Consider the following 144179-nt stretch of genomic DNA (forward strand, 5'->3'; position numbering starts at 1 on the left):
CAAGCACACAGGCAGGGGAAACCGCTTCTCATGGCTGCAGGCAAACAGAACAGCAAAAAATGGACCCTCACAGTGGCGGCCAGGCAATCTGCAATCCGCCCTGGGGGCAAGCACCTGTAGCCTTACATGGGCCATACACTTGTGGCGCCGCCACGTGCTCATGCATTAGTCAGGCAAAGTACAAGCAAGCAAGCTTAACACAGCTGTTTCCCCATAGCAGGTCACTAGGGACTGCTGTTCCTTGATTTACAAGAAGAAATGTTCTCCCTTTTTTTTTCTTCTTTTTTTTTTACCCCAGCAAGTTTCTTACTTCAAGGCCATGAAGCAATCACTGGTTTTTAGGGATTATTAATCAATGTTGTCATCCTTACAAAGCTCAAAATTTCATCCTGTACCTTCATTTTATTAAAGGGCTCACTGCAAAGGAAGCTCTTGGAAATGCAGTCAGGTGCGGCTCCGGTCCAGAAGATAGGAAATGAGCCTGACCTCCACCCCAGAGCTACAAAAACACTGCTTTGCAGGTCTCCCGGAGACATTGCCGGGTGAACTACAGAGGCAAACAGGCCAGCGGTTAGAGTAGAATTTTCTACAGCGTCTAACCAGAGAAGGACAAACTAACTCTTTCAGGACATGAATTATGGAAGAAGAACACAGTTCTTTTTGATTCAACTTTTCCAGTGACTTAGGACATTGGAACAACGCAGTCTCTCAAGCCTGCAGGGAAGGAAGCCTATCAGCCGGGGGTTGAACAACAACGACACACAGCAGACAGAGATGGTGGGGATAGCTGTGAGCAGGGACAGTTTCAGCCCCAACCCGTCTCCCACACCTAAGGTGTACATCTCTTTCTGAGCCAGTCATACTTCCTCCAGCCAAATGATCAGTTGACAAGTTGGGCAAAGCCTACATACATCCTTGGCCACAGGAGACCCATATGATCTTAGGAGGGCCTCCGAGAATGAGTCAGGGCATAGAGGCTGAAATCAAAACAACTTTCCTAAGGAACAATGGCCTTTTTTAGGAAAAGGAACACCTATATATACACACATAAATACAGTGTGTCTGTAAAGTCATGGTGCACTTTTGACCGGTCACAGGAAAGTAACAAAAGACGATAGAAATGTGAAATCTGCACCAAATAAAAGGAAAACCCTCCCAGTTTCTGTAGGATGATGTGGCAGCATGTGTGCATGCGCAGATGATGACGTAATACCGTGTATACAGCGGAGCAGCCCACGGCCATGCCAGGTGAGATGTGGATGGTACAGAGGAAAGTTCAATGTGTTCTGTGGCTCGCTAAATTCGAATCCATGACCAAAGTGCAACGTGAATACTGGAGCGTTTATAACGAAGCACCACCACATAGGAATAACATTACTCGGTGGGATAAGCAGTTGAAAGAAACTGGCAGTTTGGTGGAGAAACCTCGTTCTGGTAAGCCATCAGTCAGTGACGAGTCTGTAGAGGCTATACGGGATAGCTAATTAAGGAGCCCTAAAAAAATCTGTGCGTGAGCCCACATCGAACTGCACTGAATAGGTATGAAACTGGGAGAGTTTTCCTTTTATTTGGTGCAGATTTTACATTTCTATCATCTTTCGTTGCTTTCCTGTGACCAGTCAAAAGTGCACCATGACTACGGACACACTGTATACATTTATGCATTTTTTTGCCAATGATAAAAATGTTAACTCTTAAATGATTAAACCCACTGCAGATAGATGAGTATATAGGAATTTGCTATACATTCATTTAATTTCTCATGTATTTTTAAATGCTATTAAGCATTTAAAAATATATTGGAATTTCTATTGTAAAATCTCTTTATAAGTTTAGCATTTGTGCTCTGCAAATGTGCCAGATACCTTCTGAGAAATTTTCAGTTGCCAGAAGCTAAAGAACCATGGACATTTGCTTTTATTTTCTATTTCATTCCAGTTCTCCCACTCTCTGATTCTGTGTTCTTCCTCCTTTCCCACCCCTAGTCTTTCCTAACTTAAAATTGACCCCCAAATGGAAGCAGAAAAAATAGTCAATGTCTTAATTTGCTAATTGTCTGCTGGCAGTTTAGGATCTAAATGCACAAAGCATGTTTGTGAATACAAACCTACTTCTGTCTAAACTTAGCTGCTCCCGACTTAGGGTTCCACTGGGCCAGAAAGCAGGGGCATGGCTTCCGGCATAGTGGGACCACCGTGTTCGCTGTCAGCAGACCTGAACTCAAGTTCTAGCTCCAGTGTTTTCTGGCTCTGTGATCATGGGCTCATCACTGCCTCAAGTGAGGTAATATATTGATTTAATTGTTAATTTTTCATTAATTCTAAGTACATAGCAGTCTATAAATGGACAAGCACCTTCTGGCCAAGTTACTTGGCTTTGGCAATGCTCTCCTGGCTTCTTGTGGTGTCTAGTACTAGAGATGATGAGGCCATGGGTATATTCATTAACCAAAAGGGTTAGCTGTCTGGGACAGAGACTAATCAGGACAGAACAGCCCCATGTAGAGCTGATTTAGCGTAACAGTAGGGACTTGACATTTATTCCTATTCAGTCACACCTGCTTTCCACCCAAGCTTTCCCAGGGTGTAGAAGGACAACACGTTCCCTTTGACCACATTGTTCTTATCTGGGGACATGGATAGTGAGCCATTTGCACTGTGGGTACCACAGGGACTGACAAAGAGGAAAATGATGGAAACAGAAGAAAGTAACATCAACACCTGCATCTCTGAGCTCACTTTTTTTTAAGGTAGAAGAATAAATCAAATATGTTTAGGCTGTTCTCCTTAGCCTCTTTGGACTTACTCTCTAGGCTTATAAATACAGATAACTACCAACTTTTGAATAGTTTTTGATCCAAATGTGTAGTGTTTTCATCTCCATTGAAATGTTATAAAAGGCTATTGAACTTGCAGTTTAGTTGTCAAAAACTGTTAGTACTGTCCCCAAAATTTACTTCATTTATACTTGAGTATCAACTCACCTATGAAGGAGGCAGCATAAAAGCAGTTAAGAGCACTGACCTGGAATCCCAATTCCCGTATTTAGTGTGACCCTTGGCAGCTACTTAATTTTATGATGCCATTTGGAGATTACAATAGTCTAGCTCTAAGAATTTTTGTGAGGATTAACTAAAATAATGCATATGGAACCACCTATTAAAGTTCCTAGCATATATTATGCACTCAAATGTTAACTAATTTTCTCTCACTGTCCTACATTTTTCTGCACCTCTTCTGTTCTTTATAACCAGTTTACTTAGCTAAGAGACTCACTTGAATTCTCTGCAGTAACTGCCGTGAAAGTGTTATTATAAAGGATGCCCATGTTTGGTGTGTGTAGCAGATGGTGATGAAAAGACGCTACCTTAAGAAAGGGCTGAGTTGTGGCTGCTTCTGTTGTCCCACCAGCAGAGGCTCAGCTTCTTTCTCACCAACACAGTTGGTGTCCTTTTCAATCCTTTTTTTTTTTAAGTGAGAGGAGAGATAGACTCCTGCATGCGCCCCGACTGGGACACACCCAGGAACTCACAACTGGGGCCGATGCTTGAATCAACAAAGTTATCCTCAGCACCTGGGATTGATGTTGGATTAACAGAGCCACTGGCTGCAGGAGGGGAAGAGGGAGAGAAATAGATGGTTGCTTCTCCTGTGTGCTCTGACTGGGGATTGAACCCAGGACATCCATATGCTGGGCCGATGTTCTACCACTGAGCAAACTGGCCAGGGCCTCAACCCATTCTTGATTCTTCTCCCACTCATAGTTCCCAGTTGCTCTCATTTTCTGCTTCCTCATCACTTCAGCATGACAAGGCTGCTCACATCTTGAATATCCCCCCTCATGCAACCTTTTAGCTACAGCTCGCATTTCCTATTGGGAGTTCCCTTCTTCCCAACATAAATCAGTGAGAATCTGGCTGGCCTACCTTACCTTTAGCTCTTGGTCACTGGCCAATCTCTGAAAAGATGGGCTTTGAGCCTGGCCACCACCAGTCTAATCGGCTCTGGTTTGTAGTGGAGCTTTGTGACCCACAGGTGGCCCATTCCTTCAGCAAGGACTGTGGGTATTAGAAGACAAGTATCATAAATATGCGTTTGTTTCATAAATATGCTGAGCAAGAGGCATTGCCAGCTTTCTTCTGTGCTCTTTTCTAAGAGTTTGTATAGAAAAGTTTTAGAAGACAGACATATTGTCCTCCCCAGGTCAGAGGACAGATTTGTTTCCTTCAAGATAACAAGAAGTCTTGCCCTGGGCAAAGGCAAGGCGGGCTTGCCAGCAGCCCTGTAATGATGGGGTTCCCTAAGCTCACACTTCGAGTGGACACGGACGCACTGTGGTGCAGCCCTCTAATGCAGGCTTCCACTCCCTTTTTCTTTATGAATATCCCCCTACATATGGACTTATACGCTCTTCGGGGGTCCTCCAGGGCCTTTTTCTGGGGAGAAGGATGCATTACACAGCAGTGGAAGTGGGAGAGACACGAAGCCCCAGGCCTGTGCAGCACTCCTGCCCTCCCTGAGCGAGCCCTGGCATACCCCGCGTGGGCACCTTTGTGTAACACCACAGTGAAACACACACGCACGGCTTTTACCAGCCTGTTTTCACATTTGGTTCATTAAGCGGCTGAGGGTCACCATGTAGCAGATCTGACACCTTGCCAGTGGCCCTTACTCCATGTCAAGTTCTTCATGAGACAGTTTCCAGGGTTTGTTAGCCCCAAACCACTAGCAGGTTACACAAACATTTACAGTATGTTGCACCAGAGGCTACATAGCCAGCAGGAATGCAATGTTTTGGAACTGCCTGTTTTATGTTCCATTTTCTGGGTGAAAACACACTGGCTGCTTACATGTAAATGTCTTCGAGTACAGGGAGAAGGGAAAGTTAATAAAAAACGGCGCAGGAAATAAGGTGAAACACATTTCAGTTTGCTTCTGTCAGTTCTCAGCCCTACCTCTGGAAAACACTTTAAACTTCCCTGGTTATGAGATATCATGGCCTGTGGAGGCCAACGGGCATGTCACATCCTAAGAGATCAACCCATAAACAGCAATATGTAGATCCTCTGGGTTTGAGGGTAGTTGCTGGTAGTCCGTTGCCCCAGGGGGTTTAACACTTCTTTTTCTCCTGCTTTGGTTGTTTCTACCTTAGATAGCCATAGAAAAGCTAAGTCCCTGTGAGCCCTGGCGAAGATGAAACCTTCCCACATAGTGAATCCAGCTGTTGGGGCAGGATGGGGCCATGTACGTCTCCTCACTACACGGAACTCTGGGAGGCCAGGGAGTCTGGCTATCTTGTTTACAGCTGTGCCTGAGCAGGCACTTGATAACATTTGTTAAATGGACAGAAGCTCGCCCTGGCAGGTTGGCTCAGCGGTAGAGCGTAGGCCTGGCGTGTGAGGGACCCGGGTTCGATTTCCGGCCAGGGCACACAGGAGAAGCGCCCATTTGCTTCTCCACCCCCACCCCCTCCTTCCTCTCTGTCTCTCTCTTCCCCTCCCACAGCCAAGGCTCCATTGGAGCAAAGATGGCCCGGGCGCTGGGGATGGCTCCTTGGCATCTGCCCGAGGCGCTAGAGTGGCTCTGGTCGCGGCAGAGCGACGCCCCGGAAGGGCAGAGCATCGCCCCCTGGTGGGCAGAGCGTCGCCCCTGGTGGGCGTGCCGGGTGGATCTTGGTCGGGCGCATGCGGGAGTCTGTCTGTCTCTCCCCGTTTCCAGCTTCAGAAAAATACAAAATAAATAAATAAATAAATAAATAAATAAATAAAGGACAGAAGCTCATATATGCAAACAGTTCATTTGTTAGGTCTGATGACGGCATCCCACCCCCACCTCAGCCAGCAGATTCAGGGAGGAGATGTCATGCTGATATGTGCTATTATTTTCATAAGGTAATTTTTATTTAAAAAATTTAAACATCTTTCAGGTGCTATTTACTCATTTAGATGTGGGTGTAACCAAGGTGTTGATTCCTCCTCCTCCAATCTAGGCTAGAGCTTGCTTTCCAGACAAGGCTGATTCTATAAGCTCTCCATCTGCCCTAAATGTGAATTTAAACTAAAAAACTGGTATTCTGTAATGGTACCAAACCTAGAGTACTGCAATACCAATGTTGAAAAATCCCAGGTCCAGGTAAAGAGGAAGTGTTCTTTGGTCATGCCAAAGGCCAGACAAGATGATGTTATATAGTGAAGCCCCTTATAATAGCTGTCTGTAAGGAGTTCTTCTAACAAAAAAAATAGGGATAAAAGACAAACAGAATTACTGCATAACTTAAAAGACTAGAAAGAATTTAAAATAGCATTTAAAGATTGAAATAAAAAGGAAGCCGTCAAACGTCTATTCCTACTGATGAAATAATTTTGGGGTGGGTTCTCTCTTCTTTGGAGTGACTGCAATCGTGCGGGCAAATGCCTCTGGCTTCAGAATGAAGTCCGGACACTTTATAAAAGGTTAGAAACCACAAATCACAGACAGGCATCTGTGTTAGTGTGGTCTCACTGACTGGAGAGACCACGGGGTGCCACACACTTCTCAGGCCACAGAGTCTCTGCAGAATAATTTAAGGATCCCAAATCATCAGGCAAAAATAGTTCTCTTAATGGTGACTAAGAAACTTCACTAATCAGGACATCAGAATGCTGATCAGGAAGGAGTGCATTACTTAAGGCAAAAAATGTCTCTCTATAACAATTTAGTAAAGTAATATGGAAAGGAAAAACTATTTTTTTTCAGAATTCTGACAGATACTTCTACTCTCCCCCCCCCTTTAAAACTCACACTGTATCTCAAAAAGCTTACTTAAATATTAATGTTGGTCAGATAGGATGTTCCTACCTATAAAGGTGGCATGAATCACAGGATCCCTCAGGCTCTTGCTTAAGAACCAGGACTTAATTTCTTGTTTGTAAAGTTGGAACAAAATGACCTACCCTGCAGATTCATTATGAAGTATTAGTTAAAACAGAAGGCTTAACACAGTGTCTAATATTTAGCACTTCATAAATAGAACTTTTTATAATATAAAAAGTCATTTTTAAAAATTTAATCTTAAGAAGAAATACTGTTATAATCAAAGGAAAAGAAATAATAGTGGCTCGGAGAATTTCTCTTTCTTACATTGAGTTAAGGTTAACAGGTAGTACTGGTATCTTTCTAAAAAAATAAAGACCTCTCCCTCCACTTTCACAATAAAACTTTGTACTGATTATAAACTAAAAAATCCAAGAATAAATAAATTGCCACATCCAGGCATGTGTAGCCTTTTAGTAAAATTACTATTATTTAAATTTTATTAATTATGATTTAATAAACTCCTGTCAAATTTTTTCTACTCCTGAGAAGTGACTAAGATGCCTTTTTATAAGGGTTTCATCTGGAGTGTGTATCAACCCTAAAATGTACTACTAAAATCAGAGGTGGAAAGCAACTGTGTTTCCCCATGACTTCACACATCAATGAAGAACGTCTTTTTCACAATGTTATCCATGTACAGTGGTACTAAACTGTAGTTTAGACTCATTACTTAAGAGAGGAATCAAGCAGAGAGATTAAGTGACTTGTCAAGGTCATGTTATCTCAAAAGGAAAGAAAATAGACTCTAAAAATGATAAAAATGAGCCTGACATAGGTCACTTATTAATAAACAGATGGCATGTGAGCAGTTGGAGAAGGAGATAGTACGGCTTCATGAAGAATGAGGCATTTCCCACTAACTGTATTTCCTTTTTTGATTTGTCGTATACACTAGACAGGGGTCCCCATACTACGGCCTGCGGGCGCATGTGGCCCCCTGTGGCCATTTATCCGGCCCCACCTCACTTCTGGAAGGGGCATCTCTCTCATTGGTGGTCAGAGAGAGGTGACCCTTCCACAAAGCTTGGTGTCGCTCACGTACAGTACTACTTCCGGTGACGGGGGACACATGCATCATGGCTCCGGAAGCACGTCATATCACTTGTCCCAGCTAACAGTGACAAATATGGAACCGGACATTGACCATCTCATTAGCCAAAAGCAGGCCCATAGTTCCCATTGAAATACTGATCAGTTTGTTGATTTAACTTTACTTGTTCTTTATTTTAAATATTGTAGTTGTTCCCGTTTTTTTTTCATACTTTAAAATAGGGTATGTACAGTATGCATAGGAATTTGTTCATAAGTTTTTTTTTTATAGTCCGGCCCTCCAAAGGTCTGAGGGACAGTGAACTGGCCCCCTGTGTAAAAAGTTTGGGGACCCCTGCACTAGCAGGATAGGCTGTTCCAATTGACAGTCTGCCTGTAGCCAAACATGACAAAACCTATTACAGTGTTCGTTTAGGCAAAATGAAGAAACTTGAGCAGTGACTGCAGTTGCTTCAAAAACTATATCCAAAGTACTGATGAATGGGTCGGTCTCCCGGAGGGGAGTCTACAGTGGCATTCTGAGGAGGGTCTGTATTTCATCCGGTTCCACTCAATATTTATCAATAACTTGGACAAAGCTGCTCAATACCAAAGGCATGCTTCTGCAACAAGGCTAAGAGGAAGAATCAGAAATCCTAAGGACCTTTACAAGTTGAAGTGGGCAAGGATGAATTAAGTAATTATTGGGAGTGGACGGGACTTACTAGCAATGCCTGTCAAGTTTAGCAACAGACAACAATGTGATCCGGCTGCCTAATAATGACAGGATAATTACACCCACAGATACCAGTTCTACGAGAAGCACTCTGAAGCTGGAAATAATGCTTCTGTCATACCAGAGACCACGGAAGAACTGTATTTAGTTCTGAACAAGACATTTTAAGAGAATGATTGAAAGAGCCAATGCCAGCTGGTCTGGAATAGATACCGTGTAAGATCTGAGAAAAGTGTGAAGCCTGAGGGAAGATATGAAAAGATGACAACACACAAGAGAGGACCTTTCCATATAGTTTCACGTGCGCTGTTTATAAAAACATTTGGGTGACAATTCTACAAATGAAATCCATCCCTTGTAGGGGTACTAAATGACTTCAACTCTGGAAGCAGGAACTGGATAAAAATCCCATGATACAATTATAATTGAATTTTTTGGCACTAGAAAGAGAGGAGTACCATTGCTGTTTCTAGCTCTGTGATTGCATTTTTCTAGCAAATGTTTATTCTATTGAGAGAGAATCAAAATTATAAACTTTCTAAAGCTTCTAAAACAAATGAGTATAATTTCCTGTCAAATTTAATGCAGGTATAATTTATCAGTACTCACTTTATGAAGTGGGTGAGGTTTTTGAACCCTTTGGAAACCATGAGAAATCTTAAACAGGAGATTTGATGATACTGCCATACCTGATTTGGAGAAGCTACCGAAGACAGGCTGGAACTTTGAGGGTTTCTCCAGTCCTGAGTTAGTGTGGAGGTTAGGTTCTGCTGAACACACAGCCATGATGATGGGGCAGGACAGAGCAGGGACTACGCTTTCAGAGCCCTTCCAGAAGGAAGTCCATCAACCACTTCTATACAGGTGGGCTCTCTCTCTGGGCTTTCTGAGATCACAGTTCAAGGACTATAAACTCATCTGCTCTGGAGCCTGTTCCAGACTTCCTGAACAGCTGTATTCTTTGCCATTAATGCTAAATCCTTCAGGGGTTACATTATATAAGCGATACGACTGCATAATAAATATTAGAAATGACCACTGAGTATATCCTGTTTATTGTTTATGATTTACACAGAAAATGGTAAACTGGAGTTATAGAACAAATAACCAATCATTACAATTAGACCTGGGCTTTTCAAAAACTAGCATTCCATTTTAACAGTTCATATATATTTAACAGCTTATATATAAATCCAGATCACAAATAATCTTAAGAGTTAAGTTAGCTAAGTGATAAACAATTAAGAAACACAAAAGAAAAACACATGGATCTACCCTTAAATATCAGCATTTATATTACAAGAAAGAAAACGTTTTTTAAAAAAGTATTAGGTCAAGTCACTTAATATATAATAAAGAAATAAAGGAAACATGTTTATTATTTATACTTCTTTCTAATTTACCTTCAGTTAGTCTTAACTTTTTCAAAAGGCTCTAAGATCTGATCAAAAAATATTTTGGTGTCTGAACTTGTCAATCTCAGCTTTTATCAGTTTGTTACAATGAAAATCCTAAACCTCAATTTTCTTTTTAAAAACTTTTATAAGCCAATTCTTATTCAACTTTTCTCCTTCACAGCAGCTGTTTATAGATAATAGGGAGCCAAGAATAAAGGACAGAAACAGATGGAATGCAAAAAGTACAACAGCTATCTTAAGTTCGGCTCTCAACACTGCTAGTTGAGTTTGGAACCCAAACCTCTTAACAACTGGCAGATAATGGCTACATCTTAACAGGCAAAGAAGAAATATTTTCTTTGGGACAGCTGCTACCTAGGAGAAAACAAAGGACCCTTAATACTACCTAAATATAATGTGTTGTTTATTATAGAGAAATCTGTAGCAATGTCAGTTTAACCAGTAAGTGTCACAACTGATCAATATTGCTTAAAAGAAACAAAAACAAAAACACCTTAGCCACAAATTTCTGAAAATCAAAATACAAACAAAATCATACTAGCCACAAATTTTCACAATATACACATCAGAATTACTTTTAATCTGATTTGACTCCTTGACACTAACTGATCATCAATGAAATATGGTATGGAAAGATCACAGAGTAGAAAACAAGCAAAGATTAGTTTATACAACAGAGACTATATACAGCAGAAGGAAAACATGCTAGCTAATGCAACATTAAGGCCTGAAAGTAAGCATTTCCGAAGTCACAGAAGCCCTAAAGAACCTCTAAATTACAAAGTCACCACATTATATGCATGCAATGTTCAGTTTTGTTTTACTCGTAAAAGGATACAGAGTATTTTGTTGTAAATACCAGACACATTTACAATATATGCAAAAATTAGAATGCAAGTGTTATGTTCCTTACATTTAAGCCTCAAATGTGCCAACAGTGAAAATTTATTTTTAAGAATCAAGAAAAGAGATGGAATATAAGTACTCAGAGAAATTACACAAATAAAATGTAATTTTGCATTTGGGAAGCCACATCAATATTCCTTTTACATGTTGAAATTAAATTATCAATGTACTACTGGAATAGATATACACTTACTATGTGCTTTATTATTTCACTTGCTTAAATGTGGTATTCTAACAGCCGTTCATTCTCTGGTGTTAGATATCAAACCATATCCATAAGTTAAATATCATGTCTATGTTTAAACATAGTTGCCTACTGGGTGTGATCACCTAAACAGAAAGCTTTCCTAGTTTGGGGTTATGTAATTACAAAGATGACCCTATAGGTCAATTTCCCATAAAGAAAAAGGAAAGCTGACTTCCTAACTTCTGTGGAAGCTTTTGAACAGAACTCTTTTAGAAGGTAAATCTGAGGTCGGGATCTTCTTGTCTTTTAGAAACAAAGGAAAAAAAAAACAAAAAACTGTGTTACATGTTCAGTTCCCTTCACGTTCACACAGTCACTAGGCAATGATATAATCTATTCCCTTTTCCCTCATGGCTTAGTTTGAAACTATGTAGTTTTACTTTAGTTCCTGATGAATAATTTTACCAAAATAAATTAGTGTAAAGAAACAAATACTGATAATGTAATATAAATAATCTTTGTTCAGAAATACTTTAAAAGAAATAAATTATAACATAGTAAGGTTTAGATATATTGTAAAAAGGTATAGCCAAACCTGTCCTATACCCCATCAATTTTATGCTTTATACAAGTCAGAAGAACAGTTAACATAGTTTTTTAAGGATTCAGATTTTCTTTAGGACACAACAGAATGAGTGCTAAAAACACTGTATGCATGTTTTCAGGCTTTCCGAAATACTTCAGAACCAAAATCACCTTAAACTAACTATACCCAATAGTTATTAAATAAAAGTGCCACCCATGAGTGTTCTGGACCTTCAAGTATGTTACAACCAAGTAGAAAGGACTTCTATCAGGCCCTCTCATTCATCTCACTGTGCAAGCATTGAACGTACGGGACTGTTCATACGGTTTACTAACCTTTCTTTACGCACAGCCAACATTAAAAAAAAAATCATTTTACTACCTAACCATTTCCAGGGGATTACATTTAGGATTTGAAATTCTGTGATATTCTAGCCAGAATATCAGCCTTTGGCATTCTTAAAAGTCCTAAATTTAAACAAAGATGAAAGAATAAATACCTTCCTAAAAAACCACTCAGTATAATAAACTAAGAGGTTTTAATGGAGCAAAAGCAAAGGGACCAATGAAAAAGCATGCTTTAGAATCCTTTTTATTTCCAATGAAACCCAAATGTACTACTGTTGTGATCACAGTCTTCACATTTGATGCAAATAGGAGAGCTTAATCAGAATCACTTAGTGGCAGTAATTCAGACAAAACCAGTAATGCGTGTCATGTGGACAATTATTTCTCCTGGAGAGAGTTAAGTGATAAGATAGACTTTTATAATTAATATCAACATCTTCAACTAAAAAAAATGGATGTACTGCTTTGACATTTAGCTTGAAAATGTTAGTACTTTCTGCAAACCTAAATTTAGTTTAGAAAGGTCATATTCTCTTTCTAAACTATAGCATAGTCTATATATAGCATTTTAATATATTTATATATAATTATTTGCACGTCAGGTTTAGAAGGAATTTGCAGATTTACTCTGATAGACGGATCTCACTCAAGCACTAAGGTTTACGGAGCAGTGCTGTCACTTGAAGGCGGAGCATCATGGTCAGGCTCAGAGGACGCGGCTGCGGACGCTTCGATAACTGCCGGTGGGAAATGACGGCGGCACACAGGGCACGTTCCTGACTGCAGGGAGAGAAAAACAAGTTCACAGCCAATGGACAGGTCTTAACTGCCACAGAAGTATCTTAAGAAAAACAAAACAGTATCATTACCATAAAAACAAAACAACTTAAAACCAAATAAACTTCAAACCTATATACAATACAAAGAGGCAAAATTTTGATGCTATTTCCTTCTATCTCAATCAGACACTAATTGCTTTGAGAGTAAACAGGTTCTCTTAGTCATGTCTGTACTTTTTACACCACTCATCTTTTGCTTAGTGAATATGAGTCATCACACTCTCTGCTTGGCACTGGTGCTGCTGTAGAGACTGAGTGAGGAGTCCCAGGGCATGTCCTCACATAAACTAATTATTGTATCATGAAATCTATGAGACGTGTATTAGAGAAACCACAGACCTAATTATTCATTTACCTATTAGCCGAATCACCTGGCTTGAATCTTCCTCATAGACCCTAAAGCAGGGGTCCCCAAACTATGGCCCGCGGGCCACATGCGGCCCCCTGAGGCCATTTATCCGGCCACCGCTGCACTTCTGGAAGGGGCACCTCTTTCATTGGTGGTCAGTGAGAGGAGCACTGTATGTGGCAGCCCTCCAATGGTCTGAGGGACAGTGAACTGGCCCCTTGTGTAAAAAGTTTGGGGACCCCTGCCCTAAAGCCTCACTTTGGTGTAAGATACGTCAAAGCAGAAGGATCTCAGACCTTCTTTATAGATCACAGAATTCCTTTTATTTTTAAAAATAATTCCTTTTCAAAAAGATATGGAGCGTTATGGGCTTTCTAAATAATAAATCAACCACAGACCTGGCAAGAGGGTGGGACAGGGTAAGCAGTTATATTTGGGAGTCAACATTTTAGGAACAAAAGATTCTAGAGATATGTCATTTGGTGCTTTTCCCAAAGAAATCTCCCTAATAGAAAGCAGATCGAAGAAATCATGCTGTTCAAGGTGACAAAGAATTTGTACCTTGGAAACCTTCTTCCTAGAAGAAAGGCTTTACACTAAGCTGCTTCCTGACAGGAAAGAGACTACAGAGATATTGCCATAGGTTGTGGTAGTCGATGACAATTCATGACTGTACACATATTAGCAGAATATCAGTAGATTGCTACAGTACTCTGAGTAGTGTCAAAATCATCTCTGCTTGAGATACTTTTGAAAACACCAAATTTCTGGGATACGATTAAATACATAAGTAGTTAGTGTTGTCCATATTGTTTTTTAGACTATGTTAGCAAAGTAAAATAGTTTGATATTATCACTAATCTGTAGTCATTAAAAGGTAACCAACCAACTTTTAATTAAATTAAACTGAACTCAAAAGTACTAGAAGTATGTATCTAAATAAAATAGGGTTAGAGGGCACTACTAGCATCATTAACTTGCAGGAGAAACTATTCAAGTATTTACTTAAAAGAAGTAAATCTAAAACTCACCTTCTGTAGCCAAATTGAGACACAAGGTTTGTGAAAGAAATGGTGGCAGGGTAACTCTGTCGCTATGTCATCCTTAATATACTCACTGCAACAGATTGGACAGCACTGCTCCTGACCGATAGCTGAAAACAAGTAATTGGACATATTAATCCAATAAAGTTCAATTTTAAAAAGTTGAAAATCAACATATGAACTCATAGATGATACCTGTGAAAGACAAATTAACCAGTTTGATCAATAAACTGGCAAACATGTTTCTAATACATGACAATTTGAAACTTAATAAACATTGCTTTTGTAGAAAAGTTGACTAGGGAACATTTGTCCCAGCCTATCACTTAATAAATTTAAAATATTCTTCCACTAGGTAAAAGTTTGTCAGAATCTAGTTAGGTTAAAGAAAATGTTTCTAACAGTATTTTATCTCCTAGGTGCACTGATCAAGTATTTAAACATGCAACGTGTCAGTCAACCTCAGAGATCAGCACGCCCATACCAGTGTGGTCTTCAAGGACAAGCGTCTCTGGCAGGCCGTCAATGCTCTCCTTACTGGCTGGCGGGTTGGCCACCTCCACATCTACTGCGAGAGACTCTAAATGTGCCAGAGCAGTCTGAAAAACAAGTCACAATTCTTTCTTAGGAAACGCTTTAAAACAGTAAAGAAAACTTTTTAAGGTATCTTACAATTATATCCACCATTAGCACCATTAGTCTCTTCCTATTAGTTGTTTTTGCTATAGTCCCTGCCCTTTTGCCTTCTTTCAGAAGGAACCATTATCGCTGCCATGAAACCAAAACATCAAAAACATACCAAAAATAAAGTCCCTACTTTTCACATGTGCAACAAAAATTTATCTTGTCTCAATAACCATCTACTTGCCCATCCTACTTGTATTTTCAGAAGAGTGGTTACCTCATCCAACTTGTGGGGTCCTGTATGGGATCAATACTACAAAGACTATAAACATTTTGGACAGATTCAACTAATAAAAAATAAAATGTAGACATGGCTAATTGATACTCAAGGTATGGAACCACATAAAGCACCCCTGAATAAGCAATATCTACTACTGTCACAGAGTCAGCACACATTACTAGCTCACTATTATTTCTAGGCAATCTAGATTGTGAACTTTATTAAGGGGTTCAGAAGTCTGTACAAAGTTACCATTCTAACAAAAAAGGAAAGAGCATTAGATCATATGATCATCTAGTTAATGCCACCTCATCCTTTTGTGGACTGATGAACTCTTCTGGCTACAATTAGATTAGAACTTCAGGTAGTACTTATATATACAAGTCCCAAAATGTGGAAACAACCCAAAAAGGAAATAAAAGATCAGCGCAGAAACAAGTGAAGTACTAAAAATATAAACAAAACTAAGAGCGGTTTTTACTTGGGGGGGAGGAGAGCCATGGGGAAGATAAACACAATTGACAAACCTTTAGCTAGACTAAGAAAAAAAGATCCAAATGAAATCATAAATAAAAGAGAACACATTACACCTGATGCCTCAGAAATACAAAGGTCCATAGGAGAGTTATCACGAAAAATCATGTGCAAACAAATCGAGTAACCTGGAAGAAATGGGTAAATTCTTAGAAACATACAACTTATCAAGACTGAATCATGAAGAAATAGAAAATCTGAACAAGAAAATTGAATCAGTAATCAAAACTTTTTCAACAAAGACCAGGATCAGATGTATCATCCTGGCAAATTCTATCAAACATTAGAGAATTAAAGCTAATCCTTTTCAAGCTCTTTTTTTTAAAAAGGAGGAAACACTCCTAAACTCATTTTATGAGGCCAACATTACTCTGATATCCAAAGTCCAATTAGGACACTACAATAAAAGAAAATTACAGTCCCAAACCCTGAAGAACATAAATATAAAAATTCTCAACAAAATAGTAAATAAATTCAACAGAACATTTAAAAGTTCATACATCATGGTTAAGTGGGATTTATCCTTGGGATGCAAAGACAGTATACCACATTTATAGAATTAAAGCTAAAAATCTTACAATCATCTCAATACATGCAGAAAAAGCATTTGACAAAACACAGCATTATTTCATGAAAAAAACTCTAACAAACTGGTTATAAAACGAACATATCTGAACATAATAAAGGCATACATATGTAACAAGCCCACAGCTGAACAGTATAATCAACAGTGAGAGATGGAAAACTTTTCCTCTAAGATCAAGAATAAGACAAAGAGGCCCTGGCCGGTTGGCTCAGCGGCAGAGTGTCGGCCCGGCATGTGGAAGTCCTGGGTTTGATTCCCAGTCAGGGCACATAGGAGAAGTGCTCATCTGCTTCTCCACCCTTCCTCCTCTCCTTCCTCTCTGTCTCTCTCTTCCCCTCCTGCAGCCAAGGCTCCATTGGAGCAAAGCTGCCTGGGCGTTGAGGATGGCTCCATAGCCTCTGCCTCAGGTGCTAGAATGGCTCCAGCTGCAACAGAGTAATGCCCCAGATGGGCAGAGCATCACCCCGTTAGGCCTGCCAGGTGGATCCCGGTCGGGTGCATGCTGGAGCCTGTCTGACTGGCCTCTCTGCTTCTAACTTTGGAAAAATAGAAAAATAAAAAAATAAATAAAATTTAAAAAAAATTAAAAAAAAAAAAAAAGACAAAGAGGCCCACTCTCACCATTCCAATTAAACATAATACTGGAATCTTAGACACAGCAATCAGGTTAAGAGGAAGAAAGAGGAAAGCGTTTCCAAATTGGAAATAAATAAATAAATAAATTATTGTTTCCAATTGGAAATAAATTATAGAACTAATCAATAAATTCAGTGAAGCTGCAGAATACAAAAGCAACATAAAGAAATCAGTTGTACTCTATACATCACAATTCAATTTCTGAAAAATAAAGGAAACAAGCACATTCTCAACAGTATCAAAAACAGTAAAATACTTAGGAATACACTTAACCAAGGAGGTAAAAGATTTGCACACTGGAATCTATGTGACATTAATGAAAAAAATTAAAGATACAAATAATGCAAAGATATCCTATTTTCATAGTAGAAGAATTAATACTGTTAAAATGTCCCTACTACCCAAAGTAGTATCTACAGTTTTAATGTGATTACTATCAAAATTCCAGTGGCATTTTTTACAGAAATTGGAAAAACAATACTAAAGTTTGTATGCAATCACAAAAAAACCCTAAATAGCCACTAAAGAAAATAATAAAAAGACTGGAGGAATCACATTTCTTGATTTCAAACTGTACTACATAATTATAGTTATCAAAACAGTATGGTAACGACACAAAAATGGACGCAGAGTTCAAGGGAACAGAATTAAGAACCCAGGAATAAGCCCTGGTATATAAAGACAACTAATATTTGTAAAGGGGGCCAGAAATACTCAATGGGTGAAGGATAATTCCTTTAATAAATGGTGCATAGAAAACCAGATAATCACATGAATGAAACTGGACCCCTATATTATACCACTCAGAAAAAAATTAACTAAAAATGAAGCAAATACTTAAACATAAGACCTGAAACCGTTAAACTCCTAGGCCTGAAACCGTAAAACATTGCGGAAAAGTTCCTTGATATTGGTCTTGATGATGGTTTTTTGGCTATGACAACAAAAGTAAAATAAATGAGAACAATACCACATTAAAAAACTATGCACAGTGACAGAAAAAAATCAACAAAATGAAAAGTCAATTTATGAAAAGGGAAATATATTTGCAAATTATATGTCTGAAAAGGGTTTATGTCCAAACCGTGTACGTCAAACAACTCAGTAATAACAATAATCTGAGGAACTAAAAAGACATTTTTTTTTTCTTAAGTGAGAAGCAGGGAGGCAGAGAGACAGACTCCCACATGCACCCCAACCAGAATCCACTTGGCTAGCCCCCATGGGACTGATGCTCTGCCCATCTTGGGCCATTGCTCGGCAACCAAGCTATTTTAGCTCCTGAGGCAAGGCCACAGAGCCATTCTTACAGCCCGGGGCCAACTTGCTACACCCAATCCATGGCATGGCTGTGGAAGAGGAGAGAGAGACAGAGAGAGAAGGGAAAGGGGAGGGGTGAAGAAGATGGTTGCTTCTCCTGTGTGCCCAGACCAAGAATCAAACCTGGGACTTCCACATGCCAGGCCGAAACTCTACTGCCTAGCCAAGCGGCCAGGGCCTGAAAAGACATTTTAACAAGACATATGGATAACTCACAGTTGCATGAAAAGATGCTCAACATCATTAATCATCACGGCAATGCAAACAAAAAACCACAAAGAGGTATCACCCCAAACCTGGTATGATGGCTATCACAAAAAAACACACAAATAAGTGTTGGCAAACCTCTGGAGATAAGGGAACCCTTATGCACTGCTGGTGAGAATGTAAATTAGTACAACCATAACTGGAAAACAGTATGGAAGTTCCTCAAAACTTAGAAAACTATCATATGATCCAAAAATTCCACTTCTGGGTATGTATCTAAAGGAAATAAAATCAGGATCTTGAACTGCACGCCCATGTTCACTGCAGTATTATTCACAATAGCCAAGACATGGAGATAACCTAAATGTCCATCAATGGTGGACAGATAAAAAGATTTGACATATATACATTATATGCGGCTTAAGTGTCTGTTTGTCGCCAATAGCTTATTGGTTGCTTGCGTAACTGTACTAGCCAATGGGGTGAAGTTGCCACTGCTGAACGCAAATTGAGCGGGTCAGGGGGAAGGTGAACATTTGTTTGCATTGGCAACCATCTGTTTTACATAAAAACTACGTCTTAACGTAATTTCTTTTAAGAATGCCTCCTAGAAAATACAGCACTGAAGAGGAGAGAAAAGGAGCTAAAGCTGCACAAAAACGGCTTTCTCGACAAAAAGAAACCACTGAGCAGAGAAAGACAAGGCTTGCTTCAGTCGTAGAGCAAATGCATCTTTCTCGGCAAAATGAGAATGATGAGCATAGAGAAACAAGGCTTGCCTCAGATGCAAGACAAAAAAGCCTGTCTCGACAAAATGAGTCCCTTGAACAAAGGCAGGAAAGAAATGCAAAAAAACGACAGAGTAATGCTGACCGAAACGCATTCATTGCACTCTACTTTAAGCAATTAAGCAAGTAGAAGGGGGAAACCCCGTGGGGCACTAAGCAAAGGGGTGTTCTCGCCGCCTGCCCTGGGTAATTCAGTTTGAATTAGCAGACACCTTTGCACAAATCATTTTAGTTACAATTTATATCTAGAACAGCGGTCATTTCGTATGACTGCCGGGCTTTCTAGTATATACATAATGAAATATTATTCAGCCATGAAAAAGAAACCCTACCATTTGTGAAAACATGGATGGATCTGGAGGGCTTTATGTTAAGCAAAATTAAGTCAGACAAACACAAATAGAGTATGATGTAACTTATATGTGGAAACTAAAAGAGCTGATCTCATAGAAACAGAGTAGAATGGTGGTTATGGGGGTTGGAAAGGGGGATAAATGAGGAGATGTTAATTCAATGGTACAAACTTTTAGTTATAGGATGCATAAGTTAAGGAGATCTATTGTACAGCATGGTGATTATATTCAACAGCATATTGTATTCTATACTTGAAAGTTGCTAACAGGTAAATCTTAAATGTTCTCACCATAAGAAATGGTAATTATGTGAGGTGAGGTGATGGAGGTGTTAACTAACCCTACTGTGATAATGACTTTATAACTAGGTTAATCAAATCAACACACTGCATAATTACATGTTACATGTCAATTATATTTCAATAAAGCTGAAAAAAAATGTGTATACACACACAATGGAATATGACTTAGCCTTGAAAAGTAAAATTCTGACACATGCTACAACATGGATGAACCTTGAAGGTATTATGAAATAATTCAGTCACAGAAGGATAAATAATGTATGATTAAATGTAACTGAAGTACCTTAAGTAGCAAAATTCAGAGACAGATAATAGAATGATGGTTGCCATGGGCTAGGAAGAGAAGTGAATGGGAAATTATCATTTATAATGTACTTAATGCTACTTAAGTACATACTTAAAAAGGGTTATAGTGGTAAATCTTCTGTTATGGGTGCATTACCACAATAAAAAAATCAACAAGCAAACTGGGTCTCCAGACAGGTGGACCTGATAGTTAATGTTCTTCCCGATAGTTAACATTGTTTTCTTGTGGATGTCAAACGTAATCGTTTGTATAATCAGGATCTAGCCTAGATATTTTAGCAATGACTCATGTCGTTCCAAAAAGGATTTGAGGTGACTTAGAATACAGGATAGGGCCAAGACCAAAACAGAGCACTAAAAAAAGGAAAAAGCAAAAAATGTTCATCAATGAGAGCTACTAAGTATAGTTAGTAATACTTAAACACCAAATGTGACTCTGGATTTGCAGAGACATATTGCAATAAGAAAATTAGTGTGCTGGTAATTGAATTATTGTCTCTTAGCTCCAAATACACTTTTCATTTCTGTTCCTCGAATAGAGATCTGGGCCTTTAAAATACCGTATTTTCCCATGAATAAGAGGCTGCCATATATAAGATGCACCTTAATTTTGTGGCCAGAAGTTTGAAAAAAAAATGTATTACACAAAGTTATTGAACTCAAGTTTTGTTCATCATAAAATTCATACAACTCCATCACTGTCAAAACTCCCATCCATTAGCTTTTCATCTGTGTCTGATGACGAATGACTGTTTTCAACAATGAGTGCAAAAACAAGCGTGAAAAAGCAGGAAATGCAAGTAAAAAACTCTATAGCCACTGTATAAGACGCACCCGGTTTTTAGACCCCAATTTTTTGGGGGAAAGTGCGTCTTATACACGGGGAAATACGGTACTTTTTTTTTCCTTTTGTCACCTAGCATGGTATTAGGCTTTGTCAGCAGAGGGTGCTGGAGAGACATGACAGAATGAACTTAGCTTCTTGGTTCTAGTGGGCTTGCTGGGCAGGTCCCTGCAGTGTCGGGCCTTCCCAAGACAGATGGCTTTCCTGGCACCAAGCTCCCCCAGCGTGAGGAGCTTCTCCAGCGCCTGGCTCCAGAAGCGCTCAAAGTTTCCCCAGGGACTGGCGGCAGCACTAAGAAGTGGCTAGCAGCTTCCCCTAGCACCCCTCCTGGGCGGATTTGTAGCACAGTGCTTCCAGTTAGTCACCTTCCTATGAACAGTATCTCCAGCACTCCAGGAGGCGGATTTGTCAAGTTCCAGAGGGCAGATTTCCAGCAAGGTCTGCCAGCACAGTAGCACAGACAGACACTTTTCTAAGAGCCATGACTGTGTCTTCAACAGTGAGAATTTCAGCCCTAGGGGTTGAAAAGGTACAGTGCTCCACTAGTCCTCCAGGGATTCCTTAAATCCAACAGTCCTATATGCTTTAGAGTTCACTTTATTTCTTAGAAGCCAATCCCTCACACCTCTAATCTCTGTTCTAGTTGATAATGTTTCACACTAAGCTTACTCTTGTTTTCTCTCTTGTGATGAGCCCAGACTGACAAGAAAGTGGAATCAGACATGGCCCCAAGAAACAAGAATGGGATACAGGGACTGTCCGTTTAGGCCTTTGGGCCTGCGCTCAGTGCCAAGCTCCTTGCCTATCAATCCATGCCTGCAGTGGCATCACAATAATCACACGGTCACTGTGGTTGACTGTAATAAAATGCCAACTACAGCATGTTTCTTGGGAGTCCAGATGTCTGGCTGCTATACTTGACCTTATATAAGGGAGTAGTGATGACTATAAACTGTCAAGTGAGATAGACCCTTGGACTGCTCTTGCACACTTACAAAGAGAAAATGACAAACTCTAAGAGCGAAGCACAATATGAGAACCAAAACGTGTTCATGACAGCCCTAATAAAACTCATCATTTCTGAAAATCAGACATAAAATATGATTGGTAAATTGCTGAATAAAAACGAGAACTTAATTCTAAGTTTTGTCAAGTTTTTCAAAAGTTTTATCATTATCATGTTAAAGAACAGAATTCTGAAACTTAGTAAGAATGAGGACATTTAGTTGTACTCAGATGAGAATGACTCCAGTTGACACTTGAAAAATGTAGGAGCTGACCCTTGTGCAACCAAAAATCTATGTATAACTTTGACTCCCTCAAAAGTTAACCACTGATAGCCTACTACTGACTGGCAGCCTTAAGGCAATATAGTCTATTAACATATATCTTATTTTATTTTATTTATTTTGTATTTTTCCGAAGTTGGAAACGGGAGGCAGTCAGACTCCCGCATGCGCCCGATCGGGATCCACCCGGGATCCACCCAGCATGCCCACCAGGGGGCAATGTTCTGCCCATCTGGGGGGTCGCTCTGTTGCAACCAGAGCCATTCTAGAGCCTGAGGCAGAAGCCACAGAGCCATCCTCAGTGTCCAGGCCAACTTTGCTCCCATAGAGCCTTGGCTGCAGGAGGGGAAGAGAAAGACAGAGAGGAAGGAGAGGGGGAGGGGTAGCGAATGGGTACTTCTGTGTGCCCTGGCCAGGAATCGAACCCGGGACTCCTGCACACCAGGCCGACACTCTACCACTGAGCCAACCAGCCAGGGCCAATCTATATTTTAAATGTTATATGTATTATACACTGTATTCTTACAATGTTATTAAGAAAACCCTAAGGAAAATTCATTTACCATACTGTACTGTATTTACTGATACAATAAATTTATTTAATCTATTTGCAAGATGAAAAAAATCCATGTAGAAGTTCAAACCCTTATTTTTCAAGGGTCAACGGTGTTTTGAATCTTTTACTAGAAGGAGCCTTCTTTTACTAGCTTATGCTCCATAGATTAGCCTTCTTCTACTTGAAAATTCTGTGATAATTTCACATGGAGTGTACATCTCTTAGTACTTCTATGCCTCACAGTAAAGTTACCAAAAACTGCAGCAACCTAAACGGGCAGGGTAATTGAGGACAAAGACTCTTCAGGAATAAAGATTTCAGCAAGTAAAGAGTCCTATCCAGCTGAGACTCTTGTTGAAGGCAGGGAAGATACAGAATGGGTTAAAACAGAAGGAAGCCATAGCTATCAATTACAGCCTATGACCTAATACAGAAGCAAGTAGTAGCTTTGTATATTTTCTGTTTGCTTGTTATGTGTATGTATTTATTTGTATCTGCTTTTTTCTTTAACTCTCTCTTTCCCATTTTTACTTCATACAGCCATTAACTCTGTAATTTAATCTTCATATGAAAAAATGTTTAGTATGACTGAATTTGTGGAGTAATTAACATTGCCAGCAATAGATATAATGACTCTTGAGACGATTCTTCGGTTCATTCTGAGGAAAGGCTGAAAATTTCTTTTTGTAAGGTTAACTATTATCTTGTTAGATAAAAATATAGTTGTATTGTTGTTAGATGGGAGTTGAAATGTGTGCAGAAAGGTATATATGAAATCCAAGTAGTGGATTTGCACCTCAGATCTAAATTCACTATTTTTGTCAGCTCTTTGAATATGGATTTGGGCCATTTAACTATCTGCCTTTCCAACATCTGTCATGTTGTTAAACTTGTTCACAGAAGGCACTGTAGAGACACTGTAAGAGAAAAAGGGCTCTGCTTCGACTCCCTGTGAGTCTGCTTGAAGCTTGTGTGGCAAATGTGATTTCTCTAACACCAGACTCCTGCAACACACCCAGTTTCTTCAGTATCTAGCTCTTTTTTAAGCACAGCCAGAAGCACCGAGCGGCAGACAGATTCCCCCAGGACCTGCCCTGGACAGTTCTGTAGCAGAGTGCTTCCAGTTAGACATCTCCCATGAATAGCTTTCCCCAGTACCCTACAGGGCTGACTGCCAGCATGTTCTGCCAGCAGAGCACCGCAGTGACTTATTTGCCATTCATGAAGCCAGAGATGTGCCATCTCCATCAAGGTCTGGATCCCAGCCCTGGAGTGGAGTGGTGACCCTTCCTTAGGTGATCTTTACTCTACAAGTGGTGGCTGCTCTTTATACATGGTTTTTCTACATTCTTTAGAATTATCTTTATTCCTTACTATGCAATCCCTTGTTACTCTAACCCCGTTATAAATAATAATTCTTTACATTAAACTTGTGAAGACAGACTTTGAAAGAACTCATCTGTGCTACACATAAACAAAAAGAAGGGATATTATCTATAGTAAGTTCCATGTTGGGAGGTTATTCCAGGCCAACTATGCTTTGATACATGTTTGTCTCAATGGGTTTATTATTCATTTCTAATGATTACCTACAGAGTTGCAGTGCTAACAAACACCTGGAGTTTCATGTATGTAAAAATAACACTGCTTTGGAACTGACATACATTTCAGGTGAGCTAGAAGCATTTATAAGCAACAAGAGTAAAACATTTTAGAGCCACTGCCATGAAAATTTAGAAAGATGTGAAAATCTACCTACACCCAAGGAAGTAAAAAGTTATTTTCAAACGTTAATCCAAGGGTTAGCAATACAACTAAATATCTTAAATAGCCTAACTTGAATATATCTAGGTTTAAAGTAATGCAATTCTCTGTCAGCATAAAATTTAGTTTCTAAAGAATAAAACAATTTAGTTTTTAAAGAATGGAGATTTATAACAAATGATTGAATAATGATTTTGAATGACCACTGAATTCAGATATGCTAAGTATCAACTGGCTGACTACTGATTTGAGTATTTCTTTGTATACAGCTATTTATGGAGAACTTAACAACTGCAACAGTACATTTTACTAGTCACATTTTGTAGATGAGGACCAGAAACTTAAAAAGACTAAGCAAACTGTTCAAGGTCAATAGCTAAAACGAATGTAACTCACGTAGTTGAAATGACTATCTCCTCAGACAAAATGAATCTAATTCAAAAGCCCATGTATTATATTTTCTGATGCCTATACCTCACTGTATATGAAGTACTCTGATATTGCATAAAGACTTTTCAAGGAATCCAAGGGCAGCAGAGTCTTAAGAGACACAATTTCAATTAACTTTCTTATGTCATCTTTTCTCAAACCTATCTAAGAATGCATCTGCAGTTCAAGTATCATGCTGGTAATCTGTTCTCACATTACTCCCTGTCCTAAACTTCTCCCCACTTTATAAATAAAAGCATACATCATACCCATTCAAAGGAACGGTCTGAAATACTTGGGTCAAACTGAACTCTAATGACTGAATAACAAATCTTTTTAGATGGCTTCCAATCCTCTGCTTTCAAAGGAATTGAAGAAGGATCTAAACAACTTGTCAAGTTGGTGTAATTTTGGCAACTATCTCAGAATACTTGAGTGATAAAGCTGTGATAAACTTCTCCCACCCCTATCAATTTATTTATGTGTACAAGGTTTCTCAAGCTTACATTCATAAAGATGAAAAAAAAAACTGATGTTGTCTCATTCTAGAATAAATAAAATGTACTCATCAAGGAATCAGGAGGACAAAAAGCATCCATCTCATTAAGAGATGCATTTTACCAGTAAAATTTTGCTTTGTTTAAATAACCATCAAAATTAATATATGCAATATACATGATAGATCATAGACAAAACATTTGAAACCTATATAATCTTATTACCCAATGCCACTCCAATAAATTTACTTAACTGAAATAATTTTATTTTTAATTGAATTTATTAGGGTGACACTGGTTAACATAATTACATAGGTTTCAGGTGCTCAATTTTACAACATATCTCTGAACTCTGTATTGTGTGGCCACTCCCCCAAGTCAGGTCTTCTTCCATTACCATTTATTCCCCCCCATGCCCTCCTCCACCTGCACCCCAACACCAGCAAAAAATTTTATGCTGTTTTAATCAAACCTATTAATAATTTTAACTCTATTTTTTACATTTAAATTCTTCTTCTTTTTTTCAGTGAGAGCAAGGGAGATAGTGAGGCATATTCCTGCATGAGCCCTGACCGGGATCTACCTGGCCACCCCATCTGGGGCCAATGCTAGAGTACTGAGCTATTTCTAGTGCCTGACCTATCACACTCCAGTGGAGCTATCCTCAGCATCCAGAGCCATGCTCGAACAACTGAGCTACCAGCTGCAGGAGGGGAAGAGGGAAAAGGAGGGGGGGGGGGAGAAACAAATGATCACTTCTCTTGTGTGCCCTACTGGGAATTGAACCCGGGACATCCATATGCCGGTTGATACTCTATCCCCCTGAGGCCTTAATCCAGGGCCTACATTTAAATTTTTGAACATAGTTTTCTTAAAAAGAGATATGATAGGGTAAACAATATTACTTAGAATTTATGCTAAAAAATTTAAATGGCAATATAAACTTGTAAAGGGATACATCCCCCCCCCCCCCCAATTTGGGAGCAAGTAAAAAGCTCTAATAGTGTTTCACAGAGTTAAAATTTTTAATTATTTTGCCCTATTCTCATTCAAATTTGAGACACAGCTGTGAGGCAAATGTTTATGGCCACTATTTTCAAAATAGCCTCTACCTAAAAAGAAAGATTAGTTTAGTATTGGAAAAACAACAGAAATATAACTATTACCAAACAGAGGGCTGCTTGAGAAAAAATAAAAAACAAAATAAATAAAAGCACTGTTTGTCTTATTCCATATTTTTGTTTCATTTCAAGAATGTTAATGTTAAATGTAAAAGGAAAAAATCATAAATTATACATTTTAGCTTTGTTTTTCAAAATGATTAAATAAATGCATACTATATATGGGGGGGGGGAAGATTTCTGGAGAGTGAGAGAAACAGAAATAGAACTTATCAATTCTCCAGGGGTGAAACACGTCTCAAATTCAAATTTGAGGAGGCTGTTAAGGGAGACACAATGACTTTAATCAGAAACAGAAGGTGTAACAATAACTGAAAGTAACTGTGCCATTGGGTTCCCTAAGAGCAGAAGCCAGTAATGTAGGAACTGTAAGTTCCCTGTGCATATTATATTCTTTCTTGCCTCTTGTCTTTGCCTGTTCTGCTAGTACAGGGGTCGAGAACCTATGGCTCGCAAGCCAGATGTGGCTCTTTTGATGGCTGCATCTGGCTTGCAGACAAATCTTTAATAAAAAAAATAATAATGTTAAAAATATAAAACATTTTCATGTATTACAATTCATACTGCTCATGTCCATGGTTGCAGGTGGCTGGAGCCAATCACAGCTGTCCTCCGGAACAACACCAAATTTTTATTGGATAATGTGTAACGTACACGGGTCGTTGTATGGCTCTCACGGAATTACATTTTAAAATATGTGGCGTTCATGGCTCTCTCAACCAAAAAGGTTCCCGACCCCTGTGCTAGTGCCTTTACATAGCAGGACCTCCCATGACCAATCTCCTTGGCTCTTTTTGTAGACATCAATCATAATGTCACATTTCCCACTAGTAACAAATAAAAACTTTTAATTCTGAAAACTTCTTTATTGTAGATCATAAGTTATTAGCATAAGAATGGAAGAGACTGTTTAGGCATTGTGAAACTAGAATAGATGTATTCCACTGTAGTCACTTATAATTTATTTAGCTCAAGGAAGTTGGTGATTCTTAATCTTCACATATTGTATTTCTGATACAAGTTATGTCATGCCATTATTTCATATGTATCAGAATTTGCCAAATTAAATAGTCTGGAAAAAGTCCTAAGGCACCCTGTCTCATGATGTTCTTTCTGACTTTTCTAGTATGGTCACTTTGAGAAGAACATACACCATACAGCATAACCAAGGCAATGATCTCCATGGAAGATTACACACACATTTAAAAAAGTGATGCCAAAGCAGAGCTGACTTAAGTGCGTTTGTGTGTAGACAGATAGGTCTATCTACCTATTCCAATTTATGAATCTAAACTGGACTTTCTAATTTCAGAAAATTTCCAGATAAAATGTATTCTAATGTCCTTGAAAGTTCCCCCAATCATTTTTGTTTTCTCGCTTTTACTCATTCATGTTAGTACTGTTCCCTTACTTTAGAAATTACTTAGTAAATACTAATTTAAAGAAACACTTTTTATAATGAAAGTAACTAGTATAGTGGAAGTTTCTCAATGTGTAAATGCTCAGGCTTCTGACTTTAGGCAAATAAAACTACAAGTATGTTTTTGTGTTTTAGTCAAATAAGAAAAACAAGGCAAGACAAACTTAAAAACCAAATATGCTACATTAACTAAAGTGTATATTTATGTGGGATAAGGGAGAGTAAATTTTCTAACTGTATTAAGCTGCAATATGGTCTTTAAAATCCCTGAGAGCCAGACCAGGCGGTGGCACAGTGGAGAGAGCACTGAACTGGGACGCAGTGGACCCAGTTTCAAAGCCCTGAGGTTGCAGCCTGAGCACGGGCTCACCAGCTTGATTGAAGGGTCACTGGCTTGAGTGTGGGATCACAGACATGACCCCATGGTCACTGGCTTGAGCCCAAAGGTCACTGGCTTGAGCTCAAAGTCACTGGCTTGAGCAAGGGGTCACTTGCTTGGCTGTAACAGCCCCCTCCAAAACCCCGCCACCCCCTGGTCAAGGTACATATGAGAAAGCAATCATTGAACAACTAAGGTGCTGCAAGGAAGAATTGACACTTATCATCTCTCTCCTTTTCTGTCTGTCCATCCCTATCTGTCCTTCTCTTTGACTCACTCTGTCAAAAATAAATAAACAAAAATAATAAAATCTCTGAGAAAAAGAGATTTGTAACATATCCTTAGAAATCTTCAATTTCATTTCACAAACAAACACATGCATGTGTGTATAAAATATTCAGATTCATAGACCCATATAATTCAATAGAGGAAAAGTGTATATTCTAAATGTAAGCAAAATATTTCCCATTATATAGTAAAAACAGAAATCAATTTTAGGAAAATTGGTAGGATGTCAAGTATAATTTATATATACATACTGGTGGCAATCAGTATTCAATATTGTTATTAAACTGATGAGAAAATTATTCACCTTTTCTTAAGAGTAGTTAAAAGAAAAACCTTTCATTTTTATCAAATTGCATCCCACCGATACATGGGCATCAGAGTTACTACATACCTCCATAGCCTGGGCTAAGCGCTCTTCTAGTGCCATGTAGGTGAGGAACTGAGGATCCACATAAGAAATAGCTTCAGCAACTCCTAGTCCATCCGCAAAGCCATCAAACAAACTGGAAAAAAAATATGACCATAATTTGGGAGATCTTTATGGTGAAGACATAATTATATTAATATAGTAATAAGCCAATAAACATACTACAAGCAGAAAACCTTAAAATATTTTAGTATAAATGTCATGAGGTGAAAGGCAGAAAGAACCCAATAAAAAAAGTTAAACACTAAGCATAAGGAGCTAAAATACTACTACATCTCCAATAGGATTCCACACTCACTGTGCCAAGTTCATAGAAAAATTCCTTTAATATGTTTCTAGTTCTAACTCTGGGGGCTGCTTAAGGCTGGAATAAAGATAGTACTTTTTTCTCTCCCAATTATTTTCCACATATTTCCCCTTCTGTTTATTTTTAGTTTTCAACCTAAATTTAGGTGAGAACATGACAAAAAGAATTACTGCATTTATTTTAATTCTATGATTAGTCAAAGCCCTTTTTTCTTCTCTTACCTCTTACTGCTTAATTACTTTGGGCTTAAAAATATTTGATCTTTCTCAAGCCTTTCTCATTAATCTCTCTTCTTCTATGAATGAGGCCTCCTCCATTATTATTCAGCTAGGAAAATGTTTAACTCTTTTTTTTTTTGTATTTTTCTGAAGCTGGAAACGGGGAGAGACAGTCCAACAGACGCCCGCATGCGCCCGACCGGGATCCACCCGGCACGCCCACCAGGGGGCGACGCTCTGCCCACCAGGGGGCGATGCTCTGCTGCGACCAGAGCCACTCTAGCGCCTGGGGCAGAGGCCAAGGAGCCATCCCCAGCGCCCAGGCCATCTTTTGCTCCAATGGAGCCTGGGCTGCGGGAGGGGAAGAGAGAGACAGAGAGGAAGGAGATGGGCGCTTCTCCTGTGTGCCCTGGCCGGGAATCGAACCCGGGACTTCCGCACGCCAGGCCGATGCTCTACCACTGAGCTAACCGGCCAGGGCGGAAAAGGTTTAACTCTTAATGGCTCAATTTTTTTCTCTCAAGGATTGTAAGCCTCTCTGAAGAGAAATATGTCTTTATCTGGTGCTAGTCTCCTTCTTCCACATCTAGACATTCACAGATTCTTCCTTTTCCTCTAGTCTCAGATATACTAAGTACTTCAAAATTTGAAATCATAAGTATGTCCTCAGTGTAAGGTCGGTGGATAATGGGGGATGGTCACTTGGAAAACTCAGACCCGCGAACTTTGGCTAGGACCGCCCACAACCAAGTACGCCAAAAGGAGGCTTCACAGGAACCGTTTGGAAAAAAGCAATCATCTGCCAGCCAGTGGGATTTCACCACGTCATGTTAGCTCCACTTCCTTAGAGGGACCCTTTAAATATCTCCCACGTGGTTTAATCTTTGCAACTTCCCTGGCCTCCATCTTTCTTTCCTCGGGGCCAGGGAACCTTGCCGGGTGGGATGCGTGCTCTGTACTCAATACAGCCATTTACTATTCCACACTTTGTGGCTCTAGCCCCGTTCCTTCCTTCTCGGCGGGGAAAAATACCTTACACTCAGTTCTCTTCTTTCTAATCTTGGAAGTCACATTCAGGTCCATTTCTTTAATTATCCTCTTCTCAGGGAATTCCTGAACTTCTACCTTATTTTAAATACCCTCTTGAGTTTATCGTACATTTTATTAATAAATTTTCTGTGGGCAGATTACCACAATGAAAGTATCTAGAAATCAACATTCTCATATAATCACAGATTTTATAATCAGAATCAAAATTAAGAATTATGGAATCCAAACTCCCTTGCAATACCAGACCCTTCTTTATCTAGCCGTGAGACATAAAGAAAAGACAAAGAACCCTGGAATCAATCAGAAAGGAATTTTACTTCCCATTTCATAGTTAAACAATGTGAAAAATTTAACTGTTACTGTTTTCTCATCTATAAAATAAATTAAATAAGTAGATGCACTCAGGTGCCTAGCACAGAGTTGGCACCAGTGCAGGTGCCCAAGAACCAGAACCATTCCCTCCATATGGAAAATACACTGCTTTTTAAGGTGGTACACGCCAATGTGGGAAAGCCCTATTAGAACTTTGAAACAGCTTGACCAAGCAATGTGAAGTGGATAGAGCACTGACCTGTGACACTGAACATAGGCTCAAAACCTCTAGGTCGCGGCTTGAGTGTAGGCTCACCACCTTGAACACGGGGTTGCCAGCTTGAGCGTGGGATCATAGACATGACCCCATGGTCACTGGCTTAAAGCCCAAGGTTACTGGCTTGGTTGGAAACCCCTGGTCAGGCATGTATGAGAAAGCAATCAGTGAACAATTAAAGTGCTGCAACAAGCTGATGCTTCTCATCTCTCTCACTTCCTGTCCGTCCCCCTCCCACACACAAAAAGTTTGAAACAATGTGAAGTGCTATAGTTCTGCTTGCTGAAGCAACAAACTATGTCCACTTCCTTTTTGCAGAAAATGTCCTCAAATGGTTAGTCAACTAACTCCCAGTAATTATTTTCTTCAGGCTAAACAAATCGATACGCAAAGCATGGTATCTGGTTATAATCTGGTTACTACGGAATGATCAGCTAAAATGAAAAATTCTAGCCCTGGCCAGTTGGCTCAGTGGCCAGGTATGTGGAAGTCTCAGGTTTGATTCCCAGTCAGGGCACACAGGAGAAGTGACTATCTGCTTCTCCACCCTCCTCCTTCTCTTCCCCCCACCTTTCCCTTCTGCAGCCATGGCTAGAATGGTTCTAGCAAGTTGGCCATGGGTACTGAGGATGGCTCTGTGGCCTTGCCTCAGACACTGAAATAGCTCAGTTGCTGAGCAACAGAGCAGTTTCCCCAGATGGGAAGAGTATTGCCCTGTAAGGGCCTTGCCGGGTGGATGTCTCTTTGCCTTCCCACCTCCCTGCCTCTCATTTAATAAAGAAAAAAAATTCTAGTATCATTCATTTGGCAATCACCATGGTAATAACTGTTTCACACAAGAATCACTCAAGAAACTAAAACTAGTGGATGGGAGTTTTATAGTTTGAGAAGAAACAGGTCATATGTAGTCTTGAATATCTTCCCACTTGACACCTATTAATTATAAACAAAACATTGGCAATTATACAGTGAAGCAATCTGAAAAACAGTGCCTTACCACCAGGGGTCCCCAAACTTTTTACTCAGGGGGCCAGTTCACTGTCCCTCAGACCATTGGAGGGCCGGACTATAAAAAACACTATGAACAAATCCCTATGCACACTGCACATATCTTATTTTAAAGTAAAAAAACAAAACAGAAACAATATTTAAAATAAAGAACAAGTAAATTTAAATCAACAAACTGACCAGTATTTCAATGGGAACTATGGGCCTGCTTTTAGCTAATGAGATGGTCAATGTGCTCCTCTCACTGACCACCAATGAAAGAGGCGGCCCTTCCGGAAGTGCGGCGGGGGCCGGATAAATGGCCTCAGGGGGCCGCATGCAGCCTGCGGGCCGTAGTTTGGGGACCCCTGCCTTACCACCTTAACCAAGTGATCAGAATTATCACCAGTAATGGGACAATTTGACATCATGTGCCTTCTGATATAAACCAAGACAAAATATATATCACTTCATGGTGTTCCTGCTAAAAATCTGTAACTTGAATCTAAAGATATCAGAAAATCCCACTTAAGATAACATTTTACAAATTAAGTGGCCTGTACTTTTCAAAAATGTCTAGGTTATGAAAGACACAGAAAGACTAAGGAAATGTCCAAGATTAAAAGAGAGTAAAGAAACATGGTAAACAAATGCAACTAGAAAGAAATTTCTCTAATGAAATTAGTGGGACAAGTCTAGACATTTGAATAAGGTCTGACTGACCAGATCAGCAATTTTCAACCAGTGTGATGCAAAAAAATTTTAAAATATACAATACCTGACTATTGAATCAGGAGCACTGACCTTTTCCCCCTTAGACTGTCAAGTAAAAAATGACAACAGCCAGCACAACCACAGCTGTCCAATGTGAATAAATAAAAATTAAGAATTTTTTTGTCAGATTGGCAAAAAATATTTTGGTGTCCCAGAGAATTTTAGTAATGAGTTTACATATGCCATGAGATGAATAAGGTTGAAAATCACTTGATTAAAGTATTGTATTAGTGTTAGTCTCCTGATCTTGACAATTTTACTGTGTTAAATAAGAAAAGCTTCTTGATTTTAGTAAATTCTTTCTAGAGTATTTATGGGTAAAGAGCAATAATGTTTACAATTAACTCATAAATATTTATATGGTCAAAAACACAATAAATATAGAGATATAGATATAGAGAAGTAAAGAAAAAAGAGAACAAAAATACAAATGTCATCAATGTTAACATTTAGGGGAACCTTATTTAAGAATATATAAAAATTGTTTGCATTATTTAACTTTTCTACAAGTGAAATAACTTCAAAATAGTTAAAAATTTTAATTACTAAACCATGGTTATATTCATATAAAATTAATTTCTCACATCCTTTTTAGCTTAATTATAATCCCAATTTCTTGCAGGAGGACAGAGCAGTTAAGTAGTTATAAAAGAAAAAATAAACGGTACAGTTGGGATTTGTACAGCTGAAAAATCCATTTTTTCTTTGTATCAACTCTTAGCACATCAATGAGACACTCTGGGCACCTTTATGACTTCACCAAAACAAATAAACAAGATTTTAGTCGAGAACTTTTTCAATTTTCTTTTAAACTAAAATAAAAATCCCCAAAAGCTTGAATTTTTTGTTTAAGTAGTGGTGAAACTGAAAAAAAGTTGTCAAATTCTGACTTTAGAGATAAGAACTGCAGCTCTTTGCCATGGCCCTTCCCTTTAGTTACAAAAATGACATGCTATTTTAATATGAAAATCAAACTGTATTTTCACCTTAACCACCTTTAACCACAGAAAATAGTACAATATAAACAAATAATGAAATTCTGCTACATATAAAGTTTAAAAATTCTGCCTAAAAAAAAAAAAGAAAAAAAATTAATGTTTAAATGCTTTCTAGTTAAAAAAATTACTATGAACCTCTCCCAATTTTTGGACATTTAGGAAAATCTCCAGTCTTAACACAACAGCCATATCCAGTCAGTCAATACATTAGAACTTAAAACAGGTTTTCAAATTTAGTTAAAATTATATTCAACTATGACCTTAATTATTTCTTCAAATTTTTAACAATCTTTTTTGAAAGTTATTTAGGAATATATACAGGGGGTCTTTGGGTGACAACAGTCTCAACATACAATGTTTCAAGTTTATGATGCTCACTCCCATAAAACTTGAGATGTGAGTGTTTCGGCTTACACCGTTAGTGTCGTACTTATGGAGTACATGGATGAATTAGTTTGGGTGCGCACAGTGAAAGAATATGCAGACTTCTTTTTCTGTGGCTTCACAACTGTGTTAGGATAGGTAAGTGATTTAGGCTAGGGTGTGTTTAAACTTACACCAAAATTTGGGTAATATCACTGTTGTAGGAACAGAACCGTGTCATAACCCAAGGACCTCCTGTATATAGATCTCAAAAAAAAAAATCACAATTCACAGTAATGTTACCCATATGAATCTCTCTTAAAGAAATAACCTGAAGTCAGAAGCAGTTTCATAAGGGAATAGGGGGAATTTCACTGCACTATTTCAATCGGGAAACGATTAGTTAAATTTTAGTGCATTTATAGAATGAAGCCCCTATATAACATAGTTTTAAAAATTTGTTTTTACAAAATTCTGAAAATGTGTAATAGAAATAAGTGAAACCATAACTGCCTCTCAGCACAAACAGATGATGCTAAGTAGGTAACTGCCATCTGCTGAGTTCTTTGAGAAACAAATGACCACATGCGGAGAGAGAAGACTTCAGAATAAACAAGGGACTCAGTTAAGAGAATAATGGGCAGAGAAAGGGATGAAGTGAAGACATCATCAAGATCAGCAAGACTAGAACTAGGTGAAGCCAATGATTTTCCATAATGCTTGGAAAGCCAGAAAATGGGTTTTGGAGAATGGAAATGTTTAAGACAGAATTACAGCTTGTTTTTCGTGGCTGTGATAAAACTCTACTTCTACTTTCTACTTCCACAAAATGGTCAATAAAAATCTGCTCTGCACATATAACCCCCCCCCGCCCCCACCCCACAGAAAGTGAGAACAGAAAACAGAATAGGGATTTCAAGACGTTGCTTTTCGTGTCTGGGACAATTTGGAGAAGCTACACACACAGAAGAGAAGGTGAAGACACAACGGAGGTCTTAAAACATCAACTTGCAGAGCTATCAGGTGATATAAATAAGTTTTTATCTTTATTTTTTCTAAATTTTCTTTAATGACATTTAACTGGAAAAAAGTGAGAGGAGGGGAAATAGACTCCTGTATGCACTCTGACCAGGATCTATCCGGCAACCCCTATCTAAGGCCAATGCTCAGCCAAACCGAGCTATCCTCATAGGGCCAACGCTTGGACCAGTGGAGCCACTGGCTACAAGAGGGGAAGAGCTAGAGAAGGGGGAGAGGGAGGGATAGAGAAGCAGATGGTCACTTCTCATGTGTGCCCTGACCAGGGACTGAACTCGGGACGTCCACATGCTGGTCTGATGCTCTATCCACTGAACCAACTGCCCAGGGCCAAGACCAATTCTTAAAATTATCTGTTCAGAGATGGAAACACAGGTAGTAGCTACCAAGCCATATTTTTTTCCAGAAAAAAATTAAAAAGGAATCAGTTGGAACATACATCCTTTCTTCATCTTAATAATCAGCTGCTTCCAAAGGGCTACTGCACACTTGAAAAATATATCTAACTTCATAAACAAAAACAGTTAAATTCTCACCAATTTATCATGAGATATAATAATTGTATAATCCACTTAATTTATATGTGACTTTTGTTTGAAACTGTTCTTTGTCAGCATAAATGTAGTACTTTTAATATCTCTGGGAAGGTACAATTATATTTTCCACATAAAAAATAGATATAGAAGGAAAACTATATTCTTTTGATTATGATTCAATCAGAGGACTGGAAATTCTTCAAGTAGAATGCAGGACCTTTTTTTTTTAAAGATCATACTAAGTGCCATATTTAGTATATAAAGGTAAATTTAAATGTTGAAAATCTCAAACTTGAGTGTCTAGTTCAACGAGACATAAGGTGAGCTTCAAGGGAGCCAAATGTCAAAGGAAGGGGCCACTGACTAGAATAAATAGAAAGAAGTGCCTGGAGGATGTAACATATGAATGAGCTTTGAAGGAGAAGACCGATGGGACAATCAGAATACTTCTTAGCTATCTGACATTCAGTTTTCATAATTCAGAATCATGAGCAAATTCTACCCAATAAACAAGCAAGCACGGTAATAACACTGTGCACATACCTCCAGTCCACATCTAAGTCTTCACTCACACTGGAGTCATCCTCAAGGTTATTGTTTCCATCCAACATGAAAGCTTCGGGCTGTGCAAATTCATTGGCTGGCTCATTTCCCTCATCACTGCTGCTTTCATTGACTTCATTGTACTGTAACCAAGGAATTTCTCCCTCTTCCAAGGAGGTCTGTTCCCTAATGCAAACATTTTAAAAGAAAAAAAAAATTCTTTTAAAACACATCATAAAATTGTCCTTTAAGAGTTCTATTTAGTGCAAGCAGGTATCTCTGTCTTCTAAAGATCTTAAGGGAAATGCTTGAGGTCTTTGCCCACTGAGTATGATGTTGGCTGTGGGAATGTCATATATGGCCTTTATTACAGAGGCATGTTCCCTCTCTTCTCACTCTGCTGAGAGTTTTTTAACATAAATGGGACCTGGATTTTATATTTCATGAAGCTTAAAAACAAGTATAACTACTGTAGATTCCAGAAATAGTTGTTTTCACTCAGCATTGTATCTCTGCATTTATTCATGTTTTTGCACATAACTGTGGCTCATTCGTTCCTATTGCTGTATAATTCTCCATGTATGAATATGCCACCAATTTTTTTCCTATTAATTAGTATTTGGGTAATATACAGTTTTATGATTCTCATGAAAAGTACTGCAGTGAACATTCTAATATGCAACTTCTGGGCCAAGTTTCTCAATATGGAAAAGTTTCTCCAGGGATTATACCTAAAAGTGGAATAGTTGGATAGTCTACCACGCAAATGTTAAAATTATTACATAATTTTAGTGACTCTGACCTATTTTGTACCTCAACAAGCAGTGGTAAGAATTGATTCATGTCTTTCAAAATCCCTAACATTGTCAAATTTCCTAATTTTTCCTAATCTAATGAGTTAGTAAAAAAAGATATGTCCTTGTGATCTTAACATACACTCTGCTGAGTACTAAGCATCTCTTATTTACCATAAATATTTCCTCTTCAGTAAATTGTGTGCTCAAGGTATTTAACATTTTGCAACTGTCAGGTTGTTGTTTTTTAAACTGATTTCTAGGAGTTCTTCATACATTCTGCACATTAAGACTTTATATTCTCCTAGTTTTTTTCTTTCCTTTTCATTTCTTCTTTATATATATATATATATATATATATATATATATATATATATATATATATCTTTTTTACCTTTTATTTTCCCATCATTCCATAGTAAGACCTCCACCAACAAAAGCTATGGCAATGGTGCCAGTGAGCACCCTTGTCTTGCTTCTATCTTATGGGGGATTTTTTTAACTCTTCCTATTGAAAATGATTTCTTTCTTTTTATTTATTTTTTTGCTAGATGCTTTTTATCAGATCAAGGAACTTCTGTTCTATTCCTAGTTTCTAAGTTTTTATTATGACGAGGTCCTGAACATTATCAAGTGATTTTCTACACCTTCATCTGGAGAATCTATCATATGAATTTTCTCCTGTAATCTGCTAATGTGGCAAATGACATTTACAGATATTCAAAGTAAAACTACCTTTGCATTTCCAGAATAAACTCAGATAAGTAACTAAGTTTTTATCTTTTAAAGTAAAACATTTCCAATTTGAAATTTCCAGTAATCCTGCTTAAAATTTTGATATATATTATAATGGAAAAAAAATCCATACAATTTTCTTCACATACTCTTGAATTTAGGATTCTACTAGCCTTAGTAGAATTATTTGGAGAGCAGAATGACATGAAACTTAAAAGTTTAGTTTAAGAGAATTCAGCTCTAAAACCATCTGGATCAGTTGTTTTTCTCCATGGGAAGATTTTATATCATTGATTACCTATCTGTAATAGTTATAATATTATTTGGGCTACCTATTTCTTCTTGAGTGTGTGTATGTTTGTTTCTCAGAGAGAGAGTGAATCATCCAATGTATTTGTGCATCTAATAATTGCTTCTCACATGTGCTCTGACTAGGGATTGAACTGGCAACCTCAGGCTGAAGGCAAGAACCTTGACTTTAAGCTAGCAACCCCAGGCTCAAGCTGGCAACCCTGGGATACAGCCAGCGATCCCTGTAATCTGTGCTTTATAACCTAGTACATGTTCAGTTTTTGTGTTTGCATATTTCAAAGGACGCAGTATTCATTAAATCATGCTTAAATGAGTTGTTAAAAATCTAAAGATAAAAAAAATAAAAAAATCTAAAGATAGATGGATTTTTTATATTCATGAATTATCAGTGAGAAAAGTAATTAAAATTTTTCTAATATGATAGTAAATTTGTCAATATTCTCTAGGATGGTCAAATTTTCATTTATACATTGAGTCTATTTTATTAGGAATATTTAAACTTAAAATTCCAACATTTACTGGTAAATTGGACTTATATATGTAGTGACCCTCACTCTCTCCAATAATGCTTTTTTATCTCTAAATCTATTTTGCTAATGTTACAACAGTCCTATTTTCTTTCAGTTAGTAAATGACAGAAATATTATTTTCTATCCTTTTATTTACTTATTTTTTGGTATACTTATGTTTTTGGTGTGTCTTTTGTAAACAGCATTTAACTTAAAAGTAATACAACTGATTTGAAGCTGTCATTTATAAGCAGAGATTAGGCAATTTCTATTTATTGCAGAACTTTTCCTACAGTTTTCACGTCTATTTTTCTTGTTTTTATGCCATTTTCTTCCTTTCTTGACTTTCACTTGAATTGACTTTAATTGTTATTTTTTCTATATCTTAACTCCCTTTTCCCTCCTCCCTCCATAGGTTTCCAGTACATACACTCTATATTTACTTAACTTATAGTGGTTATCCTTGAAATTTTACCATAAAAATTTAACATGTCAAAAATGAACTTTTAACCCTCTTCCAAACAATACATTTCAACTCTGATCTTCCTCTTGTCAACTTAAATATTATTGCTGTGCAGTGTTTTAGTTCTGTCCTCTTCACCTCCCACTTCTATTTTTTAAACAAATTACTGGGTTTTATTAATGTAGAATAACAAGACAAGTAGCTGATGACTTACAACTGTGTTTTTGTTTATTTACATATATCTCTGCTATAAATACTATCTAGGACATTTTCCTTAAACTTGAAAGTTAAATATCCAAGTGCTTACATGCCATCTACAATGCATGCCTGTCCAAATGACACTTAAAACTTCCAAAAGGAGTTCCTACTTCCCAGTTCTCTCCCAAGACTTCTCTATCTCAGTCAATGACATTAACACCTATAAGATGCTCAAACCAACATACCCAGTCATAATCGATTTCTCATTCTCCTCATCTCACACCCAATTCTTCCTATTATAACTCAAGTCAAAATGCCAAACTTGTCTCCTTCCTCCTTTTTAAGCTCAGTCCCTTTCCAATTCAATCTTCACAAAATAGCTAAAGTGATCTTTAAAATATGGGTGTCAGATCAATTATTTATCCAGTTAAAATCTCACTAATCTCTGAAAATATTCCGAAATATTCCGGATGTCCTATGTCCTGCATAGTCTGGTTCCTGTCCACATCATCGCATATCCTTCTTCTTCTCCTTTTCACTCATTTACTTTAGCCCCACTAACTTCATATATGCAAAGCCCTTTCCCTTTCTTTTTTTTTTTTTGGTTTTTTTTTTTTTTTTCATTTTTCTGAACCTGGAAACAGGGAGAGACAGTCAGACAGACTCCCGCATGCGCCTGACCGGGATCCACCCGGCACGCCCACCAGGGGCGACGCTCTGCCCACCAGGGGGCGATGCTCTGCCCATCCTGGGCGTCGCCATGTTGCGACCAGAGCCACTCTAGCGCCTGAGGCAGCGGCCACAGAGCCATCCCCAGCGCCCGGGCCATCTTTGCTCCAATGGAGCCTTGGCTGCGGGAGGGGAAGAGAGAGACAGGAAAGCGCGGCGGAGGGGTGGAGAAGCAAATGGGCGCTTCTCCTGTGTGCCCTGGCCGGGAATCGAACCCGGGTCCTCCGCACGCTAGGCCGATGCTCTACCGCTGAGCCAACCGGCCAGGGCCCTTTCCCTTTCAATACCTCTGCTCTGACCCTTGCTTGTTCCTAGAAAGCTCTTCCTCAACTGCTAATTCACAATTTCAGATCCCAGCTCAGAAGTCAATTCCTAAGATAAGTCCTCCCTGAATGCTCTAGTTAATGTAGGCCCTTATCATTTACTTTCTAATAAATTAGTGTTTTTTTCCCTTCAGAGAAATCACCACATTTTGTCACATATCATGCTTGTGTCTTGTTTTCTGTCTCTCCCACCATAATGTGAGCTTCACAAGGAAATCTTATTTGTCTTGTTGACTGAAATAATTTCAGGATCCAGCACAATGTTTGGCACATATTAAATGATCAATAAGTATCTGCTAAATAAATAATCATCACAAATTATGTATAAAATAATAATACTTACTAAACTAAGTAATAGTGATTAAAGATGATAGAACATAAAATCAGGAAAAGCAAAATTCTCACCTCAACCTACTGTTAAAATCAGTTATACAGTGTGTCCTTAAAGTCATGGTGCACTTTTGACCGGTCACAGGAAACCAACAAAAGACGATAGAAATGTGAAATCTGCACCAAATAAAAGGAAAACCCTCCTAGTTTCTGTAGGATGATGTGGCAGCATGTACGCATGCGCAGATGATGATGTAACACCGTGTACACAGAGGAGCAGCCCACAGCCATGCCAGTCGAGATGTGGACAGTACAGAGGAAAGTTCAGTGTGTTCTGTGGCTCGCTAAATTCAAATCTGTGACCAAAGTGCAACGTGAATATCGGTGCGTTTATAACGAAGCGCTACCACCTAGGAATAACATTACTCGGTGGGATAAGCAGTTGAAGGAAACCGGAAACCGGCAGTCAGTGACGAGTCTGTAGAGGCTCTACGGGATAGCTTCCTAAGGAGCCCTAAAAAATCTGTGTGTGAGCCCACATCGAACTGCACTTGAATAGGTATGAAACTGGGAGAGTTTTCCTTTTATTTGGTGCAGATTTTACATTTCTATCGTTTTTTGTTGCTTTCCTGTGACCAGTCAAAAGTGCATCACGACTTTACAGACACACTGTATTTGTAAAGTTATTTCTTTACAGATTTTCTAATATATTTTATTCCCAAATTTTTGTACAGAATTGAGCTCAAGCTGAAAATTTATACCCTTTGAGAAATACAAATTTTAATGTTAGTCCAACATGGAAGATTTTTCCTATGAAAACATATTCACCAAAATAGATCTCATGAAAGACTAAATATTAGAACCAATTATCATAGAAAAAAATTAAAATTACCAAAGAAATACTCCATCACCAAGCCTAGTAGGTTTCACAAGCAACAACATTTAAAGGAATAAATGAGCTATTTAAAAAACAAAGGATTCAAGAAGAAAAAAAAAACATTTTAGCAAATATCAAATTGTTATCAAGACAACAAACTAGAGATAATTCTCACTATGGGTCTCACCATAAAAATCCTATGTAAAACACACTGCTCACAAAAATTAGGGATATTTCAAAATGAATATGAAGCAATAAAAAAAATATTTGCTTTTTTTATTAAACAAGAACATCAGAAAAGCAAACAAGTCAAAGAAAGTTGTTTAATTATGCAAATGAAATGCAAGACCCACTTCTATGTCCTTGGTGAAAATGCACTGTACAAAAGGCTAAAACTACTGGAGTGTCTGCATGTTCTCACTGATCTTGAAAGTGCATTTTGAAATATTCCCTAATTTTTGTGAGCAGTATATTAGCAAACCAAATTCAGCAGCTAACTATAACAAGAACAAACCATGACTATGTGATTATGTTGGGTTTATTTCGAGAAGCAAGGGCAATTAAATATTAAGTAGTAACAATTATTTCTCACGATCATTAGGTCAAAGTGAAAAATGTTTGTTTGTTTGTTTTTTTTAGCGAGAGAGAGACAGACAGGAAGGAAAAGAGATATGCATCAATTTGTAGTTGTGGCACTAAAGTTGTTCACTGATTGCTTCTCATATGTGCCTTGACTGGGGGTGCTCCAGCCAAGCCAGTGACTCCTTGCTCAAGCAAGTGACCTAGGGCTTCAAACCAGCCATCTTTGGGCTCAAGCTGTGAGCCTGTGCTCAAGAGAGATGAGCCTGCAATCAAGCCAGCCACCACAGTGTTTGGAACCTGGGACATTACCGTCCCAGGCCGACACTATTCACTGCACCACAATGGTCAGGCTAAAGGTAAAAAATCCTTGATAATTTCAACTGATGATAAAAAGACTAATAAAATCAGCAATCACTCTTGCTAGAAATTGATAAAATAATAAAATGGGAGTATTTTTTTAGTGTGATTTAAAAAAAAAGTGTGTGTGTGTGAAATCAATCTTAAAACCAGAATAATTCTTACTGGGGAAATAGTAGAGCAAGGGTTGGTTAAATGTGGCCCATAGGTTATTTCTAGCCTGTCATCTGTTTATGTAAATAAAATTTTGTTGGAAGACAGCTACACCCATTCCTTTACATATTGTCCATGGCTACTTTTACAATTCAATGGTAGAGTTGAAAATATCTACTCTCTGGCTCTTTACAGTATAAGTTTGAAAACGCCTGTACTAAAGCATTCCCATTAACATTAGAAAAAGACAAAAATGTTTATCATCAAGTACTGATTTCTGGAAGTATCTATCATATAACAAAATTAAACATTTAACTAGTGTTCTATTTTTGTGACTGCATCCATTTCTGTGAATATAGCACTGATCCTCTCTGAGACTGCCCCTTCTCCTTTGCCATTATATCCACTGTATAGCAATGGTAGCTCTAATTCACTCATAAAAGTGATTTATTAAACGTTTTCCTTAATAAAGCAAAGTAGAAACACATACCGTATCTCAACAGAAGATACTGAAATTACCTGTATTTTCAATTTGACTTTTCTTTGTAACACACCAAAATTGTAACAAAACAAATCAGTAGGACCTAGTGATCCTACACAGAGCTTGTAAATCCAATTAATAGCATACTTAACATTTGAATGGGAGGTATAGCACTCCTGTATAATACACAAAAAAATAATACATTTCACTGGCAAACATACCCTTCCTGAAGAGATAATTCTTGGTTTTCTTCTTCAGGACCACTGCTATCACTCCGTAGTTCAGGTTCATTCTCATCTTTTCCTGGTAGAGTCTCCCAGCTTTCATCACTTGAGGACTGATCTTTTTCTGTACCAGAAAATCGATGAGGCAAAGAAGCAGACCATTCTCCATCACTGCATTCTGAACTGCAAATTTAAAAAAGAAATGAAATAAACTGTGATTACTTGTGCATTTATCATTTAGAGTATTTACCAGGCATCGTGGTACAGAGTGGACTTCTGATGCCACACATGCTTTATCAGGTGCCAATTCAATTTTTAAATATTTTAAAAATAAATAGATTCAATAGAATGAAACTTTTTCAAATGAATATCGCATATGGCAAGTTATGGAGTTATCAATTTATTATTTTCTTCACTGAAGTAAATAATTCCATGGTGCTTAGATACAGGCACATGTCTTCATATTTTAGACATGTTCCTAATTAACAATTTAAACATAACTTGACAGTTATAAATTAAATGTTATCTAGAATAAATGATAATAGATTATTCACCTGGCCTGATTAAAACTTTCATTATATACTGACAAACTGATGAAATATCCTCTATGAATAAACTTCTACTATTATGTTTTAAAAGCTTAACTATTGTTTTCCTTCCTTTTTCACAGAATTTGAAGTGAAGATACATTCTAATTCACATAAAGAATCACTGACAAATCTTTAGCGAAGTTCTTTGGTAGAATGTAAACACAAAATATGTTTCAATTCAAGAGAATATTTAGGTAAGATAAAAAGGTTAAAATATAGAACCTCATAAAATTAGTTTGGTTATATTTAACTTTGGTTAATTTTGTTACATTTCACTATTCTGAAAGCACTAGTCATACTACCAAAGGCAAAAATATTACTTATCAATGTTAAAAATAAATCTTAAATGTCCCTTCCAACCACAACAACCATTCCGGTCAAGAATCCCTTAAGAATTTCCTTTTATGCACTGACTTTAAAGAAACAAAAAAAATTAACAAAATTTAGATTATGTTTTTGAAAGAAAGTGGTAATTGTAAGAAATTGCCTTTTCTTTATGACAATTTATTATTAATATCTAGAGTAGTGAGTTCCTTCTTCTACAAGTAGATGAAGCCAAAAGATTAAAATGCTATACATATTAACAAAGAACTACTCTGAGCTCTGAGAAGTTAAAAAAAGTAAAACAATAAAATCAACATCCAATTTTCAATAAACTATGGGGAAAAAAATAAATAAACTATAGGTAGTAGGGCACAAATATCCTGGCGAAGCAATGCACTATAGCTCTGAAATAGCAAATAAAGGCAATAAAATGTCTGTAAAATTTTCTGTGATCCAAAGAATAATCTAAGATCAAGTAATCATTTCTAGGCTTACACAGTGTTAAAATCTACCAGAAAATAGATTTAAAGGAGCTTACTGAGTTGTTTCTTTGACTATAAAGCTTCTCAAATTCAAAGCTAAATTACCAATTCTAATTTTTATGTCTTTAACAATTAAGGTAAGGTTTTTATATTAATCTGTGACGATTTTTTTTTTTTTTGTATTTTTCTGAAGCTGGAAACGGGGAGAGACAGTCAGACAGACTCCCGCATGCGCCCGACCCGGATCCACCCAGCACGCCCACCAGGGGGCGATGCTCTGCCCAGCAGGGGGCGTCGCTCTGCCGCAACCAGAGCCACTCTAGCGCCTGGGGCAGAGGCCAAGGAGCCATCCCCAGCGCCCGGGCCATCTTTGCTCCAATGGAGCCTTGGCTGCGGTAGGGGAAGAGAGAGACAGAGAGGAAGGGGGGGGGGTGGAGAAGCAAATGGGCGCTTCTTCTATGTGCCCTGGCCGGGAATCGAACCTGGGTCCCCCGCATACCAGGCCAACGCTCTACCGCTGAGCCAACCGGCCAGGGCCTCTGTGGCGATTTTTAACATACTAAAGAAAACCCCATTTAAAAAACATTTCACTCAGAGTATGATCCTATTCAGAAAGGTAACACATGAAGCATCTGAACTTTTCTGTATTAATAGTAAAATACCTCCAAATTTTAAAACAAAAAAATGTCTATCAATTGTCAACATATTTAAGAACTCTATGTCAAGGATTGACAAACCACATCCTTTTGGACAAATCTGGACCTGCTGCCTTTTTAAAAATGGTTGTCAGCTAAAAATGTTTTTTATATGTTTATCTGTGATTTTATCTCTTATTCAGTCAACACTAAAATATTTACTATCTGGCCCTTTAAGAAAAAGTGTGCAGACTCTTGGCCTGTATCATTATTACTCATTATACATAATCCACACCTTTAAGTAGATAATTTTAAAATATGTATACCCACCCTGATCACCATACTAAGCTTTCATAATTACCATCTGCTCACGAAACATTTTTAGATTTCATGGACCTTGAGAACATTACTCTGAGTGAAATAAGTAAATAAGAAGCTAAGAACTATATGATTTTACACACAGGTAGGATATAAAACTGAAACTCATGGACACAGATAAAAGTGAAGTGGTACCAAGGGGAGGGAAGTGTCGGGGAGGGGATGGGAAAAGTGGAGAAAGGGAGTAAAAAGGGACGAATATGCAGTGATGGAAAATGATCTGACTTTGGGTGATGGGTACACAGCATCATCAGCAGTTCAAATGCTATAGAAATGTTTACCTGAAACCTGTGTACTCTTATCAATGTCACCCCGCTAAATTTACTTTTCTAAATAATTTTTTTAAGTTGTATTTTAAAACAAAATTCATTTGCCAGATAAGTTCCTTTCTACATTTTATAACTGCTATTGGTATTACCCTGCTTTTAAACTGGAAGGCACATATCTGACTTCACAAACTCCCAATGTTTAAGTCCTTTCTAACCTTCCATTCTTTCTGTACAATGACTCTTATATCCTAGGTCATTTTTCTTCATTTCTCATAAAAACAAAAAACAAACAAAAACCCTTATTCAAGTGCTTTTCTACAAACCTGGACTTTAATCAATTATTAATTGGTGTCCCTAAATTTAATCTACTCTCTCAATTCACTTAAAAAAGCATCCTAAATATCACTATCACTTTCATTTATATCAAATAGTAAATACTATACATTACTCCAAAAACCTTCATCAGCGTTTTTCCTGAAGCAGTATTTCAAACTTAAGCCATCTGCCTACTGTCCTCACATTTTTTGCTACAGCTGTATATTAATATTATGTCCTAAGGTACATAGGTTCTGAAATCAACTTGCCTAGATTTAAATCTGCCACTTATTAGCTGTGAGAAAGTTACTTAATCTCTCTGTGCCTTTACTGCTTCACATATCAGGTAAATATAATAGTACCTAATAGCTCACCAAGTTCATGTGAGGACTAAATGAGTTGACATACACAGAACATTCTAACAGTGCCTGTTAAATAATAAGCCATCAACAACTGCTAGCAATTTTTTTAAACACATTTTGTTTTTTACTCAAATACATTTAGTCATCTGCTAAGTAATATCCCTCAAAATTCCAACTTTGATGAGCTAGCTATACTTTTTTCTGATTCTCATTAAAATAAATATGTAATAATAAAAATTAGTAACACAGTAACACTCATCTGTGTACTACTTAATATATTTCACCTACTTTGGAAAATTCTGGCCTATAGGAAAAAAGGGTTTAAACTTCGAATGACATTTATGATTTACTACAATCTGATCCCAGTTACTGGTACTTCTTACAGCCAACTCTTTTGTTATATGAATGCTCTTTTCCAAATATATACTGTCCCTGAAGTGTGAACTCGTCACAACCATTTCTTCCACCATCAAAATGTCTTCATAATCACTTCACCTTTTTTTCCCTTTCAAGCTCAGATTATTGCTTCAAGATCTTACATTATAAAATTATTTGTGTTGTTTTCTGAATGGATTAGATACCGTTTATTCAATCAAACTCACTATGGCACAGCTTCTTTAACAATGTATTTAAAAGTATTTTCCATAAGTATAGAATCAGTTTCTTTAATAATGACCAGAGAAGTGTCCAAATTGAATAGTGCAGTAAGCTCTTGGAATTTAACTAAGACTGTGCAATTGCACGGGTTTAAATAGAGAGCTATTAGTGATATTGGTTTATTTGAAAAGGGTCAAAAATTAATCTTTTAAAGTATGTTCCAGAAATTAATACACATTTGTGATATGTGATAGACAGTAATACATGAACAATTTTCTATTAATTTTATTCTAAACATTTTTTAATCTATGGCAAATTTCAAACAATGTCTATTACTAACTTAAAGATATAAGAGTCCAAATTGGCTAAGAGGGCTAGTCAGAGGAGACTATGCAACTGATTAAATTTTTTTTTATCATAAAAAACAAAAAGACAGAGCCTTCCATAGGCAGGTTTCTTACTGAAGAAACAAAATCTTATATTCATATAGTCTGTATCAGGTGAAAGTGCCATCTAAGACAGCCTCTTTTTCAGCCCTACTGGTAGAAGGTCACATTGCTAAGAGCAAGCTTTGAAGTCAGGTTTGGGTTAGGATCCTGGCTCCGTACTTACTATTAAAACAAGCCCAGGCATTTAACTTTCCCCAATTCACTTTTCCTCATCTATAATATGAGAATATTAATATTTGCTTGTCAGGTCTATAGTGATGTCAAAATGAATACTGCAGATAAAATGTTTAGCAAACTTTTTGGAAAAGGGTGGACATTTAATAAAGGTGGCAGTTACCGCCTTCATTATATAACCTGTCTGCTTAGACCTTTCATTGGAATTTCCTACCAGCATTAACACCAGAAAATCGACAACCTCTGGTTTGTTTTACTAAATGGCGATACAAGCCACCTAGCTATTCAATTAGCTTTAGTCTTTACAACAGAGGTCAGTAAATTAGGCCTTGGCCCATGAGCCAGCCAAATCTAGCCACCTGTCCATTTTTTACTGAGCTAGAAGGTAAGAATGGCTTTTTTTTTTCATTTTAAAATGGTTGCATAAGTATCCTGGTTTTTGTCGTTTGGTCCACAAAGCCTAAAATATATATTTACAGTCTAGTCACCTTTTTAAAAAAAATTAGTTTTTAATTAATTAATGCATTCATTCATTCATTTTAGAGAGGGGGGAGAGAGAGAGAGAAAAAAAAAAGAGAGAAAGGGGGGAGGAGCAGGAAGTATCAACTCCCACATATGCCCTGAACAGGCATGCCCAGGGTTTTAAACTGGCGACCTAAGTGTTCCAGGTCGACACTTTATCCACTGTGCCACCACAGGTCAGGCCTCTAGTCACATTTTTTACTTTATTTTTTTGGTGACAGAGAGAGAGACAGATAGGAACAGACATGCAGGAAGGGAGAGAGATAAGAAGCATCAATTCTTCCTTGTGGAACCTTATTTGTTCATTGATTGCTTTCTCATATATGCCTTGACTGGGGTCTATAGCAGAGCAAGTGACCCCTTGCTCAAGCTAGTGACCTTGGGCTCAAGCCAGTGACCTTTGGCTTCAAGCCAGCAACAATTGGGCCATTTCTATGATCCCATGCTCAAGCTGGTGACCCCATGCTCAAGCCCAGTGAGCTTGTGCTCAAGCCAGCGACCTCAGGGTTTCGAACCTGGGTCCTCTGCATCCTAGTCTAATGCTCTATCCACTGTGCCACCACCTTGTCAGGCTCTAGTGACCTCTTAAAAAAGTTTGCCAACCCCTGGGGGTCCAGGAGATATAGGTCAATGGAAGAGGAACTGTGGAGTGGGAAAGGGTAAGCAAACAGCTCAGCAGTAACACTGTAGTCAAAGAAAATGAGTAAGGAGAAAGGTCAACTTGCTGTGGAAATCAGGTCACTGTTAATTTCATAGAGCAGACAAATAATTCTGAGACTGGAGGTGTTTAAGAGTGGATAATGGAGGAATAGAAGCTGTGGAACATTTATTCTGAAAATAGCAATGAAAGAGAAAACAAACAGGCAAGTACCTTAAATAGAGAAAGCAAGATCAAGTAACGTTTTTCCCCAGACTTAGAAAAATTGGAGAATGAGAGGTAGAAGGAAGCAAGCCAGGAATAAGGATAATAGGTAAAGTGTCAGATATGACTACAGACACAGAATGAGAAAAGTTACCTCTCCACTGAAAAAATTAAAAATAGTGTTAGAGCCTCACCAGGCAGTGGCACAGAGGATGGAGCATCAGACTGAGATGCGGAGGACCCAGGTTCGAAACCCTGAGGTAGCCGGACTGAGCGCAGGCTCATCTGGGTTGAGCTTGGACTCACCAGCTTAACCCCATGGTCGCTGGCTTGAGCAAGGGGTCCCTCACTCTGCTGTAGCACCCTGGTCAAGGCACATATGAGAAGCAATCAATGAACAACTAAGGAGCTGCAATGAAGAACTGATGCTTCTCATCCCTCTCCCATCATCAACAACAAAAACTGTCCTAACATTTTTATTTCAGTAAAGTTTTTCACCTTTTAGGCAAGGTTAAGGCCCAGGGACAGAAAAACTGTGAAAGAAACCTCAAGTGCAGTAAGACGTGGTTAGGAGATGGCAGGCCTCCCTTCAGAACAGTTAGGCCCAAGGTTAAAATGTGCTGGCACGGCTGAAAGGGCCTTTTAAACTCAAATTCTTAGGGTATATTTCAAAAGAGCAGAGTACTAACCTTAGCTCTTTGGTCTAATTCCAAGTCTAGTAATTATATGCTATCTATTAAAATTCCCCTTGCAATTCTAATTTAATAAGGTGTTGCTCAGTTCTTGTCAAACAGCTCAGAACAATGCTATGGACAATGCTTGCAATGCCTACTCCACAGATTATAATGTTTCAGATGTGATTAAGTGATCATTTATAATTTTTCAGGGAAGTAAAGGGTTATACATTCATTAAAGTACATTTCCACTTATAAAAAATCTATACACTATATATTTCTAAAGTGGACAAATTCTTATATCTACATGTATACTTTTAGCTATGGTCTTGATAAGGGAGTAACTATTATAATACAAACATAACCAAAAAATTTTCATATACATCAGCATTAAGTTTTACAAAGCAGTGAAAACTCAAAGCAGACTCAAAGCAGAAGCTATCTGTATTTTTCTTCTCAAGGTATTTATGGTAGAATCACTCCCTGTGTTTCTCCATTTCTCTGACATGCTAATACCACAACTGAGCAGGATACAGTAAAACATCAAGTAGATGAAAATGTGGCAAAATGAAACTAAAAAGGAGTGTACAACTATTAAATCTCAACTTTATATGGCACCATAAGTTATCTTGCAACTGTGATCCTTTGCAGGGAGTAAGGACAGAGGAACTGGAAACAGTAAGATAGAATTACTCCTTAAAATTGTAGCAACTATTGAAAGGAGGTCCTAAAACATATCTTAAAACTTACAGATGCAAATATAAGTGGAATCCTAGGTAGAATCATTATCCTTGAAAACTTACTTTGTCATGAGTCTTTAAAAAAACCTATGTGTGTCTTAAAAATGCTCCAAAATTAGTTTCATCATTTAAGCACATCCAACTACAGGTTCTTTTAAGTCAATCCATTACTAAATAGTATATTCTGTTTGTAAAATATCTATCATTGTTCAGAACACTGACGTTTCACTTAAGAAAAACAAGTATAAATAAATATGGTACTACCATAACCCATAACCATTAAAAAGTCCAGAGTCATTCTAGGCAAAGAAAACACTTCTATTTACAAAAAGAATCCATTTAAAAACTAAGAGTCAAGAAAACTACCCTTTCTCTTTAGGTTGGCAAATAGCATAAAAATTTCAACTTCATTAGATGACATTAGGCCTGACTATTAAAAGCAAACAAAAGAGGTTTTTACTTTTGATTAGTGTGTCTAAAATGGAGAAGGCACAGCCAATTAAATTATGTTCTTCAAAAAAACAAAAATATAATGGGGGAAAAATGCAAAACCTTATACTTTCAAAAAGGTAAGTTACCTAAGACTGTAAGTTGTTTTATTTTTAATAGTAACCTAGAGGTAGAATAGTTTACAATCCAATCCAAAAATTTTAGGGCTGAACATGTTTTGCAATTTAGATATATTCCTTGAGATTTAGAAACACTAATTGTTATAATTTCCAGTGGGGTCCAAACCAGCACCTAGTAATCAACCACTCATATTATTGCAATAAAATATATATATACTTGAGAAAAAAGCTTCATTTTAGTTCAGACCCAGATGTTAACATTTGGTTAGGTTTTGTTGCTAGTATCTGTTCTTAGAACTTTGTGGATTTGGGATAAAAGATTGTGGCCCTAAATTGAAAAAACAAATAAATGAGACAAAAGTTCTTAAACTACCTTTATCTTAGCTTAATAAATACTGTCTACTGACCTTTAAAGTTTACAAACTTACATAACAGTGTAGTAATTATATTTCAATTGTTTCTACAAGTTAATATGTCCAAAAAAACCTATATATTTTGTTAATTCTATAAGATGAGACAAAATACATAAAATGTATTCATATTCTAAAGCAGGGGTAGTCAACCTTTTTATACCTACCGCCCACTTTTGTATCTCTGTTAGTAGAAAAATATTCTAACTGCCCACCGGTTCCACAGTAATGATGATTTATAAAGTAGGGAAGTAACTTTACTTTATAAAATTTATAAAGCAGAGTTACAGCAAGTTAAAGCATATAATAATAATTACTTACCAAGTACTTTATGTCGGATTTTCGCTAAGTTTGGCAGACTAACTAAATCTTTATAAAACAACTTACTATAGTTAAATCTATCTTTTTATTTATACTCTGGTTGCTCTGCTACCGCCCACCATGAAAGCTGGAACGCCCACTAGTGGACAGTAGGGACCAGGTTGACTACCACTGTTCTAAAGGATAAATTTCTTTCTTAATACTTTCTAGTTAAAAAAGATAATTATTTTCACAAACTAATAAAATCCTGAAATTGCACTATAACTAAGTATAGTTGGGGTTACAATTAGCTTAAAAGGATGTTTGGACTGTGAGATAATGAAAAGTCAGCAGTTGGATAAGTAAATTCCCCGTTTCTCTCCTCTTTCTGTTGTCTTACAGTTTGGGGAAAAGGACTCAGAATGCTTCTTATGAGAAAAATTATGTGTTCTCTTGGAAACAGTAAACTGTAGTGGGGAAAAACACTGAGTCTGGAGTCAGACAATAAGTTGATACTCAAATTCCAGGTCCACTGCTTACTAACTTTGCGGACCTTAGGAAGTTAGTTACCTCTCTTGTGCCTTAGATTCCTCATTCACAAATGGGGGAAGTTACAGTATGCACCACTTAAAGAGTTATTAATGAAAATTAAACACTAAATAAAAATAAGCAAAACAAAGCCTGACAAGGCAGTGGCGCAGTGGACAGAGGGTCGGACTGGGACACAGATGACCCAGGTTGAAAACCCCGGGACTGCTGGCTTGAGCGTGGGCTCATCTGGCTTGAGCAAGGGGTTGCTGGCTTGATTGTGGGATCATAGACATGACCCCATGGTCAGTGGCTTAAAGCCCAAGGTCACTGGCTTGAGTCCAAGGTTGCCTGCTTGAGCAGAGGGTCACTCGCTCTGCTGCAGCCTCCCAGTCGAGACACATATGAGAAAGCTATCAATGAACTAAAGAGACTAAGAAGCTGCAACAAAGAATTGATGCTTCTCATCTCTCTCCCTTCCTGTCTGTCTGTCCCTATTATTAGTCTGTCCCTCTCTCTGTCTCTGTCACACACACACAAAAAAAGCAAAAAATAAACAGTGAAAGGGAGAATAAAGAAACAAGTGATATGAATAAATACTGGCAGAGTTAATGCAATAATATCAATAAATAATGTCTGTGGTTTATAATTACCTTTAAACTCAGACGGGCTTAGCATAGAATTTTTAAAATACAATAAATGTTTACCTTGAATTTCATTAACTGAAATACAAAGAATTAAATTAATTAGTATTTTTTTCTTTTGTAATAATCATTAGCTAAGGATATAATTTCAATCAACTCCTGAAACACCGCAAAGCAAGTTTCTATAAAAAAACTAACCACTAGTTTGCATGTATGGTTAGCATTTGATAAAGAAGAGTATTTGATAAGTCAAAATATCTAATACCCTAACTATGTCAGAGAGCACACCCATCAAACATCACGGTACTAGAAACCAACCCCTCTGCTCACTACACAATCTGGCTAGCACTGAGGGAAACCTTACCTATCTTCATCTTTGTCATACAGCTGGTAATAATCTCCACAGCCATTCCAAAAGGTGTGATCCACAACTTCTTGCCTTCCTGCTAAAGCTCTACTTTCTGATGTTATCCGGTTATTTTCTGGTTCCCTATGTATAACTCTTGAGTATGGTTCCATGAACATACACTCATGCTCTCCATCATAGTCATCACATTTTATTAAGAGGTCATCTGAGTTATTTTCTTCAACTTCCAAAGCCTCCCTCCATCTCTGAACGCTTCTTTGTTTAGCCTCATGCCTATTAAAACCTGTCACTTGTTCCACTTGGCTTGAACTTACCAGTTTTCTAACTTTGGGCCTCACTACCTGTTCAGGAGAACTTCCCTGATTGTTGTCCCTATCCCTGGTATTTTGTTCACTACAAATATGCTCTAGGGCACAGGCTGAATCTTCAGTTGAATTTTCACTCTGTCTTTCCTGGCTAGTATTACTTTGTTCGTTCTTTCTAATAACTTCCTCTTCAGAAGAGGACCTCTGAAATTCCTGATTATTCTGATTGAAAAACTCAGTAGAACTTTTCACTAAATGTGCTGAATCGAATTCTTCAAACTTATCTTGCATTTCACAGTTAAGAGAGAGAACTGGTGGTGAAAGACCAGTACATGCCTCTACCTCGCCATTTTCCAACTCAAATACTGTATTACTCAATGCTTCCTGATATCTACCACCTTCCACAACTTCTGCAGAAAGCTGAAGACGGTCGTTATCTTCCTCTCCATGTGTACCATCTGGATCATAAGAGTCAGTATGAACCAATGTCATTCCATTTTGGACACTTGAGGCATTACAAGCTCCTGGAGTATCTTCTTCCTCAGAGTGATTATGAAGATCTGAACTGCTTGCTAAGGTCTCCCTGCCTTCCCCACTATGATGTGCTTCAGTAAAGGATGGACTGCTCTTGATGGTTTGATTCAATGCTGTATCACAAATGGAAACTTCTGTTTCACTTTTTTCAAATAAAGGATCCTTGGGTAATGAAGATTGAACTTGATCCAATGGACTGAAACCTTTGGAGAAAATGAAAGAAAACATATTTGGAGGGTTCAATTTAGATAAAATTTGATTTAATAATGGCTACTTAAGTAGAAGTCATACCATTTATTATCTATTTGAATATAAAAGAATTTTGCTAACCGGTGCTTCTATGTGCCCTAACTTAACAGGGAGGGCAGAATGGTTACCCCATGAGGTCACTTATGACACTGTAATCAGTATCATCTCGTTTATCATCATCACCTTTTGCAGGTTTTTCACATAAATCCTAATACCTAAAACATACTGTAAAAAACATTAAAAGGAGAGACTAATGAAAGATCAAACAATAAAAGGAGTAAGTGAAGTCACTGCCTTCCCAGTTGATGGGATATTCAATTCCAACTTAACTTCTTTTATTACATACAGGTAAAAAAAAATTCCAAAATACTCATGATAGATATAAGATCAAATTACAAATCTATCAGAAATAAAATTCTCTTGTGTTTCATGTCAACTCAGATTATATCTCAGTCTCTAGATATATAAAGTGGATCACTATAATACCTATAATAATATGTTAACTTTAGATATGTTACAGCTATGAATAAAAAGACAATGAAAATGTTAGTGTTGATTCTCTTTGCCATAATCTGTTAGAATCTTTATACAAGAGTAAAATCATATCTATCCTAAAAATTACTTCAGCATGACTATCTTTTATCACTACTAATGTAATAATAAAAATGAAGACATCTGAGATTTTTTTTAAATTTATAAATTATAAATAATTGAAGATTAGGTTTGTCATATCACAAAATGGATTCTTTAACAGAATGACCTTAGCTAATAATTGAGATTCTATATAAATGGCAGGAGAAATAATCTAGAATTACCAAGTTTTCTCAGGACAAGAGGACACTGACATTCTAGTCTAAAATCATATATCATAATACAAGGATATTTGCAAAATACTTTTTCAAACCACTGAATAATTTAAGAAATTTTAATTAAATAACTAAGAATTACTTGACATTTATATTTTATAAAATGATTTTTTAAAAAATCAAATGAGCCAAGCTAAATTAGAGACAAAAATCCCCCCCAGAATCCAAAACTATTATTTAAACACAGGGAAAAATATATTCAGTTCACATTAAAAAAGTTTTTTGATTAAAAGATAAAGATTTCCTGTGGCTGAAGGATATGACAATGTAATCACTGGAATGCTGGTGTAGATACATTTTAATGATTGGCTGTATTCCTTTTTCTCCTATATTTAAGTATTAATATTAATTCAATAAAAATTTCAAAATAGAATTTCTTGACAAAATATACAGCATTTATACTTATAGACACGCATAAAACCTACTCAAATATTGCAAAATCAATTCCTACATGCTTATTATAGTTCTTAAATAATTCTATGCTGCATACCTGAAGAATTTTCCTTTGGAATATCATCTAGCTCCAACACTTCATAGTCATCACCAGCGCGACCTAAGCTTCTTTCATGCCTGGTCATACAAGGTTTAAAACTGACATATGCATGTCTTCTTCCATATCTCCTGCCTGTGATTGTCTGATATCCTCCTGCTGGTTTGGGCCACACTGCCTTATTGGATTCTTGATCCATTGCTGAAAAACAAAGTTAAAAAAAAAAGAGAGGCAACAATGATCTTCATTCTGGAAACTAGTGGGGATATTATTTCAACATATATACTAGTATTTTCCAATTCATATGCTACTGAACATCAAATGTACCTTACTATTATATAAAATTTACATAATAAATTATCACGCTATGTTATGAGAATTATGTGGTGGCCACTTTTCCCACAAAAATATCTTTCAAAGTTTGGTTCAAGATATTTAAGACTTTTAAAATGTAACCTATCAAAAAAGATGTTCACATGCCAAACTACTATAGTGCAAAAGGTCATTAAGGATTGGACAATGATCCTCCAACTTAAGTAAAGTATAAGTGCTCAACACGTATTTGTTGAATGAATTACTAGCACATGATATGATGATAGTTTCAATTACATGTAAGAGTGAATATATTCCTTTCAAAGGTAAAACAGGTAACCTATTTAAACAGTATGTATACTATTATAAAGAACCAACTGGATCACAATAAATATATCCCAAAACTTAGTGTCACAATAAAATTCTCTAAAAGACATTAACATTTGAATAACTTAAATACTAAGTTCTGATGACTGAGGAACACACAGTAGTAAACAGTAGTATCTTTTACTAAATATAAAATTATTTTACATATATTATATATAAGTTTAGTCAACTAGATTTTACATATACCATGGAGGAGCTAAAACCAGTATCTCATAGTATATAGAAAAGTCAGTAAATACAAGAGTTACATATTTTTATTGCATTAAAATAAGAAATATAATTGCTCCCAAGCATGAAAGAAAAACAAGCATATACTTCTAAGATACAATATCAAATGTTATATTATGTTACATATTCCTCTCAACAACCTAATGAGGTAAATACTGTATTTTATTTTAAAGTTAAAATAATTAAGGTTAAAATTCAGTTATTTAAATAATTTGTCCCATAATCCCCTAGTATGACTCTAGAACCACTTAACAACTCCTCCAAATAAATAGTCTCCAAAGTAGAAAGCACAATAGAAGCTAAAAGGATATGAGAAGAAAATATAAGCATTTCTATTTGTACTTTTCATATCAAAAATTAGAAATTAAGCTTTATAAATAATATAAATGGATTAAAATGGGCCTTAATTAAGACCATAATCACATGCCATGTATGGTACTGAAGGTAGCTGGAGGGAAGAAAAATACAAAGTCTTCAATGTATAGAAATTGACAGAGACACCTTGCTTACCTGCTGGTTCTTTTTCAGTATTTTGTGACATATATGGCAGTTTTTGTGTACCCAGTTTAACCGAATTTTGGATGTTACTTAGTTTTTACTCAGAAGATCGTGAAGCTGCAGAAGATTCCTACAAAGAAATAATAGATTAAACAAAATATTAACACAAGCACAAAACAAATGGCAAAACTAATTATTCTTCTTCTAGTGAAACCTTTGCTAGTCCAATAACAAACAAAAAAATCTGATCAGGCAAGTTAATAAAAAAACTCATTACTGTAAGATGGCCATTTGAAAAGTTTTTTATATCTCCTCTTAAAACATCTTGTTGTTAAGTAAATTTCATCCTTAAGGTTGACAATGATAACAATGCACACAGAATGTATAAGCAAATATATTTGAAGAGGTACTATTTGGGATATGTGATCAAATTATTTGGGAATGTACTCCACTATACTATCTGTGTTTCTCCATCAAGTGCTATATTGTTCCTTTAGCCCTGATTTGTTTTTAAAAAAAAAGTTAATCCTAAGATTACAAACTTAGACTTATGATTAAGATATAATATATAATGTATAATGTATAAGTAACGTATAATGGATATGACAATTGAAAATTAATGTGTGTAAATGATACATATATGTTTACATTAGTCAATTGATCATTCAGATATTTTAATCCCAAATAAAAACCTATTCTAAATTTAAATAATCAAAATTTATCACATAACATATACAAAAAACCTTCTGTGGTTCTGAAATTAATCCACCTATTGACTATTTTAAAAGTTGACATCTGTGCTTTTCTCAGTTTGCTAAGGACCTAATTTTGTAAATATCTTACTTAAACATATAAGTTTATTGCTAACTAACTATCACCAACTCAAATTTATTAAAGATAGTTCTACAAATGAATTTAACTATTATGCTATATCTAGCTATGGATAGCTATTAACATACATAAGAGTACACACATTATCTCCATATAAATTATAAATTTAGCAACAGGTTGTAATCCTCTATCTGAATTGAGTCAAATCTAAAATGTAAAAATACATTTTAAAAAACCTTATATTGACAAAAATACAAGCTCTAATTAATATTGTTTTCACAAGAGAAAGAATCTGAACTCAAATCTTCAGATTCAGAATGCAGTATATGGCAATCTTAAAGGATATACACAGATTTAAGTTCACAAGTATTTTACCTTTTCTGGTAAAATGGAATAAAGTTTTATTCTGACATGTTCCAGGGCACTATTCTCAGTGCTAAGGATGCAACAACAAAGAAAATGGACAAATATTCCTGTTCCCCTAAAATTACAGTAAAATCACCATACCTCTATTAGAATAACGTGGTGGTTTTAAAATATGTTCACAAATTCTTTAGTACGTTACCCTTCATAAAAGCAGAGCCTAATATGTTCCCCTTAAGTGTTATCTGTACTTAGTAACTTGTTTCTGATGAAGATAATGTGATAGAAGTGACAGTGTGTGATCCACAAAAATAGAGCATAAATGGCATTGCGGTTTTCCCCTTGTCTGCTCTCTTGGCTTGCTCTGAGAGAAGCTGGCTGCTACATCATGAGGATCAAATAGTCCTATTGAGAGGTCCTTATGATGAATAACTGGCAGTCCTTGCCAGGTCAAAAGGAACTGAGGTCTTCTTGCAATAGCCACATTAAGGAACCAGCTAGGAAATAGATACTTCAGCCATAATCAAGTCTTCATATGACTTTATTCCTGGCCTAAATCTTGAGTGCAAGTTTATGAAAGACCCTGAGCCAAAACCACCCAGCCAGGCTGCTCCAGAATTCCTGACCCACACAAAACATAAGATGAAAAATGTTCTGAGATGTTAAGTTTATTGCAGCTTAACAAATTATCCTGCGATAGATTAAAAATACAAATAATTAAAATTACATGTATTTAGATACTGGATTTTTTATAGTTCCACCTATTACTAGGACAAAAATTTTCTATACAATCTCATGAAAGTATATTTTCTTCCTTTAAAAAGCTCTACTTTTTTTCAACAAGCCAAATGCCATGTTGTGATCGACAGTATCAAAAGGAATTATATTAGTCTTTTGCAATATTGTTAGCAATATTAGAACTTTGGCTTAGCACCTATACGCCACCCATCACCTAGTAGACACTCAGTAAATAGCTACTAAATCAGGGATGTTTGTTTGTTTGTTTATTTATTTATTTACATTCAGTGTGAGGAGGGGAGGCAGAGATAAGACTTCCGCATGCACCTGAATCGGGATCCACCCGGCACACCCACTAGGAGCGATGCTTTGCCCATCTGGGGCATTGCTTTGTTGCTCTGCAACAGAGCTCTTCTTAGTACCTCAGGCGGAGGCCATGGAGCCATCCTCAGTGACTGGGGTCAACTCGCTCCAAGGGAGCCATAGCTGCAAGAGGGGTAGAGAGAGGAAGAAAGAGACAGACAGACAGACAGACACACACACACACACACACACACACACACACACACACACACACAGACAACAGAGGGAGGGGTGGAGAAACAGGTGGGAGCTTCAACTGCGTACCCTGACTGGGAATCGAACCAGAGACATCTACATGCCAAGCCAACGCTCTACCACTGAGCCAACCAGCCAGGGCCAGCAATATTTACTTTTAGAATTTAAATCTAACTCATTCAAATAAAGCTTTATGCAGAGGGAGAGAAAATCAGTTGATGTTCTAAACTCCTATAACCTGCCAGCTGGGAGCCAGAAATAACTCCAAAAAAAAAAAAAAAGTGAGGCATAATTGCCAAATATTTTATTTGTTTCAGGTATACAACATAATAATTCAATATTTGTATATATTGCAAAATAATTACAATAAATCTAGTTAATACCCATGACCATACACAGTTACAAAATGTTCTTCCTGTGATAAGAATTTTTAAGACTTGTTCTGTTAGCAACTTTCAAATATGCAGTAACAAGTAAACTTGACTCAAAGGAACCACTGAACTTAAGCCAGCCCATCAAATATACAAAAAAGTATTAGCTATAGTCACCATGCTGTATATTATATCCCCGTGACATTTATTTTATAACTGAAAGATAGTACTTTTTGAACCTCTTTGACCATTCTGCCCCAATTCCCACTACCCTGTTACCTCTAGCAACCACTAGTCTGTTCTCTGTAACTATGAACTTGGTTTGTTAGTTTTTTATTACACACGGTGTCTGTCTTTGTCTGACTTAGTTCACTTAGCATAATGCCCTCAAGATCCATACATGTTGTGGCATAATATTCTTTTATTCTAATCTATTGTAAACACACAACACTCTCTCTCTCTCTCTCTCTCTCTCTTTCTCTCTCTCTATACCTATTATATATATCAGGGGTCCCCAAACTTTTTACACAGGGGCCAGTTCACTGTCCCTCAGACCGCTGGAGGGCCGGACTATAAAAAAAAACTATGAACAAATCCCTATGCACACTGCACATATCTTATTTTAAAGTAAAAAAACAAAATGGGAACAAATACAACATTTAAAATAAAGAACAAGTAAATTTAAATCAACAAACTGACCAGTATTTCAATGGGAACTATGCTCCTCTCACTGACCATCAATGAAAGAGATGCCCCTTCCGGAAGTGCAGCAGGGGCCGGATAAATGGCCTCAGGGGGCTGCATGTGGCCCGTGGGCCGTAGTTTGGGGATCCCTGATATATATAATATATACACTATGATAGTTATATATATAACTCACACACATAAATACATACACACACATCTTTTTTTCCAGTAAGATCATTTTTTTTTGGGGGGGGGCACTTAAAACAATTTATTTTCTCATAGTTCTGGAGCCTAAAAGTCCAAAATCAAGGTGTTGATAGTACAATACTTCCCACAAAGGCTCTAGGGAAGAATCCTTCTGTACTTTTATGGTGGGTGTCAGAAACCTTTGGCATTCCTTGACTTGAATACCACACCATTCATCCATCAATGGACACATAGGTTGTTTTCAGCAATGAACATGGACGGGGGTGGGGGGGTGGGGGGTGGGTGCATATCCCTTTTCAAATTAGTGTTTTTGTTTTCTCTGAATAAAAGCCCCAAAATGAAATTGCTGGGTCTTACAGTAGTTCTCTTTTCACTATTCTGAGGAAACACCATACTGTTTCATATTGTGTCTGTGCAGCAATTTATAATACATTTCTACCAACGGTACACAAGGGTTCTCTTTTGCCCACATCCTCCTCAACACTAGTTATTTCTTTTCTTTTTCATAATAGCCATTCTAACAGGTATGAGTTGATCTCTTTACTGCTTTATCTGTATTTCCGATGATTAGTGATAATGAGCATATTTTCATGTACCTGTTGGGCATCTAGATGTTTTCTTTTGAAAAATATCTATTCATATTTTTTGCCCATTTTCTAATCCAATTGTTTGGATGCTTGCTCTTGAGTTGTATAAATTCTTTATATATTTTAGATATTAACCCTTTATTACATATAGGATTTGCAAATCTTTTTCCCATTCAGCAGGCTGCCTAGAAATAACTCACCTTTAAAGTGTCTTTTCTAGAATCATATGAATGCTTATGATTCTTTTTATTTTTATTGAATTTATTGGGGCAACACTGGTTAATAAAATTATATAGGTTTCAAATGCCCAAACAAAAAAAATTTTTTTTAAAGTGTTTTTCCTAGAAATAGAAAAGTTAGTTGAGAAACAATACAATCTGATTCAACACTTAAAGGAGAAAGTTTTGATTACTCTCCCAAGCCCACTAGAATATTTTCTTTTATATTCTCCATCATTTAGCTTTACATATGTCTCCAAATGTCCTAAAATTTTTTCTCAAAATTCCCTTTAAAACAAACTTCTATAACTACCTGACATTTCCTTTTAGTAAAAAAATTATTTTGTCATACAAAATTTTGGTGATTACCACACTTGAGCTATACATTCAGAAATACAAACTTAATTGACAAAATGAGTTTATGACAATGAAAATGCTACTAGAAAACTTTTCTATTTGTTGGAACCAATTATACTTTAACTTAACTTACATTATTTCATCTTTCTATTTTCAGCTAAGGTAAAGTAAATATTAAAACAGATCAATCAAGTATCTACTTTGAGAAATAACTTAAGCTTTCACTTATTCTCATTTTTACATAATTTTTAATCTAACTCTAGATTTTTCATATCTTCTATCCAAAAGCACAAATAGTTGCTTATACATATATACAACTACAAAATATCAAGTAGATCTAACTAGCAGATACACAATAAATAAGGACTGAGGTGATAATATTCTGATACATCACTGTAAACAACTGGACACATTACTAAAACAATTGCAGGAAACAGAGTAATCTTCCCTCAACCACTAGATTTTGAAGTTATAGGCTATTATACAAGAAAGTTTACATAATATGACTACCAAATTCTGCAGATAGACAACTGTAGAAATAATACCTAAATCAGAGAGAAAATTTAAAAGTACAAATGTTGAACTTCTGAGATAAAATGGGTTTGCTATCCTGGTTAACAACCAGAGGTATTCTGATAGAAGGCTAAGTTTGCTTATTATTTTCTGAAAACTTTTTGCAAACTATTATAAAAGAGGAATACTAAACTCAGCATTTATATAGTGAAAATAACATTAAAAACATATACGAAACGTAAAAATATATGTAACCAAAATCTTCGGATAATCCCCAAATGTCAAAAAATGTGTTTACAATTTGTTATTAAAGCCTTTATCTCACCAAATGTTTATAAGTTGTTATTTTGTTTAAAAAGTGTGATAAAAACTTTAGTTTTTGGCCCTGGTCGGTTGGCTCAGCGGTAGAGCATCGGCCTGGCGTGCGGGGGACCCAGGTTCGATTCCTGGCCAGGGCACATAGGAGAAGTGCCCATTTGCTTCTCCACCCCCACCCCCTCCTTCCTCTCTGTCTCTCTCTTCCCCTCCCGCAGCCAAGGCTCCATTGGAGAAAAGATGGCCCGGGCACTGAGGATGGCTCCTTGGCCTCTGCCCCAGGCACTAGAGTGGCTCTGGTCGCGGCAGAGCATTGCCCCCTGGTGGGCAGAGCGTTGCCCCTGGTGGGCGTGCCGGGTGGATCCTGGTCGGGCGCATGCGGGAGTCTGTCTGACTGTCTCTCCCCGTTTCCAGCTTCAGAAAAAAAGAAAAAAAAAACTTTAGTTTTTAATAGACAACCTATAGAAGAAATCTGTGAAGAAAGAATTGAATGAGCATATAGTAAACACACTAGAACAATAAAAATTTTGTTTAATGGAGGTAAAATTGGCTGAGGAAGAAAAAAATTTAAAGGGGTGTCAAAGTCAAACTAAAATGAAAGAATAAGATACCAATCTATTTTAAAAACCAAGATGCAAAATATTCCTCAAATTTATCTCTCATTTAGATAGAAATAGCTCTGATTCAGATATGGCACAGATAAGAAGGGCCCTCCCCAACCCACCTTCCTTTGAGATTCACAAGGCAAGTCAGTTCAGAACAAAGAAGCAGAAGAGATTTCTTTCCACATCAAAGCCAGGAAAACAAAAAAAATCAGGATACAGGAAAATAGCAAATTCAATGGTATGTGTACCAAAATTTTGCAAATTGCATTTGATGATAAAAGTCACAAAACGTGCTCAGAATTAATATATCTGATATTTAGCAAGTAAATGTGTACTAACCACAAAAAAAAAAGCATATATGAATGGGGAGAGGATGGAGGAGATAAAAACTAGCATAGCAAAATGCTGAAACAAGATGTGTACATGGGTTTCTTGTACTCTTTAGAAATTTGTTTGGAAATTTTCAAGGTAAAACTTTTCTTTGCAATCATTTGCTGAAGAACTGTTTACAATAATAAAGTATAAAACTCTTAAGCATAAATTGCAGTTCAATGTATTCTTACACATGTATACATCTGAATAACTACCACCTAGTTCAAGATATTAAATACTCCCATCAATTCAAAAGGTTTTCACTTGCTCCTTCCAAGTCATTAACTCCTCCCAATCCAGAGGCAACCACTTTCCTGACTTCTATTACCCCAAATTAGTTTTTTCTGTTTTAAGCTTCATACAAGTGGAATCATACAGTATACATTCTTTTGTCTGTCTACTTTTGCTCAACAAAATACTTGAGATTCATTCATGTTGTTACAACCATTCTTGTACATGGTTTTTATGGTTGTTTTTTGTTGTTTTTTTTTTACCTTTCTTGGGTATATGTCAGCTGGAATCACAGTAAAGGGCTATGTTTAGCTATAACGGGTACTTCTAGTTTTCCAAAGTGGCTGAAACAATCTACATTCCCATCAGCAATATAGAAGAGCACCAGTTGTTTCATATCCTTGGCAACCTCTGTATCGTCAGTCTCTGATTTTGGCCATTCTGGTAGCAATGTGATGGTTCTACATTGTGACATTTCCCTGATAAGTAATAATGTAGAGCGCCTCTACCTATGCATATTGGCTTCTTGGATATCTACTTCTGTGAAGAACCTGCTCACTTTTTTGCATATTTTAAAAGTTGTGCTGTTTGTGCCTTTTCCTTTTTGATTTACTCATCATACTTTGTGGATACAAGTCCTTCACCAGATTTATTTATTATATTATTGTGGTATGTGGCTTGCCTTTTCTTTCTTAATGATGTCTTAATGAATAAAAGTTCTTAATATTATGTATTCTAACATCAATTTTATGTTCTAAGAAAATTTTGACTACTCAAAGGTAATGAAGATATTCTCCTATATTTTCTTCTGGAAGCTTGATAATTTTAGCTTTTACATCTAGATCTATTATCCAACTCAAATGAACTTTTAAATATAGTATCAGGTAAAAGTCAGGGTCCTTTTTTCATTCCATAGAGATCCAGTTTATCTAACACAACTCATTAAAAATAAATGTTTTCTCTTAAGTTCAGTGGAGCTTTTGTCATAAACCAAGAAACAACATATGTAAAGCTCTACAGTTTCTAGACACTCTATATTTCTTTGGTCTTTTTGCCTACCTTGTTCTAATACAGCAATTTTCAACCATTTTCATCTCCTGGCACATATAAATTAATTACTAAAATTCTGCAGCATAACAAAAAATGATTTTTGCCTACTTAACCAAAACAAAACAAAGTATAACTTTGATTTATTTACACCAGATGGCTATCATGTTGGCTGCTGTCACTTTTTAATTTGACAATCTAAGGGAAAAGAGGTCAGTATCCCTGACTACATGGTCAGGTATTACATGTTTTAAAAATTCTTGTGGGTCATTGGTTAAAAATTCCTTTTCTAATACAAATTGTCTTAATTACTGTAACATCAAAACAAGTTTTGACATAGGAGACAACTACATCTTGACATAAATTTTGGCATCCATTTGACCAAAATAAAAAATTCTTACTTGGGATTTTTACTTCAGAGAAATTGATATTATAACAATACTGATTTCCTACTACATAAAAATGAAATATTTCTTCATTTATTTATTTTAAAATGTCTCAGCACTGTTTTGTAATACTCAGTGTAAAAGTGCCCAAGTTTTACCAAATTTATTCTTAGGTATCTGACATATTTTGATGCTATTCTAGATGTACTTTCCTAATGTTATTTCATACTCTTTTGGTCATGTAAAAATCAAAAACAGAGACCGGCCTTGAAAATTCCTTGAACAGACAAAATCAGTTTAGTCACACAAAGTTTAGCTTATTTACCTAAATTTACCTGAGTCATTTTTTGCTTATGATGGTCTCTGACTTAAATTTGTTTGACTCATGATTTATCACCTTTATAATGAAGTGAAAGGAATATGCAATCAGTAGAAACCTTACTTTGAATTTGGATCTTTCTCTAGGCTAGTGGTATGGTACTCGTCTGTGATGCTGGGCAGCGGCAGTGAGCTGTAGCGCCCAGTCAGACACGTGATCTTCAGAGTCAACAACCAATACTTCATAGTATGCGTACTCCATGAATTTTTTTTATATTATATTCAATAAATGGCATGACATATTCAACATTTAATTATAAAATAGGCTTTGTATTAGAAGTTTTTGTCCCACTACAGACTAATGTCAGTGTTCTGAAAGCATTTAAGATAGGCTAGGCTAAGCAATGATGTTAGGTAGATTAGGTGTATTAAATGCATTTTTTTTTTTTTTTTTTTTTTTTTTTGTATTTTTCTGAAGCTGGAAACGGGGAGAGACAGTCAGACAGACTCCCGCATGCGCCCGACCGGGATCCACCCGGCACGCCCACCAGGGGCGACGCTCTGCCCCTCTGGGGGGGGTGCTCTGCCCCTCTGGGGCGTCGCTCTGCCGCGACCAGAGCCACTCTAGCGCCTGGGGCAGAGGCCAAGGAGCCATCCCCAGCGCCCGGGCCATCTTTGCTCCGATGGAGCCTTGGCTGCGGGAGGGGAAGAGAGAGACAGAGAGGAAGGAGGGGGGAGGGTGGAGAAGCAGATGGGCGCTTCTCCTGTGTGCCCTGGCCGGGAATCGAACCCGGGTCCCCCGCACGCCAGGCCGACGCTCTACCGCTGAGCCAACCGGCCAGGGCCTTAAATGCATTTTTGATTTAACAGTATTTTCAGCTTAACGTGGGTAGGTTTATCAGGATATGATGTACCCATAAGTCAAGGAGCATCTGTACTATAACCAATAACTTTCTTATTACATAAGCTGCTTTAGAACAATATAATCCTGAGCCTCATTCTATGTTTTGGTTTGAGTGCTCTTGGTTTACAAATACATTTTTGGTGTGTGCACAATAACTTTTACTAATTACTACTACATAACTGATTCACTGGTTTTACTTCTGTTATATCTAAACTGTTGACAGTTCATAACTTCAGGAGTGGGATACAAAGACCCCAGTGACTCCAAAGTGGATGAACAAACAGGTATTGGTACCCACAGACCCCAGTGAGCTCACTGCTTTCTTGTCAACCCTGGTTAAGTGTCTCATGGACACAAGATCCACTCTCTCTGTGTTTTGTGCTCTCTGACTTTATTGTACATGCCTATATTTTGTTTGTTGAAGCTTCTTGGTAAGTCACCCTATTCTGCTCAAAGGGGCAAAAAAACATATGATTCCCTTTTAGACAAGCTGTTGGAAAACAGGGTCCGTCATAATGAAAACATCTTCAAAAATCAAAGATGAGGTCTACCTGGTCGATGGACCATCATTTATGCCTTTGGAAAATGGATGAACACTGGAACTGTAGTCGCTACTCTGGGGAACTTTTAATTTAGCCAAGCCCACCTTAAGGGGTACCCTTAAAACAGAGGATTCCAAACCACCAACAAAATAATGAGATAACATTCTTTGAAGAGAAGTTTCTAAAAGACAAAATGATACCAAAAACAGCTCTAAAAAGATTCTTACAGAATGGAAATAAAAAATATTTAGTAAAAACACTGGCCATCTGAACAAGTTAACTTTAACTTAGTTCATAAGCTAAAAACACAATTTGTATCCAACTACTTTTTAAAAATTATTTATTTATTTATTCATTTTTAGAGAGGAGAGAGAGACAGAGAGGGAGAGAGAGGAGAAAGAGACAGAGAGAGAGAGAAGGGGGGAGGAGCTGGAAGCATCAACTCCCATATGTGCCTTGACCAGGCAAGCCCAGGGTTTTGAACCGGTGACCTCAGCATTTCCAGGTCGACGCTTTATCCACTGCGCCACCACAGGTCAGGCCGTATCCAACTACTTTTGAGTTATATACATGAGACATGGCTAAACATTTTAAAAGAAAAATTTTAAGTTCTCTATTTATATCTTTCTGTATGTTTATGTGTGCCTGTCTGTATGTTATATATTTTTCCACCACCAAATGAATTTGTAAAAAGCTCTATTTGTCTTTAAAAAAATTAAGTGTTTATATAAATCAAGTATAATCTCAGAATTATAGAAATTAACCCAAATGTTTTTAAGTTCACATGATCTAAGTAATCTTTGACAAAGAAAGGTCAGTTTAAGTTTATTGGTTTAATAAAACCAAATATTTGTCAATGAGAAAAATAAGATGATGGTTAGCTCTTTAATGTCTACTCCAAGAATAATTATTAAAAGCAAGTATATTCAAATGGCCAACAGATATATGAAAAGATGCTCATCTTCTTTAGTTATTAGAGAAATGCAAATCAAAACTGCAATGAGATACCACCTCACACCTGTTAGATTAGCTATTATTAACAAGACAGGTAATAGCAAATGTTGGAGAGGCTGTGGAGAAAAAAGAACCCTCATACACTGTTGGTGGGAATGTAAAGTAGTACAACCATTATGGAAGAAAGTATGGTGGTTCCTCAAAAAACTGAAAATAGAACTACCTTATGACCCAGCAATCCCTCTACTGGGTATATACCCCCAAAACTCAGAAACATTGATACGTAAAGACACATGCAGCCCCATGTTCATTGCAGCATTGTTCACAGTGGCCAGGACATGGAAACAACCAAAAATCCCGTCAATAGATGACTGGATAAAGAAGATGTGGCACATATACACTATGGAATACTACTCAGCCATAAGAAATGATGACATTGGATCATTTACAGCAAAATGGTGGGATCTTGATAACATTATACGAAGTGAAATAAGTAAATCAGAAAAAACCAGGAACTGCATTATTCCATACATAGGTGGGTCATAAAAGTGAGACCAAGAGACATTGATAAGAGTGTGGTGGTTACGGGGGGAGGGGGAGAGGGAGAGGGAGAGGGAAAGGTGGAGGGGCACAAAGAAAACTAGATAGAAGGTGACAGAGGACAATCTGACTTTGGGTGATGGGTATGCAACATAATTGAACGACAAGATAACCTGGACATGTTATCTTTGAATATATGTATCCTGATTTACTGATGTCACCCCATTAAAAAAATAAATATAAATAAAAAAATAAAAAAGCAAGTATATTAAAAAAAACATAAAAAGTTTATACTAAATTAAACTAAACAATGGATATTCATTTAATATCTAAAACATTTCAAGGATGCTAAACAAGTTTATCTACTTATGGTTTTAAGATTTTTTTTACAGAAACACAAAAGATATTTGGGTCTATAAAATAAAAACACTTTGTGCCAATTTGAAAAATCTACTATGAGGAAGAATATATTTCTAATAATTGTAAAATGTATTTATAAATTTTCCAATCCACAATTGCTTACTTCTAATTTTTCACTAGAAATTAAGGACTCTTAAGGATTAAGAATCCTATTTAATATATGTAATTAAAATGACCAGAAATCATAAGGGTGAAAGAAAATGACTGTATATGAAAAACAGGTGAAGAAAACAGAATGTGTAGTTTTTTTGTGTGTGTATTTTTCTGAAGTTGGAAACGGGAGGCAGTCAGACTCCCGCATGCGCCCGATCGGGATCCACCTGGCATGCCCACCAGGGGGCGATGCTCCGCCTATCTGGGCCGTTGCTCTGTTGCAACCAGAGCCATTCTAGCGCCTGAGGCAGAGGCCATAGAGTCCCCCCCAGCGCCTGGGCCAACTCTGTGGCTGCGGGAGGGGAAGAGAGAGACAGAGAGGAAGGAGATGGGGAGGGATGGAGAAGCAGATGGGCGCTTCTCCTGTGTGCCCTTGCCGGGAATCGAACCTGGGACTCCTGCACGCCAGGCTGATGCTCTACCACTGAGCCAACTGGCCAGGGCCCAGAATGTGCTTTTTTGGATAAGGAAAGATAGGAAAGACATGTCTTTGTTTTGTTTTGTTTTGTTTTGTAAAGGAAAATAAGAAAATTTTGTCCTAAAGTAAAATGATTGTTACAGATATGACAATAGCTGAATGGATATCAAAACCTGAGGAGCTTTGTAGAAAATGAATACCTGTATTGAGAATTTTATATGTAGTCGTGCTAAGACTAAAGTTATCTATTTAAATTTAAATACAAGGGACAGTTTTAATATCAAAAGTATCCTTATGTCAAGTTAGAATTTGGTGTTCTCTCTGGTAAAAAACACTTTTCTGGCCTGACCTGTGGTGGCGCAGTGGATAAAGCGTCGACCTAGAAATGCTGAGGTTGCCAGTTCGAAACCCTGGGTTTGCCTGGTCAAGGCACATATGGGAGTCGATGCTTTCAGCTCCTCCCCCCTTCTCTCTGTCTCTCCTCTCTCTCTCTGTCTCTCCCTCTCCTCTCTAAAATGAATAAATAAAAAAAAATTAAAAAAAAAAAACAATTTTCTGTTTGTTTATTTATTTAGATTATTTGCTTCCCCTTAAAGAGAAATTATAGAGGCTTTTATTATTTTTTACTTTTAATATAATCTATCTAGGGAACAAAGATTCCTGTGTCTTATGAAAATATTTCCTGTGCCTCATACTGTCTTTACCAAGTCTTTGATTACTTAGAAAAATAACTGTCTTCTCTATTAAAAAGCTAAGGTTCTTTTACAACCATATAACTTGCCTTTGATTGAAATCTTTTGTCACTTTGGTTGACTGGATAACTAAGTCAATTGAATCATTTGTAGAGGTGAGTTTGTATGTGTGAACTCTCACAAGATCACTAACCATGGCCATTCAAGTCTTTTCTTCTTATTTACAGTTACTGTTCTATCTAGTTTGAGGCTTTGCAAATGTGTTCCTAAAAAGTGCCCCATCTTCAAACTCATGGAAAAGACCCTGATAGGTATTCTACAATGCAGATTTCTAGTAACTTTAAAATAGTAACACTGAACTGAGGATAAGATTAAAACTTTAATATAGAAAACTGATTGGTTCACAAAGCTGCTAACCCAAGCTAAAACAAAACAAAATTACATAACACTGAATAAACTAAAAAGATGACTAATTTTTATGACTTCATTTGAAACATTGCTAGTTCTTTAATGATTTGGTTTCAGGTTTAAAGAACTCCCCTTTTTCTCTTCTCTTTTAAACAGTCAATAATTTAGAGCAATTATAAAGTGTACCTTTGCAACAGAAGTTGAAAATTTTACCTTTTGCTCCCTATTTGATCCCTCCAGAATTCAGAAATTCTTATTAAATACTTCTATTTTTCATGACAATATGTGTATTTGAATCTTTTACCTTGTAACAGGACATAATTGAACAAGTCCTTAGCTTGGCTCCCTAGCCTGAAAAAGCTTTTGAAAGTCCAATCCTAGATTCTTTATGAACAGTTATAGCAAAGCAGACTTAAAAAAGCCCAAATAGGCCCTGGCTGGTTGGCTCAGTGGTAGAGCGTCGGCCCAGCGTGTGGAAGTCCCAAGTTTGATTCCTGGCCAGGGCACACAGGAGAAACAACCATCTGCTTCTCCACCCTTTCACCTCTCCTTTCTCTTTCTCTCTCTCTCTCTTCCTCTCCTGCAGCCAGGACTCCACTGAAGCAAGGTTGGTCAGGGCACTGAGGATGGCACCATGGCCTCCGCCTAAGGCGCTAGAATGGCTCTGGTAGCAATGCCCCAGATGGGCAGAGCATCACCTTCTGGTGGACATGCTGGGTAGATCCCGGTTGGGCACATGCGGGAGTCTGTCCCTCTGCCTCCTCACTTCTCAGTTCAGAAAAATACCAAAAAAAAAAAAAAATCCTAAACTGTCAGTCACTACTCTTTCTGTGCTTTAATAAGCCAAATTTATTAAAACTAGACTTAATTTACACACAAATTAGTGTCACTGTGGTCATCTTTTATAGAAATGGGGATGATTATAAAAAAATTATGATTCTACAGTACTACAGCTTTGTGGGTATCAGATTCTAGTGCTGTTAACTGTCTTTGAAGTCGTTTTCAACCTATAAACTGGACTGGATCCTGAATTCTTGTTTCCTCCAATATTTGGCTAGAACTTTCACCCACCAAGGATGATGTTAGCTATGGATTTTTTTATAACTCTTTATAAAATATTAAGGATATTTTCCTCTATTCCTAATTTAATGAGAATTTTTAACACAAATATGTTTAATTTTGTCAAATGATTTCTCTGTATCTACAAAGATGATCCCTATGGTTTTTCTACAGTGTTCTGTTTAAGAAGTAAATTACATTAATTTTTTTTAAAACATTAAACCAATCTTGATTCCTGGTACAAATCTGTAATATATTATTTTTACAAATCACTGGATTATTTCTGTTTCTATGTCCATGAAAAATATTAGCCTATAATTTTTCTTTTTCATGTTTTTATCAGGATTATGCTAAAATCGTAAAATATACAGTGGTACCTTGAGATATAAATTTAATTCATTCTGTAACCGAGCTCGTAAGTCAGTCAACTCATATATCAAACTGCTGATACTGGATCCATGTGCCAATGCTCCAACTAGCGGCAGCTTCCCGAATCATGACTCGTACCTTGGAATTTCGCTTCGATCTCGAACAAAAATACAGACCGAGTCGCAACTCATATCTTAAAAACTTCGTATGTTGGTCTGTTTGTATCTCAAGGTATCACTGTACTGGAAACCATTTTCTTTTTTTATTAATTTTTTTATTCTCAGAACAGTCTGGATAGAACTGATATCATATCTTACACTTAAATGTTTGGAAGATTTACTAGTGAAGTCATTCAAACTTGGGATTTTCTTAATGGAAAAGTTTTTGATAAATTCAAATTATTTAATAGATACCATACAACTCAAATGTCCCATTTCTTCGCGTCTGTTTAAATAAATTATTTTTCAAGGATTACGATCTCTCATTCAAGTTATCATACAAGTGTACTCATATAAAGCTGTTTATAATTTCCCTTTATTAATGGTTAAATATCCATAGAATCTGTAGTGATGCCTCCCTTTACATTCCCAGTATTGGTAATTTGTGTTTTCTCCCAATTTTTGTTGATCAGTTCATTACATGTTTATTACTTTTAAAAAGTCCTCTAAACAAACTGACTATAAAACTTTTCTATTTCACTGATTTCTATTTTTACATTTACTATTTGTTTCTACTTTCACTGAATCCGATCTGTATCTCTTTTCAGTTGTGAGTTTATACTACTGATTTTTAACCTTTCATCTTTACTAATACATGCATATAAAATTATCAAGTTCTCTCAAAGCACTGCTTCAGTTGCATTCCACTGGTTCTGTTGTAGTATTTTATTGTCCTTCAATAAAAATGTTTTCTAATTTTTATTATGACTGTGTTTCTGATTCATGGACAATTTAGAAATGTCTTGCTTAATTTCTAATATTTGGAGGCATTCTGGTTATTTTTCTGTTACTGAGTTGTAATTAATTCCACAGTGCTCAAAAAATGCACTGTATAATTTCAATCCTTTGAAATTCAATGATATTTTAAGAATATTTTGCCAAATGTTCCATATGCACTTTAAAAAATGTATAGTCTTCAGTTGTTAGATATGTCTTATAAATTCAATAGCCAAGGTGATGAATCTTGTCATTCAAATTTTCTATTCCCTTATTGATATTTTAATATATTTATTTTATCAGTTACTTTAAATGTATATTTAAAATCTCTAGCTATAAATGCTATCTATATTTCCTGTTAGCTATATGACTATATTAAGGACATTTCCTTATAATTTTTCTAATTTGATGAGAAGACATGCTTAAGATTTTTATGCCCTCTTGATGATCTGACCCATTTATTAAATTTCTGTCTTTATCACTTCTTCTTTTTTTTTTTTTTTACAAAGACAGAGAGTGAGTCAGGAGAGGGATAGACAGGGACAGACAGACAGGAACGGAGAAATGAGAAGCATCAATCATTAGTTTTTCATTGTGCATTGCAACACTGGCTTAGTTGTTCATTGATTGCTTTCTCATATGTGCCTTGACCGTAGGCCTCCAGCAGACCGAGTGACCCCTTGCTGGAGACAGCGACGTTGGGCTCAAGCTGGTAGAATTTTGCTCAAACCAGATGAGCCCGCGCTCAAGCTGACAGCCTCGGGGGTCTCGAACCTGGGTCCTCTGCATCTCAGTCCGACGCTCTATCCACTGCGCCACCACCTGGTCAGGCTGTCTTTATCACTTCTAATACTTCTTTATCCTTACGTCTATTTTGTACAATGTTAATATAGTCACATCAGCTTTCTTTTGGTGTTTGCAGATAATACTTACTGCATCTTTTACTTTCCTCCTATCTGAGCTTTTACATTTAAAGTATTTTTTCTATAAACAGAAGAGAGTTGGATCTCACTTATTTATAAAGACTAACAATATTTATATTTTCACTGAAGTATTTAATCTATTTAAATTTAACATAATTACCAATATAGATGTGTTTAAGTATCATCTTGATATTACTTTCATTTTTCTTATCTGTTCTTTGTTCCTTTACTCTTCCTTTCTTGAATTCCTTGGTAATATTTCATTTTATTTCACCTACTAGCTTATTTGACAAACCTTTTAGTGTCATATGCTTAATAGTTCCATAGAAATTATAAAATGCATCCTTCCTGAATGCTGGATATGACTTTTCTAGTGTCTGTGGATGATTTACTTCCCTCTAAAGAGTGTTCAAGTTTTCTTCTATTAGGCAATTACATTGCAGGTAAATTATAAAGTGTGGATTCTATTAAAAGTATAGAATCTCTGAGAACTGTAGAAACATATAAAGTTGGTAGTCACTCCCAGGCTCTTATCCTCAGATCTCTACTGGGTGCTGAAAAGATTGGAAATGGGCTGGGAGATTGAAGACGCCATTTTTCTGTGCTGGGAGTAAGGGAGTGACTATGTGGGAAAGGAATGAAACCTGACCAAAATACTAACCCCTATAGAAAAACAGCAGCAATCTTCTCTACTGTGGCTAGGTGATGAGTAAAACAAAACAAAACAGGCCTTTACTCTTGGTGTAGGGTTAGGAAACAGATCAAAGACTTCAAGAATGAAAATGAAAACACAAGAAGAACAGAACACAACAACAGAAATGAAGAATGTATTTCTTCTTTTAATAAAAAGACTAGTCCAAAAAAATAGTCAAGAAAAGTATAACTGAACTTCAAGACAGGGCACAAGAATTTACCCAAAATGAAATACAAAGTGATTTTTTTTAAAAAAGTATGTGTATGCATGGTGGAGTGGAGGATGCTAAGAACAGAACAGAGCCTCCAAGAATTGTGTTATTGTATCAAATGAACTACTACATGTATAACTGGAATCCCATAAGGAAGAGAGTAAATGGTACAGAAGAAATATTAGAAGAAAAATGCTCAGAATTTTCTAAATATGGTTAAAAGATCAAATTACAAATCTAAGAAATTCAGTAGCCAACAACAAAAATCAGGATATATACAAAACACATATACACACCTAAGACAAATCATATCTAACCTACTATAAAACCTCAACAATAAAGGAAACATTTGCATGCAGAAAGAGGAATAAAGAATTACACTAACTTCTTGTCAGAAACAATGCAAGCCAAAGAGTATATAAAGCACTCCTTAAAGTGACATAAGAGGTGATGTCAGAGGAATAGCAGTGTGAGAGATCCCATTGAAGTTTTAACAATTTTAAACAGCTATTGCTTAAAAGATTCCCTGTGCATTGTGCTCAATGCACAAACATTCCTGAGATATCCACCCGCTGAGACATTGAAAGGTGGGCAAATGGAAGCCAACTGGGAGGCAGGGAGGTGAGAAAAGAGAAAAGCTGAGATCGGCCATGGATTCTGCACTTTAGCCAGGAGCTCACAACAAGGCTCAGCCAGGAGAGGGAAAGAATCAGGTTATGGCTAGCACTCCCTTCAGCCAGGAGAAGCAAAGAGATTCAGTGGGCATTCCTGCAGCATTCAACAGAACAAGCTGCAGCTGAGCCCAGGTACTTGGGCAAACACAAAGGCATGGCTGCAGTTGTCAGGTGGCTGGCATTCCAGACAGAGAAACAAAGCCAAGGAGTCTGGCCACCTTGTAACTTCCCAGAGCTCACCTCCCCATACCATTGGTTTTGTGTTGCAGAACATACTACTTGCAAACCTAAGGACTAGTACTATCGAATTGCTTTTTTTCCCTAAGCAAAGGATTCCCTCTGTGACCGGTCCTGGGGTGGGGACGCAAGGAGGACTCCGTGGTCGCCACTGAGTTGCAGGAAGAACCAAACAGCACAAAGGCTGCTGGGTTCTCCCAGCTCACCCCACCTCCACACATCAAGCTGGCAGCATCTGGTCACAGATGATAGCATTGGGATTTCATGGATTTTAAGACCTAATGCCCACCACATTCCTCTGATGTGTTGGGTTCCAGAGACCAGGGTGACCACACCACATGGGAGGCACTCACCTACCAGGAAACACCACCCTGTGGAGTTTTGAAAAGCCAGAGAAGTGCAATAAAGCTAAAAAAATTTGTGATTCAGCACTGAATACTAGAAAATAATAAAGACCTCTTTGTATTAATCTGCTAGAGAAGTGCCATTCATACATAGGTAGATACCTAGACAGAGAAGGAATCTGTTCAAAACATCATAAATAACCAATGTAACAAAGCAGCTCAGAAAGAAAATGAAAAATCTCCAAAAAAACAAACTTAAAGACATAGAAATGCATGATTTAAATGACAGAGAACTTGAGACTGCAGTTCTGAAAAACTCTATGAGATGCAAGAAAATATAGTCAGGCAGTTTAATGAGTGCAGGAAACAAATCTCCAAAAAAAAAAAAAAAAGTACTTTACCAAAGAAATGGAAACTTTACTAAAACACCAAAAAAATAGTAAAGCTGAAGAACTCAATAAAAAACACCAAGAATGAACTACTGAGCACAGAAAACAGAACTGACTAATGGAGAAACAGTTTAGTGATATTGAATAAAGAAATCTAGAAATGATGACAAGGGAAGAAAGACTTGAGCATAAAGAATAAAAATTAAAGAACTCTACAAGAACTATCTGACTCTATTAGAAAAAGCAATAGGTATACCAGAAAAATAAGAGAGAGAGAAGGGAATAGAGATCCTATTCAAACAAACAGTTGATGAGAACTTCCCAAAGCTATGAAAAGAGCTAGCTCTTCAGATTCCACAAAGCAAACAAAACACCTAATTATCTCAATCCAAAAAAGGCCTTCTCCAAGGCACATACATACATGGTATTAAAACCGTCAAAAAGTAATGACAAAGAATAATCCAGGCAGCCAGGAAAAAGAAGAAAGTAACATATAAAGGAAAGCCTAATAATTATCAATGGACTTCTCAGCAGAAACTCTACAGGCTAGAAGAGAGAGGAACCAAATGATCAAACTACAAAAAGAGAAGTTACCAGCCAAGAATAATATATCCCGCAGTTTACCCTTTAGATATAAAGGAGAAATAAAGACTTTTCCAGACATACAGAACCTGAGCAAATTTATCACCAGAGGACCTCCATTGCATGAAAATACTCAAGGGGGTTGCTCTACCTGAAACAAAAAACAAAAGGTCACAAAACTTTGAGTAAGAACACCAACAAACTTACAGCATAAACAGGGATAATCTGTGACAAAAACAAACAAACAAACAAAAACGATAATGGAGATTAGATGGATTCAAAAGAAAAAGGATGTTGGTTTATACGGAACTTCCTTTTTCACAAACCTAATGGTAACCATACACACATGAATAACCCAAAACTAAGACACATATCTTAAAAAAGAGGAAACAGAGAAAAAAAGCATGGAATACCACCAAAGACAACAGACAGACTGGCCATGGCCAGTTGTATCAGTGGATAGAGCATCAGCCCAGCATGTGGACATCCCAGGTTCAATCCTGGCCAGGGCACACAGGAGAAGTGAAGCATCCATCTGCTGCTCTTCCCCTCCCTCCCTTTCCCCTTCCCTATTTCTCTTCCCCTCTGGCAGTCAGTGGCTTAACTGGTTTGTCGGCCCCAGGTGCTGAGGATAGATAGCTCTGCTGATCCAAGCATCAGCATGAGGCACTGAGGATACCTCAGTTGATTCAACCATGAGCCCCAGATGGAGGTTGCTGGGTGGATCCTGGTTGGGGTGCATGCAGGAGTCTATCTCCCCTCCTCTCACTTAAAAACAAAACAAACAAACAAAAACACAGAAACACAAAAGAAAAAACACAATGGAGGCACAGAGTTACAAGAAAACAAAATAACTAAAATGGCTATAGGAAATCCTCATACATCAATAATTACTGAATTCACCAATAAAGAGGCACAGAGAAAAAAACTGGATTAAAAAAACCAAACACAACCATATGCTGCCTTTAGGAGACACATCTAAACTGCAGACAAAGTAAGACTCAAAATGAAGGTGAAAACTGATTTTCTAAGCAAATAATATCACAGAAAAGCAGGTGTAGTCATACTTACATATTAAAAAAAATAGGTTTCAATATAATAAAGGTAACAAGAGACAAAGATGGGTATTTTATAATGATAATGGGGATATAGCACTTTTTAAAATATATATGCACCCCATCAGATAGCACCTAAACATATAAAACAATTACTAATATAACTAAAGGGAGATACAAACAAAAACACAATCATAGTTGGGGAACTTAATACTCCATTAATAGCTCTAGCTAGATCATCCAAACAGAAAATCAATAAAGGAATTTAGGCCTTAAATGGCACATTGCACCAAATGGAAATAATTGACATTTTCAGCACCATTCATTCCAGAACATTATACATTATTCTCCAGTGCACATGGAACATTCTCAAGGACAGACCATATGTTAGGTAAAAAAACTAGCCCCAACAAATATAAACACTGAAATCATATCAAGCATATTCTCTGAGCATAATGCTTTGAAATTAGAAAACAACTACTAAAAGGAAGTAAAGAAACCACAAATATATGGAGATTAAATTATACTACTAAAAAATGACTGGGTAAAAGAAGAAATAAAAGGTGAAATCAAAAGATACAATATATAGAGACAAATGAGAATGATAATACAACATATCAAAACTTCTGGGATGCAGCAAAAGGGAGTTTTTGAGGTTGTTTTTATCATTACAGGCCTATCTCCAAAAACAAGAGAAGTCCCAAGTAAACAACCTAATATTACATCTTAAAGAACTAGGAAAAAAAAGAACAGAGAAGCCCACAGTCAGGCCCTGGCTAGATGATGGCTCAGCAGTAGAGCGTTGGCTGCGTGTGAAAGTCCCAGGTTCTATTTCCAGCCAGGGCACACAGAAGCACCCATCTGCTTCTACACCCTTCCCCCTCTCCTTTCTCTCTATCTCTCTATCTCTCTCATTCCCTCCTGCAGCCAAGACTCCACTGGAGCAAAGTTAGCAATGCCCCAGAAGGGCTGAGCATCGCCTCCTGGGCATGCCGGGTGGATCCCGGTCAAGCACATGCAGGAGACTGGCTGTCTCTGCCTCTCCTCCACTTCTCCCTTTGGAAAAATACAAAAAAAATAATAATAATAAGCACAAAGTCAGCAGAAGTTAGAGCAGAACTGAATGAAATAGAGAACAAAAAGACTACAAAAATAATTAATACAACAAAGAGCTGGTTCTTTGAAAAGATTAAAAAAACTGACAAACACCTGGCTAGACTCACTAAGGAAAAAAAAAGACTCGTATAAACAAAATCAGAAATGAAAGAGAAGTTACCATAGACATCACAGATATACAAAGGATACTAGAATATCATGAGATTATATGCCACCAATTCAATATCCTAGAAGAAATGCATAAGTTCCTAGTAATATATAATCTTCCTATACTGAATCATGAAAAATTAGAAACTCTCAACACACTGACCAACAGTAAGGATATTAAAACAATCATCAAAAGCCTCCCATAAAAGAAAAGTCCAGGATGTGATGGCTTCACTAGTAAATTCTACCAAGCATTCAAAAAAGATCTAATACATTGTACCTATTCTTCTCAAACTCTTTCAGAAAACTGAAGAAGAGGCCAATACTTCCTAACACATTTATGAGGCCATCATAACCCTGACATCAAAACCTGGCATGAATGACACAAAAAAGAAAACTAAAGACCAACACCTTTGATGAGTACAGATGCAAAAATCCTAACAAATCTAATACAACAGCACATTAAAAAAATAATACATCATGATCAGATGGGGCTCATTCCAGGGCACAAGGCTAGTTCAACATATGCAAATCGATCAATGTATAGTATTATACCACATTAACAAAACAAAGCATAAAAGTCATATGATCTTATCAACAAATGCAGAAAAATCATTTGATAAAACATCCATTTATCATTAAAACACTCAATAAAATGGTACAAAGGAAAGTACCTCAACATAATAAAGGCCACTCCTTCAGCCAATATCATAATCAATGGCAAAAAACTGAAAGGTCTTTCTCTAAAATCAGGTACAAGATAAGGATGCCCACTCCCACCACTCTTATTCAAAACAGTTCTGAAGTCCTAGCCAAAGCAATCAGACAAGAAAAGGAGACAAAGGAAATCATAATTGGAAATGAAGTGTCATTCTTTGAAGATGACATGAGTCTGTATGCAGAAGACGCCACCAGAAAACTATAGTATAAAAAATAATAAATATAGTAAAGTTAAAGGATACAAAAGTCGAAATACAAAAATCCACTGCTTTCTGATATAACAAAACTTCAGAAAAAGAAATGAAAAAGAATTCTAATTGCAACAAAAAGAATAAAATACCTAGTAATAAATTGAGTAATAACAAGAATTAAAATACCTAGGAAAGACTGTAAAGGACGTATATTCTGAAAACTACAAAGTATTACTAAGAGATTGAGAAAAACACAATGAAATGGAAAGATATTTCATGTTAAATATTAAAATGGCCATATTACCTAGAGTAATATATAGATTTAATGCAATCCCAATCAAAATACCAATGTCATTTTTTAAAGAAATAGAATAAAAAAACCAAATTTGTACAGAACCACTAAAGACACCAAATAGCCAAAGCAATCTTAAGAAAAAGAAACAAAGCCAGAGATATCACACTACATGACTTCAAAGAGTAACACTTAGTTGATATTAGTTGAGTTTGCTTAGGCTCAGGGTGATTGCAACTTATTAGCCTGTATCATTGACAAAAATAGTCTTGAGTGCCCTGGCCGGTTGGCTCAGTGGTAGAGTGTCGGCCTGGCGTGCAGAAGTCCCGGGTTCGATTCCCAGCCAGGGCACACAGGGGAAGCGCCCATCTGCTTCTCCACCCCTCCCCCTCTCCTTCCTCTCTGTCTCTCTCTTCCCCTCCCACAGCCAAGGCTCCATTGGAGCAAAGATGGCCTGGGCGCTGGGGATGGCTCCTTGGCCTCTGCCCCAGGCGCTAGAGTGGCTCTGGTCACAACAGAGCATCGCCCCCTGGTGGGCAGAGCGTCGCCCCCTGGTGGGCGTGCCAGGTGGATCCCGGTCGGGCGCATGGTCTGACTTTCTCTCTCCGTTTCCAGCTTCAGAAAAAAAAAAAAAATAGTATTGAGGTTCACTTAGATATCTCTAGAATTTATAGGCTCATTCAAACAACCTTTTGTACCATGCATAGCATTTGCAAATCATGAGCAACAGACAAAAAACCATTCGGACAAAACTTATATAGTATTAAATGCATCCTACAGTGGAGCTTGGAAATCCAGCACCAGCTTGTACCATGCTGCATTGTTATGCGCCATAAGATAATACTTTGTTGCATGTTTCCATTTCTAGACTGTCAGGATGTATTAAAAAAGTGAGTTGTCTAACTGCAAACCCACTTTAAATATAAAGGCATAAATTCAAAAATAAAAGAATATATCATGCAAAAACTAATCATATGAAAGGTGTAGTAGCAATCTTAATATCAGAAGAATGCAGAAGAAGGAATACTACCTGAGATAAAGAAGAATATTATATAATGATAAAGGAGTCAATTCACCAAGATATTACAATCCTAAATATATATGCACCTAAAACAGGCATGGCCAACATACCGCCCGTGGGCCGAATCCGGCCCATGAAATGAGTTTATGCGGCCCGTGGTTAAATTTTTAATATTCTCCGCTATTTTAAAATCTCAGCTACTCAGAAGCGGAAGCCTTTTTGATTACTGGAAATCAAGATATTTAAGAAGATAGTGATATGCGAAAAAGAATTCCCCATGTGACTAATCTAGGATTAACTTTCAATAACTGGTCGAATGGATTCGTGATACTTCATTTTTTAAAAAAATTCCATTATAAAGATTTACAACTTTTGTACTCGTCTGTACTCGATATGAACTGTTTGACGTTTAGCGGCAAAGTAAACCCACATTCTTTTAGGTGGAGTTTGCCAGTGCGCACCCAAGGTCAAACAATTTGTTATTTTTGTGGTCAAGTGTACTGAATCAAGTGGCATTGTAGCATAGACAATAGCTGCAGTTGATAACTGAAAACGTGTCCAGGCTGTTTGTAAAACAAAATAATTGTTTTATTTGCGATATAACCCCTTCAAGCTCATTCTACTAATTAAATATTGTTTCGATTGATTGTGATAGTTTAGATATTTATATGGTAATTATATTTTTATTAAAATATATTTTTATTAAAATAATATTGTATATTAAAATTTTTTCACTCACATTTATTCATAAACAAATTACATAATAAAATTTTGTTTACTTAAACAGATCGTTTTTGTATTTAACATTTTTTAGTTTTAATATTTCGTCCGGCCAGTGAAAAAAGTTTTCTTTCTAATCTGGCCCGGGGGCAAAACTGTTGGCCATGCCTGACCTAACAACACAGGTTCAAAATGTATGAAGCAATACTTGTTAGAACAAAAAGGAGAAATAGACAAATATGCAATTATACTCAGAGACTTCAACTCTTCTCATGTGATCAAAAAAACAAGTAGACAAAAATTTCAGTAAGGAAATAAACAACTTACTATGCACCATCAATCAATTTGACATGAGTATTACAGATTATTTAATATAAAATATTGAAATTAATATTTAATATGAAATATAGAACTTACAGAATACTCGACCCAAAATAATAATATACATTATTTGGAGGTACACATGGAACATTTACCAAGTCTAACCATATTTGAGGTCATAAAAACTTTCAAAGTGCTTAAAAGAAATTATATAATCTATCAGGCGTCCCCAAACTACGGCCCGCGGGCCGTATGTGGCCCCTTGAGGCCATTTATCTGGCCCCCTGCCGCACTTCCGGAAGGGGCACCTCTTTCACTGGTGGTCAGTGAGAGGAGCACTGTATGTGGCGGCCCTCCAACGGTCTGAGGGACAGTGAACTGGCCCCCTGTGTAAAAAGTTTGGGGACCCCTGATCCACTTATCACAAAATTAAACATAGAAATCAACTACAGAAAGAGGTAAAATCATCAAATATTTGGAAATTAAATAACATATTTGGAAATTAAATAACATACATTTAAATAACCCATTGGTCAAAGTGAAAGTCACAGAAGAACTTAGAAAATATCAACATAGCCTGACCAGGTGGTGGCGCAGTGGATAGAGCGTCAGACTGGGATGTCAAGGACCCAGGTTCGAGACCCCGAGGTCGCCAGCTTGAGCGCAGGCTCATCTGGTTTGAGCAAAATCCCACCAGCTTGAACCCAACGTTGTTGGTTCCAGCAAGGGGTTACTCGGTCTGCTGAAGGCCCGCAGTCAAGGCACATATGAGAAAGCAACCAATGAACAACTAAGGTGTTGCAACAAAACTAATGATTGATGCTTCTCATCTCTCTCTGTCCCTGTCTATCCCTCTCTCTGACTCACTCTCTGTCTCTGTAAAAAAAAAAAAAAAAAAAAAGAAAATATCAACATAACAAATTTGTGAGAACATCTAAAGCAGTGCTGAGAAGGTCTGCTTTAATATAAAATATTGAAATTAATATGAAATATAGAACTTATAGAATACTCCACCCAAAATAATAATATACATTATTTGGAAGTACACATTGAACATTTACCAAATCTAACCATATTCGAGGTCATAAAAACTTTCAAAGTGCTTAAAAGAAATTATATAATCTATGTTATCCACTTATCACAAAATTAAACATAGAAATCAACTACAGAAAGAGGTAAAATCCTCAAATATTTGGAAATTAAATAACATATATTTGGAAATTAAATAACATACCTTTAAATAACCCATTGGTCAAAGTGAAAGTCAAGAAGAACTTAGAAAATATCAACAAATTTGTGAGAACATCTAAAGCAGTGCTGAGAAGGTCTCACTCATATCAATGGCCTAAGCTTATACCTTAAGAAATTAGAACAGAGTAGATTTAAACCCAAAGCATACAAAAAGAAATAGTAAAGAGCAGAAATCAATGAAATTAAAATCTTAGTTTAAAAAAGCATTAAAATAAAAAACTGAATCTTTGGAAAAATAAAATAATTGATAAACCTGGAAACATACTAATAATTAAAGACAAAAGAGAGGACACATTGTCAATATCAGTAATGAAAGAAAGAGTATCACTACAGATGCTTCATATTAAAGAGATAATATACAACTTTATGGCAATAGATAGATGAAATAAATTCCTTGAAAGACACAAACTATTAAAGCTCACATAGTGAGTAAAAGTGACTTATATAGTCAAAGACTGAAATCTTTCAAAAAGATATAGATGCCGGGTCTGGATAGCTCTGTTGGTTAGATCGTCATTTGGATACATAGTAGTTGCCAGTTCAATCCCCTTATCAAGGCACACACAAAAACAGATGGATGTTTCTGTCTCTCTCTCTCCCTTCCTCTCTAATATCAATAAATAAATTTAAAAAATAGGTAACCTTAATCATCCTAACCTATTAATTACATTTATCCTTTAAAACCATTCAACAAAGAAAACTTTAGGTACTGATGGGTTAGCTTGCAAACTCTAACGCACATTTATGAAATAACTATTAAGCCTATCAAAAATTTTTCAGAAAATAGAGAAACAATTTTCAACTCCATGAGGCTAGCATTATTTTAATACAAAAAAATAATTTGGAAAAGAATATTTCATGAACATAGAAATAAAAAAATACTCAACAAAATATTAGCAAATCAAATCCACTAATGTAGGAAAATAATAATATACCATGTCCAAGGGAGGTACACCTACAGAATCAAGGTTGATTCAACACTTGAAAACAAATCAATCAATGTAATTCATTTTATTAAAAGACCAAAGATAAACCATATAATCGTCTCAATAAATATTGCATGAAAATTTTAGTGAACTCGATATCCACTCATAATAACTCTTTTAGCAATCTAGGAATAGAATGGAAACATCCTTAACTTGATAAAAGGCCTATTACACTTAATGTTACAATACACGGGGTCCTCAGGTTATGACAGTTTCGACATAAGTTTAGGACACTCACTTCCATAAAAACTTAAAAAACTTGAGATGTGAGTGTTTTGGCTTACGCTGTTAGCATAGTACTTACAGACTACTACTGGTTTGGTTGTGTGTGGCGGAAATATATGCACTATTCTCTTTCTGTGGCTTAGTTGTGTCTAGATTATGATTTTACAACTGTTTTAGGATAGGTAAGTAACTTAGGCTAGGGTGTGTTTTGACTTACGTTGAAATGTGGGTTATGTCATTATTGTAGGAACGAAACTGTGTGGTACCACTATATAATAACTTGATTAAAGCCCCTTCATATTTAAAGACTGAAAGCTTTCCTCTTAAGATCAGGAACAAGACAAAGATATCTGCTCTTACCACTCCTGTTTAATATCAGGCTGGAGGTCTGAGCCAATGAAATAAAGGGGAAAAAAGGAGAAGAGGTTGTATACATATAAACTGAAAATAAACAGAACTTTTCTATATTTTCAAATGACATTATTTACAAAGAAAACTTCCAAAGAAACTATGAAAAAAAGTCTTACTAGATTAAGAGAATTTAGCAAGGTTGTCAGATTCAAGGTGTACAAAACAATTGTATGTCTACATACTATCAACAAACATCTGTATACTAAATTTTAAGAAAACTATTACAGTGTTCTCAGAAGTGATAAATTATCTGGATATAAATCTAACAAAAATGACATTTTTTTCAACATGTATCTGTATGCTGAAACTACAAAATGCTGATTGATGAACAAAATCAAAGAAGATTTAAATAAATGGAGATACCCTGGGTTCATTAATTGGAAGACTTAATATTAAGCTATATATTCTTTCCAAATTGATCAATATATTTAATACAATCTAAGTGAAACTCCCCTCAGTACTTTTTTGTTGTTGTTGTTGTTGCATTTTTCTGAAGCTGGAAACAGGGAGAGACAGACAGACTCCCGCATGCGCCCGACCGGGATCCACCCGGCACGCCCACCATGGGGCGATGCTCTGCCCACCAGAGGGCGATGCTCTGCCCATCCTGGGCGTCGCCATGTTGCGACCAGAGCCACTCTAGCGCCTGAGGCAGAGGCCACAGAGCCATCCCCAGCGCCCCGGCCATCTTTGCTCCAATGGAGCCTTGGCTGCGGGAGGGGAAGAGAGAGACAGAGAGGAAGGCGCAGCGGAGGGGTGGAGAAGCAAAGGGGCGCTTCTCCTGTGTGCCCTGGCCGGGAATCAAACCCGGGTCCTCCGGATGCTAGGCCGATGCTCTACCACTGAGCCAACTGGCCAGGGCGCCCCTCAGTACTTTTTATAGAAATCAAATCACTTCTAAAAAATTTTATAGGAAAAAGAGCAAAGCTGGGTACTCAAATTACTGCCTGATTTCAACTTATTAGAAAGCAACAATAACAATGACAATGTGGTACTGGCAAAATGATAGATACAAATATCAAAGGAATAGTCCAAAAATACACTCACAAATATAGCCAATTCAGTTCTAAGTTAATTCAACGGGGAAAGTACAGTGTTTCCAACAAATGCGGCTGGAACTCAGAAAGTGAGCCTTGACCTTAATCTCATACCATATTTAAAAAAAACAAAAAACTCAAATGGATGATACACCTTAACATAAAAGCCAAAACTCTAAAATCTATAGAAGAAGACATGAAAGGCAATCTGCACACTTTTCATTGTGCAAAGTTACGAACACAGAAACACAAATAATAAAAGAAAAAACTGACAATCTAAATTTCATCAAAGTTAAAAGTGCTTCTATTTATAAAATATTGGAAAATAAAAAAGCTTCAGACTGCAACATGCGTGCATGTGCTTGTGTGGGTCAAATGACCTATATAATAAATATACAAAGAATTCTTACAACTTAGTAAGACAAACACCCCTATCTTTAGAAAGGGTGAAAGATTTGAACAGATACTTCACAAAGGAAAACATATAAATGACCCATAAACATGAGTCATTTCTTGATGTCATTTATCAGATAAATACAAATTCAAGTTACAGTGTGATTCTACCACATAACCACTAGAGGAGCAAAAATTAAGAAGACTGAAAGAACCAAGTGTTGATGAGGATACAGAGCAACTGGAATTGTATCATGGGATATATGTATTTTGGCAGGTTCTTCTATTTAAACATTCACCTACCATACAACCTATCTACTCAAGGGAAATGAAAACATATGTTCACACAAAAATCTGTGAATGAATGTTCATAGCAGCTTTATTAATAATAGCACCTAACTGGAAATAATGCAAGTATCCATAAATAAGTGGTCAACAAATTGGGTTAAATCAATATACAACGAACTCAGCAGTAAAATGTTGTGAACCTGTTAAGCACAAAAACATGGATGAGCCTCAAAAACATCACGCTGAGAGAAAAAAAGGTCAGATACAAAAGAATACATATTACATAATTCCATTTATATAAAATGCTAGACAAATGAAACCAATTTATAATAAGAAAAAAGGACAAATGGTTTCCTGAGATTGAGGGTGAAAATGTAATTTACTGCAAAAAGAAGGGAATCTTTGGGGATGACAAAATACTCTAGATCTCAACTGTGGTAATGAAAAAATTCTACTCTTGATTGTGGTGATGGTGACATGGTTGTAAACACTGGTCAAAACACACTGAGCTGTACATTTTAAATACATATATTTTATTATATGTAAATTATCCTCAATATAGTAGTTACTTTATAAGGGAGCTCTCTTGGGAAAATATTAACCAGGGAATATTAGTGATGCCCTTATATAGCCACTCAAAACATGTAAAAAAAAAAATCAATAAAATTTAATACCCATTTATGACTTTTTAAAATGTCCTCACAAATGAAAAACAACAATAAAATCATCTTGGAAAGCCAAGAATAGAAGAAAATATTTTACCATAATTTTCTTTATCAGAAACTTCAGCAAACATCATAACTGATGGTGAAACATCAGAAGCATTCCCTTTAAAGTCAGAAACAAAATCAAGTTTTTAGGTATCACTGCTATTACTCAACATTATTTATATAGGACATAAAATAGGCAAAGCAATAAGGAAAACAAGCTAAGTTATAGACATTGAAAAGAAAGCCACAAAACTGTAACTATTTTCAGATAACCATCAATTCAATAAAGTGATCTGATACATGATAAACAGAAAAAAAATCAAAAGCTCTCTTATAAACCAGAGAAAAAGAATGTTACTGAGCATTTTCATGCACCAGAGCAATCAAATCATAAAATAGCTGGAAATATTATGAAAGAATGTAATATACATGGACAAGAAAACTATAAAACTTTCCCTAAGAATATAAAGCAAAGCAAGATGTGAATAAAATAGAATGATACCATACACACACACACACACACACACACACACACACACACACACACACATATTTCTGAGTGCAGAAGACTCGGTATCATACAGGTCAGTTCACTTCAAATTATAATCTAAAATTTTAATATAACCTTATTAAAAATACTTAAGAGATTTTTTATTTAATTTACAAGTTGAGTCTAAAGTTCATCTGGAGAAGAAATGCACAAAAAACAGTAATGAGTAACTCTGGAATAATAATAAGGAGGAAGAAATGGTTATCAAAATTTAAAGTATGCATTACCTTTAACCCCAATTCTATTTCTAGGAATCCTTGCTCCAGATATAATCACATACAGACAGAGGAAGTTTCCTAACAGTTGACTCTGAAGGTAGAATTATAGGAAGTGGGAGAAGAACTTTATATTCTCTCATACTGTGTGAGTTTTTAAAATTTAGAAAGATTTAAAGTTTATAATTGAAAACGTCAATAAATTTAAAAGTCGGCTTCAAAGAAGTACTACTTGTGATAGCAAAACGAAATTAAATGTCTTTCAGTAAAAGACACTTAAATATACTACTCATAAAAATTAGGGGATATTTCATAATGAATATGAAGCTATAAAATATCCCCTAATTTTGGGGAGCAGTATATATAGCCCATTCAAACTAATGAAATACCACTTAGTTTTTAAAAAAAAAAAAGTATTAGGGAGACCTATATATAACAAGTAAAGATTATGTTTAAGATATATAATTAAGAAAGCAAGTGACATATTAATGTGTTTGATATACCGCCTCCCCAATTTTACACGTACGTATATGTGTTAAAAAGTGCACATAGAAAGACGCATGTCAACTGTTAACTCTCCATACTGACATGGGACTGCGGAATGAAAAGAAATGTTCACATTTTACCTAATCATTCCTTTTCTATATTGTTGAATTTTACATCAAGTTTGCATGTCTGCAGCTAATTTTTTTTAATTAAGGGTATTGCATATAAAATGAGATGAATTCCTTAAGGCAATTAAATTTTTTTTAAATAGTTCAAACATTTATTTTTGCTATCTTCATGCTTATTTACATACTCCTCAAAGGATCTGTGGTGTTCAGCAGACATGACTGCCATTTTTAAAAATTTAACTGATCAAACAGTTCATGATAAAAATAACAATATAGTAAGACTTTTTATTTTTTTTAAGCGTCAACTTCACAGAACCAACAGATTCACAGCAGGGTATGGGTATGTTTAAAAAAAAAATTGATGCCTGGAAAGGGACATCCCCTAAATAGATTCTTCTTCCTCCCCACAAAAAGACTACCTCCTCCCCTTTTCTGTAACTTGGTGTGAGCAGCTTTAAACTTACCATTCTGAATGTGCGCAAAATGATTAAAAGCAGTCATTTTAGGGAGGCCACAATTGAAGGTGCGTCTACCAGAGGCGTGCTCTGACCTGACGTCTTTAGTGGGGAGAACCATGGACGAAATGGTGCCAATATCGGGAGAAGAACCGAGTGCAATGGTTTGCACGGAGTGCCTACGGGCCCGAGCCTCCGTGACAATCGAGAAAGATGCAAATACAGCCAGCAGAGTGACGGCAACAGACGGTTTTTCGGAAGAGAGGGGCAGTAGGCCTATGGCGTAAGATGGATCAGCTCGATGCGCGGCGACTGGCAATGGGCAGAGAAGGTGGGCGGGGGTTGCGAGTCGAGGGAAACTCATCTAGTCGCGAGTGTGGGGAGAAAGGCAGCAGGGTCCTTGGCCAAGGCACCAAGGACAGCAGAAGAGACAGCAGGAAAAAGCGAACGGTGGAGACCCGATACCAATCGATGTCATCCGCCGGGACACGAGCGCGGCCCTGGGTCCCAGCTAGACAGGGCCCAGGAGGCGAGGAAGGCCTCTAAACAGCCACCAACCCCACCCACCATGGCCGGCGCAGCGGACCGGGGACAGGCCCCGCTCCCTCACGAGAGGAATTAAGAAAGGGAGGAGGTGAAGGCAGCAATTTCCGTGCCCGACCCTCACATACCGGACATCAGGACAAGCTAGATTAAAAAAAAAAAAAATCTCCTCACCGAACTGTGCAGCGGCTCCGGAGCGAGAACAGCGCTCGATCCTCCACCCGCCACCACCGCCTTCTTCTCCGCCTCCAACTCCTCCCCCGCCCAACGCGCAGCGGCAGGTGGCGGCGCCCGCGGCGGCAGCGGCGGCGGCGGAAGCAGAGGCGGCGGCGGAGGGCCCGCCCCTTGAGCTGCGATAAAGGGAAAGAAGGAGGGCACGCAAGCCCCGCCCCTAAGGCAGCATCGACCAATAGACTTACTGGACTTCTGCGAGGGGGCGGGAAACCGTATATCCAATCGGAACCAGAGGAGTGGGTTCACGTCAATGGTTGGGACGTGGCAGAAAAAGGGAAAATGTATTTATACATCCTGGTCCTCCCTTCTCGGTCTGGTGGCTTCTCAGATTGGCGGAAGAGAGGAAGGACGGAGCTACACTCTTTTCCACACCACGCCCCTGTCTGGGCCCGCTTCCTTTCCCTGCAGTACTGCGACATTGGGGAGGGGGCGGGGCATCGTTCTGGGCTGGAACAGCACTGCCTTTTGTGGTTTGGACTTGGAGGAGGGGGCGGGGTATGGGGAAAGCGAAGTGGGTGTGGAGAACTAAGGGCAGGACTGACGCAGATAGACTTTAAGAAATTACAACAGCAACAACCAGAAGCGAGGTATTAAAGTCAGTCCTAATTTGACTGGAAACCTGATGACAAAGGTTAAGGTCTCTTGGCATAATATTCACTCCGTTGCAGTTCATTATAGGAGCTGTACAAAAAAAAAAAAAAAGGTGGAGGAAGGGTACGTTTACCCACGCTGAGTCTGCGCACTCAACAGTGTCTTCTCTCCTCCTACCCTGCAGTCATACCTTTGCCCACTCATTTCTGATTTCTTTGGGGGGGGGGCAGGTTTATAAGGGGGGACTTGCCTTTTTCCTCTTTATAACCTTGGCCGGACCAGTGCCTTCAGTTCGCATCTGAGGCTGATCGGTTGTCAAGCTGGGAAATAACAGTTCCTATCACAAGCAACTAGAATAAATGCAACAGCTGTAGTTCCTGAACACCTTGCTTGATTTAAAGCCAGCTAACCAGTTTAGTTAATCATGTTGGTGATGCTAAATTATTTCTTCGTCTCGCATACATCCTCTTTTTTTCATCCTGAACAGGTCCGCTTCTCTACAGTTCTTAAACAAACGCTCGCGCGCGCCCATTACGCAGGATATATTTCTCGCACCTGCTCTCTCCACAACCCCCCCATACTACTCCCCCTCAAGAATTGAGAGCCCTACTACTTGTGCTATCCCTGGCAACTGCAAAATTTCTTTCCAGTGAACCGAAACTAATGGGGGGGTGATGCAAACAGATTATCCAAAATTTACTATAGAAACAAGAGAATTTGCTAGACATATTGTGAAACCAAATCTGTAAGTCTCTGTCTATCCCTATTGTACATTTCTTACCAAGGAACCGTTTTCAACTTGGTATTTCTCTGCTTTACATACGTTGCTCTTGAAATTGTAGGTCTTTTTCCATCCAAGTCTCTCTCTCTTTAGAAGCGAATTCATAATTTAATCATATGTCCCTAATCTCCCTTTAGGATGTTGCATGTTTATGGAATTGGATACACTAACCTGTTTGTTGGGGCAGGGTTTCCCAAATTTCAATCTTTTTCATACCATATCTGTAGATACTACTTGCTGTATTATTTATTACTTTCTTTAAATAAATGCATTTTCTTCCATTTATTTAAGAGGGAAACTTTATAAAAGTACTATAAATAGAAAAGTTCCAGCCTGACCTGTGGTGGCGCAGTGGATAAAGCTTTGACCTGGAACGCTGAGGTTGCTGATTCAAAACCCTGGGCTTGCCTGGTCAAGGCACATATGGGAGTTGATGCTTTCTGCTCCTCCCTTCTCTCCCTTTCTCTCTCTCTCTCCTCTCTAAAATGAATAAATAAAGTTTAAAAAAAATTTTTTTTAAAGAAAAAGAAAAGTTCCATCATTTATTCTAAGTTGAAAGTAATTGAAGTGAAAACTATGTTTTTAAATTTTGGCTAGAAACTATTGTCTAAAGTTTCTGAGTTCAAAGCCATTCCCTGTTAAAAGGATGGGTTGCCAAACATTAGACAAATATTAAAGACAAAGCATGCAAGTGGCATTGTTATCATAATGCAATCAAAGGATAGAAAAATAGAACCAAAATTGGAATCACTTTTTGTCCATGTGAGTCATTGTTTTTAATTCTGCATGCATGTCCCAACCTAAGTCATCTATCAGAACTGATCTCCATTACTCTTTGGGAAACACTGCTATGGAAGCTTAAAGCATGTATTCTGGAATCAAGCAAACCCTATGTTCCTGAATTTAGAGATCTGTGTCTCTGGGCACTCAACTTATCTCTCTGAGTTCAATTTTCACTTTAAATATAGGGAAAGTAATAATGCCTGCCAATGAGTCATTGTGTAAATTAAAATAACCTAATAGTTTTAAAGCATATTATACCTAGCATGTAGTAAGTACTAAATATATATTAGCTTCTGTATTGTATTTTTATGTATATATAGAGAAAATATTATTGACTTATGTGTATTATTATTGATTCCAGAGGAGAGAATCACTCCCTAAGGCAATGAGTTAAAGCTACCACATAATGTAATTCAGTGGTTCTTAAAGAGTAATTTCCTCAAACCAACATCATCAGCATTACCTGGAAACCCTTAAAAAACACAAATTCTCAAGTATATTCAACCTCAGGCCTGAATTGGAAACTCTAGATGTGATGCCCAGCAAGATCCGTATTTTACCAAGACTTCCAGGTGATTCTAATGTACATAAAGTTATATGTGTATTATAATAGAAGGAGGATTGGTTAAGGAGTAAGAGGACCTGACTTCTAATCATAGCTTTAAAGTGACATCAGCAGAAGAAAATTCTTTTCTTCACAAAAGCAGTAAGAAAACTGGCAAAGTCGTCAGAATCAACTCTTTCAGAACTCTGGAAATTAACCAAAGACTTACAAGCAGTCTAAAGCATTTCTGCAAGAAAAACAGCTGAATCTCAGGAAAAAACAGTGAGCATTTGGATGTTTTGACTTTCTCTAATCCAATTCCTTTGTCTCCAGCTCTGCTGTAGCAGTGAAAAACAGCAGCCCACTATCATGGTGAAAACTAGCAGCCAGGCAGCCACCAGAGGAGGCAGAATGTGATTGGAACTCTTTCAAAGCCTAATTCCAAGAGGAAAGTCATTATTTCACCTATCTGGTGGTTCCCTAAAAGAAAAAAAAATCTCACTTGCTAGGTTGTCTTCATTTGATTTGATTCAGAGCCAACCCCAGTCCAAAAAGCCTTTTCCCTGGAAGCACTTGTCAAAACCAATGAGAGGAAATTGATTCATCTTGCTGCTGCCTTAGGCAACGGTAATAATTGGGGCAACAATAGGTTAACCAAAAAGCTAGAAAGAAAAAGCTGGAGAATGTCTGTAGGAACTTTGAAAAGCTCCAACATACTTATGGGAATCCAGAAACCCACATACCCAGAGCTGTGCTAAATAAACTGTGTGTAAGCTCAGGAAAGCCTGAGAATGCCCTAAGTTTTCTATTTAGGCTGACCTTGAGGCTTCTTATAAGCAGAAGTGAAGACAAGGGGAAAGTTGGCAATTACCTGGCTTAGTGTTGAAATTATGCCCCAACACACATACACAAACCCTCAAGAAACACTGGGAGACATTTTGGTTCCATGAATTTAAGGAAATCGCTGTCTAATTATTAAGCTAAGCACTACATAATCAAGCAGAATCTTCCTATAGACTTCATAGAAGGTAGAAAAGTCAATGAACATATAAAAAACATTACTATAACTAACAACAATAACAAAAATTCCTGGGGAGGAGAAAGAATCTGATTTTCAGAGTTTTCACATCATATTTTTAAATGTCTGGTTTCAACAAATCCAAAAGTTGCTTCTTCAAAAAGATCAACAAAATTGACAATCTTTTAGCTAAAATAAAGGAGAGAGAGAGAGAGAAGACTCAAATTACTAAAATCAGGAATGAAAGAGAAGATATTACTACTAACCTTACAGAAATAAAATATTATTATATGAAGAAACTGAGAACATTTGTATCCTATTATGTTAGAAAACCTAAACAAAATGAACAAATTTCTAGAAAGACACAAGCCATAAAAACTGATTCTAGAAGAAATCTTTCTTAGTCTTGTCATTTATGAACTGAATGACCTTAGGTTGGTCATTTAATTTTTCTTAGCCTTAGTTTCTTGAGGTAGAAAACAAAGATAATAAAATAATACCTTTGTCAAGGCATTTCAGTGAGGTGATACATATAGAGATAAATCTTAAGCCACTGTAACAAATAAAACCCTCAAGTCTCAGTTGCACAATACAGTATAAGCTTATTTATTATTAAAAGCCCATTTTGCAGGATGGGTGGAAAGCTCTGCTTCACCTTCAGGAACCTGTATTTCCAATACTTGGCTTCCACTATAAGTCTGAGCACCAACATCCACCTAGTCAAATGGAGGAAGCTTGGAGTAAAAGACTTCTGAGGTTTTTAATGACCTAGCATGGAAGTGGCCTAGTGATTAATGATTATGATCTGCCAGCAGATCACCTTGAACCAATGGATGCTTGCTTTTAGGCTATGTAGGACTACGGTGTATCAGTTTTATCCTTACTATTAGGATATAGCTCTTATTCTTACTATTAGAATGTAGGGTGTGGTTCTGTCTCTTACAGTGTCACCCTGCTGGATTCTCAACTGAAAGCCCGAGATATTTACCACAATCTCTCTCTCATGGCAGAACTTCAATTCCTATCTTTGGCATCCAGACTGAGCATGTGCCGGCTGAAATCTCTGCTTGTTCTTCACACTTCAATTGCTGTTTTCTGCTGGGTTTCTTGCTCTTCACTTAAGAGTCAGCCAACAACTTAATGGGAATTAATGTGAAGGCTTTGAGGTTCCTTGTTTGCAGTTCTCTCCTCTTGGGGATTTTGTGCTCTGACTCCTTGTATCCTGTGTGTACCACATTGTGCTTGAACTCTAGTCCTTGACACCACATTTTTTTAATGCTGCCAGGAAAAAAGCCAGGATAATGTTAAGCTCACCTTGGATGTCACTCCTCTCTAAAATCATAGGCTCTCAAATTCTCCTTGCAATACTAACTCTTTAATGTCCTCAAACATTTGTTTTACATACTTTCCCAGTTTTTATTGTTACTTTTAATGGGAAGGTTAGTTGATGGAAGTTAATCTGTTGTTGTTGAAACTGGAAGTCCACCAGATGGTTGTTTTAAAGTTTGAACAAGTAAATGCAGAACTTATGGTTCTTTATTAATAAAATTCCTTCCAAATCCTGATACACTTCTGATATTTTTTCTTCCAGGAAGTTGTGTGAGTCATTAGCCATATCCAGAGTTCTTCCCCAAATTTAATTCTCAAGTCTGGTTTCTTTGCTTCCTAACTGTTAGATTCAGGGAGTACTGGGGCTGCCAAAGAGTGTAACTATTGAGGGAACAGGAAGTGTTGAAAAGAGTGTAACTATTGAAGGAACAGTAAGTGCTGATATGGCTCTTGTGAGGCTGAGAACAAAGAAGGTCAGAGACCCTTATCAGAAGTTTAGGTTTGAAATTCACCACTAAGCTAAAACCGGCCCCTGTTGCTATGCTGCGTGTGACCTCCCTAGCCAATAGCTAAACTGCCACATCTGCTTCTGTACTGTGCTTGCTCACTTAGGATATATAAGGGCCTGGCTGTAAGCTCCAGGTGCAGCTCCCATTTGCAGCTCCTTGTGAGCACGGTGTCTCCGGACATCTCGGGAGTTCGCCCCTGCGCAGGTTAAACTGGCCAATAAAGTAACATCTTAACTCCTGAAAGTCTCCGACGTTTGTTCTCATACCCGGTGGATGCTACACTAACCTCCATGCCCCTCTCTCAATTTAATGGTGACTACTTTAAGGCCATCAGGCTTAAGTGGAAAAACCATGGTTCTCAAGGCTGAATTCTTTCATAACGATTAGTCTTAATTAACCTGTGTTGATCAAAACATTTCTCAGTCATTCCTTTCACAGTGTAAGGTCTAATGGAAGTCCACTTTTCCAGTCATTTGCAGCCCCAAGCTTCTGGAATTTCTGTACATTTCATTTCTATTTGTATAAAACCATTTCTTGCCTGTTATTGTCTCTTTCATCCTACACTTTGCTCAAAGGTCAGTAGCAACAATACACATTTCAGTTTTCAAATCTTTTTCCCTGAAGTTACAGACTCTTGCAGGCACTTTATCTGCCTCCCAAATTACCACAGCTGTTAGTTAACCAAGTGCTTTGAGACTGCATAGCATAGATCGCCATCTTTCTGGCATCTGATATCAGTTGCTTCACCATCCACTGACCAACTGCTAAGCCAATGCTATATATTTACAATATTTTGTTGTAAGAAATATTGCATCAACTAAGAAACACAAGATAATGTAACAAATAAAGCCCAAAATGTCATGGAGTAGTTTGATAGAAATCTATTTCCTGAAAGACATAAGGTCCACCCAGTGATGGGGGAAAGGTACTTCTTTTATACCATAATTCAGTGACTCATGCTGGCAGAGGTTGAGCTGCCTTCAAGCATGTTCCAAGTTTGTTATGAGAATCCCCACCAAACAGTTAAAAAACTTTGACCAAGTGAGTCCTGGTTGAGGGTTCCCAAACTGTTGAACCTGCACAAGCAACAACAGCATCACCTAGGTACTGGTTGTAAGTTCAAATTTTCAGGCTGTGTCCAGACTTACTGAATCAGAAACATGGGGAGAGGGGCCCAGTACTCGGGTCATTTAATGCAGGGTAGGACTTGAGAACCACTGGTTTCAGGACATCAGCATTGGGTTGAGAAGTGGGTGTGGTGACTGATAAGACTGATTCTCTCCTTTCCTGTGAAAGTTTTAAGTATGAAAAGAAGGGAGTGTGTGGGCTGAACTACTACAAGTAATAGTGACTGGCTTCTTCAGCCTTCCTTACAACCTTCTAACATATATTCCTATGCTGGAGAAATGGACAACTTAAGAACTCTACTTCTTAGATTCTCTTGCTGTTAGGGTTTCAGATGTGATATAGGTTCTACCAATTAGATGGCCCCATGTGAGATTTGAAAGATCAAAGTGAATGTCATAGTCAAAGCTACCCTTGTAGTGCTTTGCTTATTTCTGCTGCAAGCCCAGGTTGAAGAAATTGAAATTATTTCTGTCTGTGGTGGCAGAGATTCTAGTGTCTGGTTTCGCATTCTGTGGCAGTCCAAAGCTAGGGGGTGAGACATCCATTTTGTTGATGTGGATTTTGGTAGAGATGATGTGGTTCTGAGCTGGGAACTGCAGTGATGGTTTCTGTGAATTGCCAGAGAGCTTGTGATACTCTGCTTTTCTTCTCATGGCAAGGGCAGGAGTCCTCTTGGTGGCCCAGTTTTTCAGTGTGACTGGGGATAGTTCTTAGAAGCCCAAATTAGGACCTATTTCATCAGCCCTCCCTGTCATTTCATATCATATATCTTTTTTATTTCTTGCTTAAACTTACTAGAGATGATTAAGTTTTCTGAAACTGATTCTAAATGATACACTAGGTGACCTATTTCTTTTTAATCTCTCTGGAAGCTTTTAGTATTTCTCTTATATTTTGTGTTCTAAAATTTTACAAAAATATGTCCTAAACATGGGTCTATTTTGATACATGGGCTCAGCATTGGGTAAATCTCTTGTGTATAAAAACTTAAAACTTTTGAGCCAGAAAATTTTTCTATATTATTACATTGATAATTTCCTCCCCTCTCTTTGCTCTCTTCCAATTTTTCTCTGAACCTTTTATCTTCTTTGTTTTCTCCAGTGTGCTAAGAATTCTTAAATTTTATCTTTAATTCCTTTTATTGAATTATTTTTTCAGCCATCACATTTTTAATTTCAAAGGTTTCTTCCTTTTTTTTGCCATACTGGTTTTATTTTTTGTTTATGATCTTTTCTTGATCGTTCCAAATATTCTTTCTCCCTCAGCTTTATTAAAGTATTATTGACCAATTGAAATTTTATATATTTAAGGTATATAATGTGATATTTTGATATACACATACATTGTAAAATGATAATAATAATTAAGCTTATTAACATATTCATCATCTCATATAGTTACCTTTTCTTTTTTTGGTGAGAACATACAAGTTACAAACAATCTCTTAGTAAGTTTCAACTATATAATACATTATTATTAACTATGCTGTAAGTTCTCCAGAACTTACTCATATTATAACTGAAAGTTTTTACCCTAATACCAACATCTTCCCTATTGTCCCACTCTGGTAACCACCATACTACTCTCTGTTACAATGAGTTGACTTTTTGATATTCAGAATATAAATGAGATCATGCAGTATTTATCTTCACTTAGAATAATGGCCTCCAGGTTTATCTAGGTTGTATAAATGGCAGGATTTCCATCTTCTTTAAGACTGAATAATATTCTTTGTGTGTGTGCCTGTGTGTCTGGGTGTACATACATAGATAAATTAGGGAATCGGGGAACACGCAGATACTCCAGTAATGTCAGCCTTTTGTATAGTACAGTTTCACCAATGAAATAAAAGTTGGTTTTGCATATCATTTGCATAATCAAACAACTTTCTTTGACTTGTATTTTGCTTTTCTGATGGTCTTGTTTAATAATTAAAAAAATCAAATGCTTTTTTTTTATCACTTCATATTCATTTTGAAATATCCCTTAACTTTTGTGAGCAGTGTATATACTCACCACATTTTCTTGGACACTCATTCACTATGCTCTCGCTTTCCCCTGTGGAAGAAGTTGTGGGTTAAAGAGGTCTTGCCTGGCACTGAGCTGTGCTACCTTGAGGGAGTGGCTTCATGGGTAAAGTGAAACTGTTCTTCTGACCCTCTTCATGGCACCTGTTCTCAGTTATTTTTGCTCCAATGTTGTGCTGGAACTTCTCTACTGGAATCTTGGACCTCCCACAAAGGTACCCTTATCCTTGGGTGGTTCTCAAAATCTATGTGCTGTGGGGGAGGGACGATGGAAAACTCCTAGTCTGCCCTCTTGCTGACCCCCAAATTCTAATTAAAGCCACTTCTAATTAATTTTTTAAAGTTCCCTTCTGTTCCTTGAAGTATCTCTGTTTCCTTTTGTGTTATTTATAGTATTTTTTATCTTAATATTCCTCATTCTTATTACAAGCTTTCTTCACATATATGACAATTCTTGATTTGTATTCTGATTTGAAAGTAATAAGTAAGCAGCAAGTTCTGCAAATATTAATAGGGTTGTTGACTGGAAAACCTCACTTTTGCTGAAAGAATCATAAATAATAAAATGCCGAAATTTTGCTCCAGGGTAGTTCAATGTCTTCAAGAGGGTAAAAACAGATTTAACTTTTCTGTCTTAAAGATATACATTTGACTGTTTTACTTTTCTTCGTGGAATTTCATAGAGAACTACAGTCGTCCCTCGCCATATTGTGGTTCACTTTTTGTGGTCTCACTGAGTCACGAATTTTAAATTCTATATATCTAATTTTGTATTGCGGATTTTTCACTATATTGCAATTTTGCAGTATATAGGTATTTTTTATATATTATTTTAATTATTTTTTCAGTAAAATAAGCACCTTCTAGCCTAAAAAAATAGAAAACTATAAAATATATAAATTAAGACAAATTAGTATTCATTGGTGAGTATCCATATAGAATTTTATGTTGTTAAAATTACATAGGTTTAAGAGTATAGACAGTGTTTAAGAGCATAGGAAGTGTTTATAAGAGTGTGGGGAGGGTTTATAAAACCTTAAAATATATATAAATAATAAAATAAATATAAGGTCACTACTTTGCGGATTTTCACCCATCGAGGAGGTGATCTAGAACCTAACCCCTGCAGTAGATGAGAGATCACTTGTATATTGTCCAATATAGCCAATATAGCAGCCATTAGCCACATGTAGCTTGATATGTAACTAATCTGAATTAAGAGGCATGGAAGTATAAAATACACACCAGATTGTAGACTTAGTAAAAAAAGAAAAGAAAATATTGCATTAATAATTTTATATTGATTATATGTTGAAATACTAATATTTTAGATATGTTGGGTTAATTAAAGTATACCAAAATTAATTTTATTATTTCTCTTTACTTTGACTACTATAACATTTAAAATTATATACGCGACTCATGCATATTTCTATTGTTCAGTGCTTATATATAGCTTCCAACAACCTTTTTTCAGGTTTGTATCTTATGTCTACTTTCATAGTACTAATTACCTAGCTTTTGAAAATACCAGCTGTCTCTCAGCGAAGGTCCTTTATGTTTGCTAGCTTCCCACTTCAGCTATAATTTCTTCCAAGTATTTTTGAGTTTTTAGCTTTTTCCTGCCTGGTTCCATTATTATAATTTTCTATTTGGTTTGTTTTAATTTGTTGAAAGCTCTCATGAGCTTAAGTCTTTCATATTTTAGGATTTATAATTTTAAAAAATTTCTTTAATATTTTTCAGGAAGAAGAAGAAATAACACTTTTTAAAAATGTGGTGGTTTTTTTTTATTGATCTTAGAGAGAGGAAGGGAGAGAACAGGAAAGAGACAGGAACATCTGTTCTCATATGTGCCCTGACCAGGGATTGAATCAGCAACCTTTGCACTTCAGGATAATGCTCCAACCAACCAAGCCTCCTGCCAGGGCAATAACATGTTTTGAGCATACTCTTTATTAGAGTATTCAAATTTACTGGCTGGTAACTTATCTAGTCTGGTTGTCTACAACTGGAAATTGAGGGTTATACCCTAAAGAGTTATGGTTAGGTACAAGAAGATAATTTATTAAGTGCTTATGTCAGTAATCAGCACATAGTCACCATTCAACAAGTATCAGTGATGATAATGCTTGATGATGATGATGATGATGATGATAGCATTTCTGAAATCTAAAGTCAACTGTCATGGAAATGCAGATTGATATTAGAAAAAGAATGCTGAACTGATGTGAGATTTCTATTGTAATCTTGATTTTACCTAAATAATTTCATAATATGTTTTTTTTAATTATTATTATTAAGTGAGAGGCAGGAGGCAGAGACAGACTCTTGCATGCACCCCAACTGGGATCCATTCGGCAAGCTCCCTACCAGGAGATGCTCTGCCCTGCTGGGCTGCAGTTCTATAGGTTGGCACCGGAGGCCAAGGCCATGGAGCCATCCTAGTACCTGGGGCCAACTTTGCTTGAACCATTCGAGACATGGCTATGAGAGGGGATGAGAGAGATGTGGGGAAGGGGTGGAGAAGCAGATGGTTGCTTCTCCTGTGTGCCCTGACTGGGAATCGAACCCAGGACTTCCACATGCTGAGGCAATGCTCTACCGCTGAGCCCACTGGCCAGGGCCAAATTTCATAATGTAAAAGAAGTCACCATATTATTCTTTTTGAAAAATGAAATATTTGGATTAAATAATCTTTTAAGATCCCTTCTAGTTCTAAATTTCTGAGACTGTCTATACACCTATGTCAAGTGTTTTTCATGCTGAACGTTGCCAGTTGCCTCAACTATACCTAATATAACTTGATACACAGATTCATCATAGCCTCGCCTCTATCACATTTCCTCAGCAATGTTTGTCAGTACTCCTACTTCATTAGTAGTCTTGTTTCTTCAGATAACTGAGATTCTTATCCATATTTTAAATATTGAAAATAAAACATAAAACTGAATACAAAATACAACAATATGAAAGTATTAATATGAAAGAGTTTCATTAACTTTTTATGAAAAGAAAGTACTCTAATATTATACAAGCAAAAATTTATTATCTGTTTTACAATGTTTTAAATACAGATCTCATTTTACTTGAAATATATTCTACTTATAGTCTATATGTTGGGTCTGTAAACTCAATGATGACAAATATGTCTATTTTTTGCCACTCTATCCTGGTGTTAGCAGAGTATACTTGAGCGCGCGCACGCGCACACACACACACACACACATACACACACGCGCGCGCGCGCACACACACACACACACACACTGAACTGAAAAATCAATAACATTTAGAAAACCCTAATTCTACCTCTAAGCAAAGACCGGCATCACCTCTTCAAATACTGACTTTCATTTTGGGGAGTTGTGTTATTTAGAATTTTGAATGACACGTCAAAAAATATATAGTGTTAAAAAAATATATATATATAGTGTTATATATTTTGCTAATTAGTTTAATCCAGCCTTTTCAGCCATTACCAAACCTTTGAAAATTCAAGGTTGCCTAAAGTTTGTCTAAAGTTTAGAAATGTTGACTTAAAGGTAGGAATAAATATCCAGAAATTGCTTTTGTAGAATACCCCCTAAATTTGTTTTGGAAAGAGCCTAAGTGTAGATGAGTTCACCGAGAAGGAAAGATATGTTGGACTGTAGAGCCATCATTATATAGATAACATTCGGCTTTATTCAGCCATACATCTCCCTTTCTTCTAGCCCAGATGGTAAAATGACTCATCTGTTCCACTGGCCAGAAAAACAAGGGAGACAGAAGAGGAGCAGTTATAATCCAGATAAAAATGGATGATGTTTCAGAAGGAAGAAGAAAATATTTGTAGGCAATGATGATGGTATATTGATAGTACTTGTTATTATTTTATATTTCTTTTTAGATTCACAACTTGAGTTTCACATTGTTTCTGGGATTTCTGAGAAGTAGTTCTGAGCAGGAATTTTTTTTATCTTTATCATGTATGTAAGTTGCAAACATTTTTGATCTTAAATTAACTTACTTTAGTAATTTTTCTTTGTGAAGCCTAAACATTACTTTCCTTGCAAATCACCTAGCAATTTTATGTGGAGCACACTCAAGTTAAGTATGTAGCTAGGATGAGTGTATAATTCCTTTACTAAATAAATGGAAAAAAGGGCTACTGGATAGGAAGAACAGTGAGATAGCTAATTATGGGGTCTGATGAGACAAAAATGAATAGAGTAGGATAAAGAAGGTATTGTGTATGCCTGCTTCCATGGTTGTCATTGTGTTTTTAAAATAAGTTAATGCTGAGTCTGTGTGCAGGTGTTTTTAACTTTGTCATAATAGAAAAACTTGAATCTTGTCTCCTTCCCCAAATATCTAGGGAAATCATTGATTTCTAAGAAATCAGATTAGTCTTTCACTAACTAGAAGTTCAGTTTCTTATGCAAGAGTGTGTGGAAAGAACTAGGTAAGATTTGTTCTTAACTATTAGTGGCATAACTGTATATCTGAATCTAACTTCCTATTCCACTTGCTACCAAAACCATTACTCTGACCTTCTTTAACTGCAGTTCTAATCAGATTATTCTTCAATCCTCAAAATATGATAGTTGCCTATTGCCGTGATATTGGCTAAGATCTTCCACCTGCATCTTCAGGGAGAGTTATGACACAGCTGAGCCTGTCTTCCTGTTGTTAGCTGTGAGGTCTATTTAACGTTTCATGCTAGCCAAACTAAACTTATTCATAAAATCATACTTTTTTTTTTAAATGATTTTACTACAACCTAGAAGACTGTGCTGTTATTACCCGAAATAACTCTCTACTACAATGGGCCTTGTTTTTCCTGCCCAACATACATTTCTCTTTTTTTCTGGAAATAATATCTAGATTTGCCATCAGGAAAGAACCTGCTATCTCATTCCATATAACTTTGATGGGACCCTCAATCATCCCAGCTCTGGCTAAGGAGTATTTACATTATATAAGGCAGGCCAGTCAACTCTATCTCTCTCTGGAATTTAAATCTTGAGCAGCATAGGAATAAAACATAGTTGGAACTGATCCATCAAGATAGTAGCATCTACTAAAAATATTGTCTGTTATCTCCCACTTTCTATATTTCCAGAACTGCTCTGCTTTACATCCTTTCCAACTTTTCTGCAATTTTATAAGCTAAATCTTCATTCACCTAATAAATTCCCTATCTGCTTACATTAAAGACAAATTCAATTGCTTGTAAACAAAGAATACCGATTGACCCTGTGGTAGGCAGTATAATGGCTTTCCAAAGATGTCCACATCCTAATCCCCTGTGAATAATATGCTATATGGCAAGCAGGAATTAAGGTTGCAAATGAAATTAAAATTGCTAATCCAATGATTTAAAGATAAAGAGATGATCCCAGATGGGCCCCATGTAATCAACAGTATGTAACCATTTACATGGAAGGAAGCAGAAGACTAAAAAAGGGAGAGAAGGCATTTTAAGAAAGACATGACCTGCCATTGCTGGCTTTAAAGACAGAAAAGGACCATGAGCCAATAAATGTGGCAGCCTCTGGAAGCTGGAGAAGGCAAGAAAATGGATTCTCCCTTAGAGCCTGCAGAAGAATCTTCATATTAACCCAGTAAGACCTACTTTAGACTTCTGACCTTCAATACTGTAAGATAATTTGTGTTGTTTCAAACCACTAATTTTGTGATAATTTGTTACAGCAACCATGGGAAATGAACACAGACTGATAAATATATGACTATGTAAATCTTATATACTGTGTCCTTCAAGTTGAATATCACTTTCTCCATGAAGGCTTTTGTTTTTATTGTAATTATTTTTTTAGTTGTAAAATATTTCCACATTTTAAAAAATATAGATAACTTATGATGAATATACATGTTTATCATCCAGTTTTTAAAATAATTTTATTATTTATATATAAACAATATAAAATGTTTAGCTTTTCACACTTATATAAACCAATACAATCAATCAGCAACTCATTTTTTTCTTTTTTTATTACTTTTTAAAAAAAATTTTTCATTCATTTTAGAGAGAGTAAGAAGAAGAGAGAGGGAAAGGTGAGGGGGGAGGAACAGGAAGCACCAATTTGTAGTTGCTTTTCACATGTGCCCTGACTGGGCAAGCCAGGGGTTTTGAACCAGTGACCTCAGCGTTCCAGGTTGATGCTTTATCCACTGTACCACCACAGGTCAGGCCGCAACTCATTACTTTTCACTGAAAATTTTATGTTTGACTTTTATTCATGAAATATATAAACCTAACTAATTTCTTATAATTTTGGTATCTGGTAAGATGTAAGTCACAAATAGCAGCAAAGAAAAACCTCACATTGTAGAAAAAAGGGAACTCTCTCACATTACTGATAGGAATGTAAAAATTGATATAGCCACTATGGGAAACAGTATGAAGGCTCCTCAAAAAGTAAGAATAGAGCTACCATATGACTTAGCAATCCATCTTCTTGGTATCTACTGGAAAAATTTGCAAACACTTATTTGTAAAGATATATGCACCCCTATGTTCATTGCAGCTTTATTCACAGTGGCCAAGACATAGAAATAACCTAAGTGTCCTTTGCCAGATGATTCGATACAGAAGATGTGATATGCATGCACACACACACACCAGCACACACACAGAATACTGCTCAACTGTAAAAAGATGAAATGTTGCCATTTGTGACAACATGGATGGATCTTGAGAGTATTGTGCTGAATGAAATAAGTCTGATGAAAAAGGACAAGAACTGTATGGTTTCACTCATGTGGAATATGAAACAAAAAGCAATAAGTAATTAAAGAAAACAAACAAACTCAGTTACGGATAGCAGCATGGTGGTTACTCTAGGGAAAGAGGGTGGGAGAAGATGAAGAGGGTAAAGGGGATTAAATATATGGTGACAGAAGGAAACTAGACTTTGGCTGGTGAGCATACAGATGTCATATTATAAAGTTGCACACCTGAGATTTATACAATGTTATTAACCAGTTACACCAATAAATTTAATTTAAAAATTAAAAACAATTAAATCCCCTCAAAATAGAGCAGCTTAAAAGTATATATTTTTTCTCAAATAATAGTCCAGAGGTGGGTGGTTCAAAGCTATTCTTCATCTTCAACATGTGGTTTCCATATCTAGATGAAGGTGGTTCTGCTCTGGCACTTCCCATGTCCCAGACAAAGAAGGAAAGGATAAGAGTAAGGAAGTTCCATCTATCCCATTAATAAAACTTAATCACAAGTTCACACTCAGCTGCAAAGAAGGTAGAGAATATGACATCTGGCTAGGCAGTAAAATGCTTAGCTATCATTTAGAAGTTTTGTCACTAAAGAAAAGAAGAAAGACTTCAACACTCATCTCAGTCAAATAGACCTAGTAGAAAGAAAGTCAGCAAGGACAGAGTAAACCCTAATCCTATCAACCAACTGAATATAGTTGACATTTATAAAGCATTCCACCCAACGATAGAAGAATACATGTTCTTCTGAAGAGCACACTTATAAAGATAGATCATATTCTGGGTCATTAAACAACTTTAACAACTATAAAAAAATTGCAGTCATGCAAAATATATATATTCTCTGACCATAATGGAATTAAACTAGAAATAAATAAAAGAAAAATGACAGGAGAATCTTTTAACACCAGGAATTTAAAATACATTTCTAAATACAGTCCTTCTAAAGTCAAGGAATAATTCTAAAGGGGCATAAAAAATGTTAGACTAAAAAAAAAAAAAATACAATTTAGTGAAATCTGTGAGATGCCACCAGAGCAATGCTTAGAGAGAAATTTATAGTATTACATAATTTCATAAGAAGTTTCTGGCCCTGGCCGGTTGGCTCAGTGGTAGAGCGTCGGCCTGGCGTGCAGAAGTCCCGGGTTCGATTCCCGGCCAGGGCACACAGGAGAAGCGCCCATCTGCTTCTTCACCCCTCCCCCTCTCCTTCCCTCTTCCCCTCCCGCAGCGAGGCTCCATTGGAGCAAAGATGGCCCGGGCGCTGGGGATGGCTCCTTGGCCTCTGCCCCAGGCGCTAGAGTGGCTCTGGTCGCGACAGAGCGACGCCCCCGGAGGGGCAGAGCATCGCCCCCTGGTGGGCGTGCCGGGTGGATCCCAGTCGGGTGCATGCGGGAGTCTGTCTGACTGTCTCTCCCCGTTTCCAGCTTCAGAAAAAAAAAAAAAAATACAAGAAGTTTCTGTAAGGTATTTTTTCCCACCGAGGAAGAAGGAAGGGCATAGCCACAAAGTGTGGAATAATAAAAGCTTTATTCAGAGCGCTTCCCAGATGATGTTCTCTGGGCCAGGGGCCAGGGGCCAGAGAAGTTGCATGGGGGGATTCGCGTGGGGGTAATTTAAAAGGTCTGTAGGGTGGTAGGGTTAATATGACATGGAAAAATTTCATTGGTTGACAGATGGTTGCTCTTTTCCAAAGGATTCCTGGGAAGTTTCTTTTGGCACGCATGGGTGTGGGCGGTTCCAGCCAAAGTTCCCGGGTCTGGTTCCTCACTTGACCTTCCCCCATTGCCTACCAAACTTATAGTTTCAAATAAATAATCCAAGCTTTCACCTCAAGAAACTGGAAAAAGGAAAAAAAAACCAAAGTAAGCATGAGGAAATAAATAATAAAGTTAAACCAGAAATTAATGAGATTGGAAGCATAAAAAAATAGAGAAAAATTAGTTATAGTAAAAACTGTTTCTTTAAAAAGATTAATAAAATTGATAAATATTTGGCAAGATTGACCAAGAAAAACAAAGAAGATGCCAATGACAAATATCAGGAATTCAAGAGAAGATATTTACAGATCCCGCAGAAGTTAAGAGGATAATAAAGTATCACTACTGAAAAACCTGTACATACATAAATTTAATAATTTGAACAAAATGGACAAATTCCATAAATCAAAAGATTAAATATATAGTGAAGTCATATAACTACCAAATAAATTGATTTAGCAGCTAAAGACCTTCTAAAAGAAAAAAGATAAAAGGGATCTCCATGCCCAGATGGTTTTAATGGTCAAAGATGGAACAATGCAAACATCAAAATCAAATAGTATTGGATGATAGCCCAGAGTATAAAGTAACAATCCATGAGCCCATACTGATATAAATACATGATTAAATAAAGTAATAAATGAGAAAGAAGAGAGAAATCTGTGCAGAAGAATTTCAAATCATCTTTGTTGCTACTCCAACCTTTTTGTAACTCCCAACATTTACCTTCAGGCTGTGCATAGGGACTTCCTTCTGAAGAGTACAGTACTGTATGGAAAGTGGGGAAAAGAGTAACTTCATCATGGAGAAACCTAACAAACACCACTTCAGCCAGATAACCAGGGTCAAGATCAATATTCACGAATCACTTGCTGATAGTATATTCCCTTGACAAGATGTGAAAAGAATGACAATTTACTTTTTGAGGTCTTCCTTCCCCAACCCGTAGCCCCAGTCTTATTATGAGTAAAATGTAAGAAAGTTCCAGTAGTAGGACATACTAAAGACCACCTTACCAAGTACTCCCCCAAAATATCAAGATCACCCAAAACAAGTCAAGTTTGAGAAACTGCACAACTCAGAGGAAACTATGGAGACAGACAACTCAATGTTATATTCTGTCCTGGCTGTGATTCTAGAACAGAGAAAGGACATTAAGTAAAAACTGAGAAAATCTAAATAAGCTATGGACTTTAGTTAATAATAATCTGTTAATATTGACTCATTCATTGTAAGAAACGTACCATATAGAACTTTCTGTACTGTCTCAAGTTTTCCATAAATTTAATTGTTCTAAATGTAGAGCCTACTTAAAATAAGATTAAAATAGAAGGGAAGAGGTTCAGAATCATTAGAAAAATGGGGGAAAGACAGAAACAGACAACTCACAGAAAAGATATAAAAACAGCTTTAAATATTATATATGAAAAGCTGTTTAATTTCACTCATATTTAGAAAAATGCAAATTAAAACATTTCCTATTTTGTCTTTCCAGAATATCTTTTCTCTTTCAAAGACTATATCCCTTTTTGTTTAAAAAGTGCTCTTCTTTGCCTGACCAGATGTTGGCGCAGTGGATACAGTGTTGGCCTGGGATGCTGAGGATCCAGGTTCGAAACCCCAATGCATAAGCTTGAGGCCAAGGTCGCTGGGTTGAGCAAGGCATCACTGGCTTGGCTGGATCACCCCCCCCCCCTCACATCAAGGTACTTATGAGAAAACAATCAATGAACAACTAAGGTGCTGCAACTATGAGTTGATGCTTTTCATTTCTCTCCCTTCCTGTTTGTCCCTGTCTCTCACTAAAAAAAAAAAAAAAAAAAAAAAAAAGGTGCTCAGTGCTCTTCCACCCCATTCCATCCCTGTGATTCTAGTTAAAACTGTTAATCATAACAACTTCATACATACCAAGTACTCATTGTTAGCAAATAAATTATCAGCCTGTGGCAAACTGACACCTGAGGACATTTCTATTCATGGATGCCTTGAAATAGAAACTTAGTCCCCTCTGGAGATTGGGAAGAGGGTAATAGTCACTGTAGGGGGCATATTGGAGGCAACAATTTGAGCAGGGGAGTTATAAATATATTAGGACATACTCTATATATATGTATCAGGATATTCTGTTGGGTCAGACTCAGGCACCCTGATTGCTCCCCCTTTCCTAGTTGCCAGATCAATAACTATCATATGGTCACTGCAGTCAAAAGTTTGGGGTAGCCTGACCAGGTGGTGGCGCAGTGGATAGAGCGTTGGACTGAGATGTGGAAGGACCCGGGTTCGAGACCCCGAGGTTGCCAGCTTGAGCGCGGGCTCATCTGGCTTGAGCAAAAAGCTCACCAGCTTGGACCCAGGGTCGCTGGCCCCAGCGAGGGGTTGCTCAGTCTGCTGAAGGCCCGCAGTCAAGGCACATATGAGAAAGCAATCAATGAACAACTAAGAAGTCGCAACGCGCAAAGAAAAACTAATGATTGATGCTTCTCATCTGTCTCCATTCCTGTCTGTCTGTCCCTGTCTATCCCTCTGACTCTCTCTCTGTCTCTGTAAAACAATGAAAAATAATAATAAAAAAAAGTTTGGGGTAGTATTAGTTTGATTTCTAGGTCAGCCATCAGTACAATCTATTTAGAGTCTCTCTCTCTTTCTCTCTCTCTCTCTCTCTCTCTCTCTCTCTCTCTCTCTCTCTCACACACACACACACACACACACACACACACACACACAATTTATCCAGTACAAAACTAGGAGAGATGAAGGGAAGAAAATCTCATTTCAAAGGCTGCTTGAGCCACATTCTCCTCTGTCCCAGGCTCTGAGAAGATATTTATTTGTATGTTTTAGATGGCTGGGCCATCTACACTGTGATGGAGGTTGAAATCCAAATTGTGGTACCAGCCATCCCCAGTTCTTTTTTCTGAGTAAGCTGTGGCTTCTCACTTTGTTTACAGACTCTTTGAGGGTGGGGATTCTGATATTGTAGATGTAGTGGCTTAGTGTAGAATCCCAGTACAGAAATTCCCAGATAGATGAGCCATTTGCAAGTGGGCTCAGGGAGAGGCCACTGATAATGCTCAATTGTTAGGAGTCCTATGACACTAATTGAACCTAAATTGTCCAGAAGATATCAGAATGTAAATTTTAACTTAAAATGAAAACTGTCATAATAAGTAAAAGACTCACAGTCAGAATGAAGAGCTTATTCTTTCTGTAATCAGGTATGTGTAATTAATAGGTTATCTTGTGAACAGAGAAATATATATAAACAACAGTCATTAGATAAGTCAAATATTTGTTACAATTAGGGCTGATGTGTCCATATCTCCATGGACATAGTCTTGCCATAGGGACCAGGATACTTTAAATATGATGCTTATGACTCTTTCTCATCAAGAACCTGCCAACAGTGTCTTCTATAAGTTTCCTTTGCATGTGCTGGGAAAGATACCAAACTACCCACCACGACTCTCCTGTTCTGGGTTGCCTTGATTGACCTGACTGGTGTATATGTAAACAGCATCTTTACATTATAGTAGTTATCAAGGCCTAAAATGTTGTCTCTTTTGCAGGAGAATTTGCCCACCAAAGATATGGTAATTGTGTTTATTTTTCTGCTGAAGTCCCCAAAATCAATCTGTTTCCTTCATTTCTGAGTTCTTGAGGACCACCTCTCTATATAACTATCAATACACACCACACCTAACCTCTGACAAGCACAGCACTTTTAATTTGTTGCCATATAAAGAAAACCTTGGAACCAACTGATGGATAATAGCACTAGAAATTTATCATTATATTATGAAAATACAGTAGACAAATGCAAAAATGTTGAGGTGCCAAGTTAAATTAATTATAAAATATATGTCCAGAAAATAATCAAAGAAGAAATTTGTTTTAGCCTGGATGGCATGCAGTCCTTTTGGATTGTTCATCATGTTTTCTGTGACTTAACTGGTTTTCATATTGAGAAATATGAAACTTAATCTTAATAACTGTAAGGTAGTGATCAGCATCAGATGAGGATAAATTTGTTTCTAGATTGAGTGAATAATGTCCTGAAACCTTTCTGTGTGAAAAGACATTTGAATGAAAGATCTAAACATGTTAACAGTACCAAAGGATTTATGTTATCAACTAAATACTGTTCAGCTGCTGTTGTCTGCACATTACTTTTCTTAAACTTTCCATGTGAGAGGTAGTGATAAATCTCAATTATTTTTCAATTAGCCAAAGCTTAAAATTATGAAATGTCATTGATTCATTTTTAATTTTATATTTTGACTATTTGCCAAGTTAATTTTATTTCTCACATGGCCTTTATTTTAGAACATTTTTAAAAAGCTCATAATATGTTAGTTGTAGAAAATAGCTTATCTGCTTGAAGGATGCTTGAAAGGAAGACATCTTTCTATCTTGCTTTGGTTCAGACAGACCAGTATTCTGACTCTGGAGGTTGAAGTAAAACTACCCTCTTGGGTCCAATAAAGCAATTGGCTCTGTATTTAATCCAGTAATCCCTGGGCAGTTGTTGGGGGTAGGGAAAGAGTAATTTAACTGATACAGGAAAATATCTAAAGTTTTTATATAGAAATTTAGTCCAGTGAGGAAGCAGTCTATGTGACCTAGATGCTTTCACTATTTACTAGGTCATGTGAAACTTTGGGAAGTGAACAACTCAAGGAAGAAAGGCCCAGGGTTCCTATTTGGCAGGTGAAGATATTGACTAAGATATACAGCTTTTGTGGGTGGCAGTGGATGCATGGTTGAGTTTCTGAACTGGGCGTGGCCTTGGTACCAGCAGCAACTGAGCTCTTGGCACCAGTGCAAAGCACCAGCATTGGTGGTGACAGTGGCATCATTGCTGGTAGATTCTTTAGATTATGTTGTTAAAAGCTTGGCTATGAGCATGGTTCTCCAGCCTTTACAACAGTTCTGTAGCCTACAAAGTCATCTTTTAATCAACTCTCTTTCTGTTTAATCTTTAGAGTCTGTGGTTATAAGTAAAATTCTGACTATGTAAAATGTAAAAATGGTAGATACAAATTTGGAAATTTTATGGGCTCTGACATGAAGATAGTTTGTTTGAAAATGCAATTAGCATAGAATAAAGGATTGAGATATTAAGAGTTAAAAACAGACAGATTTGATGAGAACCTGGATCCAGCCATGCCAGAAACTAATAATATAATAAAATGACTTATTTATTGGCTTACGTACCTAAAATATAAGATATGTAAGCCAATAAAAGTCTTTCTTTTTGCATAGGTCATTTTGGGTTGAATTATCTGTCATTGCAATTGAAGATATTTTTATTGGTTTAGGGTCTTGATTACTATCTATCTATATTTATATTTGTGGCAGGACTGTCAAAGAATTTATGGGTGTTTTAAAACTAGCACAGTGACAGAATGGGGATTCAAACTCAGGAAGTCTGAATCTTACCTACTATGCCAAAAGGAATTTGTGAATCAGAATATGATATATATCTGTATGCTGAAAATTACAGACATTAAAATAATACAGAGCAGTGTTTTTCAACATTTTTTTAATTTAGTGAGAGAGAGGGAGAGAGAGAGAGAGGGAGAGAGAGAGATGAACAGACAGGAACAGATAGATAGGGAGAGAGATGAGCAGTATCAACTCAGAGTTGTGGTACCCTAGTTAATCATTGATTGCTTTATCATATGTGCCTTGACTGGCGGGCTCCAGTTGAGCCAGCAACCCCTTGCTCAAGCCAGTGACCTTAAGCTCAAACCAGCTGCCTTGGGCTTCAAACCAGCAACCTTTGGGCTCAAGCCAGTGACCGTGGGGTCATGTCTATGATCCCATGTTCAAGCCAGCAACCCCATGCTCAAGCCCACGACCTTGGGGTTTAGAACCTGGGTCCTCAGCATCCCAAGTCAATGCTCTATCCATTGTGCCCTGCCTGATCAGGCTCAACTTTTCTTTTTTACAGCAGAAACTTTTAAACAGTTGAGAAAAAAACACACAAGTAAAGTATACTTAAAAAAGAACAACATTCCTATTGATGAGAGTAGAATCTAGGCTGAAGAGGTAGAATCCATCTGAAGGGGTCAGATGGAACTCTTGTCAACTCAGCCACACTCTACACCAGGAGTCGGAAACCTTTTTGGCTGAGAGAGCCATGAACGCCACATATTTTAAAATGTAATTCCGTGAGAGCCATACAACAACCCGTGTACATTACACATTATCCAATAAAAATTTGGAGCTGTGATTGGCTCCAGCCACCCGCAACCATGAACATGAGTGATAGGAAATGAATGGATTGTAATACATGAGAGTGTTTTATATTTTAATATTATTTTTTTTTTATTAAAGATTTGTCTGCGAGCCAGATGCAACCAACTAAAGAGCCACATCTGGCTCGCGAGCCATAGGTTCCCGACCCCTGCTCTACACCCTGAAAACCTCACAGGCATCTCAGAGGATGCTCTAGGTCTCATAAGAGTGATAGTTTGAAACTGTTTATACATGAAAATTAGAGATATGTGAAGGTGTTTAATATATAGTGTTGGTGAGAAAAGTAAATCAAAAGGCAGTATGTGCACCATGGTCCTATTTTTGTTAAAAAAAACAACAACCCACATGTATAAGAAAAAGAATATAAGGAAACACATGAAAATATTAATGAACTTGTGGGCATGCAGATGATTGTAATTTTTTTTCTGAATTTACTGAGATGACCTTTGTATAGAGAAAATCAAGTATTTTTTCTGTTAAATTTAACCTTTCTGTGAGATGACTTCCCCATACTAAAACCCCAATCTCACTACCTTAAAATGATATGTTGACAATTCTGTGCTGAATCAAATTAATTTTTTGAAGTTGTGGATAATTGAGAGACATAGTCAATGATTTCTGGGAATTATGGATTTAGCATATATATATTTAGCAGCATGCTGGCACGTGGGGGGTATTTCATCCCTGAACTAAAATTAGAACTCTTGGTTCTTGCCTCTGATTCTACTGAATAGAAACCCCCAAATTTCTTCATAGCTTTTAAACTAGCCAACCACTATTTGCTCCTTTCAAAAAACATTGATGCTTGAATAGACGTCATGGCTTTTAGATGCAAACATATAATTTATTTGATACAGAGACCTCATCTACTCTCTCATCAATGCCCTTTGCAATCTTACTAAGATAGATGTTCAAGCACAGTCATTGGATCTGTTCTGGTTCAGTGGTGGACAAAATTAGCCTATATGCAGATAGCATCCTTCCATGTTTACATGAAGAAGAGCAATAGTTATGGGGCTTTATTAGCACCACTAAAGATTTTGCCTTTCTGATTAAAAATCCCAGGTTTTTTTAAGTCATTGAAATAGACTCAAACTCTATTTTGTTCTCCCCTCCAAGATATCACACCAGGGTTTGTATATTGAAAGACTGCTGTAATGAAAAAATTCATGGTGCGTGGAGTTTTAAGGGATCTTATAGATCCACATCGACCTGTTTTGCTGGTAAAGAACAGACACTGCAAAGGTTGTGATTTGTCAGGTTACACAGTATACAGTGGGATAACCAAATTCTGGGACACCTCTTGTCCTATCATGCCACACTAGTTGTTGTGAGAGAACTTCTTGAACATTTCCAAATGGGCTTGAGACCTCTAGCATTTTCACGTAGTGATTTTTATTTTCTTATGGGAATATGGGATTATTAGGTCATAACCATTGTTCTTCAGCCAAGTGTGCCATCTTTTCTTTAAAAAATGCTGTATGACCTGATCTGTGTTGGCGCAGTGGATAGAGCATTGACCTGGAACGCTGAGGTTGCCAGTTCAAAACCCTGGGCTTGCCTGGTCAGGGCACATATGGGAGTTGTTGCTTCCTGCTCCTCCTCTCTTCTCTCTCTCTTTTTTTCTCTTTCTCTTTCTCCTCTCTAAAATGAATAAATAATATCTTATATATAAAAAAGGATGCATTATGTCTCTAAGTGAAGATATGTGAGTAATATCTGTGTACTTCCTGCAACAAAGCTATAATTGAATTTCTCATTGAGGAACCAGTTTTGCTTTGTGGAAAATAATTAAAAAGATCAGAATATAGACTTCTTTATGTAAGGTACCCTATACAGACTGGGATTTAGAACTATAAAAAAACATTTTCTGTCATCTACTCCCCAGTTGCCACTAAGAGACCTCAGCTGTGGGGCTTAGCACAGCTGAGACAGATGAAGGTTCTCACCTTTAGGTAGAGAATGGGGAGCAATCCCAGCTACTGATAGGGAACTGGTTGGAATTGGAGGGAGTATGAAATGCTCTATCTGTTGGTACCCTGCTGATTCTTTCTCATTGCAATAAAAAGAAAATTAACCCAAACAAGAGATAATTCCAAGTTTAGAAGACCTGTACAACTCTATGGTGGCATTCTAGGCACCATTTTATTTTATATATAAAAAAGCAATTTTATTTTATATAATTCTCTTACTGGTTCTACGATTTAGCACAGATGAGGACAGTGAGGTCCAGAGAAGTGAAGTGATAGGACTTCATCCTGGTCCTGCCTCTGCATGAGGAACTGCTCCTCAGGCTCTTCGTCCATTGTTGATGCAGCTAATGGAATTTTACAGACATGGAAACAATCAGTCCAGAAGAATATAAGGATTAAACAACAGAAAGCATTCTGTTAAGGGCAAAAATCCTGTGACCTAGATAGTCAAAACACTGTCCTCACAGGGTCAGCTACATACACTGGGAGTTGCTTCTTGGGCTCTTTGAAATGAATTTGTAACTTTGGGAGATTATTCTCTCAGCTAGCACACACAAAAAAGAAAACGTTTATTTTTTAAATTGTATCCAAAAAGAGAACAAAAGCTTTTCATACCATTAAATGTGTCATTGGAGTGTTACATTAGAAAGCAACTGGGTTTTGACATGCCTTTATTATGGTTGATAGACATAAAAAGCAGTACAACTTAAATGAAGGTCTTCCATCCTGTGGTGTAGTGAACTTTAAAGTTCTGCTGCAAAATCTTTTATAGCATCTTGAGACAGGTGCACCGATTGTCAATTTACAAAACTGTCCTGACAACCTCCCACATATCAAGATGACCTAATGCAGAGTGCTATGTTGGCAATAACGAGCAGATTGGGACATTAGATTACCAGTCAGGGCATCTGATAGTTTTCACTTTTTATCTCCTTCAAATTACACATAGACCCAGGTCTTTTAAGTTTAGTTTAATCTCATTCAGTTTCTATAGTTTGCATGACTGGTGTAGCAAAATAATACTTTTTCTGGTAAAAATTCCTTTGACATTATTCATTTTTTTCATTCATTATTCACAAGAGATAATTACTAAGTTAGACATTGAGCTGGTCACTCAGTGTGCAAATCTTGTCCCTCTTTTATCTATGTGTTTCTTACTATAAATACACTCTTCCTCCCTGTAGAAATCTTACCCTCTTTCTTTTCTACATAACTCCTTATGCTGCAAACTCATTTCTTCTGAAAAGGCTTTCTTAGCCCACAGATTACTTCAATGCCAAGACCTTTATTTATGTCCCCATGGAAATAGATAATATCACTCAGGAAGAACATGTCATGTGAAGACAGAAGGATTGGTTTGTAAGGGACACACAGAGGAAGCAACGCCTGCAGGGTAGATGGGGAAGGACTGGCTAGAGAGGTAGAAGAAAAACTAGGGGAGAAGCCAAGGGTTGACTGTTTCCAGGTGTTGAGCACAGTGAGCTCTGTTTACTGCTGCAGGGAAGAGTAATGAGTCAGGAAGTGAAAACCGTCATTGGTGTATATTTGTATCTGCTCAAGTGCACGGAGAGTAACACTGGATGATTCATAAAAATCTAAGAACAAGCCCTGGCCGGTTGGCTCAGTGGTAGAATGTCGGTCAGGCATTTGGATGTCCTGGGTTCAATTCCCAACCAGGGCACACAGTAGAAGCGCACATCTGCTTCTCCACTTTTCCCCCTCTTCTTTCTTTCTATCTCTCTTTTCCCCTCCCTCAGCCAAGGCTCCATTGGAGCAAAGTTGGCCCAGTTGCTGAGGATGGCTCCATGGCCTCGGCCTCAGATGCCAGAATGGCTCAAGCTGCAACAGAGCGATGCCCAAGATGGGCAGAGCATCGCCCCCTGGTGGGCATGCCGGGTGGATCCCAGTTGGGCACGTGTGAGAGTCGGCCTCTGCCTCCCCGTTTCTAGCATGCAATTTAAAAAATTAAAAATAAAAATCTAAGAACAGTGTTTATCTACCTGGGCAGATGAGAAATATGGACAGAAGGTTGACTTTTATATTTTGCATAACTTCTAAAGTTTCTGAGTTTTGAATTATGTGAATGTCATATATAAATTAAATTAACATTAATTGCACTAATTGGAACTCTTATTAATGTTCATCTCAGATTAACAAAATATACAAACTTTCAAAATTTTGTATATAAATTAAAATTGAGTTTAATGGGTCAGATAATCTAATCAACATTTCCGTGAAATTCGTGTAATAAATCCTTGACTTATCAATCATTATTGCATTTGTAAATTATACTGCATTGGGAAACAGAGGTTGTTTTCTAATTCTTTTGGACTGGGAATAAAAATATTTTGAAATCATATAAAGCATTTTCTTGATGCCACAAAGCTCCTGGAATCCTTTTAGTTTATTTTTACATAGGTGGAATGACAAAAAGAAAAATACAAGATTCACATATACCTAATTGGAATCAAATCTTTGTATTTATCATGGAGTTTATCTAAGAATTAAGAATGTTAGAAATGACATCTTTTTGCCTGACCAGGCGGTGGCACAGTGGATGGAGCATCGGCCTGGGACCTGGAGAACCCAGGTTCGAGACCCCTAGGTCACCAGCTTTAGCACTGGCTCATCTGGCTTGAGCAAGGCTCACCAGCTTGAGCCCAAGGTCACTGGCTTGAGCAAGGGGTCATTCGGTCTGCTGAAGTCCCCTAGGTCAAAGCACATATGAGAAAGCAATCAATAAACAACTAAGATGCCACAGCGAAGAACTGATGCCTCTCATCTCTCTCCCTTCCTATTTGTCTATCCTTCTCTCTGACTCTCTGTCTCTGTCACAAAAAAAGACTTTTTTTTTTTAAATTCAGTGAGAGGAGGGGAGACAGAGATGACAGACTCTCACATGGGCCCCAATCAGAATCCACCAGGCAAGCCCAGAGGGGGTGAAGCTTTGTCCACCTGATGCATTGCTCCATTGCTCAGCAACTGAGCTCTTCTTAGCACTTGAGGAAGAGGCCATGGAGCCATCCTCAGCACCTGGGGCCAACTTGCTCCAATTGAGCCATGACTGTAGGAGGGGAAGAGAAAGAGAGAGAGAAGCAAAAGGGAGAAGGGTGGAGAAGTAGATGGGTGCTTCTCCTGTGTGCCCTGACCAGGAATCAAACCTAAGACATCTACATGCTGGGCCAATGCTCTACCACTGTGCCAACTGCCCAGGGCCAAAAAAGATATCTTTCCATTTAGGAAAATGAAGTATTAAAGAAAACTTCAAAATTTTACCTAAGAGAAATCTTTAGCATATGCAAATGGCTGTGTATTATATTCTAATTTAGTGTTTACAAAGAGTGTTAAGGGGGCATACTCTGTCTTTAGAGTAGTTGAGTGAAGGCTAGCAGGCATATATGAGTCCTTAGGAAAGAGAACATGTCAAAAACCCAACATTTGATTCATTCTCTATTTTAAGCATAACTACATGTAATCTAAACTATATTAACGATAAGAAAAAATGAATTGGTCTTTATAATTTTGATTTTATTTACAAGATAAAGTCACAAGCAAGTCATTTTTTCACTATTTACATTGACAACTGTTTCCCTGATTGAGTTAGGACAGACTAGCTTATCCTACAGTCACAAAGTAGTCTTGAGATTGTTATGACTTAATACAACAAGGTTTATTTCTTGGTCGTAAAAATTCTAATGCCAGAATGATACTGTCAGATGAGCAGTGACTCAGGCACACAGGCAACTTTCATCTTGTGGCTCTTCATTTCAGCAGGTGGCCTTGGTTGCTGTGGCAGAGGCACCTACCTTTAGCTCCACTTACAGACCATTGGCCAAAATCAGTTGCATGGTCACAATCTAACTCTAGGGAAGTTGTGAAATGCTATATTTTTCTTGTGCTTTTAGGAAGAGAAAACAAAACAGGACTAGGTAGACACAAAGTACTGCATTTGCCATGGTTTTAAGTCTAAATCCTTTGACAGTACTTTATCTAGTACCAAATATTTTTAGATTGAAACCAAATTAGAGCTGTTACTCATCTCTGCTTCCTTCTGTTCATGACGGAAAATGTTTCAACAAGCCATGTCTAATCATGGAATTGGTGAGCGTCCCTGGCTTATTATTGACTTCAAGATTTATTGCCATCATTTGTTTTGTTTTGATGATATATTGCAAATGAAGAGGGACTGGAGACGCAAGAAGGTATCAGTTTATAGATTGCCAAGTAGAGAGAGTCTGCTACCACAATTTTAGTTTAGCCTTTAAAAATATTGCCATCGTTTGCATACCTCTGATAATAAATATGGTCTTAAAACTTTTACTGCATTAAGCATTTGATAGAATTGAGAACCTACATCAACAAGAATGAAATTACACCTAATAAAAATACTCTATAAATATCACAGAGCTAACTGAAGTATTTCTATAACTTAAAATGCTCTCTCTTCAGAACCAAAAATTCTCCAAATTTTACAGTTACTGGTTATTTTGAACTCTACCAGAATGAATTTTTTAAATAAGAGATTTTCATCTAAACTTTAAAGTATAGTCAGAGAAACTTGAAATGTTTGCTCTTGGTTTGCTTTATTAATGTGAAGACATCTTGGGTACAGTCGAGAATCAACAGTTATTTATCTGACATTCCTAGACATTTTCTTGGCACACAGGACACTTGGAACAAACTGTATAGCTGTCATTTGAGGTCTGTGGGTTAACCTACTGGGTACAACATAAGGGTTATATATGGTAGCTGGCCTGGCAGGTCTGAGCATTCTACAATATTTATGTGTTCCAGCTTTGTTCCTGGACTCTTTACAGTCTCAAGTAACAGGTGAACTCTTGAAAACTGTAACTTAACAGTTGGAAGTGATGCAGAGTCTTTAATCAAAATAATAAGTAAATAAACAAACAGACAAAGAAGCAAGAAAATAAAAATTTAAAAAGAAATTCACAAAGAGATTTTTATGTCATATTGCTATTAACAACATTGATAGCAAACACTAACTAGGAATGAATGAAAAACATAGTAAAAACACATTTTGATCTCTTAGCTCCCATTGACTTAGAAACAGTGATCTGAAAAGATAAAGATTTTGTTAAGTCTTACAGTCTTTAGTTGCAAAGTCATAACTGTGGACCAGGGTACGAAGGGAAATTTTAGCTGAAAGCAGAGAAGAGCCGAGGAAAAGTAGCTCTCTTCTGTAAGCTATTCTTTCTAGTCTCAAAATATGAACAGAAGACACATATCTTTGCAATGTCCTGAAACATAAGCCATGAGAATCATTACATTCAGTGGTCAGAGAAGCCACGATTGATTTAGCCATGGAATACTATGTAGCCAATACCATTCATGCAACCAAATTGGCTTAAGGCTTCCAGTGGCCAGTACAGCCAATAGAGTCAAGCTGGGCAGTATGATAAAAGAGATTTGGGAGTAGTCTAGAAGTATCCTTAAACTTAAGTCTTAAATGACTAGTCATGGACATTCTAATTGGTGGTCCAAGTTGTGGACCTTGATGTGAAGATCAGACACCTGTAGAAGACATACCAGTTGTTGTTGTTTTTTAATCTGTATATGTATATGTATATGTATATGATATACATTGACTCTCACTTAAAATGAGATTAATAGTTAATAGGACTGATAAATAAAAGTGATGTGGTTACCAGGAGGAAAGGGTTGTGAGGGAGGGGGTGGGGGAGGGGAGTAAAGAGGGACAAATATACAATAATGGAGAGTGATTTGATTTTGGGTGATGGGTACACACCACACAATCATTAGTTCAAATGCTTCAGAGACATTTACCTGAAACCTATGTACTCTTATTGATCAATGTCATCCTGTAAATTTAATTTTGTAAATAAAAAAAAAACTAAGATAATAAGACTGTATCTATAGTAGACATACACATTAGTTATTTTCATAAACACTCTTGGGAACATGTTAATATTATCCTGATAATATTCTATAGTCAGGGATTGTTCAATAGAGATTGATTGACGCCCTCAGAAAGATAGGTTTCTCCGAGGCTTCTGAGCAGAGGTTAAGCCTGCCTTTGACATCTGCAGAGTCTTGTACCTGCAAAAAATGCTTTGGCTAATCAATAATGTGGTGAATTGGACACCAGAGAAGACCTTTAAGAAGGAATGTATTTACCCATCCACCCATCTTTTTACCCATTCAAGAATATCTCCTGAATGACTATCATACAGGCATTTGTATGAGTAAGATTTCATCTTGCTTTTCAGATATCGACAACTTAGAAGAAAGATAAATGATCAATACAAGGCAAATGTGCAAGTAATTTGAAGGAATGAGCCAAGTTAAGATCTAGTTGTCAGGAAAACCATGTATGTTTTGACAATTCAAGTAAGCAAAAATGCTGAGCTAGGAAGGGTTGTGTAATTAAGGAGCCCTCTCAGAAAGAGTTTCAAGGGCTTATCTGCCATGATTCCTTTAGTGAACCTTTCCATACCAGCAGAACTGACCACCCCAAACTTTATCTCCTATTGTACCATGAACAGCTTTCAGTAGAAATACCTTTAATTTTATTGCTTTATTATTTTTCCCCCTCAAAACTCTGTCTTAACTCTGTATCACCATCACCTAGTGTAGTATCAGTTTCTAACAGGGATTAGATGACAGATCATTTTATTTGCTCCAGTGGTTGATGTTGGACTAGTAGGCTATCTGGACTTTGAGAGTGTGTGGCTGTGAAAGAAGCTGGATTAACTAGGTTGACTCCACACAGATTAGTGATTACTGGGTACATTTTAAATTTAATCTGTATTATTTTGCACAATTTTCTGCATAGGTATTGCTCCTGCTCAATATATGCACAATTGCTGGGTATTTAGATAAGCTAAGCCAAGTGCTGATGCTTGCTTTGCTTGACACCTGATGATTGCTCTCCAAAGTAGTTGAAAATTATGTGAAAACAGAGTAACAGAAAATATACCATAGGCTATTAAGTGTATAGAAAAATGCTCAATCTCTTTCAGAACAAAAGAAATGTAAATTAAACCACTTTAATATATTATGTTCACCTATTAATTGGCAAAAGTCAGATAATTTAATAATATTTTAAAGAACATTCAAGTGTAAAACTTACACAAACTAGAATATTAGTTTCTGGAAGGAAATTTGACAATCTCTATTAAAATTACAAGTGTATATACTTTTTGACTTAGGAATTAAATTTCAAAGATTGTTAGGATCAGTGTTCTCATATGTGAAAAATGATGAGTCAGAAAAGTTATTCAGTGCAGCATTGTTTGTAAGAGTAAAATATTGGAAACAACATAAATGTATATAGTCAGTATGTTTCTGTTTCAATAAATACTGACACAGATACTGCAGATTACTATGCAACCATAAACAGAATGGAGGGGCTTTTTTTTGTTTGTTTGTTTTGTAATAATCACTAAGATATTCTAAGGAAAGACAAGAAAAGTACAGAACAATGCTATCATTATACTATCCCTTGAGTAAAAGAATGAAAAGAAGAATGTGTCTGTGTATACTTGTATATGTAGAAGATATCTTTAGAAGACAGGAGAAACTAGTAACATTGGTTTGAGGATGGGAATTGGGTAGTTGAGACATGAGAATGGGAAGGTGAGTTTTCACTGAATACCCTTTTATATTTTTGAAATGGAAAACCTTATGACTACATGGCCTATACAAAAAATAAATAAATACAAATAAACACACTACAGCAGATGCTTTGGTTCCTGGCAGGGAGCTGCTTGCTCTTGTCATGGTCACCTGCTGCATTTTTACAGTGGTGTGATCACCTCCAGTGACATCTGCTGGTGCTTCCCAACTTGCTCTTTTAAGTCATTGTTTTTCAAACTGCTAGTTTGAAAGTGGGCCATGAAATCAATTTAGTAGGTGCAACTAGTGGTCAAAAAAAAAAAAAATAATAATAATAGAGCCCTGGCCGGTTGGCTCAGCGGTAGAGCGTCGGCCTGGCATGCAGGGGACCCGGGTTCGATTCCCGGCCAGGGCACATAGGAGAGGCGCCCTTTTGCTTCTCCACCCCCCCCCCCCCCAGTTCCTCTCTGTCTCTTTCTTCCCCTCCCGCAGCCAAGGCTCCATTGGAGCAAAGATGGCCCGGGCGCTGGGGATGGCTCCTTGGCCTCTGCCCCAGGCGCTAGAGTGGCTCTGGTCGCAGCAGAGCAACGCCCCGGAGGGGCAGAGCACCCCCCCCCCCCCGGTGGGCAGAGCGTCGCCCCCTGGTGGGCAGAGCCTAGCCCCTGGTGGGCGTGCCAGGTGGATCCCGGTCGGGCGCATGCGGGAGTCTGTCTGACTGTCTCTCCCCGTTTCCAGCTTCAGAAAAATACAAAAAAAAAAAAAAAAAAAAAAAAGAAAATTTCAGACTCAGTAACCTGTGGTGAAGGTAAGTCCCATTGTGTGAACATTTGTTTGTTTTTGTAATATCTATGTTATGACATAACATAGCTTTCTTACTGTGTTCAAAAATGTTAAAAACAACAACAACAAACTACCGTACTTTTTGCTCCATAAGATGCACCTATGGTTTTAAGGAGGAAAATAAGAAAAAAGATATTCTGAACCAAATGGTGTGTTAAAATATTTAATAAAATATACCACAATAGTATTTCAATAATGTAAACTCAACAGCAGTTTTAACAACCACTAACACTGTTATTAACAAATAAGAAGAGACTTTAATGTTTAAATATTCTTCTAGTTGTCCAGACTTTAATGTTCAAATATTCTTCTAGTTGTCTGGCCCCAGAACCTCATCATTGCTAGTGTCAGATCAGTTGCTCACAATCACTGGTATCACTTTCTTTGCTATTTTCATATATACCATCCTCATTGCCATCTATGGCATTGCTAATGCCACATTTTTTGAATGACTGTACCATGGTTTCATTCTTCACTGACTGCCATGATGTTTTCACCTGTTCACAAACTTGAGTGATAGTGGGTCTCTTCATTCATCCAGTTGGTGTTAGATCATGATTATCATCAGCCATCCATTTGTTTCACTCTTTCGCATAAAGACGTTAAATATCAATAGTTTGTTGATGGAAACATTGAGAGGTTGCAACTGGCTGGTAAAACCTCCAGAAATTATAGCTAAATGAGTCTTCACTTCTTTAAAGTTTTTTTTTTGTGTGTGTGTGTGGTTTCGCTAATATGTGCTCTAAACTGGTCAAGCACTAATGGGGCAGATTTTTTCAGAAGCCTTCTAGCATCTTTGGCCCCTCCCCTATGTGCCAGCCAGCCAGCCAATGAAATGCTATTAGGCTGGCAACAAGTGATGTCAGCACTTCACACAGAGCTCCGGTGGCTGCAGTGCAGCCCTCCACTGCTGCAGCATGCCTCTCACGTCCTTGATGATGCCAGATGAATGGCCCACACAACGTTGTTCACCTTCCCTCTGCGCTGCATGCAACTGCGGAAACCAGAACCAGAAGATCACTCAGCAGATGCCAGGGTTCCACACGCCACTGTAGCAGGTGTGATTATGCTCCTGCTGGTGCTCATTCTACATATGTTTACTGGCGCAGTGTCCAAAGCAGCTAAAAAAAAAAAAATGAACATTCACTCCATAAAACACATGGGCATTTTCCCTTCTAGTTTTTGGGGAAAAAATGCATTTTATGAGGCAAAAAATACGGTACCATCTTCAGCAGTGACCTTTCTCAGCCAATCTAGACTTCCAAAGATTTCCCTGAGCAATCAGTATAGTAATGGAAAAGTCTTGAAGTTCCCATACTGATTGGGCCAGAATTTTCAGACAGTGGATGTGGGGTTCCTACCTTTTCAGATTCGTCCCTCTGCTTATGTGTCCATTGCCACTATACATAGAGTCTCTAGTCATGCAGGTTCCAGCTGTGTGTCTCCTCACATCAAAGCACATCCATTTTCCTAAGAGAGTATATCCTACCCTATGAAATACTATATAGTCAATAGGTGTTGTTTGGAATCCAGATTAGCAATTCTCATCATCTGTTCTATGGATCGGTCCACCAGAAATTTTATAACAGTCCATGAAAGAGTTAACCACCTTGATGTTGTATAAAGATTATAGCTTCAATGATCTTAGTTGAATTAGCTTATGCTCAAGGTGATTTCTACAATAGGGGTCTTTGAAATAATTCTCCTATTTTTACGGTCCCCAAGTGCAAAAAGATTGAAAATCACTGGTTTAGATGGGGTGATTGGGAACAAGACCCAACTAGTGGTCTTTCATATATCCCAAGCTTCAGTGACCTGGTAGCAATTTTCCTTCTTGCCTTGACCCCAATGCCTTAAATCATGAGGTCACATCATCAGCAATGCTCTTCTCTCCATCTCTGTTTATTCCAATTTACACTGCTCACAAAAATTAGGGGATCAGGGGACATGCATATACTCCAGTACTTTCTGCCTTTTGTATAGTGCATTTTCACCAATAAAATAAAAGTTGGATTTGCATCTCATTTGAATAATTGAACAAATTTCTTTGACTTGTCATTTGCTTTTCTGATGTTCTTAATAAAAAAATAAAATCATCCTTTTTTTATTGCTTCATATTCATCTTCAAATATCCCTTAATTTTTGTGAACAGTATAGCTTCCTTCAAGATCCCGCCCAGCACCATTTCTCCATAGAATCTTCCTAAGTCTTTCAGCCTAAAGTGATTTCTCACATAGTTGTCCTGCTTTCTTGAAGGCAATAGAATGTAACTCAACTCAAATTGAGATCAAACAAAGAGGGGAATTAGCTCAGCTAATGGAGAAATTCAAAGACAGGTTGGATCCAGGGGCTAAAGATACCATCTGTGTGCTCTCTTTCTCTCTCGCTTCTCTAATTAGGCAAATATCATACTACCACTGGAAACTAGCTAGCCCAGTTGTAGAGAACAGCTACATAGAGTATGGGAAAGGGATAGTCCCTCAAATATACATTAAAGTATTGTCACCTGAAGGAGTAGAATGACAAAACATGCAAAACAACATATATCCTTGCCAAATTGTAATCTGTACAGTGAAAATGCCAATTTACCTAAGTGCATTTTCTTGCGTTAATACCTAACCTCTGTAAGAATGAGTCATTTAAGATAAAAATGTCACACAGGCAAGTGAAATTAACATTTAAGTTCTTGATGAATTAAATAAGTAACTTTTATTTAATTGTTCCACATAGTTTGGGCTTCTCTATCATGATGTTTTCCCTCAGGATTCTATTTAAATCTCCCACTAACTAATTCATATGGGGAATTGAGTAATTTATCAGTTTATAAAATGTAAACCTATATAAAATGATCAAATTCATTATATTTTTGACCCATGGATTTGGGTCAAATATTTTAATCACAATAGAAATTTAAATTTTATGAACGAAAACTAAAGTACACTTTGAGAAGCATATCTCTCATTTTCACTTTTGTTAATTCTTTCTAAACAAAAATGTTTTAAGTAGAAACATCTTAACACAACTGGTGTGATTTTCTAGATATCCAGTTTAAGCCAAAAAAAAAAAAAAAAAGAAAGAAAGAAAAACGGGAGGGCATCATCTGTTTTCTTCTATATGTTTTGAAACATGAGTCTCCAAAAGCTATTTTCTAACACATGTGAATGTAACATCTGCCAGATCCAAGTGATAGCCAGAAACAGCCACACTGCCAGCCCCTGCACACGCGCCAAGCTATTTCCTGTTAGAACTGTCTTCTCTTTGGAGTTGTCAGTACTATTTTTACTCTAGAGTAGCCTATTTCCCTGATTTGCTGTAGACATATGAATTGGAAGCACAGATCAGGAAGAATGAATATGATGATGTATTTACAGTTATGTGGATGTGTAGCAGAGAAGGGCTTCAACAGATACAAGTGACCTTTAAACAACATGGGCTTGCCTGTGCAGTTTCACTTGTATGTAGATGTTTTTCCCAATAAACACAATAAATATTTTCTCTTTCTTATGGTTTTCTTAATAGCATTTTCTTTTCTCTAGCTTACTTTATTATAAGACTACAGTAGATAATGCATATATCGTACAAAATACGTGTTAATGGTAAAGTCAACAGTAAGCTTCTAGTAATTAAGTTTTGGGGGAGTAAAAAATTACATGTGCATTTTTGACTGGGTGGGGGTTGGCACCCCTAAGCTCCATTTTGTTCAAAGGTCAACTATTTAGAACACAAGCGCCATGTCATATGTCACAGATTAAACTGCTTCTCCTGGCAAAGCATGCCTCATTATATATCTTAATTTCTCCTTGATATTCAATATCAAGAGTGTCTGAAAGCAGAATTAAGATGTATTAACCATATGTAAAAGTACCCAACCATGTCTAAAATTTCTCTCACATTTCTTCTCCATGTTAATCCTTTGATGAAATTTGAGGTACATCATGAGTTTCCATTTCTATCTGAGAATCCATATCTAATGTTGAGTTTAGCAATTCAACAATTTTCAGACCTAGCAATTTGGGACCTCCAAATGATTAGTGTCATTCATTCTCTTTAATATATTCTCCCTACCTGAATAACATTATTGACTTTTGGCCTTTAAAGAAGAGGTATTACTGTAGACTCATCAAGATCAAAGCTATTCCTATATCCTCAATATCAAAACCAATGTTTGACACATAGTCAATGTGAAATGAATGAATCAATCTGTCCTGAATTTCTGAGATCCAATATTTGCTCTTAGAGTCCTCAAATGTGAGTGTTTTGACTAGTCTTACATAAATTATAAAACCATCAAATTGATATAAAACCATCAATTATGATAAAGAAACAAGAAACAAGTTCTAGGGCTTTGGCTTCCATAAGAGAACTTTAATAGTAGTTCTCTCTAAATACATTTGGAAACTCATATGTTCTCTACACCAAATATCATTTAGGACAATAGCCATTCATTGACTTTTCAGTGAATATAGTGGTTTTTAATATAAGTGTAGGGGTTGTGGAAAGAGAAGTAGTTTTGGAGACTGATATTCTGGAGTTGAAATCCTGGATCCTTATAAAGTTATTTGACCTCGACTTTTCTATTTTCAAAAAGGCATGACAATACTTCCCTTGCAGGGCTGTTGTAATAAATTGAGTACAGTCATGAAAAAAAAAAAAAGCTTAGCAATGCTCCTGATACTTGTGGTAACTCACTAACTGGTAGCTATTATGTTCCTTATTGTTACCACTCCTGATATCAGCTGTTCTAATATTAATAGCACAGAGAATAGACTCAATTACATATAACTCTAACCCTACAGGCGTCCCCAAACTACGGCCTGCGGGCCACAATGCGGCCCCCTGAGGCCATTTATCCACCCCCCACTGCACTTCTGGAAGGGGCACCTCTTTCATTGGTGGTCAGTGAGAGGACCACTGTATTTGGCAGCCCTCCAATGGTCTGAGGGACAGTGAACTGGCCCCCTGTGTAAAAAGTTTGGAGACCTCTGCAAAGCCAACTCTACCCAGTAATGTTAGTCACTATCGCAGAATTGTAAATGATGCTCCTTTTTCTGTTATACTTTCAGTAGCAAGACTTAACAAAATGTAGACTTAGCATGGCTATTAAGAGGTGGCCTTAATGAAAGGCATGCCATAAGGCATGTGAGGCAAAACCAGCTAATATTAATGATAGTGAGAGGTGAGACATGCTTAGTGTTTCAAACCAGGTTCCCCCTCTTAGAATTAATCTCAATCTACAAGATATTCTCCTACAGTTACAAATGTATATTTGCATCTTGTAAATCATAGTCAGAGACTAAGCAGAGAAGTCTCAGGTTAATTCTTAATGTGATGCAAAAGCAGGTTTCTAAGGAAGCCCTTCCTGCTTTCCTCCATTTCTCCCCTCTCTCCTAAGGTGTGTCAGACACTGTGCATACAAAGAATATTTACAGTTGATGGAATAGCAGATGAAAAGGATTCCAATATTTTTTCTATTTTGACCTGTTATGAAAAAGGTGAAAACCATTCCATGAAAAGTTAAGTGCTGTAAAAATGCATTGACTCTTGGCTCACTAGAGAGATGCTGTGAGATATGTCCTTAAACTTTTTTGACACATGAAAAGATTGAATATAAATAATTCCAATTTCAACTTTAGAGTCTATTCACTAAAGTCTTTTTCTTTTCTTTTTTTTTGAAAAAGAGTTGCCATAATTCTTAACAAAGTGAACAGAGTACAAAATGCAAATCTTCCATACTGAATGGGTTGATGAAAGTCATTTCTTGGAAATTAATTGACATTATGAGCTATAAGTAAGGGTAAAAGTTATCCTTCTACCCAAATGTTTAGCTTCATATTATTCCAGCAATAGTTTATCTCCAAAGTTATTGATTAAAATGACAAATTACTTACAAGTTCTCCTACTTCTAGGGAAAAGAAGAGGCCTACAGATTTCATACGACTACAAGTAGAGCATTTAAACACAATGTCAACACATTTTAATACATATCACTTATTTACAGATAAAATATGTTGATTTCTGAAATATAACAATTTTACCTTGAAATTCATTTTTGGGATCACATAGTCTCATAAGAATGACCTCTACAGGACACTGTGTAGATTTACAAAATCTGGAAGCTCCCTCACAACTACCAGAGACAAAGAGAAAGTTAAAGTAACTTTGAATGTTGCTGTTTCATGAAGTTTTAGATAATTTGCTCCCTGGAAATAATTGAAGACCAATATTAATCTGATTCATTATTTATATAATTCATATTCTATAAAAGTTAATTATGCTATCAAGTCAAATTACTTAATAATGGTCTAATACTATCTTCTTAAATGCTTCCTCTTCTTGTAATGTATATTTTAAAATAAACTTGCAATTCATTCTAGATTTAATTGAATTTTATAGAAGTAGATATGGTACCATGGCTAATAAAACTAAATCCAAATTATAATTTTCACTGGTCCCCACCAATAATACCCTTCCTATACCCAAGTTTTCCATACCATTCCTATCAAATGTTTTTTCTTCACTCCTTTGCTTTCTCTCCTGGAAAAAGTATTAACTTCTTGTTTATCCAGGCTTAAAACATTAAATTTGGGGTTTTTTCTGCCTTCCTCCCTTTTCCAGGTAGCTATTGCTACATAACAAACTGCCCTAAAACTTGTTAGCTTAAAACAACAATAATCATTTACTAGTAATATTTTATAAATTGCTCACAAATCTGCAATTTGGGTAGGGCCCAGCAGGGACAGCTTTTCTCATCTAATATGGCACAAGATGGTCTATTCACATCTGGTAAGACTGCGCTAGTTAGACGCTGAGCGCTTAGCTGGGCTGCCAGTTAAGGGCCTCTGTTCCTCTCCATGTGGACCTCTCCAGAGGGTTTCTTGGGCTTCTTCACAGCACAGAAGTTGAGTAACAAAAAGCTGTGTTCCAAGAGGCATGGAACGAAATTCCAACACTTCTTATGACCCCATGAATCTCAACATACAATCCTTGCCACATTGATTAAGCAGGTCATTAAGACAACTGAAAAAGAGTCTGTGGATAGAAGAAGTATCAAAGAATTTGGAAACATTTTTAATCTATCAAGTTCCGCTGAATCTACTGTCATAACATCTCTCAAGTCAATTCCTTAAACTTTCAGCCACCCATTCGTTTCTTGGGCAGAGCAGGCATAAAAAACAAACAAACCTGCACTAGGCAGTGCCAACAGATCAGGGAAAGAGATGAGCCCCCAAACTCGAAGATATTTATTTGCAAAGATATACGCACCCCTATGTTCATTGCAGCATTATTCATGGTGACCAAGACATAGAGAGAACCAAAGTGTGCTTTGATGAAAGATTGGAAGATGTGGTGCATACACACAATGGAATACTACTCAGCTATAAGAAAAGATGAAATATTACCTTTTGTGGCCACATGGATGGACCTTGAGAATATTATGCTAAGTGAAATAAGTCAGTTAGAAAAAGCTAAGAACCATATGACTTCACTCAGATATAAGATATAAGACAAACTCACAGATGACAATGGTTACCAGAGGGATGAGGGGGGGGATTGTGGAAGATAAAGGGGGCAAATTGCATGGTAACAGAAGATGATTTAACTTCGGGTGGTACACACATAATGCAACATACACATCATGTATCAGAAATGTACACTTGAAACCTAGATGATCCTATTAGCCAATGTCACTCTAATAAATTTAATAAAAAGAAACCCCTGCAGCAATGTGTTTTGAATGAATTGAGACACTGGGAGAACTTAAAGGGAAAAGATACTTTCAACTGAGGTCCCCGCCATTGTCATTGTCATCTTTTCTCTTATAATCATCTTTAAAATCACTCACAATACTCTCTACTTGGTGGAATGATTTGGAATGAATGTATATGAATATTTATAAAGAAAAAAGAGAAGACACATTTGTGAATTCCTTAGATTTTCAAATCATCTTGGCCAACAAAAACAAGTTACCCTCCTCTTTGAAATTCTAAAAGGGAACAGTAAATTAATGCTGATTGAATTTATTGAATTCTTTTATAGCAAACGTATTATAGCTGAATTTGATTTTTTAAACATGATATAGGGTACACTTGCCCACTCTGTAATCAGTGTAGATGGAAGACTCATGCTCATTTTATAAGACATGGAATATAATTTTTACTGTTTAAATTATTATGGATGTATCTCATTGTTGAATCTTTGTTTTTATGTCAAGATAGCTGGAAAGAGCTACAGTTTATTTTTTCTCTGTGTGTCCCTTATTTAGGACTATGACCCTCAGTAACAACACCAGTGTCTTGAGGGGGAAAGTGATGTATGATCTTTATTTGGTATGTTTCCAGGAATGCGCTGTGGATATAAACAAGGACTACCTATACTAGTCCAGGAAGTATAAAGTGTATAAACCAGCAGTTGAGTGAACACTGAAATGTATTTTGCAACCAACCACTGGATGAGGTATAAGACAATTAATAATTCTAAGGGAACTTGGGAAAAACACTGAATGGAATTTAATATATTGCTCCCTAACTTATCTTTATTTATGACTCTATAGGAGACTAATTGTTTTTCTCAATCTTGTAACAAAAAAACTTGGAGTAACTGAAACAGCGAGAACAACTTGGCTGTCTGCATTGAGACCAATTTAATACTTTTAAATTTAGACAAATGATTTTTGAGAAGTATTTTCAAGCCTGAATTGGGTAGACAATTTCTTAGAGTGATCAACTTATATCCAGCTATATTACTATAATATGACTGGAGCACACTTATCCATTTTATTTTAAATTTTATTTCTATTTTTGTCTATTTTTAAAACTGACAACTTTAAAACTTTTAAACATTTACTTTTAATATGTTGTGTTTATGAAACAATGCTAAGTGAAAACTTTACAACTAAAGTATATTTTCCAAATTTTCTATAATGATCAGAAAAAAGATTGTAAACAATTAATTCTGTGGGCAACTTTAGAGTATTCCAGCTGGCAAATTCTTAATTCTAATTTAGGAAAAATCCATATTTAATCCTAATTTAGCAGAAAGGCCATGTATACCAGAAGCTGGGAGATTCATCCCATACTCTTCTAAACCTCAGCCACAGTTGATTACGGAGAGGTTAGTTGATTTAGGGTGAAGATATGTGGAAGGGATAAAAACGCTGTTCTTGTTTCTCATGAAATATAAATGAATCACTAAAACTTTCCTTAAGTATAACATAACATTATTGATGGATTTAAAGTCCACATAAAACACAAATTTGCACTGTTAAACTTAATTGACTGACAATCAGAAGTACTATGAACTGAAACAAGAAATATTATTAGGGGAGAATGTGAAAAGATAATACCAGAAGTAAAAAGGAAAAAAAAAAGTCAAAATATTTGAAAAATTATGAAAGGTGAGAGGCAAAAGTAAAAGATGACAAAAGCAGAGTTAGAATCCTGAATGCAGTTTTTCAGTGATGATCATGTAGAGATAAAGAGAATTACTACAATAATTTATGTAAGGAGATAGAAGAGAACAAGAAAAAAAAGCAAAAACAACAATTTTCTCCCAGAAGATTAAAAAAAAACAAAAGAGAATTCAAATCTATATTGGGAATGCTAACCGACCAACAAGAAAGCACCTTATCTGACCAGGAGTAAATATAGAAAAGGTGGAAGCAGTATTCTGAAAATCTACATAGAAGAGACAAAAATATGACAGATACCTTTGAAGAAAATTCCTGTGAGAAAGAATGTGTCATTACTGAAAGAGAAGTAAAAACTGCCCTGAAAGTATTGGAAGGTTTTTCCCAATAGGGAAGTAGATGTGAAACTGACAATTATTTCAAGGCATAGAAACTGAATCTGCCAAAATCTTAACAAGAATATGTTAACTAATATGGAAAACAAAACAATGACAGGAAACATTCAATATACTTCCCAATCTTCAAGAAAGGAGATGCCAAGAAGTGCATTAACTTTAGAAATATTGTTCTAATTTTCTACACAAGTAAAGTGATGCAACACAGACTTTACCTTATATAGAACAAGAAATGCCAGATGTTCAAGCTGGATTCAAGAAAGCAAGAGGCACTAGAGATTTAATTGCTATCATTTGTTGGATACTGAAGTGCTCCAAAGAATTTCAGAAGAAGGTTAGTCTGTTTTATATAGACTACAGGAAAGTTTTTGAATGCTTGAATCACGAAGAGTTAGCAGTTGCTCTAAGAGAAATAGGCATGCCTCAGCACCTGATTATGCTGATGTGTAACTTATATTGTGAACAGGAAGCCACTACCAGGAGAGAATATGGAGAGAGAGAATAGTTTCCTATAGGCAAAGATGTCAGAAAAAGGTGCATTTATCTCGTTATTTGTTTAATCTGTATGTATGCAGAACATATAAAAAGAACTGGGTTAGATGCAGAGGAAAGAGGAATAAAAATTAGTAGAAGAAATACCAATAACAAGATATGACATCATCTTATTGACAGAAAGTAGCAATGATTTGAAATGATTTCTGATGAAAATGAAATAAGAAACTGCCAAAGCAGGAGTGCATTTGAATGTCAAGGAGACAAAAGTCATAAAGACAGAAGAAATACAAAACTTTAACCTAAACAGCCCTGGCCAGTTGGCGCAGTGATAGAGTGTCAGCCTGGCATGTGAAAGTCCTGGATTCCATTCCTGGTGATGGCACACAGGAGAAGTGACCATCTGCTCCTCCACTCCTCCCCCTCTTCTCTCTCTCACTCTCTCTCTTCCCCTCCTGCAGCCACGACTTGATTGGTTTAAGTGTTAGTCCCTGGGTACTGGGAATGGCTCCATGGCCTCTGCCTCAGGCACTAAGAACTCAGTTGCTGAGCATTGCCCCCTAGTGGGCTTGCTGGGTGGATCTCTGTCACTGTGCAAGCGGGAGTCTATCTCTGCCTCCCCTCCTCTCAATGGATAAAAAAGTAAACAAAAAAAACCCTTTAACATAAACAACAAAGACATTAAAATTGTTAAAGATTTTGCTTACCCTGGTGCAGTCATCAATTAAAATGGAGGCTGCAAGCAAGAAATAAAGAGAAGGCTGAGACTAGAAAGGGCAGCGGTTGAAGAATTAAGAAAAATCACCGAAAGCAAAGATGTGTCATTACAGACCAAGGCTAAGATCACCCACACCCTCATATTCCTAATTGCTATGTACAGATGTGAAAGTTGGATGGAGATGAAGGCTGATTGGAAAAATAAATGGATTTATTAGAAAGAAGGTGTTGGAAGAGAGCTCTGTAGAGGACCCTGGACTACCAGGAAGACAAAACAATTTGGTCCTAGTGCAAATTAAGCTTGAAACATTGCTGGAAACAAAAATGACAAAACTGAAGCTGTCCTACTTCAGACACGTCATGAGAAGGCAAGGTTCTTTGAAAAAGACAATAATGCTGTGATAAATAGAAGAGAGCAGGAAAAAAAGGAAGACCAAACATGAGATGGATTGACTCTAGAAAAGAAGTCATGGGTATGAGTCTACAAGAGATTAGCAGGGCTGTTGGGGATAGGACATTGTGGATGTCACTCACTCATAGGGTCAGCACTCATCCACCAGGAGTCAGAGATGACTAAATGGCATGTCACATGCACACACATCTTTACTATCATTAATTCAGGTAACTGGGTTATAATTTATGAGAAGCTGAAAGTAAAAATTAATTTCTTAGAGACTGGTAACAGCAAGAGAGAAGTAGCTCTTGCCATTGAGTCAACTTCTTGAAATGCTATGACTAAGATTTCTCCCCGCTTATTCAGTATATAATTTAATATGATAATTTGTAAATTAGATCCCTAAATTTATTACAGAAAAATGGTGGGCAGTGGGTATGAAAGAATAAGAAACATAAGCTGAGGAATTTGGCCAGCCAAAGTGTATCTTTATTGCAAAAGGATACAACTATCATTTCTTTTTCTTTGCTGACCTAGGGTGGCTGCAGGATGGGTGGCTCCAATAACTAAGCAAATACCTGAAAATACACTTTTAAAAACCTTCCATTTATATTATAGGGCTCTGGAAACATTATTTTAATAGTTTTTGTGTCTTTACATGTATGAAGAAAAATCACTGCTTCTCAAAAGGAAAAACCAAAATGAAAATTCTAGTTCTTGTGAGGAAATGCTAAAAGCAATCATTTAAAAGAAAAACAAAAATAAAAAACTAGAAAGTTTTTACACAGCAGAGGAAACCATCAACAAAATGGAATGACAACCTGCCAAATGAGGGAAATACTTGCTAAGGATCATCTGATATTGGGTTAATATCCAAAATATATAAGGAACTGATACAACTTGACACAAAAAAAGACAAATAATCCAATTAAAAATGGGCGGAGGACCTGAATAAACACTTTTCCAAAGAGAACATACAGTTGGTCAATAGACATAAAAAGCTGCTCAACATAACTAATCCTCAGGGAGATGTTTAATTAAAACCACTGTGAGATGTCACCTCACACCTGTCAGAATGGCTATCATCAATAAGTCAACAAACAATACGTGTTGTAAAAAATGTGGAGAAAAGGGAACCCTCATGCACTATAATTGGGATGGCAAATTGTGCAGCTACGATGGGAAACAGTATGGAGGTTTCTCCAAAAGTTAAAAATAGAACTACCATATGACTCAATGATTCCACTTCTGGGTATTTTTCTGAAGAAACACAAAACACTAATATGAGAACATATATGCACTGCTGTGTGCATTGGGACATTATTTACAATAGCCAAGATATGGAAACAACCTAGTTGTCCATTGACAGACAAATGGATTAAGAAGTGATGCATATGTGCAATGGAATATTATTCAGCCATGAAATAATGGAATCATGAATGGACCTAGGGAGTGTTATGCTAAGTGAAATAACTAAGAGAAAAAAAATTATCATATTATTTTACTTATATATAGAAAAACCAAAAAAACAAAACAGAAACAAATTCATAGGTACAGAGAACAAACTGATGGTTGCTAGATGGGAGAGAATTTGTAGGAATAGGAGAAAAAGGTAAAAGAGATTAAAAAGTACAAATTGCCAGTTATATAATAGTCATAGAACGCAAAGTACAAAGAAAAAGAAATATAATAAACAATAACTATGTAATAACTATGTATGGTGTCAGATGTGTGTGAAACTTATCAGCATGACTTTGTAAGGTACATAAATGTCTAACTGTGATGTTGTACACCTAAAACTAATGTAATATTATATGTCAACTGTATTTGAAAAGAAATTTTAAAAATCCAGAAACGACATTAGTATTTTCTATTAATATTGTTCCCTAAATTAAAAAAATAAGATGATATTGTAAAGTGCCTATGAAAAACCAAACTGTGAGGCTAGTAGGGATAGCTTATCTGACATGTCAGAATGCTTTTCTTATTTCTTTAAAAATAAAACTTGAATGTTGGAATAACAAGCTTACTTTAATTTATGACATATTTTATTTATTGATATATTTTTAAAGGTTTTATTTATTGATTTTATAGAAGGGTGAGGGGACAAGAAGTAGTTGCTTCACACTAGTTCTTTGGTTGCATATCGTATGTGCCAATTGACTGGGTAAGCTCAGGGTTTTGAACTGGTGACCTCAGCGTTCCAGGTCGGCACTCTATCTATTGTGTAACCACAGGCCAACCTGACATATTTTAAATGTATAATAAATATCCATGTACTTTCTACTTAACTTTATCAAACCTCAATATTTTTTATATATTTTAGATTTATTCTTTTATAAAAGAAATAAGACAGTTGAAGTTTTCTGTATCTGCCATTCCATCCTCTCCAGAGATAACATAATCATAAACTTGCACTTATCACTTCCAAGAATACCTTTATAATTTGATAAGTAAAATCTATAAGCAATTTTTCATGTTTTTAAGCTTTATATAAATTGTAAAATAATGTAACACTATGAAAGCAACACTTATTTACCTATTCTCCTATTAATAGATCATTTAGGTTCTTTCCAAATTTTTGCTGTCACAAAAGATGCTGCTTCTATGATATATATATATTTAGAAATAGAATTGCAAGTTTGTTAGAATATGAGCATCTTAAAAAAAAAAAGAATATGAATATCTTGAATCTTACTTGATAACAATTTGCCCTAGAGATAATGACCAATTTACATTCAATTTACATTCATCCAGTAGTGTATCAGAGTTCCGTATACTACACATTATCAAAAAACTTAGAATTAATAGATTTTTAAACATGCACCTGTGGGACAGGTGACATTCTGTAGTTTTAGATTGTATTCTCTTAATAACATATTGAACTTCAACCTCTTTTTCCACTTATTTGTCACTTCTGTTTTGTGTTCTATAAATTGACTGTTCATATTGATATTGGTTATTTGTTTAAATAAATTTTATCTGTAACAAGTACATATGCATTTCTATATGTGTTGCAAATATCTCGGTCCAGGACTTGTCTTTTCCCCTTATTTTTGTTATATGTTGATGTACATAAGTTAATATGGGAAGATTTATCACTTTTCTTTTTGCTTTGTGCTTTCAGTATTTTACTTAAGAAGTTCTCACCTATCCTCAGAAGAAAAAAAGCATTATATTTTCTTCTTACAATTTAAATATATGGTTGACTAAATCTAGGTTATTAGTTGTTCTAGAATGTTTTTCACTTATACCACACAAAGATTTAATTTTATTTAGATTAATATTTTCCCACATGACTAACCAATTGTCTCTTTTCTCTGAATTTTGGGATAACATGGTGGTTTTTTTTCTTGGATTTATATTTCCTTTTGTTGGTCAAATCAGGCAAGTTATCACAATGTTGTTCTTCAAATTGAACAGGCTAATTTATATCATGGCTACGATATATGAATTTCATATCTGTTTGTTATCAGCTTGTTAACTTACACAAACAATTGTATTGGTATTTGGATTGAAATTATATCTAATATGTAGATTAATCTGAAGAAACTAACATTTTTATATTATTTATCTTTTTCATCCATGAACATTGTATATCTATCTTTTTCAGGACTTTTTACTGCTATTTAATACTTGACAATTTTCTATATAAAGGTCTTCATTTCCTATGTTAGTTACTCCTGAGTATTTGATACTTTTTGAAACTATTGTTAATGGGATATTCTCATATGTTTTCCAATTGGTTATTGTAAATAGCTGTATAGTAGTGCTATCACTTTTTGTATATTCATCTTGAGAAGAAAGCTTTTAATGTTAACTTGCAATATTTACTAACAAATTTTTATTAAAGAAATAAATTTGACACTCATCCTAATTCTGCTAAAGTCATGGTTGTTCTAGAGATGAGTTAAAATCTAAAGCTAAGTCATTACAGATCTTTTGCTTTAAGATCATTACATTGTATTAGATCCAATTTGGTAAAGACATAATGATCCCATCTAGTGGCAATTTAAAGTTCTAAGTAAACTGAAAAATACACTTTCAGGTTTTTTTAAATAGCTGTGTTTTAAAAATTATGATAGCAATCAATATCCTTGTTGGAAGTGTCAAGAAACAATAAAGATTAATTTGACACATCAAAATTAGTTATGCTTGTAGTCTTAAGTGTTGTTGATTTCAAGATTAGAATGAGGTACGCTTACAGAGAAAATTATGTACAACTTCCCATGCTGGAGCCAAATTCTATATGCGAAGATTTAATTTTTAGGATTGCTATGCAGGGAGTTTTCATAAGTCATGTTCACATAATATTTTAAAAATAACTACCAACAGCTGGCCAGGGTCAATCCATACAACCTTTATAATAACATAATCTTCAGAGTCTACCCCACAAGGACTACTTTATAGTTAATAACCCTTTAAAATGAGGCCTAGTTTTATATTTTACTAATTAAAAATTTTTTGTGTGTAGAAAATAAAATTTTATGCATAATTATACTTAATTTCAAAAGCATAGCAACAACTTGCTAATCATTTGAAAATAGTACATTTAACACTAAAATAAACTCAAGTTGTGTTTATTATTCAGTGAGAGGAGTGCAGGCAGAAAGACACATTGCTGTGTGTGCCCTGACTGGGATCAATCCAGCAAGCTCAGTAGGGGCAATGCTTTGCCCATCTGGGTTGTTACTCTATTGCTCAGCAACCAACCTCTTCTTAGAACCTGAGGCGGAGGCCACGGAGCCATCCTTAGTGACCGGGGCCAACCTGCTCCAATCAAGCCATGGCTGCAGAAGGGGAAGAGAGAGAAAAAAGTGAGAAGGGGAGAGGTGGAGAAGCAGATGTACCCTGACTGGGAATAGAACTGGGACATCCAAATGCCAGGCTGACGCTCTACCAATAAGCCAACCAACCGGAACCCCCGTGTTGTATTTATATGAGCACATAGGTTTTAAAGGTGTAAGATTAAAATACATATGAAAACTTATTTAACTTGAAATGTAGGAGACCTTTGAAATGATAGACAGAAGTTCTAAGAGTAAAGATTGATTAAAAACTTAAATAGAATGATAAAAAGTTAAAATAAGTATCATATCTTTGGTAAAAACTACAAAATAATGGTGCCCTGCATTAATACCGGTTAAAGGTGAAGACATCAAGAACAAGCTTTCTTATATTATTAGTTGAGAATATAATTGGAATAAACTTTCTCAAAAAAATTAGGCAATGCTATCAAAAACCTTAAAACATGTAGATCTTGCCCAGGAAATTTCACTACTCAGTATTATTATGGCCATGCAACAAAGATATGATTACAGTAACATTTCTTATAAGTTAAATGAGGTCATGAGGATAAACTCTCATGACAGGATTAGTGCATTTATAAGAAAGACCCCAGGAAGCTTGTTCTCTCTCTCCACCATGTGAGGACAGATTGAGAAGGTGACCATCCAACAACCAGAAAGAGAGTTCTCACCAGAAACCAAACTGGTGAATACTTGCTTTGGAATTACTAACCTCCAGAAGTGTGAGAAAATAAATGTCCCTTGTTTAAGCCAGCCAGTTTGTGGTATTTTGTTATGGCAGCCAAAGGAGACTTATACACACAAGGTGATAAGATTTCTTCTCTTTTTGCTTACTATATTTATAAATGTTTTCCAATAAACACATTATGTTTGAAATGTCAAAAGGTGTTGTAAAATATATTAAGTAGTATTAACAGAATAATTTTAGTGAATAAGATGATTCCATGAGAAACTCATCATTCGTAAAATCAGATATTCAAACCTGACTTGTGATTATTTTGACATATCTTCATTAATTCTCTCCATATACTAATTATTTGGTCTCCAATTATATTTAACAAAAACAGATTGAATCCTTCCTTCTTAACTATGGGTCAAAGATTAATAAGGTTTCTAAACATACCACTGAAAAACAATTTTGTTTTCTTCACATCTAACTACTCTACAAGTTATTATTTAGAAACATTGACCATTTTAATCATTACATTTCCAATTAGAGTGAGTAATTAGCATTTTACCTTAGGATCATATGCATAATAATGGTGAAATTATATATATATATATTTGCATTACTAGGCTTTTTCTAATTATCTGACCCATCCATCCTATTCCCCTTTTATGCTCTCAAATTTCTAAGAAACAATCTACTCCTTTTACCTTTGTTATAATTATATCTAACCATAAACCAGAGGTGATATAATGAGTTCCTCTGTGGCAGTATGTGATGTCTAGTACATCTAAACACACACTTCTAGTAGTTTTATTTTCAACCCAGGTTCCCATGCTAACATGGAGTATGTAAGCAGGGATACATTATTTATAAATGGCAAGTTTTCTTTGTGGCAGAAAAGGGTTTGAACATTCCTGAGTTCTGAGTAAGGTGGAGTCCACCTCCAGAGAGCCAAGAAATACTTGGCAGCAGGAAATTTCTCTTCAGGGAAAAAACCCTACAATCAGTGCCTACAGAATACTGTTAGTCAGAATGACTAACCCTGTGGTGTACTTTCATCATCTGAGCTATCTGATGTCTTTGAGCACTCTTTTTACATTGTAATCATTTCCCACACTATGCCTCTCTTTCACAGAGGAAACCAGAAAACCTGCAATCCCAGACTCCCTGCATTAGGGGACAGGCATGCGACCTGGCTTTAATCACAGTATTCTTGGGAAAAGATCTGGAGGAAGCACATGAGTAGGCAGGTGCACCTAGGAATATTTGTCTTTCAACAGTTCAGGTGAGTGGAAATATCCAGTTCTCTGGGGCAGAGAGTGGCAGTGCTTCTGGAACCCAGTACTGAGCATCATAAGTGCTAACTGCTAGTGTCAGTGTTGTAACTGCTAGAAAAGGAGAAGATGGCTATTGCTCAAGGATGTTCCCATTTACCGTCAGATCCCCTGGCCCTACCAGATAGTCTGTGAACTGTCTAATACCCTTTCATCAATTCCTCTTCTGGTTAAATTTGCAAAAGTGGATTCTGTAAATTGTGTATAAGCACTCTGCCCAATAAATCATCCGAGCAAAACATTTCCTCCTTCCTCATAACAAAACAAAACAAAGTTCAATTCTAGTAAAATTTCATGGCTTGTAGTTTAATTACCATCAAGACCAACTATATTTATAGACATGTATTAATAAGGAAAATTTAAATGTAAACCAGTGCTGTTTTCTTATTTATAGAATTTTAGTAACTAAGAAAAATATTAAAAAGAAGAACTTTCTGGCTAAAGTTTCTCCTCTTTGCAGTGATTAGCAGAATTTATTCTTCTTGTTTCCTTGGTTGCAGAAATAAACCAAGAATTCAAACAGAACATGTGAAGTTGACAACATCCTCATTAATGCATGTTTGACTTTACAAAGCCTCTATTCATTTACTGGGTGCTTAAC

General features: G+C 36.8%; 1 protein-coding gene across 5 annotated transcripts; it reads right to left on the bottom strand.

Moving 5' to 3' along the window:
• Positions 1-9658: 9658 nt before the first annotated feature.
• PJA2 (praja ring finger ubiquitin ligase 2) lies at positions 9659-91559 on the bottom strand. Of its 5 annotated transcripts, none has more exons than XM_066381973.1 (11): positions 91422-91512; positions 58808-58872; positions 57838-57964; positions 56410-56610; positions 53963-55007; positions 43772-43957; positions 36708-36893; positions 29269-29380; positions 14779-14893; positions 14283-14404; positions 9659-12843 (listed from the first exon to the last, which is right to left on the bottom strand). In XM_066381973.1, exons 3-11 carry the CDS (start codon positions 57875-57877, stop codon positions 12724-12726), a joined length of 2127 nt encoding a protein of 708 aa, XP_066238070.1. In that variant the 5' UTR covers positions 57878-57964; positions 58808-58872; positions 91422-91512; the 3' UTR covers positions 9659-12723. The 5 variants fall into 5 exon arrangements, with proteins under 5 accessions (XP_066238070.1, XP_066238072.1, XP_066238071.1 ...); XM_066381975.1 differs by having other exon boundaries at positions 57847-57964; positions 91422-91511; XM_066381974.1 differs by lacking the exon at positions 58808-58872 and having other exon boundaries at positions 57847-57964; positions 91422-91559.
• Between the last annotated feature and the right edge of the window lie 52620 nt (positions 91560-144179).

This window comes from Saccopteryx leptura, chromosome 4 (assembly GCF_036850995.1).
Source record: "Saccopteryx leptura isolate mSacLep1 chromosome 4, mSacLep1_pri_phased_curated, whole genome shotgun sequence".
In the NCBI taxonomy this organism is placed as follows: domain Eukaryota; kingdom Metazoa; phylum Chordata; class Mammalia; order Chiroptera; family Emballonuridae; genus Saccopteryx; species Saccopteryx leptura.

Excerpts from the sequence above, each read along its gene's own strand:
- PJA2 (XM_066381972.1), bottom strand. The coding sequence starts at position 57,877 with ATGTCACAAAATACTGAAAAAGAACCAGCAGGTAAGCAAG. Across the intron at positions 56,611-57,837 it reads AGAACCAGCAGGTAAGCAAG|CAATGGATCAAGAATCCAAT; the intron begins GTGTCTCTGTCA and ends TTTGTTTTTCAG. Across the intron at positions 55,008-56,409 it reads TCCAAAGGAAAATTCTTCAG|GTTTCAGTCCATTGGATCAA; the intron begins GTATGCAGCATA and ends TTTTCTCCAAAG.